General features: G+C 50.3%; 9 protein-coding genes and 3 non-coding genes across 69 annotated transcripts in view; 6 read left to right on the top strand and 6 right to left on the bottom strand.

Moving 5' to 3' along the window:
• LAMTOR4 (late endosomal/lysosomal adaptor, MAPK and MTOR activator 4) overlaps positions 1-2,754 on the bottom strand; it is a 5,332-nt gene extending 2,578 nt beyond the window's left edge. For 2 of the 3 annotated variants that reach the window (XM_016957840.4, XM_016957839.4), the window contains exons 1-2: positions 2,650-2,754; positions 2,046-2,126 (exon numbers count right to left, since the gene is read on the bottom strand). In XM_016957840.4, coding sequence (XP_016813329.1) covers positions 2,046-2,126; positions 2,650-2,652 — 84 coding nt within the window. In that variant the 5' untranslated portion in view covers positions 2,653-2,754. The remainder of the gene's footprint in view (positions 1-2,045; positions 2,127-2,649) is intronic. The other variant, XM_003951083.6, reaches the window with a different exon arrangement.
• A 19,958-nt stretch (positions 2,755-22,712) lies between these two features.
• Positions 22,713-24,285, bottom strand: MBLAC1 (metallo-beta-lactamase domain containing 1). Of its 2 annotated transcripts, none has more exons than XM_519250.7 (2): positions 24,144-24,285; positions 22,713-23,840 (listed from the first exon to the last, which is right to left on the bottom strand). In XM_519250.7, exon 2 carries the CDS (start codon positions 23,810-23,812, stop codon positions 23,012-23,014), a length of 801 nt encoding a protein of 266 aa, XP_519250.1. In that variant the 5' UTR covers positions 23,813-23,840; positions 24,144-24,285; the 3' UTR covers positions 22,713-23,011. The 2 variants fall into 2 exon arrangements, with proteins under 2 accessions (XP_519250.1, XP_009452031.1); XM_009453756.4 differs by having other exon boundaries at positions 24,075-24,166.
• Positions 24,286-25,724: 1,439 nt separating this feature from the next.
• CNPY4 (canopy FGF signaling regulator 4) lies at positions 25,725-31,470 on the bottom strand. 3 transcript variants are annotated; one of them, XM_519249.8, is made up of 6 exons: positions 31,342-31,470; positions 28,837-28,963; positions 28,645-28,741; positions 28,316-28,438; positions 26,593-26,710; positions 25,725-26,499 (listed from the first exon to the last, which is right to left on the bottom strand). In XM_519249.8, exons 1-6 carry the CDS (start codon positions 31,457-31,459, stop codon positions 26,345-26,347), a joined length of 738 nt encoding a protein of 245 aa, XP_519249.5. In that variant the 5' UTR covers positions 31,460-31,470; the 3' UTR covers positions 25,725-26,344. The 3 variants fall into 3 exon arrangements, with proteins under 3 accessions (XP_519249.5, XP_063670950.1, XP_016813324.4); XM_063814880.1 differs by having other exon boundaries at positions 28,837-30,060; positions 30,804-31,342; XM_016957835.4 differs by having other exon boundaries at positions 26,204-26,499; positions 26,593-26,788.
• On the top strand, positions 31,458-43,789 carry TAF6 (TATA-box binding protein associated factor 6). Of its 5 annotated transcripts, none has more exons than XM_054656059.2 (16): positions 31,842-32,324; positions 32,554-32,807; positions 36,476-36,690; positions 36,790-36,876; positions 37,003-37,156; positions 37,367-37,423; positions 37,855-37,974; positions 38,516-38,661; positions 38,770-38,847; positions 38,940-39,041; positions 39,448-39,630; positions 40,494-40,568; positions 40,702-40,827; positions 42,317-42,490; positions 42,734-42,931; positions 43,236-43,789. In XM_054656059.2, the coding sequence occupies exons 2-16, from the start codon at positions 32,729-32,731 to the stop codon at positions 43,611-43,613; spliced, it is 2,172 nt and encodes a 723-aa protein (XP_054512034.1). In that variant the 5' UTR covers positions 31,842-32,324; positions 32,554-32,728; the 3' UTR covers positions 43,614-43,789. The 5 variants fall into 5 exon arrangements, with proteins under 5 accessions (XP_003318659.1, XP_063670902.1, XP_001139475.2 ...); XM_054656060.2 differs by having other exon boundaries at positions 31,845-32,324; positions 36,476-36,660; XM_003318611.3 differs by lacking the exons at positions 31,842-32,324; positions 32,554-32,807 and adding an exon at positions 31,458-31,509.
• AP4M1 (adaptor related protein complex 4 subunit mu 1) lies at positions 43,683-49,242 on the bottom strand. Of its 5 annotated transcripts, none has more exons than XM_063814873.1 (15): positions 49,118-49,242; positions 48,901-49,010; positions 48,108-48,214; positions 47,929-48,025; positions 47,364-47,474; positions 47,191-47,271; positions 46,721-46,783; positions 45,921-45,987; positions 45,763-45,816; positions 45,511-45,617; positions 45,318-45,412; positions 44,856-44,900; positions 44,568-44,618; positions 44,345-44,456; positions 43,683-44,078 (listed from the first exon to the last, which is right to left on the bottom strand). In XM_063814873.1, the coding sequence occupies exons 1-15, from the start codon at positions 49,173-49,175 to the stop codon at positions 43,977-43,979; spliced, it is 1,260 nt and encodes a 419-aa protein (XP_063670943.1). In that variant the 5' UTR covers positions 49,176-49,242; the 3' UTR covers positions 43,683-43,976. The 5 variants fall into 5 exon arrangements, with proteins under 5 accessions (XP_063670943.1, XP_063670944.1, XP_009452027.1 ...); XM_063814874.1 differs by having other exon boundaries at positions 48,922-49,010; XM_009453752.4 differs by having other exon boundaries at positions 43,707-44,201; positions 49,118-49,176.
• Positions 49,243-49,495: 253 nt separating this feature from the next.
• MCM7 (minichromosome maintenance complex component 7) lies at positions 49,496-58,438 on the top strand. 2 transcript variants are annotated; one of them, XM_527834.8, is made up of 15 exons: positions 49,496-49,626; positions 50,784-50,863; positions 51,124-51,288; positions 51,490-51,614; positions 51,690-51,870; positions 52,178-52,315; positions 52,603-52,752; positions 52,945-53,059; positions 53,148-53,279; positions 53,509-53,592; positions 54,726-55,119; positions 55,423-55,506; positions 56,879-57,047; positions 57,817-57,926; positions 58,085-58,438. In XM_527834.8, exons 1-15 carry the CDS (start codon positions 49,596-49,598, stop codon positions 58,284-58,286), a joined length of 2,160 nt encoding a protein of 719 aa, XP_527834.3. In that variant the 5' UTR covers positions 49,496-49,595; the 3' UTR covers positions 58,287-58,438. The 2 variants fall into 2 exon arrangements, with proteins under 2 accessions (XP_527834.3, XP_009452030.1); XM_009453755.4 differs by lacking the exon at positions 49,496-49,626 and adding an exon at positions 50,091-50,664.
• MIR106B (microRNA mir-106b) lies at positions 57,146-57,227 on the top strand. The gene has a single exon (NR_032090.1). It is a non-coding gene; the product is annotated as a microRNA mir-106b (primary transcript).
• On the top strand, positions 57,373-57,452 carry MIR93 (microRNA mir-93). The gene has a single exon (NR_032091.1). It is a non-coding gene; the product is annotated as a microRNA mir-93 (primary transcript).
• Positions 57,577-57,660, top strand: MIR25 (microRNA mir-25). The gene has a single exon (NR_032092.2). It is a non-coding gene; the product is annotated as a microRNA mir-25 (primary transcript).
• Positions 58,439-59,387: 949 nt separating the features above from the next.
• Positions 59,388-62,359, bottom strand: COPS6 (COP9 signalosome subunit 6). The gene is made up of 10 exons (XM_001146264.7): positions 62,228-62,359; positions 61,879-62,004; positions 61,548-61,679; positions 60,808-60,896; positions 60,641-60,703; positions 60,346-60,393; positions 60,143-60,257; positions 59,965-60,057; positions 59,775-59,875; positions 59,388-59,646 (listed from the first exon to the last, which is right to left on the bottom strand). Exons 1-10 carry the CDS (start codon positions 62,301-62,303, stop codon positions 59,506-59,508), a joined length of 984 nt encoding a protein of 327 aa, XP_001146264.1. The 5' UTR covers positions 62,304-62,359; the 3' UTR covers positions 59,388-59,505.
• A 6,182-nt stretch (positions 62,360-68,541) lies between these two features.
• ZNF3 (zinc finger protein 3) lies at positions 68,542-87,327 on the top strand. 31 transcript variants are annotated; one of them, XM_063814796.1, is made up of 6 exons: positions 68,542-68,988; positions 71,619-71,735; positions 73,871-74,001; positions 75,678-75,766; positions 76,046-76,172; positions 79,109-81,341. In XM_063814796.1, the coding sequence occupies exons 3-6, from the start codon at positions 73,947-73,949 to the stop codon at positions 80,176-80,178; spliced, it is 1,341 nt and encodes a 446-aa protein (XP_063670866.1). In that variant the 5' UTR covers positions 68,542-68,988; positions 71,619-71,735; positions 73,871-73,946; the 3' UTR covers positions 80,179-81,341. The 31 variants fall into 31 exon arrangements, with proteins under 31 accessions (XP_063670866.1, XP_063670864.1, XP_063670861.1 ...); XM_063814794.1 differs by having other exon boundaries at positions 68,573-68,988; positions 71,619-71,739; XM_063814791.1 differs by having other exon boundaries at positions 68,574-69,509; positions 76,031-76,172.
• On the bottom strand, positions 86,320-101,626 carry ZSCAN21 (zinc finger and SCAN domain containing 21). Of its 14 annotated transcripts, none has more exons than XM_063813802.1 (6): positions 101,542-101,614; positions 99,744-99,912; positions 93,952-94,446; positions 93,467-93,659; positions 87,377-87,568; positions 86,320-87,273 (listed from the first exon to the last, which is right to left on the bottom strand). In XM_063813802.1, the coding sequence occupies exons 3-6, from the start codon at positions 94,348-94,350 to the stop codon at positions 86,705-86,707; spliced, it is 1,353 nt and encodes a 450-aa protein (XP_063669872.1). In that variant the 5' UTR covers positions 94,351-94,446; positions 99,744-99,912; positions 101,542-101,614; the 3' UTR covers positions 86,320-86,704. The 14 variants fall into 14 exon arrangements, with proteins under 14 accessions (XP_063669872.1, XP_063669873.1, XP_063669874.1 ...); XM_063813803.1 differs by having other exon boundaries at positions 99,744-99,909; positions 101,542-101,611; XM_063813804.1 differs by having other exon boundaries at positions 99,780-99,909; positions 101,542-101,611.
• Positions 101,627-109,595: the final 7,969 nt, after the last annotated feature.

The following is a 109,595-nucleotide window of genomic DNA, read 5'->3' as shown; positions in this document are numbered from 1 at the left end:
GGTCAGGAGATCCAGACCATCCTGGCTAACACGGTGAAACCCCATCTCTACTAAAAATACAAAAAAGTAGCCGGGCATGGTGGCAGGCGCCTGTAGTCCCAGCTACTAGGGAGGCTGAGGCAGGAGAATGGCGTGAACCCGGGAGGCGGAGCTTGCAGTGAGGGGAGACTGCGCCACTGCACTCCAGCCTGGGCGACAGAGTGAGACTCCGTCTCAAAAAAAACAAAAACAAAAAAACAGTCCGGGTGCAGTGGCTCATGCCTGTAATCCCAGCACTTTGGGTGGGAGGCTGAGGCAGGCAAATCATGAGGTCAGGAGTTCGAGACCAGCCCGGCCAACATGGTGAAACCCTCTCTCTACTAAAAATACAAAAATTAGCTGGGCATGGTGGTGCACACCTGTAATCCTAGCTAATCAGGAGGCTGAGGCAGGAAAATCACTTGAACCCGGAAGACGGAGGTTGCAGTGAGCTGAGATCATGCCACTGCACTCCAGCCTGGGCCACAGAGCGAGACTCTGTCTCAAAAAACAAAAACAAAAAAAAACAAAAACAAAACTCTTCTCTCCTTGCTCCTCCTCCTTACCACCACTTGCCCAGTCTCATCTCTTTTTTTTTTTTTTTTTTTTTTTTTTTTGAGACGGAGTCTCACTCTGTCGCCCAGGCTGGAGTACAGTGGTGTGATCTCGGCTAACTGCAACCTCCACCTTCCAGGTTCACGCCATTCTCCTGCCTCAGCTTCCCGAGTAGCTGGGACTACAGGTGCCCACCACCAGGCCTGGCTAATTTTGTTTTTGTATTTTTAGTACAGACGGAGTTTCACCGTGTTGGCCAGGATGGTCTCGATCTCCTGACCTCGTGATCCGCCCGCCTTGGCCTCCCAAAGTGCTAGAATTACAGGCATGAACCACCACGCCCAGCCCAGTCTCATCTCTTAATGACGCCTCCTTCTGCCCATCTTCACATCACTAACAACAAATATTGCTCAACCACCTCACTGGGTCTTGTTTCTGTTTAAAAAAACCTTTCAAACTGTATTACCTTCAAGAATAAGTTCAAGTGTGTTAACCTGGCCTTGAAGATCCTTCACAATTACATCCTCCCTGACCATATCCTCCTCTCTTCCCTCAAACCTTCCCAAATCTTTTCAGCATAAACTTACCATCAGTTCAGATAGGTTAGTGCCACACACCTGCAAATAAGTCCTCCCCCACTGTAAATACTCTCCTTTAAGGTGGGCTGAATTCCTACCTCCCGGAAAGTTAGTTACCTTGTCATAACATGTTGAATTTTTAATATCCTGGATTCCCTCAATAGTCTTTACCACCTGTATTGTTTTCAACCCTTAACCTTACGCTTTGTCTCTACCTAAGTCAAAAACATCTGGAGACTTAACACTATACAGTACTATGGAACAAAATACAAATGCCTCTTTAAGAAATACCAAATAAAGGCCAGACGTGGTGGCTCACGCCTGTAATCTAGAGACCTAACACCATACAGTACTATGGAACAAAATACAAATGCCTTTTTAAGAAATACCAAATAAAGGCCAGGCATGTTGGCTCACGCCTGTAATCCCAGCACTTTGGGAGGCTGAGGCAGGTGGATCACCTGAGGTCAGGAGTTTGAGACCAGCCTGGCTAACATGGTGAAACCCCGTTTCTACTAAAAATACAAAAAATTAGCCGAGCATGGTGGCACGTGCCTATAATCCCAGCTACTCGGGAGGCTGAGGCAGGAGAATCGCTTGAACCCCGGAGGCGGAGGTTGCAGTGAGCCGAGGTCGCACCATTGCACTCCAGCTTGGGCAACAAGAACGAAACTCAGTCTCAAAAACTATAAATAAATAAATCGCAGCCGTTAGGAGACTAAGATTCCACAGACTCATAACTGAAAGTAATTGCAAAAACTGCAAATACTTTTGTACCAACCTAATAGATGCCAGGCAGGAAACCAGATAAAAGCCGAGAAAAGAAGGGCCAATATTAGAAGGGGTTACCGGGCTGTGTGCACTAAGGGACCCCCTCCCTTTCCCAGAACGCACCGCCAGCACTGCACCTTCACTCAGTACCAGGTAGCCGAGCTGGTCTGGGATTCGCTCCAGCCCCTGGGTCAGTGCAGAAGTCTAGTGGGTAAAGATGCAAGTCGTGAGAAGCATGCTAGAGGGATGGACGGCCCGATACCCTTCACCTGCAAACCCAAGTCTCTGGGTTGACGATGGCCCCAGGTTTTCTCATTCCCCAGCCAGGTTCCTTCCCGGCCCCCTCCCCCCTACATGGTCCTCAATACTGATCTTCCCGAGCCTCCATCTGCCCCCACTCTCGCCCCCGGGTTCCCCTGGCCTTCCACATCCCACCTTTGCTACCCCAAGGGGCCTTTGCTGCCCCACTGGCCCCTGCCCCCAGACCCTCTCTTCACCTCCCCTCGTCTCCGCCCGACCTGCAGACTACCCGCAACCCCAGAACACCCTCCCACAGACCCCTCCCCAGCATTCTCGTCGCCATCCCTCCCATCTCCATCCCCTCTTCCTCCCCGAGCGGATAGGAGGTGAGGGTGGAGCGCAGGCCCACGAGGGGGAAACCACACAGACTGGGGAGCAGAGACGCTGAACCCCCGGCGGGTCCTCTCGCGCATGCGTCCTCACTCACCATCGCAGTCTTCGGTGCTGGGGGAGCTCCCTACCAGATAGGTAGCTTCCGGCTTCAGGCCCCGGTCACGTGCTTGCAACCGGTGCGCTCCTCCTTCTGCTTGCGCCACTGGCCTTTAGCCCCGCCTCTAGCATGAGGATTGGACAGTGGCCACGTCGTCAGACCCAACCAGCCAGTGCGAAGCGCTGTTTCCCGGAGGCGCACGTTGATTGGTGATATCCCCTCTTTAACACCCATCTCCCCGCCCCTCAGTGCCTGAGCGAGAGGAAGACGCGGGAGCGTCCGCGGAGGGGAGGATCTGGGAGGGGCAGGAGTAGGCCGGGGTTGACCGTTTGGTCCTGGGCGCACTGTCTGGAGCCAGAGTTCCGCCTGAGCCAGGATGCCCGCTGGTGTGACCCCCCAAATGAATCCCTTCCCAGGTTTAAGACTGGACCCAAAAACTAGAGAATAAAAGGGAATAACCTGCAATGCATGTGAAAAACGATTCAAGGCCGGGCGCCGTGGCTCACGCCTGTAATCTCAGCGCTTTGCGAGGCCGAGGACGGATCATTTCAGGGCAAGAGTTCGAGACGAGCCTGAGCAACATAGCGAGACCCTCCCCAGTCCCCCCGCTCCAACCACCTCTACAAAAAAATAAGAAAATAAGCCGGGCGTGGTGCCTCACGCCAGTAATTCCAGCTACTAGGGAGGCTGATGGAGGAGAATCTCTTGAGCTCAGCAGTTGCAGAGTGCAGTGAGCTATTATGGTGCCACTGCACTCCAGCCTGGGTGCCCTTCCTCTAAAAAAAAAAAGAAAAGGAAAGGAAAAAAAAGGTACTCAAATACTACTTTTTTTTTTTTTTTTTTTGAGTCGGAGTCTCACTTGGTCGCCCAGGTTGCAGTGCAATGGCGCGATCTCTGGCTCAATACAACCTCCGCCTCCCGTGTTCAAGCAATTCTCCTGCCTCAGCCTCGCGAGTAGCTGGGATTACAGGCGCCCGCCACCACGCCCGGCTATTTTGTGTTTTTAGTAGAGATAGGGTTTCACCATATTGGCCAGGCTGGTCTCAAACTCCTGACCTTGTGATCCGCCCGCCTCGGCCTCCCAAAGTGCTGGGATTACAGGCTTGAGCCACCGCGCCCGGCCCTCAAATGCTACTTTTGTGCCTACTCAAGACAGCTCTTTGTTGAAGACAAGAATTTGTTCCCGAAGTGGTTTTTTGTCCTCAGATTCAGTCCGGGACAATGTGGTGGTAAATAGAATCCCCAGCTAGCCAATGCAGCTGCAATACTGAATATTCATTCCCTGCAGGAAAAAATTAGAAACAGTACCTTGGAATGATACACACACACACACACACACACACACACACATACACACACACACATACATATACACACACACATACATATACACATACATACATATATCACACAATATATGTAAACATTAGAAATTTTTGTTTTAAATAATTTCTAAACCTGTTGCCATATTAATGTGGTGGAGGCTGTGTTAGTGAAATAATATGAAGAATGATTCTAGAAGCCTGGGCAACATAGCAAGACCCCATCTCTAAAAATTTAAAAATTAACCAGGCATGATACTGCACATGTAGTCCCAGCTACCCGGGAGGCTGAGGTAGGAGAATCGCTTGAGCCCAGGAGGTTGAGGCTGCAGTGAGCCATGATCATGCTACTGCACTCAAGACTGGGTAAAAGAGCAAGATTGTCTCAAAAGCCAACAAAAAAATCTGAATATAATAACAATTGTTAAAGTCTGGGTGTCTTTTAAGACTTGTTAGAAACAGCAATTTCAAGGCTGGGCGTGGTAGCTCACACCTGTAATCCCAGCACTTTGGGAGACCAAAGCGGGTGGATCACCTGAAGTCAGGAGTTCGAGACCTGCCTGGCCAACATGGTGAAACCTCATCACTACTAAAAATACAAAAAAAAAAAAAAAAAAAAATAGGTGGGTGTGGTGGTGCATGCCTGTAATCCCAGCTACTGGGGAGGCTGAGGCAGGAGAATCCTTGAATCCAGGAGGCGAAGGTTGCAATGAGTTGAGATTGTGCCATTGCACTCCAACCTGGGCAACAAGAATGAAACTCCGTCTCAAAAGAAAAAAAAAAAGATTTTGATGTAATCAATTATGGTGGCAGTATTCTTGATATTTAACCATCTTTGTGTTTCTGGAATAAAATCTGCTGGAACAAATTATACTACCCATTTGTTTTACTGCTTTATTTAGAATTTTTAAAATCTATTATGATAAATGAGATTGGGCTGTAGTTTCTTTTTGGTATATTCTTTATCTGCTTTTGGTAGAAAGAGCAGGTTGCCAGATAAAATGAATCAGAGAGTTTCCTATCTTTTTTATCTATGGTCTGCAAATCAAACTGGTTGGACCAACTCATACTCCTCTAGCAATGTGTCAGAGTTCCCAGTTATCTCCAGCTCCATTAACACATGGTATTGCCACACTTTTTTTTTTTTTTTTTTTTTTGAGACAGTCTTGTTCTGTTGCCCAGGATGGAGTGCAGTGGCGCAATCTCAGCTCACTGCAACCTCCACCTCCTGGTTCCCGGGTTCAAGCAATTCTTCTGCCTCAGCCTCCCGAGTAGCTGGGACTACAGGAGTGCACCACCACACCCAGCTAATTTTTGTATTTTTAGTAGAGATGGGTTTCACCATGTTGGCCAGGATAGTCTTGATCTCTTGACCTCGTGATCTGCCTGCATCAGCCTCCCAAAGTGTTGGGATTACAGGCCTGAGCCACCATGCCCAGCCAGTATTGCCACACTTTTAGGGTAAAGTTTTTGGATATGCGATGGCTTCTCATTGTAGTTTTTATTTGCATTTACCTAAATATTAATAAGGTTGATCACATTTTCAGACAGGTTTGGCTTTTGGGATATCATCTTTTGTGAAGTATCAGTTCAACTTTTTTTTTTTTTGAGACAGAGTCTCGCTATGTTGCCCAGGCTGGAGTGCAATGGTGCGCTCTCGGCTCACTGCAACCTCCGCCTCCTGGATTCAAGCAATTCCCTTGCCTCAGCCTCCCAAGTAGCTGGGACTACAGGGGCACGTTGCCATCCCGGCTTTTTTTTTTTTTGTATTTTTAGTAGAGACGGGGTTTCACCGTGTTGCCCAGGCTGGTCTTGAACTCCTGAGCTCAGAGCAATCCACCTGCCTCGGCCTCCCAAAGTGCTACGATTACAGGCATGAGCCACCGCAACTGGCTTATTTATTTATTTATTTATTTGAGATAGTCTTCCTCTGTTGCCCAGGCTAGAGAGTGGTGGTGCGATCTCGGCCCACTGCAACCTCCACCTCCCAGGTTCAAGCAATCCTCCTGCCTCAGCCTCCCGAGTAGCTGGGATTACAGGCACGCACCACCAGGCACGACTAATTTTTTTGGGTTTTTAGTAGAAAGGGGGTTTCACCATGTTGACCATGTTGGCCAGGCTGGTCTTGAACTCCTGACCTTAAGTGATCTACCCACCTCGGCCTCCCAAAGTGCTGGGATTACAGGGATGAGCCACCATGCCGGCCCAGTTCAACTCTTTTCTCATTTTTCTATTGTGTTTGTCTCTCTCTCTTTTTTTTTTTTTTTTTTTTTTTCCGCCCAGGCTGGCTAGAGTGCAGTGGCGCGATCTCAGCTCACTGCAAACTCCTCCTCCCGGGTTCACATCATTCTCCTGCCTCAGCCTCCCGAGTAGTTGGGACTACAGGCGTCTGCCACCACGCCCAGCTAATTTTTTAGCTCAGGAGTTTGAGACCAGCCTGGCCAACGTGGCCTGTTGTGGGAAGTCAGGGACCCCAAACGGAGGGATCGGCTGTAGCCATGGCAGAAGAACGTGGATTGTGAAGATTTCATGGACATGTATTAGTTCCCCAAATTAATATTTTTATAATTTCTTACGCCTGTCTTTACTGCAATCTCTGAATGTAAATTGTGAAGATTTCATGGACATTTATCACTTCCCCAATCAATACCCTTGTGATTTCCTATGCCTGTCTTTAATCTCTTAATCCCATCATTTTGGTAAGCTGAGGAGGATGTATGTCACCTCAGGACCCTGTGATGATTGTGTTAACACAAATTGTTTGTAGAGGATGTGTGTTTGAACAATATGAAATCTGGGCACCTTGAAAAAAGAACAGGATAACAGCAATGTTCAGGGAACAAGAGAGATAACCTTAAACTCTGACTGCCGGTGAGCTGGGTGGAACAGTGCCATATTTCTCTTCTTTCAAAAGCAAATGGGAGAAATATTGCTGAATTCTTTTTCTCAGCAAGGAGCATCCCTGAGAAAGAGAGTGTGTCCCTGAGGGTAGGCCTCTGAAATGGCTGCTTTGTGGGGCGGCCGTCTTTCATGGTCGAAGCTGTAGGGATGAAATAAGCCCCAGTCTCCCGTAGCACTCCCAGGCTTATTAGGACGAGGAAATTCCCGCCTAATAAATTTTGGTCAGACCGGTTGTCTGCTCAAACCTGTCTCCTGATAAGATGTTATCAATGACAATGCGTGCCCGAAACTTCATTAGCAATTTTAATTTGTCCCGTCCTGTGGTCCTGTGATCTCGCCCTGCCTCCATTTACCTTGTGATATCTTATTACCTTGTGAAGCATGTGATCTCTGTGACCCACACCCTATTCGTACACTCCCTCCCCTTTTGAAAATCACTAATAAAAACTTGCTGGTTTTTATTAGTCATCACGGAACCTGCCGACATGTGATGTCTTCCCTGGACACCCAGCTTTAAAATTTCTCTTTTTTGTACTCTGTCCCTTTATTTCTCAGACCGGCCGACTCTTAGGGAATATAGAAAAGAAGCTATGTGAAATATTGGGGGTGAATTTCACCCGGTATCTGGCTGAATTTGCCCCGATAGCGGCCAAATCCTGTCTCTACTAAAAATTCAAAAATTCGCTGCACATGTTGGCAGGCACCTGTAATCCCAGCTACTCGGGAGGCTGAGGCCTTGAACCTGGGAGACAGAGGTTGCAGTGAGCCAAGATCACACCACTGCACTCCAGCCCGGATGATAGAGCGAGACTCAGTCTCAAAAAAAAAAAAAGGAAAAAATAATAATAAAACCACAGAATGAAGTTAAAGATAACTTTAGGCTGGGCGCAGTGGTTTACACCTGTAATCTCAGCACTTTGGGAGGCCGAGGCAGGCGGATCACGAGGTCAGGTGTTGAAGACCAGCCTGGCCAACACTTTGAAACCCCGTCTCTACTAAAAATATAAAAATTAGCCAGGCGTGGTGGCATGTGCCTGTAATCCCAGCTACTCAGGTGGCTGAGGCAGGAGAATCGCTTGAATCCGGGAGGCGGAGGTTGCAGTGAATGGAGATCACACCACTGCACTCCAGCCTGGACAACAGAATGTGACTCCTTCTCAAAGAATAGACAAATAAATAAATAAAAAGATAACTTTATTGGTGACTAGGGTTGTGTCAAAAGAACTCAAAGGCCAACTTGAAGAGGCTTCCACTGGACAAAAAAAAAAAAAGAATATTTTGAAATCAATCAGGACAATAACTGCAGTGAATTGAAACATAACAAACATGCCTAAATCCACAAACTTATTTTAAAATTTTTGTTTGTTATTGTTTGTTACAGAGATGAGGTCTCACTATGTTGCCCAGGCTGCTCTTGAACTCCTGGTCTCAAGTGATCTGTGCCTCAGCCTTGCACAGTGCTGGAATTTCAGGTGTGAGCTACACTGCCCGGCCACTGAGATCTTAAAATTGGACTTTCATTTCCTTGAACATAGTAAGTGTTACAATCTGTGTCTGATAATTCCAACATCTGGAGTCCTTGTGTGTCTGTGTGTGTCCATGTTTCTGTAGTCTGTTGTTTCTATTGTTCTGGCTGCCCTGCTTTATTACCTGCTTTGTGATATTTGATTGTTTTCTGGACATTTTATTTGAAAAAATACTTTTATGTATACCGTTAAGACCTAAGGCACTATTATCTTACTCTGAACAGTTTCCACTATTAGATATCTAAGGTATTTAACAGTTCAGACACACGGTTTGAAGTTCTGTGGCCACACAGAAAAATTCCTGGGAGTACAGTCTACCCCAACAAACAGAGTAAAATTCTTCAGTTTTCAACCCAGTACAGGGACTGTTACATAGCATCTTCCATTTGGTGAATGTTAAGCTCCAACTCCCATTGTGCTAATGCATGAAAGCCACCAAAAATACATCTCTGCCTTTCAGTGAATGCCCATGGATTAGAGTCTCAACAAACAGCAGAAGATGCTTCTCTAAAGTTTACCTCCCCAGTTGCTGAAGGACTTTCACCCATGTTCACTCTATCTCTCTTGTTTTTTGGACACGGGGTCTCACCTTGTTACCCAGGCTGGAGTGCAGTGTCGCAATCTCAGCTCAATGCAGCCCTGACCTCCCAGGTTCAAGCGATCCTCCTGCCTCAGCCCCCCAAGTAGCTGGGACTACAGGTGCATGCCACCACACCTGGCTGTTTTTTTTTTTTTTAAAGAGATGGGGTCTTACTATTTTGCCCAGGCTGGTGTAAAACTCCTGGGCTCATGTGATCTTCCCACCTTGGCCTACCACCTGCTGGGATTACAGGCATGAGCCACTGTACCCGGCCCACTCTACTCTTGAGAATGGCAAAAGCCAAGCTTTATGTCTCTGCTGTCTTTACTCACAAATATCCCTGGTTTAGAATCAACCCTAAGCCATCTATTTGAGCTCCAGTCCTTTTCCCTGTTCTCTCCTGATAATTCTTCAGTGTCATACAAGGTCTTTGATGCTTTTTAAATATTTCTATTTTATTTTATTTTTTGAGACAGAGTTTCTCTGTGTCACCCAGGCTGGAGTGCAGTGGCACAATCTCGGCTCACTGCAACCTCCACCTCCTGGGTTGAAAGGATTCTCCTACCTCAGCCTCCCAAGTAGCTGAGATTGCAGGTGTGCGCCAGCATGCCTGGTGAATTTTTGTATTTTTAGTACAGATGGGGTTTTGCCATGTTGGCCAGGTTGGTCTCGAACTCCTGACCTCAGGTGATCCACCCACCTTGACCTCCCAAAGTGCTGGGATTACAGGTGTGAGCCACTGTGCCCAGCCATAAATATTTTTATTTTAAATCTTTTTTCAGTTGTCTTTATTGGGGATAGTCAGGCCAAAAGCCACAGTTCATTTGCAGATTGTTCTTTTTTTTCACGCTTAGTAAACAGCATAGACCAACCACACCTTCCTTTATTGGGAAATCTTATCTCATCTTGGCTTTCATAATATCACTTCCTTCAATGCACACGTGAGCAACTTGAAAATGAGGTCCACACGGGATCCATTTTGCTGGTGAGGGTGGTATTAGAGGCACCTGGCCCTCAATAGTGGTGGTAGTTTGCGAGGCTAGACTCCTGGCACAGAAAGGCATGCATCCTTGGTGCAGTGTGAATGACAGCAGGAGTCTCTCCTACCCCAATGAGTAGGGCTGCAGCATTGGGGGTCTGAGCATGATTTTAGGACATAGTTCTTGGAAGATCAGCATTCAAGTTTTCATCTCCATTCTCCTAATACTTATGTGGGCTGCCCAGGATCCTTTTATTAATTCCCTTTATCTGTAATCAGCCAGAATTAGCTTCAGTTTCTTGAGAGGAAAAGCAATGACTAATCAGAGTGTGTGATTGTGCTGCCCCAGTAACTGGCAGCTTCAGTTTCATATGGTGACTGTCATGATTAGAAGTGAGCTATGGGCCGGACACGGTGGCTCACATCTGTAATCTCACCACTTTGGGAAACCAAGGTGGGTGTATCACCTGAGGTCGGGAGTTTGAGACCAGCCTGATCAACATGGAGAAATCCATCTCTACTAAAAATACAAAATTAGCCCGGCATGGTGGCGCATGCCTGTAATCCCGGCTACTCGGGAGGCTGAGGCAGGAAGGAGAATCACTTGAACCCAGGAGGTGGAGGTTGCGGTGAGCCGAGATTGCGCCATCGTATTCCACCCTGGGCAACAAGAGCGAAACTCCCTCTCAAAAACAAACAACCAACAAAAAAAATGAGCCTGTGAGGGCTGGGCGAAGTGGCTTATGCCTATAATCCCAGCACTCTGGGAGGCCAAGGCGGGCCAGATCACCTGAGGTCAGGAGTTTGAGACCAGCCTGGCCAACATAGAGAAACCCCGTCTCTACTAAAAATAATTAAAAAACAAAAAAATTAGCCGCATATGGTGGTGTGTGCCTGTAGCCTCAACTACTTGGGAGGCTGAGGCAGGAGAATCGCTTGAGCTCGGGAGGCAGAGGTTGCAGTGAGCCAAGATCGTGCCACTGCGCTCCACCCTAGGTGACAGAGCAAGACTCCATCTCAAACAAACAAACAAAAAACATGCTGAGGATTGTGGAACCATATATTGCATGGGGATACCCAAATCTGAAGTCAGTAATTGAACTAATCTACAAGTGTGGTTATGGCAAAATCAATAAGAAGTGAATTGCTTTGACAGATAACAGTTGATTGCTTGATCTCTTGGTAAACATGGCATCACCTACATGGAGGATCTGATTCATAAGATCTATACTGTTGGAAAATGCTTCAAAGAAGCAAATAACTTCCCATGCTCCTTTCAATTATCCTCTCCATGAGGTAGAATGAAGAAAAAGACCACCCATTTTGTAGAAGGTGGAGATACTGGCAACAGAGAGGACCAGATCAACAGACTTATTAGATGAACTAAGGTGTCTACCATGATTATTGTTCTAATGTTTTCAGTTAATAAACAGTAACTGTCTCAAATTGAGAAAAAAAAAAAAAAAAGTCCATGCGCGGTGGCTCACACCTGTAATCCCAGCAGTTTGGGAGGCCAAGGCAGGTGAGTCACGAGGTCAGAAGATCGAGACCATCCTGGCTAACATGGTGAAACCCCGTCTCTGCTAAAAATACAAAAAAAAAAAAAAAAATTAGCTGGGCGTAGTGGCGGGTGCCTGTAATCCCAGCTACTCAGGAGGCTGAATCAGGAGGATCGCTTGAACCCAGGAGGTGGAGCTTGCAGTGAGCCAAGATCGCACCACTGCACTCCAGCCTGGGCAACAGAGCGAGACTCCGTCTTAAAAAAAAAAAAAAAAGAAGTGAGAATACACAGGAAAGGTGTGTGACTCAGCCTTTGGGGTTGTGGGAAGAATTCCACAAAAAGGAGATATCTTGGCCAGGCACAGTAGCTCACGCCTGTAATCCCAGCACTTTGGGAGGCCGAGGCAGGTGGATCACCTGAGGTCAGGAGTTCGAGACCAGCCTGGTCAACATGGCGAAACCTCGTCTCTACTAAAAATACAAAAATTAGCTGGGCATGGTGGCACATGCCTGTAATCTCAGCTACTGGGGGGGCTGAGACAGGAGGATTGCTTGAACCTGGGAGGCGGAGGTTGCAGTGAGCCGAGATTGTGCCATTGCACACCAGCCTGGGCAACAGAGCTAGACTCCATCTCAAAAAAAAAAAAAAAAAGGAGATATCTTTTTTGTTGTTGTTGGAGATGGGGTCTCACCCTTTTGCCTAGGCTGAAGTGTAGTGGCTCAATCTCGGCTCACTGCAACCTCCACCTCCTGGGTTCAAGCGATGCTCCAGCCTCAGCCTCCCGAGTAGCTGGGAGTAGGTGCGCACCACCGTACCAGCTAATTTTTGTATTTTTAGTAGATGTGGGGTTTCACCATGTTGACTAGGCTGGTTTTTCAACTCCGGGCCTCAACTGATCTGCCCGCCTCAGCCTCCCAGAGTGCTGGGGATTACAGGCATGAGCCATCGTGCCCCACCCAAAGGGGAGATATCTAAGCTGAGTTCTCAAAGAGGACTTTGTGTCAGCCAGGTACAGAGTGTCAGAAGGGCACTCACGGCTGGGGAACAGAGATGCCCAGGTATAACATAAATCACACAGAAAAATGTTTGAGTTGGGGATGGGATGAGGCAAGAGGTGAGGCAGCAGAATAAAGCAAGAAGGTCCCCAAGGACTTCATACACCGGGCTCAGATTTGTGCATTATAATTTCTAAAAATGGCTTCAGATAAAACTGAACAATTCATTTCTCCCAAAGCGTCTCAGCTGAAGCTCAGGCTTTATTTTGTAAAAAAGGTTTGTACATTTTGGAAGGCTGATTTCCTGGCAGATGGGACTAACGCGCTTCAGGAAGGTGTAGGTTTCTAGACACACGAAGTTACTTCCTGGACTAGCAGCAGGGCTAGAGCCAGTGACTTGCAATATATACCCTAGGGGAAAGCAGGTGCCTATCACCACCTAGATATGGCTTCAGGTGAAGATTTTTGTGTGTGTGTGCATTCAGCTCCCAACCTTGTTTGATCACTCAATGGAACAGGTAGCTGAATGTGACCACAGCTTATGATGGAACCTGCTGACCTGGAAAGAAACCAGCATGCTGAACCACTACCTTATAAACCCTTGAGCACAACCTTCCTCCCTCAGTTTTTGCAACAATGACCCTACTTTACCCTCAGGGACTCTATTATCTCAAGTTTTCTCCAAACAACTCTACTTTCGTCTTTGTACCTTGTATTAATATTTTAGTTAACAGGACTTTTTCTCCAGACAAATTTGTATCTTACCTTACAGGGAAATAAAACATTTTACTTTTGGCACTAGAAAAAAATATGTAAATATATGTGTTTAAAAAAAAAAAAGTGGGCCAGGCGTGGTGGCTCACGCCTGTAATCCCAGCGCTTTGGGAGGCCAAGGCGGGCGGATCACAAGATCAGGAGATCGAGACCATCCTGGCTAACACGGTGAAACCCCGTCCCTACTAAAAAATACAAAAAATTAGCCGGGTGTGGTGGCAGGCGCCTGTAGTCCCAGCTACTCCAGAGGCCAAGGCGAGAATGGCGTGAACCCGGGAGATGGAGCTTGCAATGAGCCGAGATTGTGCCACTGCACTCCAGCCTGGGCGACAGAGTGAGACTCCATTTCAAAAAAAATAATTAAAAAAAAAAAAAAAAGAAAGAACAAATTTTAAAAAGCAAGAAAACATCTTATAACCTTTAGTGTTGGCCTTGCTGCTAGAAAACTTAAGTCTAAACATATTGCTGTGGCCGGGTGCAGTGGCTCACCTGTAATCTCCGCACTTTGGGAGGCCGAGGCAGGCAGATTACCTGAGGGCGGGAGTTCCAGACCAGCCTGACCAATATGGTGAAACCCTATCTCTATTAAAAATAAAAAATTAGCCAGGCGTGGTGGCATGTGCCTGTAGTCCCAGCTATTTGTGAGGCTGAGGCGGTAGAATCACTTGAACCCAGGAGGCGGAGGTTGCAGTGAGCCAAGATTGCGCCACTGCACTCCAGCCTGGGCGACAGAGCGAGACTCCATCTCAAAAAAAATAATTAAAAAAAAAAAAAGAACAAATTTTAAAAAGCAAGAAAACATCTTATAACCTTTAGTGTTGGCCTTGCTGCTAGAAAACTTAAGTCTAAACATATTGCTGTGGCCGGGTGCAGTGGCTCACCTGTAATCTCCGCACTTTGGGAGGCCGAGGCAGGCTGATTACCTGAGGGCGGGAGTTCCAGACCCGCCTGACCAATATGGTGAAACCCTATCTCTACTAAAAATAAAAAAATTAGCCAGGCGTGGTGGCATGCGCCTGTAGTCCCAGCTATTTGTGAGGCTGAGGCAGGAGAATCACTTGAACCCAGGAGGCGGAGGCTGCAGTGAGCCAAGATTGCGCCACTGCACTCCAGCCTGGGCGACAGAGGGAGATTCCGTCCCAGAAAAAAAATAAATAAAATAAAAAACATATTGCTCACATGAAGCAACTTTTTAATTTTTTAATTGTTTATTTTTTTGAGATGGGGTCTTGCTCTGTTGCCTAGGCTGGAGTGCAGTGGTGCAATCATAGCTTACTGCAGCCTCCAACTCCTGGGCTCAAGTGATCCTCCCACTTCAGCCTCCTGAGTAGCTGAGACTACAGGTGTGCGCCCCCATGCCCAGCTAATTTTTGTATTTTTTGTAGTAATAGGGTCTCACTTTGCTGCCAGGCTGGTCTCAAACTCCTGAGCTCAAGCCATAGAGCTCAATATACCATCCATCCCTGCATAATTTCTTTATATACTTAGGTACTGCCTTCAAGTCCAGTTTCTTTCTAGAAAGCAGAGAAACGCAACCCTCTCCCCAGGGCATTGCTTTCTTCTACAGATATCCAGTAGAAAAGGCTTTCTGGGCTGGGCGTGGTGGATCACATCTGTAAATCCCAGACCTTTGGGAGGCCAAGGCGGGCGGATCACTTGAGGTCAGGAGTTTGTGACCAGCCTGGCCAACATGATGAAACCCCATCTCTACCAAAAACACAAAAATTAGCTGGGTGTGGTGGCGTGTGCCTATAATCCCAGCTCTTCAGGAGGCTGAGGCAGGAGAATCGCTTGAACCCGGGCGGCGGAGGTTGCATGGCGCCACTACACTCCAGTCTGGGTGACACAATGAGACTCCGTCTCAAACAAACAAACAAAAATGCTTTCTGGTGGGTGAGTGGGAGGAGGAGGTGATTATTCTTTTCCTGGGGGTCTGGACCATTAAGTTCCACAGTCATTAGGTTCCTCTTGCCGGCAGCCTTATTCCTTCTTTGCGCTTGCATTCCCAGACTCTAAATTTACTCTACTAAGAAGTGTGGTTCTCTCCTTCCTAAGGCAGCTGCCTTTCTCCCCACTGAACTTCCTTCTGGGTGCTTGACCAGCCACATCTTCCACACATTTTCAGATGCTGTACTTTGGCAGTAGGTGAAACATCACCAGGACGCTACCCTGTGAGTTTTTTATGAAAAGAGGACACAAGGCTTTGGGGACTTACAGAGGGAGGGGAGCAAGGGTTGAGGAGTATCCTGCAATGGGGGAAGGGGATTTAAATTTCAGAAAGAAAATGTAGGCAGGGGAAACAGACACATGGACAGACTCAGGTTTAGGGAGCAGTGTATTTCTTCTATTTGTCAAGCAATCAGTATGGATTAAAATCATGATCTGGGGCTGGGCACAGTGGCTCATGCCTGTAATCCCAGCACTTTGGGAGGCCAAGGGGGGCAGATCGCCTGAGGTCATGAGTTCGAGACCAGCCTGGTCAACATGGTGAAACCCCATCTGTATTAACAATACAAAAATTAGCTGGGCGTGGTGGTGGGCACCTGTAATCCCAGCTACTCGGGAGGCTGAGGCAGGAGAATTGCTTAAACCTGGACAACGGAGGTTGCAGTGAGCTGAGATCACGCCACGCCACTGCACTCCCGCCTGGGCAACAGAGCTAGACTCCGTCTAAAAAAAAAAAAAATATATATATATATATATATAATTTATAAAATAAAATTTAAAAAATAAAAAATACAAAGATTAGCCAGGCATGGTGGCATGCACCTGTAGTCCCAGTCTGGAGGCTGAGGCAGGAAAATCGTTTGAGGCAGAGGTTGCAGTGAGCCGAGATGGTGCCACTGCACTCTAGCCTGGGCTACAGAGAGAGACTCTGTCTCAGAAAAAAAAAAAAAGAAGACGACAATGAAAATTCAGATTTAGAAAAAAAGCATTCATGCTGGGCATGGCAGCTCAAGTCTGTAACCCCAGTACCCTGGGAGAGACTCTGTCTCTACAAAAAATCAAAAAATTAGCTGGGCATGGTGGCAAGTGCCTGTGGTCCCAGCTACTTGGGAGTCTGAGGTGGGAGGATCACTTGAGTCTGGGAGGTCGAGGCTGCAGCAAGCTATGATCACCCCCACTGCACCAGCCTGGGTGACAGAGTGAGATCCTGTCTCAAAAAAAAAAAAAAAAAAAAAAAAAAAGGTAAAAGGAAGAAAGAAAAAAAAAAGAAAAGGATCAACTGAGTGGTAGGATGTCTGGAATTTATTTATTTACTTATTTATTTTTTTGAGACAGAGTCTCACTCTGTCGCCCAGGCTGGAATACAGTGGCATGATCTTGGCTCACTGCAAGCTCCGTCTCCTGGGTTCACGCCATTCTCCTGCCTCAGCCTCCCAAGTAGCTGGGACTACAGGCGCCCGCCACCACGCCCGGCTGATTTTTTGTATTTTTAGTAGAGACGGGGTTTCACTGTGTTAGCCAGGATGGTCTCGATCTCCTGACCTCATGATCCGCCCGCCTCAGCCTCCCAAAGTGCTGGGATTACAGGTGTGAGCCACCGTGCCTGGCCGGATGTCTGGAATTTTAAGGGATGATGGTCTGAATTCCTGGGTTTTCCCTTAGCCCCAAAAACTAAATGCTGAGAAGGACAAAAACTCCCAATTAAAGGTGGGGCTGCAGGGAGAGAAATTGGAGAGTAGACAGCAGTTGCTTTTTTTTTCTTTCTTTTTTTTTTTAGACAGAGTCTCATTCTGTTGCCCAGGCTGGAGTGCAGTGGCACAATCTCGGCTCACTGCAACCTCCGCCTCCCGGGTTCCAGCAATTCTCCTGCCTCAGCCTCCCGAGTAGCTGGGACTACAGGCGCACACCACCACGCCCAGCTAATTTTTGTATTTTTAGTAGAGACAGGGTTTCACCATGTTGGCCAGGCTGGTCTCTAGTTGCAGGAAAACAAGCTCAGGGCTCCCACTGATTCTACATGATGATGAGTTGTAGAATTATTTTATTATATATTACAAACACTGCTGAACACAGCTTCTAATTATTTAATCATGCAACTGGAAACTTCAAAAACTGCCATTATTGATATACATCTTCTACATTGATGGTTTCTTACTGATCCTTGGATTAAAAAAATTTTTTTTTTTTGAGACAGAGTCTCGCTCTGTCGCCCAGGCTGGAGTGCACTGGCACAGTCTCAGCTCACTGCAACCTCCACCTCCCGGGTTCACGCCATTCTCCTGTCTCAGCCTCCCGAGTAGCTGGGACTACGGGCACCCGCCACCATGCCCGGCTAATTTTTTGTATTTTTAGTAGAGACAGGGTTTCACCATGTTAGCCAGGATGGTCTCCATCTCCTGACCTCGTGATCCGCCTATCTCGGCCTCCCAAAGGGCTGGGATTACAGGCATGAGCCACCGCGCCTGGCCTGGATTTTAAAAATTTTCTACCTAGGGTCTTGAGCACAGGTCCGATGTCTAATAAACAACTTCAGGCTTCATGGCCGGGCACGGTGGCTCACGCCTGTAATCCCAGCACTTTGGGAGGCCAAGGCGGGTGGATAATTTGAGGTCAGGAGTTCAAGACCAGCCTGGCCAACATGATGAAACCCCATCTTTACTAAAAATACAAAAATTAGGCGGGCATGGTGGCATGTGCCTATAATCCCAGCTACTCAGGAGGCTGAGGCAGGAGAATTGCTTGAACCTGGGAGGTGGAGGCTGCACAGAGCCGAGATTGCACCAAAGCACTCCAGCCTGGGCGACAGAGACTCCGTCTAAAAAAAAAAAAAAAAAAAGTACACCAAACTAATGCTGATCTCATCTGGCAGAGGTCAGTCTGCTCTGCCCTCCGAGAGTGGAATACTGTGCTTAATACAGTTTTGCTGCTTTGCTTTGCTATCTGTTTGTGTCTCGTTCAATTCTTTGTTCGGGACACCAAGAGCCTGGAATTGCACGGCACCATCTGGTAACACTTTCCCAGTTCTCCCTTTGATCTGTGCATTTATGCAGCTTTGCCCTTTGTGATCTGTCTATCTTCTCTGGCATCTCTCCCTCTTTTTAGCCCACTGTGCAAGGAATCCCCAGGACCTCAGAGATCCACTTTCATTAGCTACTCCCTAACTCAGCGCCTCTCTTTCTTCTGTGTATAAACAAGCTCCTTGTTCTACGTCTAGGATGGAGATGGTGGAAGCAGGGTTGCCAACAGAGGAGATAGGAGGGGAAAGGGGGATTTACTCCAGGTTTTGAGGCACAGAGAAGGAAGGGTTTGTCAGGGGTAGGGAGAGCTGGAGACCAGGGAGTTGGAGGCAAGCCTAGACTCCCCTCTGGTGGCAAGGGGAGGGTGTGCAGGTGCACCAGTGAGGATCAGGAGACAGAGATGCGAGTTATTCTCTGTGGGATTTAGCAAAACCCACAGACATACAGTTGTTTTTTGTTTGTTTGTTTTTTGAGATGGAGTCTCCCTCTGTCATCCAGGCTGGAGTTCAGTGGCACAATCGACTCACTGCAATCTCCACTTCCCGTGTTCAAGCGATTCTCCTACCTCAGCCTCCCGAGTAACTGGGATTATAGGTGCGTGCTACCACGCCGAGCTAATTTTTGTATTTTTAGTAGAGATAGGATTTCACCATGCTGGCCAGGCTGGTCTCGGACTCCTGACGTCAAGTGACCCACCCCCCTCAGCCTCCCAAAGTGCTGGGATTACAGGCGTAAACCACCACGCCCAGCCACAAACATATAGTTTTAAACACAAGAAGGGACCTGCAGATGTGTTTGGTGGTGGCTTAGACACTAGGCTTTGGGTCAGAGCCAGTATAAGACCGTATATGCCAGTATAAGTGGAGCACCTGCTGGAGACCTACCAGCAAGAGGAGGATTATGTTTGGTGAACCAAAACCTCCTTCCAGGCTGGGCGCAATGGCTCATGCCTGTAATCCCAGTACTTTGAGAGGCCAAGGCGAGAGAATCACTTGAGCCCAGGCAACACAGTGAGACCCCATCTCTATAAAAAATAAAATAAAAAATTAGCCAGGCATAGTGTTGTGTACCTGTAGTCCCAGCTACTCTAGAGTATGAGGTGGAAGGATTGCTTTAGCCTGGAAGTTCAAGACCAGCCTGGGCAACACGGTGACACCTCATGGCTACATAAAATTTATTTATTTATTTATTTATTTATGAGATGGAATCTTGCAGGTATGAGCCACTGTGCCCGGCCCAAGACTCTGTCTCTAAAAAAAGAAAGGAAGGAAGGAAGAGAGAGAGAGAAGAAAGAAAAAGAAAGAAAGAAAGAAAGGAAAGAAAGAAAAGGAAAAGGAAAGAAAAGGGCCCGGCGCGGTTGCTCAAGCCTGTAATCCCAGCACTTTGGGAGGCGGAGGCGGGCGAATCACGACATCAGGAGATCGAGACCATCGTGGCTAACACGGTGAAACCCCGTCTCTACTAAAAATACAAAAATTAGCCGGGTGTGGTGGCGGGCGCCTGTAGTCCCAGCTACTCGGGATGCTGAGGCAGGAGAATGGCGTGAACCTGGAAGGCAGAGCTTGCAGCGAGTCGAGATCGCGCCACTGCATTCCAGCCTGGGTAACAGAGCGAGACTCCGTCTCAAAAGAAAAAAAGAAAGAAAGAAAGAAGCGGGGAGAGAGAGAGAAAGAAAGAAAGAAAGGAAGGAAGGAAGGAGAGAAAAAGAAGGAAAGAAGGAAAGAAAGAATGAAAGAGAGAAAGAGAGAAAGAAAGAGAGAAACAAAAGAAAAGAAAAGGAAAGGAAAGAAAGAGGCTGCTGCACTCCCGGGAGAGGGACGGCAGTCGAGACGGCTGCTGCTCCGCGGGCCTGCAGAAGGGGGCGCCAAAGATCACGAAAGTTAACAGCTGCCGCTCGGATGCCTGGAGGTAGTGGGGCCGGGGCGAAGTACCCAGGTAGGGGGGCTAAGCTGGAGGCTCCTGCAGCGCCTTCTCTTACCGGATGCCGGTCCCTGGAGGCTCCAAGCAGCTTTTCGTCCGGGAAATTTCCAGTGGCACTCAGTCCTCAACCTGAGAACTTAGCACTAGGAAACTCTGGTCTTTCCAGTCTAATGCGTATGCTCTCTTTGGTTAGAAAAGAAAAACCACGTGTCCCTTTTGCATTGGTCGATTGGAAATCAATCTATTATTCATTGCAGGAGCCGCCTCAGAATGCCATGAAGAGGTAAAGTCCACCTCTGTAGCGAGATTGCCTGGGTTGGAATCTCTGCTCTGCCAGTTACTCTTTGCCAATAACTTTCAGGGTCTTGACCTGTTGCCCATGCTGGAGTGCAGTGATGCAATCATGGCTTCACTGCAGCCTCCAACTCCTGGGCTCAAGTGATCCTTCTGCCTCAGCCTCCCAAGTAGCTGGGGCTGCAGGTGGGCTCCACCAAGCCCAACTAATTTTTTTTTCTTTTTTTAGAGTTGGGGTTTTGCTATGTTGCCCAGGCTGGCCTCAAACTCCTGGGCTCAAGCAATCCTCCCACCTCAGCTTCCCAAAGCTCTGGGATTACAGGTGTGAGCCAACTCACCCAGCCACTAATTACTATTTATGTCATCTCTGTTGACTTAAGGTCAAGTCACTTAACCACTCAGCACTTCAGTATTTTCTTATTTGTGAAAAGGAATAATAGGCCAGGTGTGGCAGCTCAACATCTGTAATCCTAGCACTTTGGGAGGCTGAGGCAGCTGGATCACCTGAGGTCAGGAGTTCAACCAGCCTGGCCAACATGGCAAAACCCCATCTCCGCTTAAAAAAAAAAAATACAAAAAGCCAGGCGCAGTGACTCACGCCTGTAATCCCAGCACTTTGGGAGGCTGAGGTGGGTGGATTGCCTGAGGTCAGGAGTTCGAGACCAGCCTGGCCAACATGGTGAAACCCTGTCTCTACTAAAAATAGAAAATTTAGCTAGATGTGGTGGTGTGCGCCTGTAGTCCCAGCTACTCGGGTGGCTGAGGCACAAGAATCGCTTGAACCCAGGAGGCGGAGGTTGCAGTGAGCTGAGACTGTGCCACTGTATTCCAGCCTGGGCAACAAGAGTGAAACTCCGTCTCAGAAAAAAAAAAATGTAGCTGGGCACGGTGGCAGGAACCTGTAATCCCAGCTACTCAGAAGGCTGAGGCAGAGGAGAAGTGCTTGAACCCAGGAGGCGGAGGTTGCATTGACCGAGATCGAGCCACTGCACTCCTCCAACCTGGGCAACAGAGTGAGACTCTGTGGAAAGAAAGAAAGAGACAGAGAGAGAGAGAGAAAGGAAAGAAAGAAGGAAAAATAATAATAGTACTTAGCTCAGAGCTGCGATGAGGAACAAATAAGTTAATGGATGGGGCTAGGCACGGTGGCTCACGCCTGTAACCCCAGCAGTTTGGGAGGCTGAAGGCTGAAGTGGAAGGATCACTTGAGCCCAGGAGTTCCAGGTCACAGTGAGTTTTGATTGCACCACTACACTCCAGCCTGGGTTACAGAGCAAGACTCAGTCAATAATAATAATAATAATAATAATGTACAGAAAGTGCTTAGAGCAAGTAGAACTGGTCTGCTCTGTGAGCTCTTAGGATCTCACTTCAGGCATCTGTTGCTGTTTCACCCCGCCCTACTCTGTGCCAGAGGTTGTCCAAGGTGCTGGAGGTCCCAAGCATAGGAGAGCCAGGCAGGTGTGGCCCCATCCCATGCCCATGGGAGCAATCCGGCTGCTGAAAGAAAACAGATATTAAATCATCACACTTGGGGAAGGGCACAGTGGCTCATGCCTGTAATCCCAGCAAAAAAAAATGCAGAGGGCCTGGGAAGGTAGGATCTTTTTAGGTCAGGAGTTCAAGACCAGCCTGGGCAACACAGTGAGACCATTTCTGAAAAAAAATGAAAAAAAAATTAGCTGATAGCCAGGCATGGTGGTTCATACCTGTAACTTCAGCACTTTGGGAGGCTGAGATGGGCAGATCACTTGAGGCCAAGAGTTTGAGACCAGCGTGGCCAACATGGTAAGACCCTTTCTCTATAAAAATATAAAAATTAGCTGGACATGGTAGTGTGAGCCTGTAATCCCAGCTGCTGGGAAGGCTGAGGCACAAGAACCAATTGAACCCAGGAGGCAGAGGTTGCAGTGCAGTCTGCAGTACAAGATTGTGCTATTGCATTGCAGCCTGTGGGGACAGAGTAAAACCGTGTTTCAAAAAAAAAAAAATAAGTGGGGCATAGTGGCACTTGCCTGTCATCCCAGCTACTTGGGAGGCTGAGGCAGGTGGATGGCTTAAGCTGGAGCCTGCAGTGAGCTATGACTGCACAACTGCACTCTAGCCTGTGTGACAAAAAAATATGAACAAATACATAAGTCAGGTGACTAAGGGGTCATCTCTATGCCCTGTACCTTCTCTCAGCAACCTCCATCCTATAAGAAAGGGGCAATTGGCCAAAGTATGCCTCTGCTGTAGTTGTAGATTACCATGTTTGCACGATTATCATTGTCAATGCTTCACATTTACACTAGGGCACTATGATTTTCAATGCAGTTTCCATTTTTATTTTGGAGGCCCCTCCCAGGAACCTTCTCCCATTTTACTGAGGCCCAGGGAGAATGCACAGGGAGCTGAGCCCCTCCTTTGATCTTAGTTTGGTGGCAGAGACAGGCAGTGATACTGACGATGTGATGGCAGTGTCAGGTGCACTCTGTCTTCACTGGAAAACTGGCCTCCTGGAAGGGCTGGAAGCTCCCACCCTTGACTGCTCTGACTCTGTCTCCAGCAGCTCTTCGCTGTTAGGGCTTCCCTGACAAGAGTGCAGTCCCTCTCGAGGCTGATTAGTGCAGGGCGGGCTCCTCGTCTCCGACCACCGGCTCCTGCTGGCTGTTCCCTCCACCCTCCGTCTCGGGCTGCGAGGCTTCCCTTAGCACTCGAAACGGGGGCCCGTGACCAGGTACGACCACGTCGGCAACGACCAGGACCCTCTTCCGGCTCCGCTCCTGGGCTGCGGGGTCTTCACTCAGTGCCTGCCACGAATCCTCGTCCCCATCTCGCTCAAACACATCTCCCGCCACCACCACGGTGCCCAGAGCCGTGCCGGCCACCACCACGCTCACGTCGCGCTGGCCCCCGTGGCCCGGCGTGGCCCACACCTCGAGCCCCGGGCCCAGGCGCAGGGGCTGCCCCTCACCCAGCCCGTGGGGCAGGTAGCGGCCTCCGGGAAGGCAGAAGTCGTGCGAGACCAGCAGAGCCGCGCCTGGGAACAGCCCCAAGTTCCCGATGTGATCCGAGTGCCCGTGGGTCCCCACCACTAGCGTCACGTCTCCCGGGGCCACGCCCTGCCCCGCCAGCGCCCCCAGCAGCGCCTCCCGAGCCCAGGGGCCCCCGGTGTCCACCAGGATGGGGCCACGGGCCGCCTCCTCCAGGGCGGCCTCTGCGCCGCCACTCCCGCGCGGGGACTCTCGGTGGCTGGAGGCCGGGCCCCGGGTCTGGGGTAGGACCAGGGTCACGGAGCCGTCGGCGCGCACGGCATCGCCCACCCCCTCTGGCTCCGCGTAGCCCTGCAGCAGAACCATCACGGAGTAGGGGTCGCCGGGCACCAGCAGAGGGGATGCCCCGCACAGCGGCTCGGTCCGCATGAGGCTGCTCCTGGCAGGCAGGGACGGGCTGGGGAGAAAGGAAATGGAGCAGTGGGCGACCGTCCTGTCCCTCCGCGATCCCCCACCCGCGCCCGGCCCCGCCACTGCCCCTAAGCCTCGGTTCTCTGCCACCCGCCTCCCATTAAGTTGGTATCACCCTCAACCCCTGCCCAAAATGGTATCGCCCAGACTCCCTTCACACTTGGGCCCGCCCCTCCCTCGGCGTCCTCGGCCCCCGCCCCATTCCTTTCGCGGTACGTACGTCCTTGCCCGTCACCCTCCAAAGGCTATCCTTTATGTTTCCCTCCATCGAATCCTAGCCGCGCTCTACCTTGGGCCTCTGCTAGGTCTTGCCTCAGTCGAAGAAAGCGCAGAAATCGAAAACGCGGGTGGGAGTTTGTCCTCTGCGGTTCCCGTGTACCCAGATATGGCGGCCGAAGCGGCGCCGCGGAGGTAGCTGTAGTTCCGGCGCCTTCACCGTGTGCGCGAGGAGGCTGCCTGGGCTCCAGCCTCCTGGCGGTTCTCCGCCCCGCAACCCCAGCAACTTCTTTGCACTGCAGAATTTTGAAGCGCCATTAGCTTTGAGGAGGGGTCATGCTCAGTTGCCCAGGCAGGAGTACAGTGGCGCGATCATACCTCACTGCAGCCTCAACCTCCTGGGCTCATGTGATCCTCCCGCCTCAGCCTCCCGAGTATCTGGGACCACAGATGCGCACCACCAAGCCCAGCTAAGGTTTCTATTTTTTCTTTCTCTTTTTTTTTGGAGACACGGTCTAGTTCTGTTGCCAGGACTGGTCTGGAACTCCTGGGCTCCAGCGATCCTCCAGTCTTGGTCTCCTGAAGTGCTAGGATTACAGGTGTGAGCCACCGCGCCTGGTTTTTTTTTCTTTTGAGACAGTCTCGCCCTGTCGCCCAGGCTAGAGTGCAGGGGCACCATCATAGCTCGCCCCAGTCTTGAACCCCTGGTTCTAGCGATCCTCCTGCTTCAGCCTCCTGGAGTGCTGGGAATACAGGCGTGCACGCCCCTCTAAATTTTTTTTGGTTTTTTTTGAGACGGAGTCTTGTTCTGTCGCCCAGGCTAGAGTGCAGTGGCGTGATCTCAGCTCACTGCAACCTCCGCCTCCTGGGTTCAAGCGATTCTCCTGTCTCAGCCTCCCGAGTAACTGGGATTACAGGCGCCCACCACCATACGTGGCTTTTTTTTTTTTTGAGACGGAGTCTCGCTCTGTCACCCAGGCTGGAGTGCAGTGGCACGATCTCGGCTCACTGCCAGCTCCGCCTCCCGGGTTCCCGCCATTCTTCTGCCTCAGCCTCCCGAGTAGCTGGGACTGCAGGCGCCTGCCACCACACCCGGCTAATTTTTTGTATTTTTAGTAGAGACGGGCTTTCACGGTATTAGCCAGGATGGTCTCGATCTCCTAATCTTGTTATCCACCCGCCTTGGCCTCCCAAAGTGCTGGGATTACAGGCGTGAGTCACCGCGCCCAGCCGCCCGGCTAATTTTTGTATTTTTGGTAGAGACGAGGTTTCTCCATGTTGGCCAGGCTGCTCTCGAACTCCTACACTCAGGTGATCCGCCTGCCTCGGCCTCCCAAAGTGCTAGGATTACAGGTGTGAGTCACTGCGCCCAGCCTCCAGGCTGGTCTTGACCTTTTGGACTCAAGTGATCCTCCCATCTCCACCTCTGCAGTAACTGGGACTACAGGCGCTGCACCACCAGCCCTGCAGTCTTCTTTGTGTGTGTGTGTGTGTGTGTGTGTGTGTGTGTGTGTGTGTGTGTAGAATTGGGGTTTCACTATGTTGCTCAGGCTGGAGCTTGAGCTTAACAAGACAGCGGCCATTCTGGGTGCTGCCTCATTGACCAGCTAGCTATGTGTGCCCGGCTGTTGTTTGAAACTTTGGGCCCAGCTAGTTTTTAGAAAAAAAGAAAAAAGTTTAATAGCGATATAGAAAATTGAGCACCTATAAAACTATATGGTGGGCTCTGGGTTACATTGAGCTGAAGTAGACCAAGTATCTATCCCACCTAACTTATCAGCAACTCCAGGCCATGACCCAGTGTCCCATTCTCCTTCACGGTTTGCTGGTGTGTAGCCTCCTGGATACAGGCAATGTATATAGATCACAGAGAATGTCCGTTCTGGCCTCTTCCTTGGAAGGGTCTAAAAACAGACCTTAAGGAGCGAAGTGACTTCCCCAAAGCCCACAGCTCCAGTGCCACTGCTGACTTCTGGGTGGGGGTGGGATCAGTTAAAGAGGAAAGCTTTCAGTACTGTCAGCACATACACCTGCCAATTAAGGGGCTGGATAGAGTTCATCTCTAGGAGCAGGACCTCCACCCCCACCCTCCACCCCAGAAGCCATGTCCTGCTGTTTCACCAGGATCTTGCCTGAGGTTAGATGGGAGAGAACAGCTACAAGCTTGGGTGGAGTCACTCATAAACACACCCTGAAAGCTGTGGAGCAGGGAGAGTGCAGGCTTTAGAGGGCTCTCCATGATCCCTTCCCCTCCTGGGGGCTCAAAGGCAAGGGTCAAAGATCTTCTCGGTCAAGTTTGGGGTGGCTCCCTGTCTTGGTCATCTTGTCTCCCCCTTCCTCTTCCTCCTCCTCCTCCTGCTCTTCCTCCCCTTCTGTTTTCTCTTCCCCATCTGTGATCTCCTTTCCAGTCCAAGTTTCCTGTAGACATGCTAGATCGGATGACAGAAAACAATTTAGATATTAGTCCTGGAGGCAGGGGAGGCTATGGCTTGGCAGGAGAGGAGTTCAACCCTTACGCTTACCAGTTTCAGCAGCTGGGAGCACATGACCTTCACAGAGAAAATTTTGTAGGGGCTGCTCCTGATGGTGGAAGTACCAGTCTCCCACAATGTCTTCAAACTCCTCCAACATGGTCTCACACTGGTCAAGTAGAAGGGCCAGAAGAGTATCTGCTCTGGAGGGATTTGGGATCCCGCCTGTCTTCTCTCCCTGCTCAACCTGACTGATTTTGGAGAGGCAGGTAGCCAGGAAGCTAAGTTTGGCCTACTAGATGTGCAATCCTCATTCATTCAACAAACATTTACCAGCATCTATTCTGCCAAGTAGGTTATTAAACTCTTGAGTTTCAGCTCCTTGCCTGTAAAATATGTATGGTAATTGCACCTACCACATCAGGCTGTTAAGGGTAAAATGAGGCTACAGATGCAAAGTATCTGGTCCAGAGTCTGGGACACAGTAGGTGCTCAATAAGTGATGGTGGATATCATTAGCAACCATTGTTACTTTTTTTTTTTTTTTGAGATGGAGTCTCGCTCTGTCACCCAGGCTGGACTGCAGTGGTGGGATCTCAGCTCACTGCAACCTCCGCCTCCCGGGTTCAAGCGATTCTCCTGCCTCAGCTTCCTGAGTAGCTGGGACTACAGATGCATGCCACCACACCACCACGCCCGGCTAATTCTTGTATTTTTAGTAGAGACAGGGTTTCACTATGATGGCCCGGCTGGTCTTGAACCCCTGATGTCGTGATCCGCCTGTCTCGCCCTCCCAAAGTGCTGGGATTACATATGTGAGCCATCGCACCTGGCCCATTATTACTTTTTAAAAATTTTCCTTAAGGCAGGGCCCAATGGCTCATGCCTGTAATCCCAGCACTTTGGGAGGCCAAGGCGGGTGGATCACCTGAGGTCAGGAGTTCGACCAGCCTGGCCAACATGATGAAACCCCGTCTCTACTAAAATTACAAAAAATTAGCCGGGCGTGGTGGCAGGGGCCTGTAATCCCAGCTACTCGGGAGGCTGAAGCAGGAGAATGGCTTGAACCCGGGAGGCGGAGGTCGCGGTGAGCCGAGATGGTGCCAGTGCACTCCAGCCTGGGCAATAAGAGTGAAACTCCGTCTTGAAAAAAAAAAATTCTTTAAAATTATTATTATTTGTAGAGAAGGGTCTCTTATGTTGCACAAGCTGGTCTCTAACTCTGGTCTCAAACAGTCCTTCTCCCTCAGACTCACTAAGTGCTAGCATTACAGTTGTGAGCCACTCCACCCGGCTCATTATGATTTTTTTTTGTTTGTTTTTGTTTTTGTTTTTTTTTGAGATGGAGTCTTGCTCTGTCGCCCTGGCTGGAGTGCAATGGTGCGATCTCGGCTCATGGCAACCTCCACCTCCTGGGTTCAAGCAATTCTCTTGCCTCAGCCTCCCAAGTAGCTGGGATCACAGGCGTGCACCACCACGCCCAGCTAACTTTTGTGTTTTTATTAAAGACGGGGTTTTGCCTTGTTGGCCAGGCTGGTCTCGGACTTATGACCTCAGGTGATCCACCTGCCTCAGCCTCCCAAATTGCTGGGATTACAGGTGTGAGCCACCGCACCCCACCGCTCCTGGACCCACTTTAATCAATGGCACAGTCCTCACTCTGCCCCCTTCCCCATGCTTAGGGGTAGACATCCCCTACAGTCAAACCCTAGAACCTAGCTCCCCTCTCAGGTTCCCTTCTCACCTCCCTGGATGGTGCAGTGTCTTATCCTACCTGCTTCTTGAGGTATGTGACCTCCACGCTGGGCTCATCCCAAAGCTCCAGAGGGATCCCCAGATCCACCTTCACCCCCTTCTGCACTAGGCCTTTCAGTGTTGCCATGGTCTGACTCTGACCCTGAGAGATTAAGAATTTGGCATCAGCCCAGCTCACCACCCCACCCCTCCCTTCCCCTTTCTGCCATTTCAGTTTTGTCAACTACTGGAGATTCAAGGGTGAGTTCCATGATGGTGAGATGATGGGCAGGTAACCTCTGGAGGGCCTCAGGGGATACAGATCTTTGTATCTGAGAAGTGGGGTCCTGCCCTGGGGAAGGGTCTGACCTTGGCATATCTCAGTGAGCCCTTGCGCTCAGCGTGAACACTATAGTCCAGGATCCGCTCACATAAATTCTCTAAGGCCTCTTCCAGCCTTGTCTCTCTGTGGAAAGAGAGGAAACAAAGATTCCCTGGATGCTGTAGGAACTCCCAGGGCTCCGTTGGGGGTTGGAAAGGGGAGGAGCACGAAGGACTCACGAAACGCTGTAAGGCACGTGTCTCTTCCTCTTGCCTGTGTCCAGCACCTGCCCCAGCTCCAGCACCTCTCGAGATCGACCGGTGCGACTCAGCTCCGCCTGTAGCTCTGTGCTCAGCAGCTTACACACTGGTGGGGTGGAGAAACGTCCGGGGGGAGGTAAAAGACAAACACACCAGCCATTCATTTTGCAGATGACCTGAGGCAGCAGAGCATACAAGTGCAGACTATGGAGCCAGACTGGCTGGGTTGGAATCCTGGCTCAGCCATTTAGCAGCTGTGTGGCAATCTTCCTGCTTGCTGTGCCTCGGTTTCTTCATCTTTTTTTTTTTTTTTCAGACGGACTCTCGCTCTGTCGCCCAGGCTGTAGTGCAGTGGCGCGATCTCGGCTCACTGCCAGCTCCGCCTCCTGGGTTCACGCCATTCTCTTGCCTCAGTCTCCCGAGTAGCTGGGACTACAGGCACCCACCACCACGCCCGGCTAATTTTTTGTATTTTTAGTAGAGACAGGGTTTCACCGTGTTAGCCAGGATGGTCTCGATCAGCTGACCTTGTGATCCGCCCGCCTTGGCCTCCCAAAGTACTGGGATTACAGGCGTGAGCCACCACGCCCGGCCGGTTTCTTCATCTTTAAAATGGGATAATAGGCCAGGAGTGGTGGCTCACACCTGTAATCCCAGCACTTTGGGAGGCTGAGGCGGGCAGATCACTTGAGGGGTTCAAGACCAGCCTGGCCAACATGGTGAAACCCCATCTCTACTAAAAATACAAAAACTAGCCAGGTGTGGTGGTGCGCACCTGTAATAGCTACTCGGGAAGCTGAGGCAGGAGAATCACTCGAACCCAGGAGGTGGAGGTTGCAGTGAGCTGAGATCCCACCACTGCACCCCAGCCCAGGCAACAGAGGGAGACTCCATCTCAAAAAAAGTAAAATACATTAAAAATAAATAGGCCAGCACAGTGACTCATGCCTGTAATCCCAACACTTTGGGAGGCTGAGGTGGGTGGATCACGAGGTCAAGAGATTGAGACCATCCTGGCCAACATAGTGAAACCTTGTCTCTACTAAAAATAAAAAAATTAGCTGGGCATGGTGGCGGGCGCCTGTAATCCCAGCTACTTGGGAGGCTGAGGCAGGAGAATCGCTTGAACCCGGGAGGCGGAGGTTGCAGTGAGCTGAGATTGCACCACTGCACTCCAGCCTGGGCAACAGCATGAGACGCTGTCTGAAAAGAAGAAGAAGAAGAAGAAAAAAAAAAAAAAATATATATATATATATAATTAATACAATTGGATAATAATAGTATGTCCCTCATAGGAGTGTGATGAAGATTAAATAAATCAACATATATAAAGGCTGGCACATAGTGAGCACTGTATAAGTATTCACTGTTATCCTGCAGTTATTTATTGAGCTCCTTCTGTATGCATACTAACAATATAGACAGCAATAAGACCTATTATCTCTATCTACAGGTCTCTGTCAGTGTAGTTGGGACAGATAAACCAAGGATGACAAGCTCTGGTGAAGCTGGGCCTGAACTCATGGGCTCAAGTGATCCTCCCACCTTGGCCTTCCAAAGTGCTGGGATTACAGATGTGAGCCACTGTGCCCAGGCCCGTTGGCTGTATTCTGATAGAAGGCCTGCAGAGGTGTTAAAGCAAGGACTGATACAATTAGGTGATTAAGTCTGTTTAAAAAGATTGACAGGTCAGGGGAGAAGAGCGGCACACAGAGGTGAAAGGAGACAGAGATGAGGACCAAGTCATGAGACTGTCATGACTGCCTTTCATGATACTGGAATACAGTTGAGGGGGTGAAGCGAAGAGAAAAGGAATCCAGGGAAGAAACGTAAAGTCAGGAGGGCAGCAAACTAGGGCATCAGGGCCAGCCCCCTTTCTCAACTGGGCCCCACGCTAGTGCAGCTATGGAAGGCGCTGCTTGCTGAAAAATCCATATAGTACGCACCGTCTGCAAAGTCTCACCGGATGGGGACACTCTCCTAGTTGTGTGGCTTCCTTTTGTTTATGAGCTTCAAAGGCTGAATTACTCACCCTCAAACACCCTCAGCGGGGTGTGGGGCCTGTAATTTGGGAGCGTCTATGCTAGGGTAGGGCAGCGGATGTCCACAAGGCCTGAGCCTCACACCCGGCTCCTGCAGCCTCTGCAGATTAAGGTCTGGTGACATGAGGTAAACACTCACTGAAGATGCTCTAAAAGTTGGCAGTCCCGGGCCGATGGTCCCTGAACTACAATTCCCACAATCCATTGGCGGGCGGGGGGTTCCAAGCCAGCCAAAAAAATGCAGGCTCTCTCTGGATGCAGCTTTGAGGTGGCACTACACGTTCGCTTCCTTGACCCCATCCAAATTCAGCCAAGCTCCACCAGAACCTCCCTCAAGCCTTCAAGGAGGTCGGGTGACCCACCCAATACAGGCTAGGATGTCCGGCCTAGAAGAAGGAGGTGTGGCCGGGCGATGCCTATAGGGGCTACCCCCTTCAAATACCTTCGCATTTGCTGGGCAAGCGTTCTGTGTCATCGTCCTCCTCCTTCAGCATCCCAGCCCAAGCCTCGTGCACGGCCAAAAAAAGGAAAAGCAATATTCCCAACCGCACAGGTCCCATGACAAAGCGCCGTCTACAAACAATCACCGCTTGCCTTCAACTTCGGGAAGGTAGTGTGGGTCCTTTAAATTCCCAGGCGGCTAGCGGCAACCTTAAATCCAGCCGAGGAAGGTCGGCGCATGCGCAGGATCAGCCCAACAAGGGTGGGGCCTCGTTGCTCCGGGTTTCCCTGCCTCCGTTTTGTGGCGCCTCTTGAAGGTCCTGGCAGCCGGGTAGTGAAGGAATAAATTGCAGTAATTACACCAAGAGGGAGTGCTCCTTATATATAGATGTAGAAACAAACTTTTAAAATGTAATTTCATTCTGCGAGCCTAGAGGACTTATTCTGGTACGGGGAAGGGGCAGTGACTTGCTCTTAGGCTCTGCCAGGACCTGCTCCCACGAGGGGGCGGGGCCAAGATGGCGCCGAGCGCCGGGTGAGCAGCGTCTCGGCTGCGGCAAGAGTTTTCCTGCTCCCCGCGCTCGGCTGGCGGGGGCGGGTCTGAGTGGTACCCCGGAGGAGACCCTTTGAAGGTCCCTTGTGGGGACTGGAAAGAGGACGGTTGGTTGTGTGTCTGTGCTCGTGGGGACCCCGTGTGTGTGCCTGCTTTGGAGAGATGTTGCAGGAGATGGGGAGGGCTCTCTGAACCTCCTTTCGCGCTGCCCGAGGATCTTCGACCTGCTTCTCTGCTGGGATCTTGCTCAAGTTAACCCTTCCCTGGGACGCCTTCCTGCCGCCTCCACTGATCTGAGGAGATCCTGTGACTGTAGCGTGTTTTATGAGCCTTTACTGGCAGAGGGTACTGCCGGGTATTGAAGGATTCGTAGGAGTTCGCCAGGGAAGTGGGACACGACCGCCTCTTGTAAACCCGGCGCCAGGCACAGAGTATGTCTCGAATAGTTGTGTTCCCTATAGATAAGACTTATAAAAGTCGGGGAGGAGATCAGGGGTGGTTTGAAAAGAACCAATTTGTATTTCGGCCTCCCTCTTCCCATCCTTCCAGCACGGCCCCACCTTACCTGTACTACTCCTAAGCAGTATTGATGTTAATCTTCCTAATGTCCAACTGCAAGTGTGCCACTTTAATTTTTTTTTTGTTTTTTTTTTGAGACAGGGTTTCCGTCTGTTACCCAGGCTGTTGTGCAGTGGCACCATCTTGGCTCACTGCAGCCTCTAACTCCTCAGTTCAAGCGATCCTCCCGCCTCAGCCTCCTAAGTAGCTGGGATGACAGGTTCACACCACCACGTCCGTCTAATTTTTTAATTTTTGCAGAAATGGGGGTTTCACTATGTTAACCAGGCTGTCTCAAACTCCTGGCCTCAAACAATCCCCCCACCTCTGCCTTCCAAAGTGCTGGGATTACTGGGGTGAGTTACCTCTCTTGGCTCCAATTTGCTTTTTTTTTTTTTTTTTTTTGAGATGGAGTCTCTCTCTATCGCCCAGGCTGGAGTGCAGCGGCACGATCTCGGTTCACTGCAACCTCCGCTTCCTGGTTCAAGCGGTTCTCCCACCTCAGCCTCCCAAGTAGCTGGGACCACAGGCGCCCGCCACCATGTCTGGTTAATTTTTGTGTTTTTACAAAAAGACAGGGTTTCGCCATGTTGGCCAGGGTGGTCTCGAACTCCTAACCTCAGGTGATCTTCCCGCCTTGGCCTCCCAAATTACAGGCGTGAGCCACTGCACCTGGCTCCACTTTGCTTTTTTTGTTTTTTTTTTTTTTGAGACAGAGTCTGGCTCCGTTGCCCAGGCTGGAGTGCAGTGGTGCGATCTCGGCTCACTGCAAGCTCCGCCTCCCGGGCTCACGCCATTCTCCTGCCTCAGCAGCCTCCCGAGTAGCAGGGACTATAGGTGCCTGCCACCATGCCTGGCTAATTTTTTCTATTTTTTAGTAGAGACGAGGTTTCACCGTGTTAGCCAGGATGGTCTCAATCTCCTGACCTCGTGATCCGCCCGCCTCGGCCTCCCAAAGTGCTGGGATTACAGGCGTGAGCCACCACGGCCGGCCCAGTTTGCTTTTAACTACAGTGTAGGCTCAAAGCTTGGGCCTATGACCTATTAATAATAGTGATACCAAGTATTTACTGAGCACCAATATCTCTAAGCCTTACAACTAATTCATTTACTTCACAAATATTTATGATGTCCCAGGCTGGGCTCCTGGAATACATCAGTGAACATAATAAAGAGCTCTGTCGGCCGGGCACAGTGGCTCACGCCTGTAATCCCAGCACTTTGGGAGGCCAAGGTGGGTGGAACACCTGAGGTTGGGAGTTCAAGACCAGCCTGAGCAACATGGTGAAACCCCATCTCTACTAAAAATACAAAAATTAGCCAGGTGTGGTGGCGCATGCCTGTAATCCCAGCTACTCAGGAGGCTGAGACAGGAGAATTGCTTGAATCTGGGAGGTGGAGGTTGCAGTGAGCCAAGATCGCGCCATTGCTCTCCAGCCTGGACAACAAGAGTGAAACTCTAGCTCAAAAAAAAAAAAAAAAAAAAAAGAGCCCTGTCTACATGGTGGACGGAGACGGGGTCTCACTCTGTTGCCAGGCTGGAGTGCAGTGGCACAACCTCTACTCACTGCAATGGGGAGAAGGCAATTTTGAAGGGCTTTGTAGGACATTATAAGGATTTTGTCTGTTTTGTTGTTGTTGTTGTTGTTTTTGAGAAGAAGTCTTGCTTTGTTGCCCAGGCTGGAGTGCAATGACACAGATCTTTGCTCACTGCAACCTCCGCCTCCCGGGTTCGAGTGATTCTTCTGCCTCAGCCTCCCGAGTAGCTGTGATTACAGGTGCCCGCCACCACGCCCATCTAATTTTTTTATTTTTAGTAGAGATAGGGTTTCACCATGTTGGCCAGGCTGGTCTTGAACTCCTGACCTCAAGTGATCCGCCCACCTTGGTCTCCCAAAGTGCTAGGATTACAGGCGTGAGCCACTGTGCCTGGCCTGAGACGGGGTTTTGCTATGTTGCCCAGGGTGGTCAGGAATTCCTAAGCCCAAGCAGTCTTCCCACCTCACCCTCCCAAAGTGCACAGATTACAGGCATGAGCTGAGCCACTGCACCTGCCCATTATAAGGATTTCAGGTTTTACTTTATGGCAAGTGGAGAGCCATTATGAGGGTTTGAGCAAAGAAATGACAATCTGCTTTACAGTTTGACAGAAGCATTTTGGCTGCAACGTTAGGAATAGATGTAGAGAAAGGCAAGGGTAGACTCCGGTTGACATTGTTAGGAGGTTTTTGGAGTTACCCAGTGGATAGATGATGGTGACCTGGGCCAAGCAGTGGGAGCAGAGGAGTCAGGTTGGACTACCTGGTGGATTGATTGATTTTTGAGACAGAGTCTCGCTCTGTCGCCAGGCTGGAGTCCAGTGGCACGATCTTGGCTCACTGCAACCTCCGCTTCCCAGGTTCAAGTGATTCTCTTGCCTCAGCCTCCCGAGTAGCTGGGACTACAGGCGCGTGCCACCACGCCAAGCTGGTTTTTGTATTTTTAGTAGAGATGGGATTTCACCATGTTGGCCAGGATGGTCTCCATCTCTTGACCTGGTGATCCGTCCGCCTCGGCCTCCCAAAGTGCTGGGATTACAGGTGTGAGCCAACGCGCCCGACCGGATTTATTTTTTTACCTTTTTTTTTTTTTTTTTTTGAGACGGAGTCCATCTGTCACCGAGGCTGGAGTGCAATGGCGCAATCTCAACTCACTGCAACCTCTACCGCCGAGGCTCAAGTGATTCTCCTGCCTCAGCCTCCCAAGTAGCTGGGATTACAGGCACGCGCCGCCATGCCCAGCTAATTTTTGTATTTTTAGTAGAGAAAGGGTTTTACCATGTTGCTCAGGCTGGTCTCGAACTCCTGACCTCAAGTGATCCACCCACCTTGGCCTCCCAAATTGCTGGAATTACAGACGTGAGCCACCGCACCTGGCCTACCTGGTGGATTTGATGTGAAGGCTCAGATAAAGAACAAGTGTCTGGATGGATGGCATTGCTATGAAGATAAGGAAAGCTGAGCCTGGGCCAGACACTTCGGCTCACGCCTTTAATTCCAACACTTTGAGAGGCCAACGCTGGAGGATTGCTTGAGCCCAAAACTTCAAAGTGGTGGGATTGAAGCCCTGAGGTGTAACAGAAAAAGATAGAAATCTGGGCTGGGCCTGGTGGCTCAGGCCTGTAATTCCAACACTTTGGGAGGCCGAAGCAGGAGGACTGCGTGAGCCCAGCAGTTCAAGACCAGCCTGGACAACATAGACTCTGTCTCTGCCCCTGCCCCTGCAAAAAATTGGCTGTGCGTAGTGGTACACACCTATAGTCCCAGCTACTTGGGAGGCTGAGGTGTGAGGATTGCTTGAGCCTGGGAGCTCCTGGGCTCTATCAGTTTTCCCACCTCTGCCTCCTGAGTAGCTAGAACAACAGCCATGAGCCTGCATACCCAGCTAATTTTTGTATTTTTTGTACAGATGGGGTCTCACTGTGTTGTCCATGCTGGTCGTGAACTGCTGGGCTCAAGCGATCCTCCTACCTTGGGCTCCCAAAGTGTTGGAATTACAGGCATGAGCCACTAGGCCCAGTCCAGATTTTTTTTTTTTTTTTCCTGAGACGGAGTCACCCTGGCTGGAGTGCAGTGGCGTGATCTCGGCTCACTGCAACCTCTGCCCTCTGGGTTCAAGTGATTCTCCTGCCTTAGCCTCCCTAGTAGCTGGGATTACAGGTGTGCACTACCACGCCCTGCTAATTTTTGTATTTTTAGTAGAGATGGGGTTTCTCCATGTTGGCCAGGCTGGTCTCGAATTCCTGACCTCAAGTGATCCGCCCGCCTCGTCCTCCCAAAGTGCTGGTGGGATTACAGGCGTGAGCCACTGAACCTGGCCCCAGCCCAGATTTGTATCTTTCTCTGTTACACCTCAGGGCTGACTCACGTGGGGATGGACATAAGACACTCCGAGTTCCTCCCCTGTCTCCACTGTCCTCCCTTTGTTGGCCCTCTCCCGGTGTCTCACGTTTCTTTTTCTTCTGCCTGCCCCGTTCCTCTGCCAGGGTCTCCGTCTCTCCACCGGGGGCTTCATCCTTCCAGGGAGGAGAAGAGGGACTCCAGAATGGCTGAGGAGAAGAAGCTGAAGCTTAGCAACACTGTGCTGCCCTCGGAGTCCATGAAGGTGGTGGCTGAATCCATGGGCATCGCCCAGATTCAGGAGGAGACCTGCCAGCTGCTAACGGATGAGGTCAGCTACCGCATCAAAGAGATCGCACAGGTGACCCGGCCCTTCTGTCCAGCTCTACGTTGGGTCCACGTCACCCAGGGCCCCGTCCTTAGGATTTTGGGCTGATGTCTGTTCTGTCACCGACCCCAGGATGCCTTGAAGTTCATGCACATGGGGAAGCGGCAGAAGCTCACCACCAGTGACATTGACTACGCCTTGAAGCTAAAGAACGTCGAGGTGATTTGGGGAGACAGGCAGGGGGCGGGTGATGGGGACAGGGCAATGGGGATGGGGTGAGACGCCATCCTTCAGCCAGGTCTCCTCCGGCTCCCTTCTTACCCATGCCCCTCTCTCCTGCCACAGCCGCTCTATGGCTTCCACGCCCAGGAGTTCATTCCTTTCCGCTTCGCCTCTGGTGGGGGCCGGGAGCTTTACTTCTACGAGGAGAAGGAGGTTGATCTGAGCGACATCATCAATACCCCTCTGCCCCGGGTGCCCCTGGACGTCTGCCTCAAAGGTTGGGGGAGGGGAGAGCAGGGTGGCAGGGAGGAGGGAAAGGAGGACAGATGTGTGTGGGTGTGAGGAGCCGCACAATAGAAGAAAAGCTCAGTGTGAGATCCCTGGTGAGTTGCAAGGGGAGCAGGAGTGGAAACACGCTTCCATAGCATGGGGCAACTCCCCAGTGTCCATGCGTGGCAATTCACCTTGACACCTGCCTTCCTTGCAGCTCATTGGCTGAGCATCGAGGGCTGCCAGCCAGCTATCCCCGAGAACCCGCCCCCAGGTAACCTCCATGCCCCACCCTCTGGGTCTCTGGGTCCCTTTCCCCTTCCTTCCACCTTTTTTTTTGAGACGGAGTCTCACTCTGTTGCCTGTGCTGGAGTGCAGGAGTGCTGGAGTGCAGTGGCGCAATCTTGGCTCACTGCAAACCTGTGCCTCCTGGGTTCATGCGATTCTTGTGTCTCAGCCTCCTGAGTAGCTGGGACTACAGGCACACACCACCACGCCCGGCTAATTTTTTGTAATTTTAGTAGACACGAGGTTTCACCATGTTGGCCAGGCTGGTCTCGAACTTCTGACCTGAGGTGATCCACCCGCCTTGGCCTCCCAAAGTGCTGGGATTACAGGCATGAGCCACCGCGTCCGGCCTCCTCCCACCTTTTACTTTTCCTACTACTCTCATCACCCCTCCTGCTGTGCCTGCTTTCCCACCAGCTCCCAAAGAGCAACAGAAGGCCGAAGCCACAGAACCCCTGAAGTCAGCCAAGCCAGGCCAGGAGGAAGACGGACCCCTGAAGGGCAAAGGTCAAGGGGCCACCACAGCCGACGGCAAAGGTCAGTCCTCCTAGGCCAGGCCTCTCTGGACTCTTGCCCAAAGCCACATGGCCGTTTGTTTTGTTTCCTTTTTTTTTGTTTTTGAGACAGAGTCTCACTCTGTCACCCAGGCTGGAGTGTAGTGGTACGATCTCAGCTCACTGCAACCTCCACCTCCAGGGTTCAAGCGACTCTCCTGCCTCAGCCTCCTGAGTAGCTGGGCTTACAGGTGCCCACCACCACGCCCGGCTAATTTTTGTAATTTTTTTTAGTAGAGACAGGGTTTTGCTATGTTGGCCAGGCTGGTCTCAAACTCAGCCTCATGTGATCCGCCCGCCTTGGCCTCCCAAAGTGCTGGGATTACAGGTGTGAGCCACCATGCCAGGCCTCCATGTGGCCATTGGTGAAGTGGCTGAGGTCAGGGCCAGAGCCCCAGAAAGGATGGGGAAGCCTAAGAAGCCAGGTCTCCTGGGTCTCAGGGGAAGTGGAGGGTTAAGGTTCTTCTGTTACTGAGGTTTCTTCTGGAGCTTTCTTTGTCAGACCCACCTTTCCAATCACACAGGGAAAGAGAAGAAGGCGCCGCCCTTGCTGGAGGGGGCCCCCTTGCGACTGAAGCCCCGGAGCATCCACGAGTTGTCTGTGGAGCAGCAGCTCTACTACAAGGAGATCACCGAGGCCTGCGTGGGCTCCTGTGAGGCCAAGAGGGCGGTGAGGGCCCCACCAGCTTGCCCTGGCCCTGAGACTCCTCCTCCTGGGGGCCCTATGAATTGCTCCCCACATCCCACCCCCACCTGACTGGCTTCCCTCCTCCCACAGGAAGCCCTGCAAAGCATTGCCACGGACCCCGGGCTGTATCAGATGCTGCCACGGTTCAGTACCTTTATCTCGGAGGGGGTGAGAGCATGAGGTTCCACAGTGCAGGGACGGCAGTGGAAGCTCCTGTGAGGGTCTCCCTGCCCCATGCCCAGCACTCCTCCCTCCCACAGGTCCGTGTGAACGTGGTTCAGAACAACCTGGCCCTACTCATCTACTTGATGCGTATGGTGAAAGCGCTGATGGACAACCCCACGCTCTATCTAGAAAAATACGTGAGTGATCCTGCCCATCCTCCCTTCCGGGGACTAGGGACCCTGCTGCCACAAACAGGAAGTCAGTGGTCAGCAGTGGCTCACACCTGAAATCCCAGCAACTTTGGGAGGCCGAAGTGGGAGGATTGCTTGAGCTCAGGAGTTTGAGGACAGCCTGAGGACAGTAGTGAGACTGTTATCTCTACAAAAAAAATTAACCAAAACAAAATTAGCCAGGCATGGTGGTGCACACCTGTGGCCCCAGCTACCTGGGAGGCTGAGATGGGAGAATTGCTTGAGCCCGGGAGATTGATGCTGCAGTTAGCCATGATTGTGTCCCTGCACACCAGCCTGGGTGACAGAGCAAGACTTTATCTCAAGCAAACAAACAAAACCAGAATCAGCTGTCCCGCCCTTTCTCCCTTAGGTCCATGAGCTGATTCCGGCTGTGATGACCTGCATCGTGAGCAGACAGTTGTGCCTGCGACCAGATGTGGACAATCACTGGGCACTCCGAGACTTTGCTGCCCGCCTGGTGGCCCAGATCTGCAAGCATTTTAGCACAACCACTAACAACATCCAGTCCCGGATCACCAAGACCTTCACCAAGGTGAGCCAGGAAAACTTGAGCGTCATTTGCTTCATCACTGGCCACCTCTGGTTGGGGGAAGTGACACTGGAAACAAGGGGGCAGAGGGAAGAGGGATTGGAACTTGTGGGGGTCTAAGGGTCTTGAGGCTTGTCTGTAATACCTTTTTTTTTTTTTTTTGAGATGGAGTCTCGCTCTTGCCCAGGCTGGAGTGCAGTGGTGCGATCTCTGCTGACCGCACCCTCTGCCTCCTGGGTTCAAGCGATTCTTCTGCCTCAGACTCTTGAGTACTTGGGATTACAGGCACCTGCCACCACAACTGGCTAATTTTTTTTGTTTGTTTTTTTGAGATGGAGTTTCGCTCTTCTTATCCAGGCTGGAGTGCAATGGTGCGATCTTGGCTTACCACAACCTCCGCCTCCTGGGTTCCAATGATTCTCCTGCCTCAGCCTCCCGAGTAGCTGGGATTACAGGCATGTGCCGCCACACCCAGCTAATTTTGTGTTTTTAGTAGAGACGGGGTTTCTCCATGTTGGTCAGGCTGCTCTAGAACTCCCGACCTCAGGTGATCTGCCTGCCTTGGCCTCCCAAAGTGCTGGGATTACAGGTGTGAGCCACTGCACCTGGCCACAACTGGCTAATTTTTGTATTTTTAGTAGAGACAGAGTTTCACCATGTTGACTAGGGTGGTCTGGAACTCCTGACCTCAGGTGATCTGCCTGCCTCGGCCTCCCAAAGTGCTGGGATTACAGGTGCGAGCCACCACGTCTGGCCTCATTGTAATGTCTTAATGATTTACAAGGAAAGTGTCTATGAAAGACTTAGGTCCCTATCAATCATCCTTTCAGACCCCTTCATCTTAGTTTATTTCCTTCCCCTTACAGAGCTGGGTGGACGAGAAGACGCCCTGGACGACTCGTTATGGCTCCATCGCAGGCTTGGCTGAGCTGGGACACGATGTTAGGCCTCTGGGAGGAAGAAATGGGGGAGGGGACACAGTCATGAGGTTATAGAGGGCACTGTACCCCCATCTGGGAGACCCTGGTGACCCTCCACCCTCCGGCTTTTGCTTGTCCCTTTCCCTTCCAACAGGTTATCAAGACTCTGATTCTGCCCCGGCTGCAGCAGGAAGGGGAGCGGATCCGCAGTGTGCTGGACGGCCCTGTGCTGAGCAACATTGACCGGATTGGAGCAGACCATGTGCAGAGCCTCCTGCTGGTGACCGAAGCCCCTGTCCCCACACCTGCCCACTGAGACACAGGCGGTGTTTAGCAAGCATATGGCATATTTTATTCACTTACTCCCATCTTTGCCTCATGTTTTCAGAGGACATTGCAGAGTCTGATACTATTTTACAGATGGAAAGACTGAGATTAGACTGAGTAAGAAATAAGGGGGCTGGGCATGATGGCTTCTGCCTGTAATCCCAGCACTCTGGGAGCCTAGGAGTATGAGGCCAGCCTGGACAACGTAGCAAGATCCCACCTGCAAAAAAAACCAAAAAGCCGGGAGTGGTGACGTGTCTGTGGTCCCAGCTACTAGGGAGGCCGAGGTGGGAGGATTGCTTGAACCCAGGAGTTCAAGGCTACAGTGAGCTATGATCGTGCCACTGCACTCCAGCCTGGGTTACAGAGGGAGACCACTGCCCCCCAAAAAAGAAGGGCTTAACACGCTCAGCCTGTGGCATTTGGACCATCCTTCCCCAATGCTCCTGTTACTCTGTGGTCTTCTCTGTACAAGGCAAATGCGCTCTTGATTAACCATCCTGCCACAGTATTTAGCAAGTTCATTCACACGTTAGTGCCCATGTTTTCTTTTTCTTTTTCTTTTTTTGAGATGGAGTCTCACTCTGTAACCCAGGCTGGAGTGCAGTGGTGCGATCTCAGGCTCACTGCAACCTCTGCCTCTCAGGTTCAAGCAATTCTCATGCCTCAGCCTCCCAAGTAGCTGGGACCACAGGCACACGCCACCATGCCTGGCTAATTTTTTGTATTTTTAGTAGAGATGGGGTTTCACCATATTGGCCAGGCTGATCTTGAGCTCCTGACCTCAGGTGATCTGCCAGCCTCAGCCTCCCAAAGTGCTGGGATTACAGGCGTGAACCACCACACCCAGCCATTCTTTTTTTTTTTTTTTTTTCTGAGACAGTCTCACTCTGTCACCCAAGCTGGAGTGCACTGATGCAACCTCTGCTCACTGCAGCCTCCACCACCTGGGTTCAAGCATTCTAGTACCTCAACCTCCCCAGTAGCTGGGACTACAGGTGCGTGCCACCATGCCTGGCTAGTTTTTGTATTTTTAGTGGAGATGAGGTTTCTCCATTTTGGCCAGGCTCTTGACCTCAAGTGATCCGCCCACCTCAGCCTCCCAAGTGCTGGGATACAGGCCTAAGATGCTGCACCTGGCCCCGTGCCCATCTTTTCTTATGAGAAAGCCCACAGTGTTCTGTACACACACTAATAGTTCAGCATAATTTGGCCTCCAACAGGGGCACTGAGATGATAAGGAATGTCCTTTTTTACCCATCCCCAAGGTTCTTCTCAAGAGTGTCACCAGCCCTCCCTCTACCTGGCTTTTTTCCCCAGCCCTCCCTCTACCTGGCTTTTTTCCCCAGCCCTCCCTCTACCTGGCTTTTTTCACCAGCCCTCCCTCTACCTGGTTTTTTTCACCAGCCCTCCCTCTACCTGGCTTTTTTTCTGTTCTGCAGAAACACTGTGCTCCTGTTCTGGCAAAGCTGCGCCCACCGCCTGACAATCAGGACGCCTATCGGGCAGAATTCGGGTCCCTTGGGCCCCTCCTCTGCTCCCAGGTGGTCAAGGCTCGGGCCCAGGCTGCTCTGCAGGCTCAGCAGGTCAACAGGACCACTCTGACCATCACGCAGGTCCGTGGCCGGGTGGGGAGGAGGAATAGGAGGAAGCAGAGGAGAACCCCTGTGTGGGACAGGCACTCGCGCACAGCCACATGTGCCCTCAGTCAGCAGTCTCAGGGCAACTAGGCCCTGAGTGAGGATGCCCCAGCCCCAGTGAGAGCCACTGAGGAAGAGCGAGGGGAGCCCAGGCCTCTCCCTTCAGACTCCTCTTCTTAATAGATGCTGCCACTTCCCCCTTTCCTCTTCTCCCCGCAGCCCCGGCCCACGCTGACCCTCTCCCAGGCCCCACAGCCTGGCCCTCGCACCCCTGGCTTGCTGAAGGTTCCTGGCTCCATCGCACTTCCTGTCCAGACACTGGTGTCTGCACGAGCGGCTGCCCCACCACAGCCTTCCCCTCCTCCAACCAAGTTTATTGTAATGTCATCGTCCTCCAGCGCCCCATCCACCCAGCAGGTATGCAGAGCTGTGTGGGACAGGGAGCATCTGGAGGGCCTGGGTTACCTCAGAGCACCCTGGGGAGGCCCAGGAGTAGAGCACAGTCCCCTCTGGGCCCCAAGTCAAGAGCTGGAAGAGGCGCCCACCACGGTCCTGCAGGGCTGTAGCTGCCCTGCATGAACAAGGTCTCCAGCCACAGCTGTCTACAGGGTGAACTACAGGAACAACTTGTTCAGGCAGGGAGCGAGTGAAGCGTCCTCGCCAGGCCTCTGGGGGGCAGGGAGGGCACAGGGCAAGCGGCCTGCCTTTCCTTTCTATCCAGGTCCTGTCCCTCAGCACCTCCGCCCCTGGCTCAGGTTCCACCACCACTTCGCCCGTCACCACCACCGTCCCCAGCGTGCAGCCCATCGTCAAGCTGGTCTCCACCGCCACCACCGCACCCCCCAGCACTGCTCCCTCTGGTCCTGGGAGTGTCCAGAAGTACATCGTGGTCTCACTTCCCCCAACAGGGGAGGGCAAAGGAGGCCCCACCTCCCATCCTTCTCCAGTTCCTCCCCCGGCATCGTCCCCGTCCCCACTCAGCGGCAGTGCCCTTTGTGGGGGGAAGCAGGAAGCTGGGGACAGTCCCCCTCCAGCTCCAGGGACTCCAAAAGCCAATGGCTCCCAGTCCAACTCCGGCTCCCCTCAGCCTGCTCCGTGATGCTCCACCTGCCAGCCCCCGGATTCCCACACATGCAGACATGTACACACGTGCACGTACACACATGCATGCACGCTAAGCGGAAGGAAGTTGTAGATTGCTTCCTTCATGTCACTTTCTTTTTAGATATTGTACAGCCAGTTTCTCAGAATAAAAGTTTGGTTTGTAAGTTCTGATCCACTGCAGTCCTTCCTGCATCAGATACCACGGAAAGGCTGGGCCCATTGCCCCCTCCTGGTCTTGGGACTGAGGACTCTTCCTGCCCAGATTCAGAGTCCGAAGGCCAGGAGGCTGGAAAAGAAACGACTATCCTCCCGTGGGACAAACTGCCGCCTTGGCCGCCATGTCCTCATTTGGGGAGCCTCAGATCCGAATGACATAGGCATCGCTGTGGCTTAGGTGTCGCACCCACTTGTGGGGGTTGGCATTGCCGCATGGCCTGAAGGCCAGCCTGAGGAATCGGACCTGGAGGCCAGAGCACGTGTGCCGGGGAAGCTCGAAGGAGAGACTGGCAGGGCCCAGCCCCAGAGGAGAGGCCGAGGTGGAGAGCCCATGGCTGGGAGGTCCTGGGGGCCCTGGGACGTCCATCTGTGAGGGGCAGAGGCAGGGAGAGGAAGGAGGGCAAGAAGCTGACCACGCTGGGGGAACCAGGCAGCAGCTGCTTCGGGAGGGTGGGGTGGGGGCTGCAAGTGAAGGTGGGAGGAGAAGGGCTGGGGGTCCACAGCGAATACCTGGAAAAGGCCTGAGAGTTGAGAGCCTCCTTGCACCCGAGGCAGGTCCCAGCGAAGGGCTCCCTCTGCCAGCTCAGCCTTCTGCTCTGGGCTGCTCAGCTCCTGAGACAGGCTGGAGTTTGGAAAGGGAAGGTGCTGGGCTTGGCACCTTCTTGAGGCAGACCCGTCATGCTGAGCTCACTCTCTCCCCAGGAATCTCCCCGTGGTGGGTGCACACACTCACCTGACCACCCCTCGAGGCAGGGGGAGGTGCAGCCTGACATTGAGGGCTTGGCTACAGAGGAGACGGGAACAAAGTCAGCCCCAGGAAGGCACAGTCCCTTGTCCTGTTCCTCTTCAATATCACAACAGGATTTCAGCACAGGTGCCCCCCACCTTCCCAAATTCTACAGCCTCTACCTTAACTGGCTTCTGAGGCTGGCAGCTGCATCTGAAGGGAGAAGCAGCAGGTGCCCTGGCCCTGTCTTCCGTCCCACAGAGCTGAACTCAGCCAGGCCGGCCTCACTCTTACCTCTTTGAGGGCAGGTCACATCGCAACTTTAGATAAACCTGGAGCCTGGATGAGAGGGTAAAACACCACGACTCAGGCCATCTTCTACTGGCATCTCACCATTCCCCACCAGGGACCTCCACGTGGGGCTGTGTGGGTGTGGGCTGTACTCCCAAGAGGGAAAAGGGCTGAAGCCCAGCCCAACTCCGTTAGCCAAAGCTTTTTCCTTTTTTTTTTTCAGAGAGATGGGGTCTCACTATGTTGCCCAGGCTGGTCTGGAACTCCTGGGCTCAAGTGATCCTCCCGCCTCAGCCTCCCAAAGTGCTAGGATTACAGGTGTGAGCCACCGGCCCCAACCCAAGCCCTTTTCCAATTTGCACTCCATCACCACTACCACCACCCCCACTCCGCAGTGAGTCTTGGGAACATACAGGTCTTGGCTTGGCTTCCAAGGTAGTTCTAGAACCCAGGAAATTGTCTCACCGGCCTGAGCCTCGGTCCCACTGCACAGAGGGGAAGAGCCGGAAGGGGAGCGGTGAGGGGAGGTCATCGGAGAGTTGGTACCGCATCACAGTCAGCTGAGAGACCAGAGAGCAACAAGGTTAGTTTGGTCTCACGACCCCACTGCCCCCTTCCCCATGGTGGACGGAATTTATGAGGCCACCCCAACCCTGACCTCGCCCTGAGGTGGTTGCAAGCGGAGGATTCGATGAGACTCAAATTCGTCCAGATTCACAGAGCTGTGAAACGAGACTTCATCGACCCGGATTCCTGGCCCATAACCTGGAAAGAGAGAGAGAGAGAGAGACTTCTCTCCTGACTCATGTTTTGGGAGAGGAGCAAGGAGAGGGGAGGCTCTGTCTGACTTCTCTCCATGAACTCTGGCAATGACCTACTCCAAGGGGAGAAAGACCCACTTTCTCCTCACCTCTCAGCTCTGACTTCCCCACACAAAACTCTTCCGTCAAGCCAATGCGCATCTCTGTCGGAGGAGAGACCATCAGGAGAGCTCAGCAATGCCATGGTTTAAGACACCAAGGAACCCGCCCTAACCCCAACCCTTGGTCCTGCCTGCAGATGCCTCACCAGAGCCGCTAGGAAGGAAGCTCTTGAGCCGAATCTCTCCCTGCACATCCACCTTCAGCAGGGATCCCTGAGAGGCAGGGGGGTCAAGGTTAGAGTCTTTTTTTCTTTCTTTTTTTGAGACGGTCTCGCTCTGTCGCCCAGGCTGGCAGTGGCGTGATCTCGGCTCACTGCAACCTCCACCTCCCAGGTTCAAGACATTCTCCTGCCTCAGCCTCACAAGTAGCTAGGATTACAGATGCCTGCCACCATAAGTAGCTAATTTTTGTATTTTTAGTAGAGACGGAGTTTCACTGTGTTGGCCAGGCTGGTCTCAAACTCCTGACCTTAAGTGATCCACCCACCTCGGCCTCTCAAAGTGCTGGGATTACAGGCATGAGCCACTGTGCCCAGCCTTTTTTACTTATTTTTTTTAAGAGACAGGGTCTTGCTCTGTCATCTTATTTTTTTTAAGAGACAGGGCTAGCGTGCAGTGACTCGATCTTGGCTTACTGCAGCCTTAACCTCCTGGGCTCAAGTGATCCTCCTGGCTCAGCCTCCCAAGTAGCTGGGACAGCAGGTGTACACTACCATGTCTGGGTAATTTGTTTATTTGTATTTTTTGTAGAGACGGGGTCTGGCTATGTTGCCCAGGCTGGTTTCAAACTCCTGGCCCCAAGTAATTCTCCCACCTCGGCCTCCCAAAGCACTGGGATTACAAGCATGAGCCACTGTGCCCGGCCGTTGCTGGGAGTCTTAGCCACCCCACCATGTTTCCCAAGTCCCATCTGTCCTCAGCTCCAGGTTTGGGAGCTCAAACTTACATTAGATGCTATCAGTACAGACAATCTCTCGACCACATCCAAAAAAACTTCATTCTTTTGGCTCTGAGAAAGAGAGAGAATTTGGGTGGTTGGAAGCAGAATAGCCTATGTTCTGAAATGGACAGACAGGGAGAAAGGACAGGACAGTCAAAGCTACAGCTCTAGGGTGAGGACATGGGTGATGGAAGGGATCATCTCCCACCTCCACCCACATCTGGGGGAGGTGGGAGATGTGCCAAAATCTTTTTCTTTTTCTTTTTTTTTTTTTTTTTTTTGCATTTTTAGTAGAGACAGGTTTTCACCATGTTGGCCAGGCTGCTCTGAAACTCCTGGCATCAGGTGATCTGCCCACCTCGGCCTCCCAAAGTGCTGGGACTACAGGCGTGAGCCGCTGTGCCCGACCTAAAATCTTGGACTCCCGGATCCCAGAGCAAAACCAGAGCGTCTGACCCCATGGATCTTTCCCTCACCTGGTCAGAGCGACTGGACAGGACGGGGCGGCTGGCTGCACTGCTGGGGGCCACTTTGCTCTGTTGTGTCTCAGCCCCAAACTGTAAAGCATCCAAAGCAATCAATCATCAGGTCTGACAACCCCAGCCAACCCCTCTTCTCTTTCCTCACCCTCCTCTTTCCCTCTACTGACCAAGCCAACGCTGCTGAGGTCAAAGAGGCTGAAGGGCTTGCTGACCACAGCTTCCGTCTGGATGAAATTCCTCAGCATCTCCGTGGATGTGGTCTGTACATAGCCATAGTCCTAGTGGTAAAGGAAGGACAGTCTGAGTGATCAGTGGAGGGAAGGGGTAAAGAGGGGGAGTGGGGCCAGGCATGGTGACTCACTCCTGTACTCTCAGCGCTTTGGAAAGCCGAGACGTAGGAGAATGGCTTGAGGCCATGAGTTCAAGACCAGCCTGGGCAACACAGCGAGACTCTAGTCTCTACAAAAAATAAACAATTAGCTAGGCACAGGGGAGGCTGGGGCAGGAGGACGGCTTGAGCCCAGGAGTTCCAGGCTGCAGTGAGCTATAACTGCACCACTGCAGTCCAGCCTGGGCAACAGAGCAAGACCCTGTCTCTAAAAGCAAAAAAAAAAAAAAAAAAAAAAAAAAAGGTAGACTTGGCCTCCTAACCACGGCATCCCACAGTAGAAGAGCAGATGTATCTTCAGGGGAATTGGGTGGGGGCCACAGAAGGGGATTGTTGATTCTCACCAGCACTTCATCCAGGAGTTCGTATACCAGAGCCACATTGCGGGAGATGGTCCCCTCGCCCAGGGAGCCACAGTAATCGCCCAGAAGGGTGGCCAACCTGAGGAAACACTTGGAGCGTGTATTTTCTCCTCCTCTCAGACCCCTCCTAGCTACCAGGTGCCCAGCCCAACCCTCCTCACCTGGAGAGCAGTTCTAGGAGGCTGAATGGAGAAACGTTTTCTGAAGTTGTGACCACCAAATAGAGGCCGCTGTGTCTGATGTGAATGAAATGACGGCCATGGTGATGCTGAGACACAGGCAGGTAGAAGAGAGGCGTTAAAAAAAGGGAGGTGGAGTGATCAGAACCCAGGAGACCTGAGCTCGGATCCCGATGCCTCTTACTAGTCACAACAGCAGTGCCTTTAGGAGATACATGACATATGCCTGGGCCCAGCTTCCCAATGTGGAAAGGGGGTTAATTACAGTAACTACCCCGAGTTGCTGAGGATGGAGTCACGCAGGGAGCTGGGCCTGGTGTGTTGCTGGCGCCCGATTGACTCTTTTTTTTTTTTTCCCCACCCCCACCTACCCCGAGAGGGAGTCTCGCTCTGTCTCCCAGGCTGGAGTGCGGTGTCCGGATCTCGGCTCACTGCAACCTCCGCCTCTTGGATTCAAGCGATTCTCATGCCTCAGCTTCCCGAGTAGATGGGATTACAGGCGCCCGCCACCACGCCCAGCTATGTTTTTTTTTTTTTTGTATTTTTAGTAGAGGCGGAGTTTCACCATGTTGGCCAGGCTGATTTCGAACTCCTGACCTCAGGTGATCCGCCCGCCTCGGTCTCCCAAAGTGCTGGGATTACAGGCGTGAGCCACCGCGCCGGGCCTCACGTTAGCTTTATTTGGAGGAATGGACCCCCCAAGTGGAATCTACCAATGAACCAGTCCTGGGAGGGAGCTGGCGCCCACCCGGCCCGACGGGGCCCCGCTCCTCACCCGCCTCCCGCCACTGGTTACCATGACAACCGGGGACTCGTCTCCTGGCAGTCCCGTCAGCTTCCGGTAGAAGAGCTCGGCCACATCCCGGCCGCCACTGTCCCCGCGGACTGGCGGGTGGAAGGACTCAGTGAAGGATCCTGCGACACAGGCTGGCCCTGGGCGCCCCTCCCGCCCGGCCCCTCCGCCCCTTCCCAGCCCCAAGGGTCTAGGATACAGTCTTTGTAGATGAGCGGGTCCCCCTTGGAGGACAGAATGAAGAATTGGGAAATCATGGCCGTTCTGGAGAGCAGACAAGAAGACGGCGAAAGTCGGGCCTGCCCCGCCCTGCGGCCCCGGAACAAAAGAACGCGTGTGCGCTGGCCCTTTAAGAGCGATTCTCCTCCGCCCGCGCCAGCTCGGACCGCGGGAAACCCGGCGCCTGCACTACCCCGCCCGGAGATTCCCTTCCGACGCCCGCACCGCCTCCCCGTCACTCATTCCAGGCCCGCACGGTGATTGGCTTGCGGCTAGCGGGAGGTGAAGAGGGCTTCCTGGTCCGATTGGCCCGCACGCAGTGGCGCCGGTCACGTGGGGGGCGACGTTTCGCGCCAATTTCGGTTGGCCGGCCACAGTCCACCGCGCGGAGGTTCTCAGCTTCCCCAGGAGCAAGACCTCTGAGCCCGCCAAGCGCTGCCGCACGGCCCTCGGCAGCGATGGCACTGAAGGACTACGCGCTAGAGAAGGGTACGGGTCTACGAGCCTGGGAGGGCGTCCTGCGCGGGGAGCCTCCCGGGGAACACCTGTTGGTGTGAGCTGGGGTCTTGGGGGACCGGGGTCGGCGGGTTCTGGGGTGCGCGAGGCCAGAGGCAGGGTCGAGCTGTGGCCTTGCTAAGGCCCACGGGGCCTGGGAAGCGTGCGGGGGGCCATCGATGTTGAAGAAAAGCTAGTAATCCCACCTGGTAAAGGTGTTAGGGTCGTGGGGTTGGGAGCTTGGGGGGGCGCTAACCCGGCTGGGGGCTGCACAGGGAAAAGTCGCGCCCAGGACCTCAGGAGAGTCTTAAGGGCTCTGGGCTCCCGTGCCCGCTTTCCTTCGCGCTTTTGTGCATTCCCGGGTTCCCGCGCCCTCCCGAGGCGCGCGTAGGCCCCGGGGGCGGGCAGGCCGGGGCCGCTGCGCGCCGGGATTGGCCATTTGAGGCCGCCCTCCGAGCGGAAGTGGAGCCGGGCGGAAGTGGCGCGAGGAGGCTGGAGGGAGTGTCGTGTAAACAGTGTCCTTCCGCGCGGCGGCCGCGGAGAGAGCTGCGGCCCGGGGGGGCGTGCCTGGGATCCGGAGCTTCGCTCGGGCCCGGGAAAGGCGGCAGTGGGCTGGGATCGCGGTGTCTCTGGGTGTGATGGCCAATGGCTGGACTGGCTCCCGCCCTGGGCGGAGGAATCCCGAGCTGTGAAGCGGCTGGAATCCGGGCCCATGTGCTTCTTTGTTTACTAAGAGCGGAAGCGATGGCGGGAGCGGGGGTGGGGTGCGGTGGCGGAGGTCCCGGTGAAATCAGGGGCTAAGGGGACCCAAAGAAGGCGGGGGATCATAGGGGTGGAAAGAAAGCTGAGAACCTTGAGACCGGAGTGTGAGGGGCCAATGGGGAAGGGCGCTGGAATTTTAAACTAAAGTAGGGACCGGAATTCCCCCGGGGAGATGTTGGATGGCCCTGTGCCCTGCCACGGGCTCTTTATTCTTCGCTGGTTAGAAACAGACTTGTGAAAAAGAGTTATGCCCACTTTGGGGAGAATTCGGTAGGTTTATTTAAATGCTCATATTATTAATTAGTTCATAGGTCGTGTTTTAAGCGAAAATGGGTATCTAAGATTTGTCTTAAAGTTTGTGTCTTACGGTTTTACATTTCATGTTACAGAAAAGGTTAAGAAGTTCTTACAAGAGTTCTACCAGGATGATGAACTTGGGAAGAAGCAGTTCAAGTATGGGAACCAGTTGGTAAGTCTAAGATTGGGTAAAGGGAATGGGGAGCGGGGTGCTTAAGGAGCCATAAGCAGCAGCTTGGCTTGTTTTATTAAAGACATAACAATTAGAGGATTTGAGGGCTGAAAAGCGAGTATCGCTCTGTGTGGCGCTGTGTTCTCCCCTGTGGATGCCCAGAGCCTGTGCTGAGTTCTCAGTGATGCATTTTCACATATGAACACTGGTGAGCAAGGTGAATGTGGCTCTGAGGTGTTTCTGTCTCTTCCCCACTTGAGGTTCGGCTGGCCCATCGGGAACAGGTGGCTCTGTATGTGGACCTGGACGACGTAGCCGAGGATGACCCCGAGTTGGTGGACTCAATTTGTGAGAATGCCAGGCGCTACGCGAAGCTCTTTGCTGATGCCGTACAAGAGCTGCTGCCTCAGTACAAGGAGAGGGAAGTGAGTGGTTAGAGAACAATGGCAAACAAAGGGCGAGGCGTTTAAGCTTCTGTAGAGAGGCTGCTCAGATACTGATGTTTTCTGAGCAGGCAGAAAGGAGGGGCACTTCTGCCTGGTGTTCTCTGTGCTCTCCTTTCCCCATCCTGTTGCTCATTTTTTTTTTTTTTTTTTTTTTTTTTTTTTTTTGTTCTTCTCCTTTAGGTGGTAAATAAAGATGTCCTGGACGTTTACATTGAGCATCGGCTAATGATGGAGCAGCGGAGTCGGGACCCTGGGATGGTCCGAAGCCCCCAGAACCAGTACCCTGCTGAACTCATGCGCAGATTGTGAGTGGTCTCTGTCGGGAAAGATGTAGGGATTGGTTCTCCAGGATCTTGTTTGTGACTGTTTTCTCCCCTTAGTGAGCTGTATTTTCAAGGCCCTAGCAGCAACAAGCCTCGTGTGATCCGGGAAGTGCGGGCTGACTCTGTGGGGAAGTTGGTAACTGTGCGTGGAATCGTCACTCGTGTCTCTGAAGTCAAACCCAAGATGGTGGTGGCCACTTACACTTGTGACCAGTGTGGGGCAGAGACCTACCAGCCGGTACGTGTGGAGCAAGGAGCAGGAAAGCACTTACCCATTAGTTGTTTTGTAGAGATTAATTTGATCCTGTGATGCCTATTGTTTTATTTGGTTGTAAAAGTTGCCTGTGTGTTCGCCTTTCATTCTTGGGTATGTAGTGGTCTTTCTACCTATTTTCTGGGTGTTTGTTGTTGACCCAGAGTAAGTTCAGAGGGTTCTTGACACTTACAAGATGTCTGCCATGAAGAGAAAATGTGATTCAAAGGACCGACCCAATGGGGCTCTTTTCCTTCTGACTTCCTTTGGTGTTTCTGTTCTCACGTCCTAGATCCAGTCTCCCACTTTCATGCCTCTGATCATGTGCCCAAGCCAGGAGTGCCAAACCAACCGCTCAGGAGGGCGGCTGTATCTGCAGACACGGGGCTCCAGATTCATCAAATTCCAGGAGATGAAGATTCAAGAACATGTGAGTTTGGGGTACATGGCCCTGGGCAGGTGGATCGGGAGTCCACTTGAATCCTGTAGTCACTTGTGGAATGGCAGGAAGAAAGAAGAACAAAACAGGGAAGTGCAGGAGGGAGGTGGAACTAGAATTTCCTGAGAGCCTTGGGAAGGGGAAAGGAGGTCTCAGCACCCCTGCTGTGGGCTTGTCTGTGGCTGGGTAGCCTGGGAGCCTTTGAGTGGGATGCCTAGGGAGGGAAGGTTGGGTCCTTGTCCATTTCTCCTAGTCTTATGTGCCCTTCCCTCCCCTAGAGTGATCAGGTGCCTGTGGGAAATATCCCTCGTAGTATCACAGTGCTGGTAGAAGGAGAGAACACAAGGATTGCCCAGCCTGGAGACCACGTCAGCGTCACTGGTATCTTCTTGCCAATCCTGCGCACTGGGTTCCGACAGGTGGTACAGGTAAGGAAGAGTTTGACATGAGGAATGGATCATCCCCTTTTCCCTCACCTACTCATTCTACCCACACAGAGAAAAGAGCAGCAAAACCCCAAACAAAACAGAACGCAGGGATTTGTCAAGAAATTGTTAGGGAATCCAGTGATGGGCAAGTTGAAGGGATTACATCTGTATCCTGGTATTTTCCTGCCCAAGGGTTTACTCTCAGAAACCTACCTGGAAGCCCATCGGATTGTGAAGATGAACAAGAGTGAGGATGATGAGTCTGGGGCTGGAGAGCTCACCAGGGAGGAGCTGAGGCAAATTGCAGGTGAGGGGCAGGGGAGAGAGAGGAAATTCCATTTACATCCTAGTTCCCTTTTCCCCCAGAAAATAAAACAACCTTAACTTCTCTACAGAGGAGGATTTCTACGAAAAGCTGGCAGCTTCAATCGCCCCAGAAATATACGGGCACGAAGATGTGAAGAAGGCACTGCTGCTCCTGCTAGTGGGGGGTGTGGACCAGTCTCCTCGAGGCATGAAAATCCGGGGTAAGAAGAAACAAGGGAGAGGCTCAGGGTGGATGAAGTCATTTAGGAGGAAAAAAGGATGACAAGTGTCCCTGTAGGTCACAGTATGAGTGGACATCTTGCCTTCGTGGACACAGGGAGGGCTTAGAAATAGTGCTGGGTGTTAGGGGGAGGCAGAACTCAAAATTGCTCTGTTGTTGGCAAAGCACTGGGAGAAGAGTCGTTCCAGGGCTGCCTTCCCTTCCTCCAGGCAACATCAACATCTGTCTGATGGGGGATCCTGGTGTGGCCAAGTCTCAGCTCCTGTCATACATCGATCGGCTGGCGCCCCGCAGTAAGTAGTTGGGCTTTGCAGGAGGTGAATATAGTGACAGACAGGACCACAGTGTTTATTCAAAAAGTAGGGGTGCATGTTTGCTCACGCCTGTAATCCCAGTGCTCTGAGAGGCTGAGGCAGGAGAATCATTTGAGGCCAGGATTTTGAGATTGCTTCCATGTCTACTATTTTTTTTTTTTTTTTTTTTTTTTTTGAGAGAGAGGCTCGCTCTTTCGCCCAGGCCAGAGTGCAGTGGCGCTATCTCGGTTCACTGCAAGCTCCGCCTCCTGGGGTCACGCCATTCTTCTGCCTCAGCCTCCCGAGTAGCTGGGACTACAGGCGCCCGCCACCACGCCCAGCTAATTCTTTGTATTTTTAATAGAGACGGGGTTTCACTGTGTTAGCCAGGATGGTCTCGATATCCTGACCTCGTGATCCGCCCGCCTCGGCCTCCCAAAGTGCTGGGATTACAGGCATGAGCCACCGCACCCGGCCTAAAAAGTTTTTTTTGTTTGTTTGGGTATTGTTTTGTGTTTTGTTTTTTTTTTGAGACGGAGTCTCAGTCACCCAGACTGGAGTGCAATGGCATGGTCTTGGCTCACTGCAACCTCTGCCTCCCAGGTTCAAGCAATTCTCCTGCTTCGGCCTCCCGAGTAGCTGGGACTACAGGCGCGTGCCACCACACTTGGCCACTTTTTGTATTTTTAGTAGAGACAGGGTTTACTGTGTTGGGCAGGCTGGTCTCGAACTCCTGACCTCGTGATCTGCCCGCCTTGTTATCGGCCTCCGAAAGTGCTGGGATTAGAGGAGTGAGCCACTGCGCCCGGCCTCTACTAAAAAGTTTTAAAAATTGGTTGGGTGTGGTAGTGAGTGCCTATAGTCTCAGTTACTTGGGAGGCTGAGGCCGGAGGATGGCTTGAGCCCAGGAGCCAAGGTTTCAGTGAGCCACAGTTGTGTTCTGAAGAGAACCAGTGGGAGGGGAAGGGGGACATTGCCAGTGCCCCACAGATCCTCGGGCATCTCAAGAAGGCCTGGTGGACGGAGTGGAATGATCCCAGCGCAGGCCTCGCCTCCCTGGCCCGTTTGTTGTCTTTTGCTTGTTCTCTTTCTTGTTCTTTCTCTCTCATGGTTCCTTATTTCTTCTCTTCCAGGCCAGTACACAACAGGCCGGGGCTCCTCAGGAGTGGGGCTTACGGCAGCTGTGCTGAGAGACTCCGTGAGCGGAGAACTGACCTTAGAGGGTGGGGCCCTGGTGCTGGCTGACCAGGGTGTGTGCTGCATTGATGAGTTCGACAAGATGGCTGAGGCCGACCGCACAGCCATCCACGAGGTCATGGAGCAGCAGACCATCTCCATTGCCAAGGCCGGCATTCTCACCACACTCAATGCCCGCTGCTCCATCCTGGCTGCCGCCAACCCTGCCTACGGGCGCTACAACCCTCGCCGCAGCCTGGAGCAGAACATACAGCTACCTGCTGCACTGCTCTCCCGGTTTGACCTCCTCTGGCTGATTCAGGACCGGCCCGACCGAGACAATGACCTACGGTGAATGAAGCTCAACACCCAAAGAGAGGTCCCCTGTAATGATCTGTGTAGGGAGGAGGGGAGGTGAATCAGAAAACAAATTCCACGCTCCTGGAAACCCCAGAGCCTCCCCTTTGCAGCAGGGGCTGGTCCATGGTTCTCAGGGAAATGGTGGGTTGGGGCTGAAATGCTGATGAGGATTTCCCGGGAAAGCTTGTCCCTCCTACACTGTGAGGAAGTGGCAGAGCCAAAGGAGGGACACCTAAGAGGACATGGGTGTGTAGCCCTAAAAAGTGTGTTCCTTCTAACCTTCCCTCTGTCCAGGTTGGCCCAGCACATCACCTATGTGCACCAGCACAGCCGGCAGCCCCCCTCCCAGTTTGAACCTCTGGACATGAAGCTCATGAGGTAGGAGAGCTGGGTGCAGGTGGGCAAACGTTGGCGTGGGCCGTGTGAGCCTCCTGAAAAAGTGCTTATTAGTCTTAGGGTGTGTGTTTTTCACACCACCACTTACCGCTACAGACATGTCCAGAGCCTCAGATCAGCTTTTAAGTGGAAAATTCCACACTTCATGTCATAGGGACACAGGAAATTTTGTTTCCTACACTATTTATTTATTTATTTATTTTGAGACGAAGTCTTGCTCTGTCACCCAGGCTGGAGTGTAGTGGCGTGATCTCAGCTCTCTGCAACCTCTGCCTCCCAGATTCAAGCGATTCTCCTGCCTCAGCCTCCTGAGTAGCTGGGATTACAGGCGCACGCCACCACGCCCGGTTAATTTTTTGTATTTTAGTAGAGAGCAGTTTCACCATGTTCGCCAGGATGCCCACCTCTGCCTCCCAAAGTGCTGGGAACAGGCATGAACCACTGCACCTGGCCCACAAAAATATTTTTAATAAAATTACCTTCAGGTTATGTGTATCAGTTGTATATGAAATACAGGTGAATTTCATGTTTAGACTGGAGTCCCATCCCCAAGCTATCTCATGCATATGCAAATACTCCAAAATTTAAAGTTTTTTTTTTTTTTTTTTTTTTTTGAGACAGAGTCTCGCTCTGTCGCCCAGGCTGGAGTGCAGTGGCGCGATCTCGGCTCACTGCAAGCTCCGCCTCCCGGGTTCACGCCATTCTCCTGCCTCAGCCTCCCGAGTAGCTGGGACTACAGGCGCCCACTACCACGCCCGGCTAATTTTTTGTATTTTTAGTAGAGACGGGGTTTCACCGTGTTAGCCAGGATGGTCTCGATCTCCTGACCTCGTGATCCGCCCGCCTCGGCCTCCCAAAGTGCTGGGATTACAGGCGTGAGCCACCGCGCCCGGCCAAATTTAAAGTTTAAAACACCTGCTCCCAGGCATTCTGGATGATAATCTCTATCGCTATTTTCCCATGAGCCTCCAGTGTTCCTTCAGGTTTTTACTCCCTTTTAAATATTCTGTAAATAGTTCTCTTTAAATAAAATATATGTTTTGCCATGTCATGCGCTCAGAGGAGGGGTCTGGATCCTCTCTTAATGACAGATGGATTTGTCTCACAAAGGCCATTTTCCCGAAAAAAAATAGGAAATAACTTGGAGGATACTGGGGGGGGCTATACGTTTGGTGAAATCCATCAGTGATATTCAAGCCAAGCAAATAATCACCCACTAATTTGTTTTTTCCACTTAAAATTCTTGGAGGGGACCATGTTAAATGGGGAGCCCTGGTACAGAAAACAACATGGGCTTATATTCACTCCCTTCCCCATCTCCCTCTTCTGCTTCCCTATGAACCTTCCCCCACAGGCGTTACATAGCCATGTGCCGCGAGAAGCAGCCCATGGTGCCAGAGTCTCTGGCTGACTACATCACAGCAGCATACGTGGAGATGAGGCGAGAGGCTTGGGCTAGTAAGGATGCCACCTATACTTCTGCCCGGACCCTGCTGGCTATCCTGCGCCTTTCCACTGCTCTGGTAAGTGCCCAAATTGCTGGAGGGCCATCTGTTTTGACCCTTAAAGGGGTAGCTCCTTACCGTGCTCTCATTGCCGCCTCCCCACCTCCCGCTCCAGCCCTGCCGGGGCTAAAGTGCTGACAGTGCAGATAGTGGTCCTCTCCGTGCTACCGCACTGTGGGTACTTGCTGCTCCAGCAGGGCACGCACAGCGTCCGTGGAGGGAAAGGCCTTTTCCCCACTTCTTAACCTTCACTGAGAGGGTGGTTGGGGTCTGTTTCACTCCATGTGTCCTAGATCCTGTGCTACAGACCTTCCTTTCTGTCCTCCCGTCTTGGACCTCAGTCCTGGGGGCTCCAAAGTGCTGTTCGTGCAGGTAGTGTGATTACCCGACCTACTGCTGAGCTAGCACTTCCCGAGCCCCCGGGACACATTCTCTCTGCCAATTGTCTTCTTGGCTGAGCTCCCCAAGCTCCATCTGTCATGCTGGGGAGCCCAGTGGCGTTCAAAAGGGTCTGGTCTCCCTCACAGGACAGCTGAACTCCGGGACTGGCCAGTGTTGAGAGGCGGAGACTTGGGCAATTGCTGGACGCTGCCCTGGGCATTGCACTTGTCTCGGTCTGACAGTGCCGGCCCAACACTGCGGATGCTGGGGGGAGGGGGGATTCCACTCCTGTTTTGTGAGTAGGCGACCCATGGGCTGCCCAGCCTTAAAGCCAGAACAAGGGTGTCCCCTGACCTCGTTCCACTGCCCTCCTCCCGTTCCCATCTCTCCCCTACCTTCCCCTTAGGCACGTCTGAGAATGGTGGATGTGGTGGAGAAAGAAGATGTGAATGAAGCCATCAGGCTAATGGAGATGTCAAAGGACTCTCTTCTAGGAGACAAGGGGCAGACAGCTAGGTGAGTGGTTTAGTGAAGGACAAAGCTGTGTCACTTCGGCTTCTGTGGCCATGTGTCTGAGGTTGGCCTCAATTCTAACACTGGCCACCATTTTTCTCTGTTGATGTCGAGCATTCCTGTTTGTATCCTGACCTTACACACCCACTCATTTCCTTCAGGACTCAGAGGCCAGCAGATGTGATATTTGCCACCGTTCGTGAACTGGTCTCAGGGGGCCGAAGTGTCCGGTTCTCTGAGGCAGAGCAGCGCTGTGTATCTCGTGGCTTCACACCCGCCCAGTTCCAGGCGGCTCTGGATGAATATGAGGAGCTCAATGTCTGGCAGGTCAATGCTTCCCGGACACGGATCACTTTTGTCTGATTCCAGCCTGCTTGCAACCCTGGGGTCCTCTTGTTCCCTGCTGGCCTGCCCCTTGGGAAGGGGCAGTGATGCCTTTGAGGGGAAGGAGGAGCCCCTCTTTCTCCCATGCTGCACTTACTCCTTTTGCTAATAAAAGTGTTTGTAGATTGTCATCTTCTAGCCTGGGCCTGACTTCCATTAAAACAGAGTATTGTGCGTTTTTTAGATTCCTGTTCGTTTTTATGCTATTTCATCCACTCAGTAAATTACCTGACTAAAGTGCATCTCCCTGCCAGGCCCCCAGTATAGACACTGGGGATGCGGCAAGGACTAAGCGGTCCCTGCTGTTTGGAGATACTTAAGATGGGGCTCCACTTTTTGAGCCCCCCGACTCCCTTATTTGGTCTTATACTGCCTGTGTGTTTGGAGATACTTAAGATGGGGCTCCACTTTTTGAGCCCCCCGACTCCCTTATTTGGTCTTATACTGCCTGTGTGCAAGTCAGGCTCTGGGGATATGGCGCCAGTATGAAATGCAGGGTCTCTTGGTTTTTCCCCTTTTCTAGCAGACAGGTCATTACTTAGTTCCCAATTCCCACTCTAAAGCTCTGGTTAGCGGGTGATGAAAATCAGCACAAGTGATCACATACAGCAATCCCAACCTTTAGACCACTTCCTAGCTGCCTCTCCAAAATATGTAGTAAACGGTCATTGAGAAACTCTCCCTCCTGGTAATTCACAGTGCCCACAGGATCAAGGCTTGGACTTGTTTCTAATAAAAATCTGCTTACTATCCCTTCTTTTTTGTGTATGTGAAAAACAAGTTAATTTAGCTCAGGAAAGTAGTCAATTATCATGTTTATAAGGTTGGGTGGGCTATGTAAGATGATGTAGAGGGTGACATTAAAGTGTAGAACAGAGACCACTTAGGTGGAAGCAGGCAGCCTTGGACTTTGCTAAAGACCAGTCCATGTGACTGACACGGGGTCACTTCAAATGGTAGTGCCTCCCTCACTGAAGAGCATCAGAAGGGCTTGTGAGCAAGGCCAGAATGAGCCTCGATGAACATCGAAGTTGACCAACCAGTGTGGTGCCTAACAGAGAGGACAGAGCCACCAGCAGGGGTGCTCAGGGGCTGCTCCCCTTTTATTAATGACAGCAGTTTCTCTCAAGGAAGTGTAGCGCCCTCCCCTTTGGGATAGTTGCCTGACCCCTGTCCATCAGCCCTTCAAGTACCCTCATCAGAAGAAGAGCCCGCGCATTCGCCTGCCGATGCCTTGTCGGTCGTAGAGGACATTGAACTTGTTCACAAACTGGTTCATGGTGTTGCACGTTTTGGTGATGGTGCCGAGGTAGGCCATGAGCCCCACGTCGTTGCATTGCTGGGAGGGAACAGAAAGGACCAGTTCCTCGGGATCCCTCGTGGCATGCCCGGGGAACAACAGTCCCCGGTCCTGCACGTGAAAGTGACAGCATAAGCCCCGCCTCCCCATCCGGGTTTTACACTCACATCATAAAAATCTGTCTTGAACTTGTCTGTGCTGAGCACCGGGAGACAGTGACACAGAGCATAGGCCTCCCGCAAGATCTCATGATTAAAGGGGACCTCTCCTAAAGGCACAAAAAGAGACTGCATTAGTTTGGATGCTGTCACTTCCCCAGGAGGGAGAGGAAGAATGCCAGGGAAGCCCCTGTCCTACCCGCTTCAGAGGCCTTGACGTACTCCAAGATGAGCTTGACGCGGCTGTGCAGCATCTTGATGGCACTGTGCTGTGCTATCAGGTGTTCAGCCACTGCAAGGGGATGAGGACAGGAGGAGGTTGAGATGGGATGTGGCCACACCTTCCAACCCCACTTCCAAGGAATCCCCTCCATTACCAGTGGAGTTCTCTCCACTGCCTGTTGCTGTCATTCGGGCTACGTGGTCTACACCAATGCGTTCCGCTTCCTCTGTGGCCAGAGTGTAGGTCAGCTCAGCAAACAGCATTGTGGCCTACAGGGCAAGGTAACCCACAAAGGGAGAATCAAAAGCAGGAAAGAGGCCAAGAGCAGGATCTGAGGGTTGAAGGGTAGGGTATTACCTCTCCATTGATTATATCAATGACAGACTCAAAAACGCTGACAGGAAGCTGTGAAGGAGATGGAGAAACCTGAACACTATATGCCAACATTTGGGCTAGCTGCTTTTACACATTTCCTCTCATCTTCCCAAGAAACCAATGAAGTAGGGATTACCTCCTTTCACAGTTTGGAGATTAAATGACTAAGCCAGAGTCACAGCTGGTAAGTGGCATCTGGCATTCCCCAATAGAGGAGTGTCACACAGTAAAAGGTACAGTGACAATCATGACAGAGTAGGCATGGAGTATTACTCACATCTGTGTGCTTGGTCATAGGGTTCAACTTCAGAAACAGGGGGCTCTCGATGATCTCACACACCTGGAAGAGAGGGACAATGCACAGGAAGTCAGTGCCCCCTACCTTTCTCCTTCCCCTCATTCTCCATTCTCTGCCCCAGCATGCACAGGTGTGAGCATGCATACCTGCTTATGGACGTGGATGTCCGAGGGGTCAGGTGGCCCCCCTGTGGTATACCAACCCAGAAACTCCAGCTCCTTGAACACCTGTTTAACTAGAGGGGAAGGGGCCAGAACATATAGTAATTCTTTTTTTTTTTTTTTCTGAGACGGAATCTCGCTCTGTTGCCCAGGCTGGAGTGCAGTGGCATGATCTCAGCTCACCACAACCTCCGCCTCCCAGGTTCAAGCAATTCTCCTGCCTCAGCATCCCGCGTAGCTGGGACTACAGGCACGCACCACCATGCCAGACTAATTTTTGTATTTTTAGTAGAGATGGGGTTTCACTATGTTTGCCAGGCTGGTCTTGAACTCCTGACCTCATGATCCACCCACCTCGGCCTCTCAAAGTGCTGGGATTAGAGGCGTGAGTCACTGCGCCCGGCCTGACATAGTAATTCTTTAAACCATCCTTCCTCAATGTGAAGCTCCTGGTGTATTTTCACCAGCTTCTCTCCTCCCTCCTCAAATCCCGGCTCAGTTTAGAATAACTACTCCCTTCTATCCTGTCTTCTCTCATCCTTTACTTTCTTTTGAGAAAGAACTGTGAACGTGTTCTTTTTCTGAGATCTCTCCAGCTACTCTTCACTTTTTCTCCCCTGTTCTTGGTCTCCTCTCCTGTTTCTTTCCAACCCTCTCCATCTTCCCCACCCTGTACATTTTTTTTTAACTCCCACTCCTCTTCCCCACATCTATTCCACTCTCACACTGCTCCTCCTTGGTGTAATAATATTCCTTGTCAATGATAATCTTCTCTTCCACGGTGTGGGACAGCAGCTCAAAGGAGTTCATCACCTCGATATTTCGGCCCTCCTGCTTGCCAATCAGAGCCCCAATCACTGGGAAAGAGAATGACATGGAAAAGGTGAGGGTAAAGAAACTTCTATGACCTGAGGGTCTCAGATCAGTGGGAACCATGTATTGGGGAAACGATGATTTGGGGGAGGGGGAATTGGCTCCAGTAGAGGAAGGGGAAAAGATCACTGCCTGGGGGAGGTGAGCAAGGAGAAGAGACTGGAGTCTAAGCCCAACACTCACCCTGCACAGGCCGCCCCTCCTGGGAGCGCATGCGGATCCAGTGGTCTGAGATGTTGAGAATGACAAGGGGATGGAGAGCGACGGAAACACTCCCAGTCACTCCACAGGCCATCACGCTGGGGACTACTAAGGGTGGAGGGAAAGGAGAGAGGGTGAGAGTCCGGGCCCCACGTTCTTCCCTGGAGATGGCAGTGGGGGCCGGCGGAGCCCGGGCCACACTTTCCTCCCGTAACTTATCCCAGGGAAAGATGTTGCTGCTCCGCCCTCCTCCCTTCTCCCGGGAGCACAGGGAGGCCTCAACGCACCCCTGAAGGAGGTCTCCGGAAGCCGCCCCCGCACGGCCCGTTACCTGCTGCATCCACCTCCATCCCGCTGCTTCCTCCGGTCCCGTTCGTAGCTGCAGCAGCCGCCGCCGCCGCCGCCATTTTCCCCGCGCCCGCCAGCCTCGGCCCCGCCCCCTTCCTTCCCGGCTTCCGTAAGGCGAGCGGCGCATGTTCGGTGTCCCCGCGGCGTGCGGCGGGCCTGGCGTCCGGGGAGCAGGCAGTTCCCGGGTCGCGGCGGGCGGCACTCGGTGCGGGGACGCCCGACGCCCTCTGGGCCTCGGTGCCTAGCGGGTTTTCCCAGACCCTGTCCCCGCCTGTCGCCTGCGGGTGACCTTTGACAAATTAACGACTTGATCGTCCTCGTCTGTGAAATTGGGATAAGAACGCCTAGTTCTTAAGGCTGTTGCAGAAGGAATGACATGTCGTGTTATTTCCCTCACAATAAAATCCAAACAACTAACCACAACCTGCAAGGCCCTGCCTGATCTGGCCCTGGCCTGGCCTCTTCTAGCCCTTGATCTTCAGGCTTCAGCTGCACTAGCCCTCATGTCTGGTGGTGGTGGTGGTGGTTTGTTTTGTTATGTTTGAGACAGGGTCTCGCTCTGTCGCCCAGGCTGGAGTGCAGTGGCCTGATATCAGCTCACTGCACCCTCAAACTCCCGGGCTCAAGTGATCCTCCCAGTTCAGCCTCCCGAGTAGCTGGGACTACAGGCGCACCCCACCGCACCCAGCTAATTTTATTATTTGTTTTTATTTTGATAGAGACGGGGGTCTCACTAGGTTGTCCAGGCTGGTCTCCAACTCCCGGGCAGAAGAGATCCTCCATCCTCAGCCTCCCAAAGCACTGGGATTACAGGCATGAGCCACCGCACCCAGCTCTCCGTGTGTTTTTCACATGCTTTAGTCTCCCATTCAAAAGCCTGTGGTTCCTTCTCTTGTTCATCATGGTATCCCCTGTGACCAACACGGTGCCTGACACATTGGAGCCTAGATACTTTTTGAGTGAATGAAGGAATAATTAGGGGTGGAATCTGGTGTTGAGTTGCTCCATCTTGTGAAAGTTGCAGATACCAGGACAAAATAACATTGTCAGGTCCAAACAAATTGGAGCCATGAGAACACCAAGGAGAAGGTCTCATGCTTGCATGTCTGAGATAGGAATTATCTCAAGGACTTTCGAAAATAATCCCACAAGGCCAGGCATGGTGGCTCACACCTGTAATACCAGCATTTTGGGAGACCGAGGCCAGACAATCACTTGAGGTCAGCAGTTTGAGACGAGCCTAGCCAACATGGTGAAACCCCATCTCTACTAAAAATACAAAAATTAGCCAGGCGTGGTGGCAGGCGCCTGTAATCCCAGCTACTCAGGAGCCTGAGGCAGGAGAATTGCTTGAACCCGGGAGGCGGAAGCTGCAGTAAGCTGAGATTGCGCCACTGCACTCCAGCCCGGGCAAGACAAAGTGAGACTCCATCTCAAAAAAAAAAAAAGAAAGAAAGAAAGAAAGAAAGAAAATAACTCCACAAGGCCAGGCATGGTGACTCACGCCTGTAATCCCAGCACTTTGGGAGGCCAAGGTTGGAGGATCACTTGAACCCAGGAGTTTGAGACCAGCCTTGGCAACATGGTGACACCTTGTTTCAACAAAACATGGAAACAAAATTCGCTGGGTATGGTAGAGGCATGCCGAGGAAATTTATGCTTGGGAAGTGAGTCAAAACTCCCTTCCTTTTTGTTCCCAGATAGCTGTAATTCCACAACCCTGTGTCATAGCCTCATACATAAGCCAGGTTCCTACAATGGCAAAAGGCATATACCTCCCCAGATGGTCTTCCTCACAAATTGCTTGCCAGGAAATTCCTCATTAGCCTCTAAATCTTTCAGCATAAACATTCCCCCTATAAACCAGCCCTAATCCGAGTTCTGTGAAATCTCATACTGACAATGTTGATTACAAGCTTATCTTCCCAATTATAGAACAAGGAAGAGACCAGGAATCATCCCTCCACCTATCCTGAGACAGATGCATAACTGACTTTTTCCTCCACTCCCTCTTTTCAAATGTTTATTGTATCTTACATAAAATGTAGATTTACCGAACACTAATGAGAAACTCACAAAAAAGTAACAATTTGCAGCAGGGTGTGCAGTGGCTCATGCCTGTAATCGCAGCACTTTGGGAAGCGAGTGGATCACTTGAGGCCAGGAGTTCAAGACCAGCCTGGCCAACATGGCAAAACCCCATCTTTACTAAAAATACAAAAATTAGCCGGGTGTGGTGGTGCCCACCTGTAATCTCAGCTACTTGGGAGGCTGAGGCAGGAGAATCACTTGAGCCTAGGAGGTGGAGATTGCAGTGAGCCGAGATGGACCCACTGGACTCCAGCCTGGGCAACAGATTGAGACTCTATTTCAAAAAATAAAATAAAATAACCATTTGCTGGACTGGGTGCAGTGGCTCACGCCTGTAATCCCAGCACTTTGGGAGGCCGAGGCAGGCAGATCACGAGGTCAGGAGATTGAGACTATCCTGGCTAACACTGTGAAACCCCGTCTCTACTAAAAATACAAAATATTAGCTGGGCATGGTGGCACGCACCTGTAGTACCAGGTACTTGGGAGGCTGAGGCACAAGAATCGCTTGAACCTGGGAGGCAGAGGTTGCAGTGAGCCGAGATTGCGCCACTGCACTCCAGCCTGCTGACAGAGCGAGACACTGTCTCAAGAAAAACAAAACAAAACAAAACAAAAAACATTTGCCTCACTGCCCCTCCTTCTTCCTTATTTTCCTCTTGCATGCTTTCTTCCCTTAAATACTGAGTTCCTGGCCAGGCACAGTGGCTTATGCTTGTAATCTCAGCACTTTGGGAGGCCGAGGTGGGTGAATCACCTGAAGTCAGGAGGTCAAGACCAGCCTGGTCTCGACCAGTAGAGATGGTGAAACCCCATCTCTATTAAAAATACAAAAATTAGCCAGGCGTGGTGGTGCATGCCTGTAATCCCAGCTACTCGAGAGGCTGAGGGAGGAGAATCACTTGAACCCGGGAGGCGGAGGTTGCAGCGAGCCGAGATCACACCACCACACTCCAGCCTGGGTGACAGAGCAAGACTCTGTCTCATAAAAAAACCCAAAATTCACATCTGGCAAGCCTAGGCTGCTCCACCCCCTCCTTACCCCTAAACCTAAGCAAGTTGCACACACTGCTCCTCCTGCCACCCCTACAAAGAGGGGTACAGACACCTAGAAAGAGCCAGACAGACTCTGGCTCTAGGTGTCTGTATCCCCACCCAAAGTGTAAGCTCCTAGAAAGCAGGTGAAGAACTGTGTTATGACCCTGAACAGCCCCATATGGTGATAGTTGTAATTTACAGGGGAATTATGCAATCTCTCCATTTAGGAGCCTGGATGAAGGAAACTTGAAGGGGCCAGCAACCCTCAATGGAACGGACTTGAGAAATCCTGCAGGAAGAGGGGTCTTCTCGCCAAAGGGATGTTAAAAAGGAATTTATTTTATTCTAGTCCCCAGTGATAAACCAACCAGGTCTGGACAAACTGAGAGGGTTGTCAAAGAAAAGTACCTAATGCCTTGTTTCTATTTGGAAAAACCAGGTCAGAAAAATGTATCTCTTTGGTGAGATGTTGGCTCACTGCAACCTCCACCTCCTGAGTTCAAGTGATTCTTGTGCCTCAGCCTCCCAAGTAGCTGAGATATCAGGCTTGCGCCACCACACCTGGCTAATTTTTGTATTTTTAGTAGAGATGGTTTTCAGCATGTTGGCTAGTCAGTTCTCAGACTCCTGGCCTCAACCGATCCACCTGCTTCGGCCTCCTAAAGTGCTAGGATTACAGGTGTGAGCCACCGTGCCTGGCCAGAAAAATGTCTCTCTTTAAAGAATGCTAGGCAGCTTCCAAGGAGCATAGTGCTTCTCAGCTAGATAGAAGGCTAAAATAAAAACAAGAAGAGAATTATTCTAGGGTTAGTAAAGTTGATCGTTTGCACTGCTCTCTCACACATTAAAGAACTCCTTTGCCTTGTTGTTTCAGGTGCTTTTGAAACATTGTTCAGATAATTATACAGCTCATAAAACAAGAGATTATTGTGGAATTTAAGGATGACTTTGACATTGAATCAGTTGATTGTGCGCATTTTAGAACTAAGTTTGCTAAACGTTTCTTTTTTGTTTGTTTTGTTTTGTTTTGTGTTTGTTATTGTTGTTTTTGAGACAGAGTCTTGCTCTGTCACCCAGGCTGGAGTGCAGTGTTACAATCACAATTCAGTGCAGCCTCAACCTCCTGAACTCAAGTGACTGTCCCATCTCAGCCTCCCAAGTAGCTGGGACTGCAAATGCGTGCCACCACGCCAGGCTAAATTTTGTATTTTTTGTAGAGATAGAGTTTCGCCATATTTGTTTGTCTCAAAACAAACAAGCAAACCAAAAAAATCTCCCCACCCCAAAAACAAAAACGAACAAAAAGCAAGTGCTCCTTTTTGGTATGGGTCAGTGGTTATCTATTCACTTATCAGTCATTAATTTAACAAATATTTGGGAGTGCCTACCAGGCAGCAGGTACATCACTAAACAAAACGAAGTCCTGACCTCATGGAGCTTATACCCTAGTTGTAGGAAACAGACCATAAACATACTTCAGGATACGTATCTATAGAGAGAGATGGAGTATCTCTCTGTCGCTCCCAGGCTGGAGTGCAGTGGTGCGATCTCGGCTCACTGCAACCTCCACCTCCCAGGTTCAAGCCATTCTGCCACCTCAGTCTCCCAAGTAGCTGGGATTACAGGTGCCTGCCACCACTCCCGGCTAATTTTTGTTTTTGTATTTTTAGTAGAGGCGGGGTTTCACCATGTTGGCCAGGCTGGTCTCAAACTCCTGACCTCAGGTGATCTATCTGCCTCGGCCTCCTAAAGTGCTGGGATTACAGGCGTGAAGCACTGCACCCGGCCAACAAATTGAATTTTAAAGATTGAGTTGGCTTTATTAGGGATTCATGAACTGGCAGCACCCAGTCTACAAAACAGAAAGGAAGCCAGGTGTGATGGTGCGTGCCTGTGGTCCCAGCTACTCTGGAAGCTGAGGAGGGAGGATCGCCTGAGTCCAGGAGGTTGAGGCTGTAGTGAGGTAGGATCGCGCCACTGCACTCCAGCCTGGGTGACAGAGTGAGACCCTGTCTCTAAAAAAAAAAAAAAGACTTCATATGTTGAAGAAGGCAGAGGAAAGCATGAACATGATGAGGTGCTTTCCTTCTATTGATGGCTATTGTGATACCTCATTTCTTATCTTCTTAGTTTAAAAGAATTTAAGGCTGGGTGCAGTGGCTCACACCTGTAATCCCAACACTTTGGGAGGCTGAGGTGGGCGGATCCCTTGAGCTCAGGAGTTTGAGACCAGTCTGGGCAACATGGTGAAAACCCTCCGTCTCTACAAAAAAGTAGCCGGGCGTGGTGGCATGCATCTGGGGTTCCAGCTACTTGGGAGGCTGAGGTGGGAGGATCACTTGACCTTGTGAGGTGGAGGTTGCAGTGAGCCGAAATCACAACACTGCACTCCAGCCTGGGTGACAGAGTAAGACCCCCGTCTCAAAAGAAAAAAAAAATTTAAACAAGAAACACACAGGAGGCCGGGCGCGGTGGCCCACACCTGTAACCCCAGCACTTTGGGAGATTGAGGCGGCAGATCATTTGAGGTAAGGAGTTCGAGACAAGCCTGACCAACATGGTGAAACCTTGTCTCTACTAAAAATACACACAAATTAGCCGGGTATGGTATCACACGCCTGTAGTCCCAGCTACTTGGGAGGCTGAGGCACGAGAATCAGCCTGGGTGACAAGAGTGAGACTTCCTCTCAACAACAACAACAACAACAACAAAAAAAAAAAAAAAAAAAAGGAAAAAGAATAAAAGAAACACATGTCAAAGGAAATCCAGCATAGAGTAATTTATTGCAAAAGGAAAATAGTATTTTGAAAGTTAAGTGCAGAGTAGACAGTACACCCTGGGAGAGAGAGAGAGATAGAGAGAGTTAGTTCAGGGAGGGCTGCTCCTAAGGATGAAACAGCAAAGGCTGGCTCTAGAGAGAGCCCCTTTGTAGGGGGTCTTACACGATTATTCATAAGGGGGTGGGAGAAGTGTTACTAGTAAGTATGTTCTGGGTGGTCCTCTAGGTGCACATGCGCAGTGGGTGTACAGGCTTGTTCATACATTGCATGTTTCATTAGCATCTTAAATTTCCACCCAGGGGCGTGTTTTTTACCAAGATAATGAGCAAAGGGTCAGTTTGAGGACAGGTGAAATCAAAATGCGCATGCTCCCTACAGGGGAAAGTCCCTACTGGAGAGCGCTCAGCTTGAATGAGCTCAATTACAATGCGAATGCTGGGGCTTACTGTGTTGACTGCGATCACCACGGTTGCCGCGTCTCCAGGACACGGTCACTTCCTTGACTATCCCCGCCTCGCTTCCACCTGTAGCTTCCTTTTTTTTTTTTTTTTTGATACAGTCTCACTCTGTGGCCAGCCTGGAGTACAGTGGTGCGATGTCGGCTCACTGCAACCTCCGCCTCCTGGGTTCAAGCGATTCTCCTGTCTCAGCCTCCAGAGTAGCTGGGATTACAGGCGTCTGCCACCACGCCCGGGTAATTTTTTTGTATTTTTAGTCGAGACGGGGTTTCGCCATGTTGGCCAGGCTGGTCTCGAACTCCTGACCTCAGGTGATCCGCCCGCCTCGGCCTCCTAAAGTGCTGGGATTACAGGCGTGAGCCTCCGCGCCCGGCCGGTAAGCTTCCTCTTCTCTGCTCTCATCACCTGTACACGGGTTTTTTCCTCACGTCAACTCTGTGATGGACTGGAATGTTTTCTTCAGATGTGGGTAATTTAAAGGGGGCATTTTTACAAGAAACAAAAAAAACTCGGTTTGTTCGGAGGCAAGTTTTAAATCAGGGTTCATTTTTTAATATTGATGAATCCTTCAATAATTGTATGTTTACTGCTGCCCTTCGCGAGCAAGCCTGAGAAGCGCGGGCTCGACATCCCCGCGCGCCCCCGCCGCCCGCCCCCAAGGCCGGCGACGCTGGAGCGCATGTCCTGAGGCCCAGGACCGTGGTCGGCCGCTTTCGCACCTTCGTGGCCAGCAGAGGGCGCAGCCGGCCAGCCCCCGCAGCGAAAGATCCCCGAGTGCCGCGTCAGCGATCGCGCTCCTTGCCCTCGCCGCCTGCCAGCCGCCCTGAGTCAGCAAACCACAGAGAGGCGAGGACCTCCCATTTTCCTAGACAGAACAAGTGGGCGTTGGGGGTACGGGTGAGTGGCAAGAACAACCGACCCGGAAGCGAAACGAGGGGGAACTTCCGTTCTTTGTTCTGTCCCCGGTGTGTGGGTCTGTGACAGGGTCCAACAGGGCCTGGTCCGTGTCTGGTCCCCCAAATCTGTCGTCCCTGCCCCCAGGGTGAGTCCACGCGTCCCCGGGTCTCGCGGTGAGACGGAGGCTGTGGTCGCCGGGGAAGGGGGTGGTGTCTGTGCCACTGCGGCCCGCAGGGTCCCCCGGCCGGCCCGGAGCAGGGTTCGGGGAGGCGCCCCTCCGTCCCCTGCAGCCCGTCCTCTACTCCGCTTCCCCAGGGATCCCCCTAGCCTAGCGGGATCCTGCGTAGGGGTTAGTAATGGGGCTCCGGTTCTGGTTTTGTGACTTTAACGGCGACCCAGCTGGAGCGTTTAAAAGTTTCAGCAGAGCGGTAGGGGCGCCTCTCTCTTGAAAGCAGCTAATGACAGCGACCCTAACTTGGTATTTCTCCCAGACGTTTTTATTTGATGTTAACACAGTTATTCGCGCCCGTGGCAGGAGAGGAAGTTTATTTTTACGCAGCTGGGTCCAAGGATCAGAGAAATTCTGCTAAGCGTACACAGTTAGCACGAGGGCTGGGAGTGGGTGCAGACGCCGATTCCAGGGGTAATCCTGCTGGAGCCCAGTGCATCGAGTGATACACCTGGCTCAGGCTCCGTTTTCAGTTGTATTAGATTCCTGGTTTGATCCTCTCTCCGGAAGTGGGATTGAATCCACATCGGTGTTTACACTCTGAAGGGCTTGTGTAAACTCCAGGAGAAGATAGCAGAGTGATGAACCTGAAACCGATGGGCTAATTAGAGGAACTGAGCGTATTATTTTCTCCAGAAAAGACATCTGTGGAGAGTGGGCATCATTTGATTATACGTGTTTGATGGACAGTCGGGTGGAAGGAGAAGATTCTGTTATTGAAGCTCTTTTTTTTAAAAAAATTAATTTTTATTTATTTTTGAGACTGTCTCTGGAGTGCAGTGGCGCGATCTCCGCCTCCCGGTTCAAGCGCTTCTCCTGCTTCAGCCTCCCGAGTGGTTGGGACTACAGGCGCCCGCCACCACATCCGGCGAATTTTTTTGTATTTTTAGTAGAGACGGGGTTCCGCCCTTTTGGCCAGGCTGGTCTGCAACTCCTGGCCTCAAGTGATCCACCTGCCTTGGCCTCCCAAAGTGTTGGGATTACAGGCGTTAGCCACTGCGCCCGGCCTTTTTTTTTTTTCCCTTTTAAAATGTTTGTGTGTGTATTAAGGTCTTGCTCTGTTGCCCCCGGCTGGAGTGCCGTGGTGCCATCATGGCTCACCATAGCCTGGAACTCCTGGGCTCAAGTAATCCTCCCACCTCAGCCTCCTAAAGTGCTGGGGTTACAGGCGTGAGCCACTGCACGTCGCCAGTCATTGAATTTCTGTGATGCACTAGGTCTCTGTGCGGTGAAGGTCCAAGGAGATAGATTTTCAGCGAATCACCTGAAGACTTCTAATGGCTCAGCTGTGCAATGTGGATCCCCTGCTGAAGTAGTTCGGAGCACAGTGTCTAGCAAGTTAGCTGACAGAACGTTAGAACTTTCTTACCCTGGGTGGAGGTGGACCTGAGAACCTACCATTCCCTTTCATCTCTCCACGGGTGCAACGCAAATACTAGTTGTGGTGGTGGTCTTAATTGGTATTTATTAGCATATAATAAGTATTCTCTTTTTTTTCCTTTTCTCTAAATGTCTTGATTAGAAATGAAGTTTAGGCTGGACTCGGTGGCTCATGCCTGTAATCCCAGCACTTTGGGAGGCTGAGGTGGGAGAATCACTTGAGGCCAGGAGATTGAGACCAGCCTGAGCAACATAGTGAGGCTGCATTTCTACAAAAAGAACTTAAAAAAACTCAGCCAGATGTGGCAGTGCACACCTTTAGTCCCAGCTCCTTGGGAGGCTGAGCTGGGAGGATCACTTGAACTCAGGAGTTTGAGGCTGGAGTGAGCTCAAACTCACTGCACTCCAGCCTGAGCAGCAGAGTCAGACCCTGTCTCATGGAAAAAAAAAGACGTTTGCATGAATATTTTAAATTCCTTTTTTTCCCCTTAATCACACAGCATTGGCATCAACAAAAGTCAGAATTCCCGGGAACTTGAACAGAGGCTGCTAAATTCCCAGTAATTGCTCCTTTGGCCTTCTAGGGACTGACTTCAAAGAAGGAAGGAAAGAATCAGGCAGGTAAAGCTTTCCGTGTCTTGTTCTTACTGCCAGGCCATCTATCTCGGTCCCCACGGGCAGCACCAGGGAGTGAGGCTGGCAACAGAGCAGGGGAAGGGCCCTGTCTGGACCTGAAGCCATGGGGGCACAATGGAGAGTTTTCTTTCTGTGAGAAACGCTGTTTACTGATCTGGACACTGGGTGTTTGTTCTCAACAATATGCCTTTGAGTTCCAGCTTCACTTAACCCAGCTGTGAGAGGGAGCGTTGCCTTTTTCTCTGGAGTCAGACCTTTGACCTGCCTTTCTAGGAGTTTGTACTGAAAGCTGACTTGTTGAGGGCATCAGCTCATAAATAGCTCCGGAGATTGTAAAGGTGGTTGATAAGAGGATATGATGGTTGGCTCTGAGACACCATTGAAGGGACCCTGCTGGGAGGGCGATGGTGGCAAGAAGGTGTGTCACCTTGATTGCCAGTGGCCTGGCTTGTGCCTGAGTCAGTGCTTTCCACTGTGTAAGGGCTCTGGTATTGGACATTCTATATCCCCTGCTACCCGAAGACCAGAGTTGTCCAAACTTGCAACTGACTTTCAAACAGGACCCCTCTTCCTTTGTTCTTTTTTTTTCTTTTATTCTCTCAAACATTCTCTTATCCATTCCTCTTCCTTTGATGCCTTATGTGAGTGTAACAGTCTGTAATTATGAAGCACATACTTTTTGCATTCCTGATTTTTTTACTCCTTGCAGTTGTGAGTGGCAATAGAGTTAGCACTCAGCAAACATTTGTTGCAATAGAGTTAGCACTCAGCAAACATTTGCTATGTGAGCAAATGAGTAAAGAGATAATGAGAGGTAGATCAAATCCAGGGTTTGTTTGTTTGTTGTGTTTTGTTTTGTTTTGTTTGAGACGGAGTCTCACTGTTGCCCAGGCTGGAGTACAATGGTGCGATCTCGGGTCATTGCCACCTCTGCCTCCCGGGTTCAGGCGATTCTCCTGCCTCAGCCTCCCAAGTAGCTGGGATTACAGGCGCATGTAACACCATGCCCAGCTAATTTTTGTATTTTTTCTTTTCTTTTTCTTTTTTTTTTTTTGAGGCAGAGTCTCTGTCTATTGCCCAGACTGGAGTGCAGTGGCGTGATCTCGGCTCACTGCAACCTCCACCTCCTGGGATCAAGTGATTCTCCTGCCTCAGCTTCCTGAGTAGCTGGGATTACAGGCACACACCACCATGCCCAGCTAATTTTTTGTATTTTTAGTAGAGATGGGGTTTCATCATCCTGGCCAGGCTGGTCTCGAACTCCTGACCTCGTGATTTGCCTGCCTCAGCCTCCCAAAGTGCTGGGATTACAAGCATGAGCCACCGTGCCCAGCCTGGGAGTAGTCTTTTTATGCCAGTGAATGTATATACCCGCTCCTGCATTTTGTTATAAATATTACTCAAAGTGATGGGGGCAGCCAAAGGCGGGATATTGTTGAGGAACTTGGGCCCTTTTTGTGGTCCTTGCGATAGTCTCATTTCAGGGAGTATATTTACCAGGATCTAAAAGACTAGTCTGAGGCTGGGCATGGTGGCTCACACCTGTAATCCTAGCACTTGGGGAGGCTGGGGTGGGCGGATCACCTGAGATCAGGAGTTTGAGACCAGCCTGGCCGACATGGTGAAATCCCATCTCTACTAAAAATACAAAAATTAGCCAGGCATGGTGGTGCATGCCTGTAATCCCAGCTACTTGGGAGGCTAAGGCAGGAGAATCGCTTGAACCCGGGAGGCAGAGGTGGCAGTGAGATGAGATTGCGCCATTGCACTCCAGCCTGGGTGACGAGAGTGAAATTCTGTCTTAAAAAAAATAAAGAAAATTTAAAAATACCGGGCGCAGTGGCTCACGCCTGTAATCCCAGCTCTCAGGGAGGCAACAGGTGGGAGGATAGCTTGAGCCCAGGAGTTTCAGACCTGCCTGGGCAATATAGCGAGACCCTGTTCTCCACAAAAAGGAAAAAAAAAATTAAAAAATAAAAGAAAATAAAAGACTAGTCCCAGTTGCCACATTTCTTCTCACTGTTCCTGGGTACTCACTGAAATACTAGCTCCCATATTTCTATATTCAGGAGGTTTTTTTGAATTATCTTTGAACCTTGAACTTTTGCTTCTGCAGTGCTTCCTCATTCTCTTTTAAAACCCGCTTCCCGCTGAGTCTGCACCCAGGAGACCAGAGAGCACCTTGCCCTTCCATGGAAACTCAGGCCGATCTCGTATCTCAGGAACCTCAGGCCCTGCTTGACAGTGGTGAGGAATAAGGACTCATTCATTCTTTTACTCAGTCATTCTGCAATCATCCATTGAAATCGCTCATTTACCAGGTACTAGGCTAACTACTAGAATCCAGATGTGAATAAGACACACTCTTCGCCATTCAGTAACTCACAGCCTAGTGGGGAAGCTGACCGAACAGTAATCAATGACAGCTTGATAGGTTTGATAATTGAGGCAGATTGTTTTGTTTTGTTTTGTTTTTTTTGAGATGGAGTCTTGCTCTGTTGCTCAGGCTAGAGTGCAGTGGCACAATCTCGGCTCACTGCAACCTCCGCCTCCTGGGTTCAAGTGATTCTCCTGCCTCAGCCTCCCATGTAGCTGGGACTGCAGGCGCCCGTCACCATGCCCGGCTAATTTTTGTAGAGACGGGGTTTTGCCATGTTGGTCAGGCTGGTCTTAAACTCCTGACCTCAGTGCCCACCTTGGCCTCCCAAAGTGTTGAAATTACAGGTGTGACCCACTGCGCCTGGCCACTGAGGCAGTTTTGAGGGGTTGTGAGTACCTCACGCGAGATTAATGAAACCGTGTCAATCATTCCATTTCTTGGGCATTCTATGCAGCCGACTTCATAGGCATAGTTTGTGCTTTTTAGGAGCATGCTTTTAGAGGAAGCGCTTCGGAATCATTTTATGGGTCATAGACAAAAAGATAGAGTGAATAGGAAGCCACTAAAGTATACTTTGCGGCCGAGCGCGGTGGCTCACTTCTGTAATCCCAGCACTTAGGGAGGCTGAGGCGGGCAGATCACAAGGTCAGGAAATTGAGACCATCTTGGCCAACACAGTGAACCCGCATCTCTACTAAAAATACAGAAAATTAGCCGGGCATGGTGGCACGCACCTGTAGTCCCAGCTACTCCAGAGGCTGAGGCAGGAGAATTGCTTGAACCCAGGAGGTGGAGGTTGCAGTGAGCCGAGATCACGCCACTGCACTCCAGCCTGGGTGACAGAGTGAGACGCCATCTGAGGAAAAAAAAAAAAAAAAAAAAAGAATTGCAGAAAAAGGTAAGAGATTCAACACAGAAACAGGGAACATTTTTAGTGTACAGATTTGATCTGGGGTGGAGAGAAAGGAGCTGTGGCCATTGTGTTTCCAGTCAGGGCTGGGGTGAAGCTGCTGGTTTTTCTCTGGTGTAAGAACTTCATGCTGGGTGCAGTGGCACACGCCTGTAATCCCAGCTATTTGGGAGGCTGAGGCAGGAGGATCACTTGAGCCCAGGAGTTTGAGACCAGCCTGGGCAACACAGCAAAACCCACCTCAAAAAAAAAAAATAGAACTTCATGCAAGAGCGGGATCATATGTTTCTGGCCAAGCTTGGGTGAATGGACAAGAATGCAGTAATCACTAAGATAGGACTGGGCGGTTTCAATGAGAGAAGAGTGACTGGAGAGAAGAGGGGACCTGGGACAGACTGGAGACTAAGAATGACCAGGCCTGTGGCCATCTGCTCAGGCAGGATGGACTCGCTCTGAGTTTGCCTTTGTTGGACACACTGTAGCTAGCTGCAGAGGAAGCAAACTTAGAAATGTGAGAGAGAGGGTCCTGTGTTGTCCCAGGACCCTGGGAGCTTTCTGTGGGTTGGGAAGTCAGCAGGTTGGGAGGTCACAGAGCAGATGGACTCATTCCTGGGCCCTTTTATTGCCCTTCAGCTCTTCCTTCAAAAGTTCCTGCCTTTTCCGACAAGGACAGCCTGGGGGATGAGATGTTGGCAGCTGCGCTCCTAAAGGCCAAGTCCCAGGTGAGCTGTGGTTCCGTTTATCCTTTTCCTTTCCATTTTCTGTGCAATGACATCCCATTCAGAGCTTTAAACCCTGATCTCCTCCATCAGGCCCATGGTTCTGTCCTGCTGAATCATGGACCCTCACCTTCTATCTTGGACTCCTGTCTCTCTTCCTCCACCCTGTCCTCCCTTCCTCCCTTCCCAAATGTGCATTTTTCACCCCATCCTCAGTGATTTTTTGGTGCCGCCATTCACATTCCTCACCCTGAAATTGCATGCCAGCACGTGTTGTTTCAGGAGCTGGTAACCTTTGAGGATGTAGCTGTGTACTTCATCCGGAAGGAGTGGAAGCGTTTGGAACCTGCTCAGAGGGACCTCTATAGAGATGTGATGCTGGAGAATTACGGGAATGTGTTCTCACTGGGTAAGGAGTTATGCCTTGTCAACAAAACTCGCTGGTGTTTCTTTGCTTCTTTGTTTGCTAGTAACAATCTAGTCACTGAAAAGAGCTGTTTCAGCAGATTTTTTTTTTTTGAGGTGCAATGGCACAATCTTTGCTCAGTGCAACATCCATCTCCCAGATTCAAGTGTTCCCAGGTTCTCACCTCTGCCTCCCAAGTAGCTGGGACTACAGGCACGCACCACCACACTGGGCTAATTTTTGTATTTGTTTTGTTTTTTTTTTTGTTTTAGTAGAGACGGGGTTTCACCATGTTGGCCAGGCTGGTCTCAAACTCCTGACCTCAAGTGATCCACCCGTCTTGGCCTCCCAAAGTGCTGGGATTATAGGCATGAGCCACTGCACCTGGCCTAGGTAAGGATTGACTTAGTCTTAGGAAACTGTAAGAACAATAATCTTAACTCATTTATACAGCAGTCTGCAACTTATAAAGAGTTCTCATATATATTCTTTCATTTAATCTTCACAGTAACACATTAATTGAGGCAGCTAGTAGTAGTCCTCATTTTACAGGTAAGGAAAGTGAAAGTAGTCCAGGCGAGGTGGCTCACACCTGTAATCCCAACACTCTGAGAAGCCGAGGCAGGAGGATCACTTGAGGTCAAGATTGACGTTCAAGACCGGCTTGGGCAACATGGCGAGACCCTGTCTCTACCAAATATCCAAAAAATTAGCCAGGCATGGTGGCACATGCCTGTAGTCCCAGCTACTTGGGAGGCTGAGGTTGGAGGATCACTTGAGCCTGGGAAGCCGAGGTTGCAGTGAGCCGAGATGGCACTACTGCAGTCCAGCCTGGGTGACACAGACCCTGTCTCAAAAAATAAATAAGTAAATAAAGTGGAGGTGAGAGTAGCGGTCTCAATGTCTTGTGCATGCATGGTCATCAGTTGGGCTGATGAGTGGCAAAACTTGGGGCCCAGTCTTTAACTCCAAATCTGGTACTTTTTTTTTTTTTTTTGAGATGGAGTTTCACTCTTGTTACCAGGCTGGAGTGCAATAGCGTGGTCTCGGCTCACCGCAACCTCTGCGTCCTGCGTTCAAGCAATTCTCCTGCCACAGCCTCCTGAGTAGCTGTGATGATAGGCATGCGTCACCACGTCCAGCTAATTTTGTATTTTTAGTAGAGATGGAGTTTTTCCATGTTGGTCAGGCTGGTCTCGAACTCCTGACCTCAGGTGATCCACCTGCCTCGGCCTCCCAAAGTGCTGAGATTACAGGCATGAGCCACCGCGCCTGGCCAAATCTGGTACTTTTTCCGTGTTATTCTCAGGACTTAATATATAATCCAGAGACTTTTCCGAAGGATTATCCCTGAACACATGAGGTGCTGCTCTTTGCCCACGTCTCTGTCCTCTCCTTCTCTGCTTCTCTGCTCCCCTTCTCTAACCTCTAGGGACCTGTTGCTTTGTTCAGGACCTAGTGCCCCTGCTGCTCTGTAGAAACTTAGAAAGGTTAAGAAATTAGGCCAGGCGTGGTGGCTCATGCCTGTAATCCCAGCACTTTGGGAGACTGAGGCGGGCAGACACTGAGGTCAGGAGTTTGAGACCAGCCTGGCCAACATGTTGAAACACCATCTCTACTAAAAATACAAAAAAAATCAGCTGGGGGTGGTGGCATGTGCCTGTAATCCCAGCTACTTGGGAGGCTGAGGCAGGAGAATTGCTTGAACCTGGGAGGTGGAGGTTTCAGTTAGCCAAGAACATGCCACTGCACTCCATCCTGGGCGATAGAGTGAGACCTTGTCTCAAAAACAAAAACAAAAAAAGAAAGATTAATACATTAGTTTCTCAACTTTTAGGATGTAGAATTCCTTGTCTCTCACCCCACTCTTAGTGGGCATTTTCCTGAGCAGAGCCAGGAGGTCTTCCTAACTCTCATTTGAGACCTTCCTGTACATTTCCCTTCTGTCCTCGGCAGATCTGGGGTCTGGAATTGAGCTCTGGGACTCTCAGGGTGAGCAGATAAACCTCCTTGTCCCATGTCTCTCCCCATGAGCAGAATTCTCATTTCTGAATCCTGCCACCATCTCTCTGCTAGAATGAGAGGAAGAGCCAAGGGGCCTGGGTTTCAAAGGAACTGAGAGCAGAGAGGTCCTAAGAGGTATCTCTTCAGGTGAAGGAGAAACAGCCGTTCCCGTCCCTAACACACATTACCCTGTCTTTACTTTTTAAAATATCAATTAAGCTAAAAATGCAAACTCTCTGGACCCTTTACATTTATCCTCTGTGCCCAGAGTTGCCTTTAGAAACTCAAAAGGAGTGAAAACAGAGACGTCAGACACTGAGATTCTTTGCATAGCCTTACGTGCGAGCATAGCCTTTTATGCATAGGGCCCAGAGGTGGACTCAGTTGTCTTGCCGTTTCCATGGGCTTGGCATTTGTGGCATGACGACAGCCATGATTGCTCTTCTTATGGGGCCATGGCAGCCACTAGCATCCTCCCCCTTGCTTGTTCCCGCACTGCTGCTGTCTCTCCTCACCCTTCCCCCCTTTTCTCACCAACAGTCCTGTACTTGCTCTCCCTTCTTGCAGTCATTGTGTCCCCAGTTATATCCACTGCCCTGACCTCTCTAAAGGCTTTGTCACTTCATTAAGCAATATGACCTTCCTCTTCTAAAGTTGGTTCCCTGCCTCTCTGCCTGATCCGTCCTCCCCTCCACACACACTCAGCTTTCTTTCCACTTCCAGCTCTGTTCTCCTTGGTTTTGCTCTGCCCTGCCCCTTCCCTGTCTCCTTAGCCCGGCTGTCTCATTTTGCCTTAGCCGCACACATGTGGGGCAGGCCTCTTTGTAGGCATGTGCTTTTGGCACTGTAAGTATTCGTTACAATGATCCTGTCCTGTGATTTTCACTCTTTCTTCCCCAAGGAACAAGTGACATTTGCATTTTTTATTGTGTCAGATCGTGAGACCAGGACTGAAAATGATCAAGAAATTTCTGAAGACACAAGATCACATGGGGTCCTACTGGGAAGATTTCAAAAGGATATTTCTCAGGGTCTCAAGTTTAAAGAAGCCTATGAACGAGAAGTCAGTCTGAAAAGGCCGCTGGGGAACTCCCCTGGAGAAAGACTGAACAGGAAAATGCCAGATTTTGGTCAAGTGACAGTTGAGGAGAAGCTAACCCCCAGGGGAGAGAGAAGCGAGAAATATAATGATTTTGGGAACAGCTTCACTGTGAATTCCAACCTTATCTCACATCAGAGACTCCCCGTGGGAGACAGACCCCATAAGTGTGATGAATGTAGCAAGAGCTTTAATCGAACTTCAGACCTTATTCAACATCAGAGAATCCACACTGGGGAAAAGCCCTATGAATGTAATGAGTGTGGGAAGGCCTTCAGCCAGAGCTCACACCTTATTCAGCATCAGAGAATCCACACTGGGGAAAAACCTTATGAATGTAGTGATTGTGGGAAAACCTTCAGCTGTAGCTCTGCCCTCATTCTGCATCGGAGGATCCACACGGGGGAAAAACCCTATGAATGTAATGAGTGTGGGAAGACCTTCAGCTGGAGCTCCACCCTCACCCACCATCAGAGAATCCACACTGGTGAGAAACCCTACGCCTGCAATGAATGTGGGAAGGCCTTCAGCAGGAGCTCAACCCTTATTCACCATCAGAGAATCCACACTGGAGAAAAACCCTATGAATGTAATGAATGTGGGAAAGCCTTCAGCCAGAGCTCACACCTCTATCAGCACCAGAGAATCCACACTGGAGAGAAGCCCTACGAATGTATGGAATGCGGAGGAAAGTTTACCTACAGTTCAGGCCTTATTCAGCATCAAAGAATCCACACCGGGGAGAACCCCTATGAATGTAGTGAGTGTGGGAAAGCCTTCAGGTACAGCTCGGCTCTTGTTCGCCATCAGAGAATTCACACTGGAGAGAAGCCTTTGAATGGGATCGGCATGAGTAAAAGCTCCCTCAGAGTTACGACCGAGTTAAATATCAGAGATTCTACGTGAAAGAGCCACACACCCATTTTCCTCACTTCCCCTGAGTCTCAAGAGCTCTTGCCTTACCCTATAAATCTCAACAGCTTAGGATGTGTCCCTTTCAACTCAGACCTTTCATTTTAGAGAATGGGGCAGATGGGGCAAATCGTTGAATTTTCCCAGAAATCACACCAGCCTTAGAAAGCGACAAGGCAAGTGGATGGCGTGCTGGGAATAGAAAGCAGCTTTGGGACCAGTTACCCCATTTAGGAAAGGAGTTTGCACTAAACTGTTTTTCTCACAGCAGAGGAACCTTTCCAAGGTGGGGATGGAAGCACAGTCGGGACAGAATTCGATGGATTCCTTTAGTTGGGAGTCCGCGTAGTCAGCACAGACGGCAGTGGAAAGGACGCTCTGGGTCCTGTTATTTGCTAGGGAGGGTAAAGGGAGACTATTTCAAAGCTACTCTTCCTAGTCCAGCTTTAAGTTTCGGTAAGAAACATGCTGTTTTGTTTCATGATTTCGTTAATTATGGAAATTTGGCATTGAGGGATTATTTTATTGAGGGTAGAAGAGATTTCAGAATCATCACCTGTGATGATGGTGTCCTTTAGGGCTCTTGGAGCAGCCAGACCATGTTTCCAAGAGAAACCTGGTGATACTGCCAGCAGACCCCCTGCCCTCCTCCCCAGTTGTCCTGGGGCTGAATGGGCAAATCTATCCAAACAGCTAGTAACCGGCTGTGAGGGAGAGGGTCAGAAGCACTTAGCGTTGGCCTCTGATTGCTGTCCTCTCTTGTCCTCTTCCCACTCCAATGAGGAAAATGATTTTCTCTAAATGCCTGGGTAAGGATGCTTTCAAGGAGCTCACTCGGCCTGCTTGCCCTGCCCTCTCACCTCTGACACCCAGCCCCAGGAGCCAGACCACTCCTGCCTCCACCTCTGACTCTTCAGCAGCTGAAGATTAATGCAGATAAAGAGCAAAGCCAAAAAGGGAGAAAAAAAAACCAAAAAAACGAAGCCCAGAGAAGGCAGGCTGTGCCTGAGCCTGGTGGCAGAGCTCGTTGCTGGGTGAGGATGGCGCTCCCCGAGTTTTCCCAACCGACGGGATGACCTTCCATTGTGTTTTCCCAACCCTGCTCATCCTGTAGCATAAATGAAGTGCACTATTAAACAGAATAGTTTTTCAGAAGAGATTGAGTGTGGTTTTGTGCAATGTTTGGACCATATATTTCAGTTAAAACAAGACATGTTGGCTGGGTGCAGTGGCTCATGCCTGTAATCCCAGCACTCTGGGAGGCCAAGGCAGGCAGATCACCTGAGGTCTGGAGTTCTAGACCAGCCTGACCAACATGGAGAAACCCCATCTCTACTAAAAACACAAAATTAGCCGGGCATGGTGGCACATGCCTATAATCCTAGCTACTCAGGAGGCTGAGCCAGGAGAACTACTTGAACCCGGGAGGTGCAGGTTGTGGTGAGCTGAGATCGCGCCATTGAACTCCAGCCTGGGCAAGAAAAGCGAAACTCCATCTCAAAAAAAAAAAAAAAAAAAAGAAAAGGGTAACTATAAATGGAATCTGAAAGTTGACTTAATTTTTTTTTTTTTTTGAGACAGAGTCTAGCACTGTTGCTCAGGCTGGAATGCAGTGGCACCATCTTGGCTCACTGCTGCCTCTGCCTCCCAGGTTGAAGCACTTCTCGTGCCTCAGTCTCTAGAGTAGCTGGGACTACAGGTGTGCACCACCACGCCCCAGCTAATTTTTGTATTTTTAGTAGAGACGGGGTTTCACCATGTTGCCCAGGCTGATCTTAAACTGAGCTCTAGCAATCTGCCGGCCTCGGCCTCCCAAAGTGCTGGGATTATAGGCGTGAGGCACCATGCCTGGCCCTAAAATTTCTTTATAGGCTAGGTACAGTGGCTCATGCTTATAATCCCAACACTTAGGGAGGCCAAGGCAGTAGAATCTCTTCAGACCAGCCTAGGCAACGTGGCAAGACCCTATCTCTACAACAAAATTAAAAAAAAAAATTAGGGCTGAGCGCAGTGGCTCACAGTTGTAATCCTAGCACTTTGGGAGGCCGAGGTGGGCGGATCACAAGGTCAGGAGTTCGAGACCAGCCTGACCAACATGGTGAAATGCTGTCTCTCCTAAAAAAAAAAAAAAAATATATATATATATATATATATATATATATATATATATATATATATATATCAGCCAGGTGTGGTGGCGTGTGCCTGTAATCCCAGCTACTCAGGAGACTGAGGGAGGAGAATCACTTAAATGCGGGTGGCAGTGGTTGTGGTGAACCAAGATTGCTCCATTGTACTCCAGCCTAGGCAACAGAGTGAGACTCCATCTCAAAAAAAAAATTAGCTGGGTGTGGTGGTGCACACTTGTGGTCCCAGCTACTCGGGAGGCTGAGGTGAGAGGACTGCTTGAGCCTAGGAAGTTGAGCCTGCAGTGAGCCCCTGTGATTGCACCACCACACGATAACAGAGCAAGACAGTCTCAAAAATGAAATGAAATTACTTTATAGATTGCCATTTTTTTTTTTTGAGATGGAGTCTTGCTCTTGCCCAGGCTGGAGTGCAGTGGACCAATCTCGGCTCACTGCAACCTCAGCCTCACTAGTATCTGAGATTACAGGCGCCCACCACCACGCCCAGCTAATTTTTGTATTTTTAATAGATAACGGGATTTCACCATGTTGGCCAGGCTGGTCTTGAACTCCTGACCTCATGATCTGCCTGCCTCGGCCTCCGAAAGTGCTGGGATTATAGGCGTGTGCCACTACGCCCAGCCTATGCAAATAAATTTTAAATCTGTGTTCTCATGGCTGTAATCCCAGCACTTTGGGAGGCCAAGGTGGGCGGATCACGAGGTCAGAGTTTGAGACCAGCCTGGCCAACACGGTAAAACTCTGTCTCTACTAAAAATAGAAAAATTAGGCTTGGTGGCACATGCCTGTAATCCCAGCTACTCGGGAGGCTGAGGCAGGAGAATCACTTGAACCCAGGAGGCAGAGGTTGCAGTGAGCTGAGATAATGCTGCTGCACTCCAGCCTGGGTGACAGAGCGAGACTGTCTCGAAGAAGAAGAAAAAAATCTGCCCATGTCCTGATGGCTCTCCCAAGCCTCAGTCGTGGGTCTCCAGTGGACTGCAGAGCAGTTACACCTGGACTTTCTACAGTTTCATAGTATGTTTCAAACCAGATCCCACTTTCCCATTTATTGCCCCCTCTTAAAATTTCTGTAAACCTGTCAGGATCAAAATTTTGTAAGTTTTCTTTGATTATACTCCTCATCCTCCTCCATCTAACCAGCATCAAGCCTGGGCAGGTTCAGTAAAGATGGAGTGGAATGATACTGTTTTCAGAGAAGTTTTCAGAGTTGAGATTGTAGAGGAGATGGGATTTGCAAGTGATGGTAGCAGTAGCTGATACATGGCATATACTCTATGTCAGCGTTGCCTGGCTCTTTTCCAAGTGGTTTTCATGTATTAATCAGCTGGGTGCAGTGGCTCACGCCTGTAATCTCAGCACTCTGGGAGGGTGAGGCAGGAGAATCGCTTGAACTCAGTTCAAGCCCAGCCTGGGCAACATAGTGAGACCCAGTCTCTACAAAAAATAAAAATTAGCTGGGCGTGGTGGCACACATCTGTAGTCCCAGCTACTCAGGAAGCTGAGATGGGAGGACTGCTTGAGCCCAGGAGGTGGAAACTAGCCTAGGCAATATAATGAGACCCCTGTCTCTATGAAAAGAAAAAAATCCAATACTTGGTGAGGAATGATGGCCTACAGTAAATGAGGTAGAGCTGCTGAAATGATGAGCAGAGAATGATGAGCAGACTCAGCGTGTGTTAAAATGAATTTCTTACACGAGATCTGAGAACCAAACACCTATGTTATCTCGGAAGGCCCAAATAGCTTCCCGTTCACTCAGACAATAAAGGATGAACTGAGGGGAGCACCGGGATTGTTCAGTGACAGCTGCCTCAGCAGGGTTAATAGTAGGAGATTCTGCCACAGAACAGAGTTCCCTGTTATTAATGGGATGACTGGTCAGCAGAGGCCAGGCGGCAGCACTGAGCTATCACAGGCAAAGTGGCCACAATTACCATGATGGGCAACCAGGCCAGAGTGGCAACTAGGGTGATTTTTTTTTGAGATGGAATCTCGACACTCTGTCACCCAGGCTAGAGTGCAATGGCATAATCTTGGCTCACTGCAACCTCTGCCTCCCAGGTTCAAGCAATTCTCCTGCCTTAGCCTCCTGAGTAGCTGGGACTACAGGCGCACGCCACCACACCTGGCTAATTTTTGCATTTTTAGTAGAGACAGGGTCTCACCATGTTGGCCAGGCTGGTCTCAAACTCCTGATTTCAGGTGATCCACCTGCCTCAGCCTCCCAAAGTGTTGGGATTACAGGCGTGAGCCACCACACCTGGTCTATTTATTTATTGTTTGAGATGGAGTCTCACTGTGTTGCCCAGGCTGGAGTGCAGTGGCGTGATCTCGGCTCACTGCAACCTCCACCTCCCAGGTTCATGCCATTCTCCTGCCTCAGCCTCCGGAGTAGCTGGGACTACAGGTGCCCGCCACCACGCCCAGCTAATTTTTTTTTTTTTTAAATATTTTTAGTAAAGATGGGGTTTCACCTTGTTAGCCAGGATGGTCTCGATCTCCTGACCTCGTGATTCGCCCACCTCGGCCTCCCAAGTGCTGGGATTAGAGGCGTGAGCCACCACGCTCGGCCTTATTTTTGTTTAAATTAAATATGAATTTAAAAAACAAGAGAGATGGGATCTCACTATGTTGCCCAGGCTGGTCTCGAACTCCTGGGCTCAAACGATCCTTCTGCATCAGCCTCCCAAAGTGCTGGGATTATAGGCATGAGCCACTGTGCACAGCCCACTAGGGTGTCTTGACCCACAGAGAACTGTGGCATTGACTAATAACCCTTGGTGTTCTTAGCAAAAACTCTCAGCCAACAGGATAAGGCTTTGATTTGTATAAACAAAAATTCTCAAGAGTTGATGAGAAGGCTGATACCGGCTGTTACAATGGGAAATTGCAATCCTTCCGCTGCTTTCCAGATCTGAGCCAGTTCTGAGATCCGGAATCCATCAAGTTAAGGGGAGTTTGGGTTTCTTTGAAGACCTTCCAACTGTACCACGAGTATTATGCAATAAATATTTCCCCAAAGGACCTGTGGCTGTTCACTAGAGTAACGTACTAAGAAAACAGAATGCCCAGGCCTTTTGAGGCTTTTTGATACAGGATCTAGTATGACACGGATCTAAAACTTACCATTGCCCTCCAGACACAGGTCAGCTGATAAATGGAGTCCTGGCCCAAATCCATCTCAGTGGGCCCAGTGGGAACAGACTCACCCTATGGCCATGTCCCTGAGAAGATAATTGGGATATGTTTAGCAGGGGGACAGATGCCCAGCACATTGTTTACTTAACCTGTAGCATAGGTCATAGGAAGAAGGGTCAAGTGGAAACTCCTGCACACCCTGCCCTTCCCCAGCCAATCAAAGTGGCAAGAAACAATACCACACCCTGAATGGAACTGAAGTGATTATTGCTGCCCTCAAAGATGCAAAAGACACTCTTTCTGTATGGCTTCTGTAAAAAACCGACGAGTTGTGGCTGATAATGGTTGTTTGCCACAAACTCATCCACAACAGCTGTGCCGGCACAGTTCAACATGGCCCCTGGCTCTTGGTATGCAGTTATTATCTAGTGAAAGCATTCGCTTTATTTTTTTTTTTTTTTGAGACAGAGTCTCGTTCTGTCACCCAGGCTGGAGTGCAGTGGCGCAATGTTGGCTCACTGCAACCTCTACCTCCCGGGTTCAAGCGATTCTCCTACCTCAGCCTCCCGCGTGGCTTGGACTACAGGCACCCGCCACCATGCTCAGCTAATTGTATCTTTAGTAGAGACAGCGTTTCGCCATTTTGGCCAGACTGGTCTCGAACTCCTGACCTGAGGTGATCGACCGCCTCAGCCTTCCAAGGTGCTGGGATTACAGGCATAAGCCACTGTGCCTGACCCCCAAATCCAAATTTTCTAAAAGCTAAACCAGTAGGAATAGTTTTCTCCATCTGTAAGTATTCAATAACCAACACATCATTTGTTATAATAATAGTCCTGAGGCATTACAAGATGTTATAAGTTTATTCTGAATCTCATTCAATTGTGTTCAATGTGGCTCAATTCTTTACAAATTAAAATTCTTGAATATATGTTAAAAATTAAACAGTCTTAATGTTTCTTCCTTAACTAGACTGGATACACGTCAGTTTAACTACGCAAAAGGTAATGCTGGCATGGCTTACTGGGACCCTAAGTGTGGCGAAGGGACTCTGCTCCAGTGAACTGGCGAGTGTGGAACCTCCTGACACCTTCTGAGGACCTCCTGCCTGCCATGTTGCTGTGGAGCTCGCACTCCTCAGGCATCCCCTGATGTTGAGTGATACAAACTCTATCACCGGAATCGATGCTGCTGCAATGACAAGACTTCTGGTTTTCAGATTCTAAAGTTTAAAACAACGACAACAACAGGAGCGCTTGAAAGTTACGGTGCTTCTCCCTCTCCAGTGTGGACTCGCTGATGTTTGGAAAGATTGGACTTGCTACAGAAGGTCTTTCCACAGTGATGACACCAGTAGGGCTTTTCCCCGGTGTGGATTCTGTGGTGTTTATTGAAGTTGGAGCTGTGGTTGAAGGCTTTCCCACACTCCTTACACTTATATGGCTTCTCTCCGGTGTGGAGTCTCTGGTGGGAGCTGAGGCCCGCATGCTGACTGAAGCTCTTCCCACATTCGTTACACTGATAAGGCTTCTCCCCAGTGTGGATCCGATAGTGACGAATGAGGCTGCCTTTCCCGCTGAAAGCCTTGCCACAGTCTTTGCACTGATATGGCGCCTCTTCTGTGTGCATTCTCTGATGTTTAAGAAGGTCTGAGCTCTGCCCAAAAGCTTTTCCACACTTACAGTCATAGGGCCGGTCCACCAAGTGTGTTCTGTAGTGGAGGGTGAGGTTTGAGCTGTGGCTGAAAGCTTTCCCACACTTGGTGCACACGTAAGGTTTCTCCCCAGTGTGTGTTCTCCTGTGTTTGGTGAGATTTGAGCTATTACTAAAGGCTTTGCCACATTCAGCACATATATAACGTCTCTCTCCTGGGGTAGGTTTAGTAGGAACTGATTCTCTACCTTTCTTGGAGCCTGCCTCTTGAAGAGGGGGTTTTGTTCCTTTTTCATTTTCAAGGTTTACGCACTGCCTCTCTAAGCTGGCCTCAGGTTTATTGGCGATAATCACAGAAATTATATCCCCTTTGAGCCCCTCTGCTTCAGAACCTTTCTGCTCATCTGCTGATTCCTCGTGCTGGGTACTCAATCTGCAATCTGAAACAATAAGCAGATTAAGGATACTTCAGTTGTTTCTTGTTCTGAGGAAGAAACTGTTACCAGAGAGATAGAACCATCAGGTGAGACTGATGGTTTCTGAAGGGTGACTAAACAGAGCTCATGATAGCGCATAGATACAAGTAAATCAGCATCCAATCTAGTTTACAATACTGCACTTCTTTTTTTTTTTTTTTTTGAGACGGAGTCTCGCTGTCAGCAGGCTGGAATGCAGGTGACCTCAGCTCACTGCAACCTCCAACTCCCTGATTCAAGCGATTCTCCTGCCTCAGCCTCCAGAGTAGCTGGACTTACAGGTACGTGCCACCACACCCAGCTATTTTTTGTATTTTTTTTTAGTAGACATGGGGTTTCAACATGCTGGCCAGGATGGTCTTGATCTCCTGACCTCAGGTGATCCGCCTGCCTCAGCCTCCCAGAGTGATAGGATTATAGGCATGAGCCACCAGGCCTGGCCTCCATACCACACTTTCACACAATTCCCCACCCGAAGCTATTAAGATGTGAAGAGAACGTGGCTTTTTCTGCCAGAAAAACAGCTTCACATACAGAAGGCAAAATGCAGCATATGAGAGTGGTAGCCCGGCACAGCGGCTCACGCCTGTAATCCCAGCACTTTGGGAGCTGAGGCGGGAGGATGGCTTGAGTCTGGGAGTTTAAGACCAGCTTGGGCAACATAGGGAGACCCCATATCTACAAAAAGTTAAAATAAAAAAATTAGGCGGGCATGGTGTGCCCCTGTGGTCCCAGCTACTTGGGAGACTGAGTAAGAGGATCACTTAAGCCTGGAAGGTCAAGGCTGCAATGGGTCAAGACTGCAGTGAGCCATGATTGTGCTGGCCTGGGCAACAGAGTGAGACCCTATCTTTAAAAAAAATATTTATTTTATTTATTTATTTTGAGACGGAGTCTCATTCTGTTGCCCAGGCTGGAGTGCAGTGGTATTATCTTGGCTCACCGCAGTCTCCGCTCCTGGGTTCAAGTGATTCTCCTGACTCAGCCTCCCGAAGAGCTGGGACTAGAAGCACCTGGCACCACGCCCAGCTAATTTTTGTATTTTTAATAGAGATGGGGTTTCACCATGTTGGCTAGGCTGGTCTCAAACTCCTGACATCAGGTGATCCACATGCTGGGATTACAGGCGTGAGCCACCGTGCCCAGATGTGTTTTTTTTTTGAGATGGAGTTTTGCTCCTGTTGTCCAGGCTGGAGTGCAATGGTTCAATCTCAGCTCACCGCAACCTCTGCCTCCCAGGTTCAAGCGATTCTCCTGCCTCAGCCTCCCGAGTAGCTGGGATTACAGGCATGTGCCACCATGCTTGGCTTATTTTGTATTTTTAGTAGAGACAGGGTTTCTCCATGTTCTAGACCATAGGCTGGTCTAGAACTCCTGACCTCAGGTGATCTGCCCGCCTCAGCCTCCCAAAGTGCTGGGATTACAGGCATGAACCACCACACCCGGCCCTTTAAAAAAAAAAAAAAAAAAAAACAGTTGAGCCTCACGCAGATTAAAAACAAGGGAGAATGATTGCTGCAGGGCCAGGGTTAAGGAAAATGACAAGGACAATTAAGGATGAGGCTGAGTGGCAAACTCACAAAAACCCATGTTCCCACAGCAGTTGAACATAAAAGCAATCAGAGGGCATTCTGACCATTTACAATCATTCCCGCCCCAGATCCGTATCAATCAGAATGAAAGCACGTGATCTCCAAGAGGGCTTCACGCTCATCATTTACTTACACTGGCTACATCTTGTAATTTAGTTATAAAGTGACGCTCACTATTGAAATCAGATGGAACCAGTTTATCTTTTTAGACCGCCTCACCAGGCAGTCACACCTCTTCAAAGTCCACCTGGCCATCCACATCAGGGAAAAGGGGAGTAAGAGAAATTCGCTCTGAAAAATGGGACCCCTTGGAGAACTGTTAGTCCTCTGAGGGTACGGAAGCCTGTCAGCAAGCTACCTTCTTCACCCCTTTCCCCTTCCCTAGGAACCGCCCTGACAGCTTCTCTCTCTCTGCCCAGCTGTCTATCTCCTTCCTTTGCTGACAGTGACTATCAGCTGCTTCCAGGCTCACCCTCTCCTCACCATCTGCTGGGGGTCAGAGCTTCAGCAGCTGAAGTCCTTTACACTCTCCATAATTAGCAATCGCTTGCCTACACACAGACTTCTCTTCGAGTCACTGGACAGCCATGGACTACATGTGTGGGACAGAAGTAACCTCATAAACTTTATTTTCGTTTTGTTTTGAGATAGGGTCTGGCTCTGTTGCCCAGGTGGGAGTACAGTGGCATAATCTTAGCTCACTGCAACCTCCACCTCCCAGGCTCAAATGATCCTCCTGCCTCAGCCTCCCGAGTAGCTGGGACCCCAGGCACTAGCCACCACACCTGGCTAATTTTCATATTTTTTGTACAAATGGGGTTTTACCATGTTGCTCAGGCTAGCCTCAAACTCCTGGCCTCAAATGATCCACCTGCCTTGGCCTCCCAAAGTGCTGGGATTACAGGTGTGAGCCACCATGCCCAGCCAAAAGTTAACATTTTAAAAAACAGCTGAATGAGGCAAAAATTGAAAAAGAATTTACCAGGACTATTTATTTCATTGTCTTCCAGGCTGCACTGTTACTGTTGGGTAGTTTGTCATCAGTCTAATCAGCATTCCTTTGAGGGGGGTAATCCGTCTTTTATGTCTTGGTTACTTTTGAGACCCGGTCTCACTCTGTCGCCCAGGCTGGAGTGCAGTGGTGCAATCTCGGGTCACTGCTGCACCACAACCTCCACCTCCTGGGTTCAGGTGATTCTCCTGCCTCAGCCTCCCAAGTAGCTGGGAGTTGGGACTACAGGCGTGTACCAATACGCTCGACTAATTTTTTTATTTTTAGTAGAAATGTTTTTTTTTTTTTTTTTGATGGAGTCCTACTCTGTTGCGCCAGGCTGGAGTGCAGTGGCGCGATCTTGACTTACTGCAACCTCTGCCTCCCAAGTTCAAGCGATTCCCCTGCCTCAGCCTCCCGAGTAGCTGGGACTACAGGTCCCAGGGACAACACGTGCCACCATGCCCGGTTGAGATGGAGTTTCACTATGTTGGCCAGGCTGGTCTCGAACTCCTGACCTCAGGTGATCCGCCTGCCTCAGCCTCCCGAAGTGTTGGGATTACAGGCGTGAGCCACCATGCCCAGACAGTCTGTTTTTTTTTTTTATTTTTTGAGATGGAATCTCACTCTGTCGCCAGGCTGGAGTGCAATGGCGCAATCTCGGCTCACTGCAATCTCCGCCTCCTGGCTTCAAGCGATTCTCCTGCCTCAGCCTCCCGAGTAGCTGGGACTACAGGTGCATGCCACCACGCCCAACTAATTTTTGTATTTTTAGTAGAGATGGGGTTTCACCATGTTGACCAGGATGGTCTCCATCTCCTGACCTCATGATCCGCCCTCCTCGGCCTCCCAAAGTGCTGGGATGACCAGTGTGAGCCATCATGTCTGCCCTCTCCAACTCTTTCCGCCTCCTCTGGAACAGCTATTAAACATACACTGGACCTTCTCATCTGATCCCACACTGATGTCCAATGCCTGCCACCTTGATCTTTCTAAGTAGCATTTCAGATGACTTCCTTCCATCTACCTCTGTTTGCTAATCATGTCCTTGATTATTTAAAACAGCCATTGCATTCTTCATTTCAATGACTACAGTTTTCACTTTTAGAAATTCTATTTTGTTTCTGTCAAAGGTGCCTGTTTGTGTTTTTATTAACAGTTTCTTGGCTGGGCACAGTGGCTCACGCCTGTAATCCCAGCACTTTGGGAGGCCAAGGAGGGCGGATCATGAGGTCAGGAGTTCGAGACCAGTCTGGCCAACATGGTGAAACCCTGTCTCTACCAAAAATACAAAAATTAGCCGAGCATGGTAGCAGAAGCCTATAATCCCAGCTACTCGGGAGGCTGAGGCAGGAGAATCACTTGAAACTGGAATGCGGAGGTTGCAGTGAGCCGATATAGCGCCACTGCACTCCAGCCTGGGCAACAAGACCGAAACTCTGTTTTTTTAAAAAGAGCTGGGCGTGGTGGTGTGCACCTGTAGTTCCAGCTACTCGGGAGGCTGAGGCAGGAGAATCTCTTGAACCTGGGAGGCAGAGGTTGCACTGAGCCGAGATTGCATAAATGCACTCCAGCCTAGCAACAGAGGGAGACTCCGTCTCAAAAAAAAAAAAAAAGACTTTATGCAAAGCTTTCACAGCCAACTTCCCTTTCCTTAGGAGGGCCCAGCAGCTTTGTCTTCTGTCCCATCTGGGTACTAAAACCCAAGCCTGTTCCTGGCTCTGATAATCCTTCCACTCCACCCTCTTCTTTGTGTAATACTGCCAAGGGGCTACACCAAGAGATATGGAAAATAAAACTGACCAGATAGGTCTCTGGCTATTTTTATCTCTAATTACTGTGGCAACTCTGGGGAAACCCCAATTGCCTGGAGAGGTCTACTGTGTTCACCATAAACCATGAAGAATTTAGCTAACAGTTTAATTTTTTACTTTTCCTAGAAAATGTGATTTTTAACCGGCTCGAAACTCTGTTTCCATGATGGAGTTTCACGTTTCAGACACAGCAAGCATGGAGGGAGATTTCTGAGGGCCATGGACTCTTGTCATGAAATCACAGCACACACATAAATAGTGGTCTACACCACCAACACGTAAGCAAAGTCCTGGTTTGAAACTATTAGGATTTGGAATAATATGCCATATTTTTGCAAACATATAATTAAACATTAACTCTGTTTCAAAGATTTAGTTCTAATCCTTCTGGTAAATGAAGGTACTTAAGAGTAGAACCCATAAAATAACAAAATAACATAGGGCCAGCTTGGGCAACATAGTGAGACCCTGTCTGTACAAAAAAATAAAAAGTTAGCCAGACATGGTGGTCCCAGCTACTTGGGAGGCTGAGGTGGGAGGATCATTTGAGCCCCAGAGATTGAGGCTGCAGTGAGCTATGATCACGCCACTGCCCTCCAGCCTGGATGACGGATGGAATCCCTGTCTCAGAAAAACACACAAAAACACCCCCACAGGGGATGACCATTTATGGCCTGAGATTATTCTATAAACCATAATATATGGAGATTTGAGCTCAGGAGTAGTCACCTAATACAGCTTTGACTTGTGAAAAATGCCCCACCTCTTTCCATAGCTTCAGAAAGGAGGTTGCCAATTATTTTCCATTTGCCCTTCTCAGATCCATTCTCTGACCCGCCCTGTGCCCCAGGAAGCTGACCCTAAGGACTGCACTGTCTTGTCTTTCCTGCCCTCTGGCTGCCAACTGAATTTGTCATTGGGGAACAAAAGCAGGAGATTTAAGGGCAGGAGGAGGGTGCAGCTGGGGTATTTATTCCGTTTTCTCCTCATCCCACGGCAGGGCCTACAGCCACAACTTCTATCAAGTGACCCCCTCCTCCATGACTATAGCTCTTACCTGGTTCTGGTAAGAGGGTCCCCCTCTGTCCCTTTAGGCTCACAGGGAGTAACAGCTTTTCACTGTTGTCTGGTGCAACACTATTCCTTATTGGTTCATTTGAAGTCTCTACACCTCTGTTAACAGTTTCTTTTTTAAACTCATTTCAATTGACCCTTTAAAAAAAATTATTTGTAATACTCAGACTTCAAAGAGAAACTGATCCTTTAAGAGTGATCCATTCCCATGCTAGGGCCCAGGTTAAGACAGCCTTACTTGGGGGAGGAAAGGGGACTATTTCCACCCAGTCAGCCCAACTAATCAAGTCAATCTATGAAATCACCTCACAACCAAGAATTACTAATTATTCTGCTTCTCCAACCACAGGGGCCTGGGGCACTGAATAGGAGTCTAATGGGTGGTCCTCACCTCGGACCTTTCTTGGATCTTGAGCGAACTCCTGCTCCTCACCAGACTCTTGGATGTACAGGGGCCCCCAAGACTCGTATTTGTGACAGGTCTCCAAGGGCTGTGGCTGCATGCTGCTCGGGGATTCCTTTGCAGTTCCTGAGGAGGATATCTTCTCCCACACCGGTTTCTGTTCGTTTGGAGGAGTTGAGACCTAGAGACAATCAGGAATGGCTAGGTTTGTGCATGGCTCACTTTAAGACCAAGAATGAAAATCCCAGGAGAGTTACATAGAACCTCTAGGAAAGAGAAAAGGAAAACACCCATCCCATTCCATTCCCAAGGCTAAAAGTTAGTTTAGGATGATAGGGAAAAATAGGAGGAAACAAGGTCTAATTCAGCAGAAATTTCCATTCAGCAAATCTTAATGTATGGACAAACCCTTGTTCCTGCCTAGAATGTTACGCTCCCAATCTCCTAGAATAACAAAGGTCTCTCCTGCCTACCTGGTGTCCTGGCTCATCCAGTTCCCGCTCCAGATCTTCGAGGAGAGTGACAGCCTCTTCAGCGCTCTCCGGGCAATGCTCCTGCACCCAGGCCTGGAGCTCCTGGGGCAGGATGGTCAGGAACTGCTCCAGCACCAGTAGCTCCAGGATCTGCTCCTTGGTGTGGATCTCGGGCCTCAGCCACTCACAGCAGAGCACCCGGAGTTGGCTCAGGGCCTCTCGGGGTCCAGGGGTATCATGGTACCCAAACTGCCTGAAGCGCTGGCGGAACATCTCCAGGCTAGGAAGGTACTTGCCTTTCTCTTCTTTCTCCTCGACTTTTACCATCAGAGGCCCCACCTGCTCCTGTGGAGGCCTAGGGCCCAGAACTGGGGCCATGCCTAGTACCTTGGTCATCATGTAAACTCCAGAAACAGCCTCACCAAAGATGGGACTCTGTGGGGCAGGAATATTCGTTCCTCTGGGTTTCCAGTTCTTTAGGGCCACAAGTTAAACCTAAGAAAATATAGTTACCAAAAAATAATCAAACTGAAAAGTGTTTTTGGGTCTTTACAACCATACCTTTAACACAAGAAACTGTGGAAATTATGTCCACCATAAAACTACCATACAAAAACAACTACTCAAAATCTTTCTGGAATGAGCTGGGTACAGTGGCTCATGCCTATAATTCCAGCACTTTGGGAGGCTGAGACGGGTGGATCACATGAGGTCAGGAGTTTGAGACCAGCCTGGCCAACATGGTGAAACCCTGTCTCTACTAAAAATACAAAATTAGCCAGGCGTGGTGATGGACGCCTGTAATCCCAGCTACCTGGGAGGCTGAGGCAGGAGAATTGCTTGAACCCAGGAGGCAGAGGATACAATGAGCCAAGCCTGCGCCACTGCATTCCAGCCTGCGCAACAGAGCGAGATTCCATCTCTAAAAAAAAAAAAAATCTTTCTGCAATCAGCTCAGGATATCCTACTTTGATTTCAGTGGTCTCCACTTTCCTAAAAAGTGCAATGTGGCATAATTTTAAAGTTAACTTTGCTCCAAAACTAGTTCAGAATCTCACCACTATAGATATTATAGTTTCTGAGATTTTATCAAGCTATCTACTGGCTAGATGCCATCTGTTTAAACCTAAGACATTTAGCTTGAGCAATGAAAATTCACTAGTCAAGGCCAGGCATGGTGGCTCACGCCTGTAATCCCAGCACTTTGGGAGGTGCTGAGGCAGGCGGATCACGAGGTCAGGAGATCGAGACCATCCTGGCTAACACGGTGAAACCTCATCTCTACTAAAAATACAAAAAATTAGCCAGGCGTGGTGGCGGGTGCCTGTAGTCCCAGCTACTCGGGAGGCTGAGCAGGAGAATGGCGTGAACCCGGGAGACGGAGCTTGCAGTGAGCTGAGATTGTGCCACTGCACTCCAGCCTGGGCGACAGAGCGAGACTCCGTCTAAAAAAAAAAAAGAGGAGGGCCGGGCGCAGTGGCTCACGCCTGTAATCCCAGCACTTTGGGAGGCCAAGGCGGGCGGATCATGAGGTCAGGAGATGGAGACCATCCTGGCTAACATGGTGAAACCCTGTCTCTACTAAAAATACAAAAAAAAGTTAGCCGGGCGTGGTTGCAGGCGCCTGTAATCCAGCTATTCGGGAGGCTGAGGCAGGAGAATGGCCTGAACCAGGGAGGTGGAGCTTGCAGTGAACAGAGATCGCGCCACTGCACTCCAGCCTGGGTGACAGAGCGAGACTCTGTCTCAAAAAAAAAAAAAAAAAGGAAAATTCACTAGTCAAATGACTGGGCCTGTCAGTATGACCTGAGTCATGCCCGAAGGGTGTAATTAACTAGTACATTAAAAATAACTGAGGTCGGGCGCAGTGGCTCATGCCTGTAATCCCAGCACTCTGAGAGTCCGAGGCAGGCCTGGACTTGAGACCAGCCTGGCCAACATGGTGAAATCCTGTCTCTACTAAAAATACAAAAATTATCCGGGCATGGTGGCATGCACCTGTAATCTCAGCTATTTGGGAGGCTGAGGCACACAAGAATCCCCTGAACATGGGAGGCAGAGGTTGCAATGAGCTGAGATCGCGCCACTGCACTCCAGCCTGGGTGACAGAGCAAAACTCTGTCTCAAAAAATAAAAACAAAACAAATTGAAGTGCCAGGTGCAGTGGCTCACATCTGTAATCCCAGCACTTTGAGAGGCCAAGGCGGGCGGATCACTTGAGGTCAGGAGTTCGAGACCAGCCTGGCCAACATGGTGAAACCCTGTCTCTACTAAAAATACAAAAATTAGGCAGGTGTGGTGTTGCACACCTGTAATCCCAGCTACTCAGGAGGCTGAGGCAGGAGAATCGCTTTAACCTGGGAGGGGAAGGGTGCAGTGAGCCAAGATTGCACCACTGCACTCCAGCCTGGGTGACAGATCAAGACTCAGTCTCAAAAAAAAAAAAAAAAAGAGAGATCATAAGTAGTTTTCTGACAAACAAAATGGACTTTAGTGCTAACATTCTGTAAACACGGTTCATAGTTATGAAATTAAGGCTTTGATTAGTCTTTTTTTTTTTTTTTTTTTGAGACAGCGTCTCACTCTGCTGCCCCGGCTAGAGTACAGTGGCGTGATCTCGGCTCACTGCAACCTCCGCCTCCCAGGTTCAAGCGATTCTCCTGCCTCAGCCTCCTGAGTAGCTGGGACTACAGGCACGCACCACCACGCTCCACCAAAAGAAATGTTGGTGGAGTGTTTAGCAGTGGAATTAAGACATCAGGAAGCAAACCAAAGCATGAAAAGGGAAACTGTAAGGCACGGAAAAAAATGCATACAGAATTATTTCCCAAAATTTGTTCAAAAGCACTATAACTAAGGCGGGGTGCGGTGACTCACGCCTGTAATCCCAGCACTTTGGGAGACTGAGGCAGGTGGATCACCTGAGGTCAGGAGTTCGAGACCAACCTGACCACCATGGCAAAACCCCGTCTCTACTAAAAATACAAAAATTAGCCGGGCGTGGTGACAGGCACCTGTGATCCCAACTACATGGGAGGCTGAGACATGAGAATAGCTTGAACGTGGGAGGCAGAGGTTGCAGTGAGCCGAGATTGTGCCACTGCACTCCAGCCTGGGCAACAGAGTGAGACTCCGTTGCCAAAAAAACAACAACAACAACAACAAAACACACTATAACCAATAATTTGAATAAAGGATTCTTTGGCCAAATAAGTCTGTATGTACCCAGTACATACCACAGGAGTGCCCAAGTTGAGGACTACTTAAAAATTGAGTCAGGGGAGATGCAACGTCATCTCACCTACTAAAACAAAGGCCTGAGCACCAAAGACTAAAATAAACAAGAAATAATCAGGTAGCTGTGCTGGAGAGCATTCTTTAGAATATTTAAAACGACTGGCCGGGCGTGGTGGCTAACGGCCGTAATCCCAGCACTTCTGGAGGCCAAGGCAGGCGGATCACTTGAGGCCAGGAGTTGAGACCAGCCTGGCCAACATGGTGAACTGGGGCCATACCTAGTATCTTGGTCATCATATAAACTCCAGAAATAGCCTCACTAAAGATGGGACTCTGTGGGGCAGGAATACCGGTTCCTTTCGGTTTCTGGTTCTTTAGGGCCACATGTTAAACCTAAAAAAATATAGTTGCCATAAAATTACAAGTTACAGTCTCCACTAAAAATACAAAAATTAGCTGGGAGTGGTGGCAGGCACCTGTAATCCCAGCTACTTGGGAGGCTGAGGCAGGGAATCACTTGAACCTGGGAGGTGGAGGTTGTAGTGAGCCAAGATCCTGTCACTATACTCCAGCCTGGGTAACAGAGTAAGACTCTGTTGCAAAAAAAAAAAAAAAAAAAAAAAAAAATTATGTATGTATGTATGTATGTTATGTATGTATGTATGTAAGTAAGAGCCCTCCTCAGTGGTAGATTAACTTTACGTAACTGTTACAAAATTTCATACTCTATCCAGAGGAGGGCACCCTAAGACCAGGAAAGAAACCAGTGTTTGGGCTGCTCAGCTTCTGTGATCTGGCCTGGGAAACAAGGCAATTCACCAGGGAGTCATGCAGCGCCTGCTGGCATCACACAGGGAGCGTCATGTAGTAACATAACATTCATGTGCGATACACTCTGAGAATTTGGTGAATCCAAATTCACAGATGCCACTGGATCACATGATTGCCTCTGCAAATTACAGAAAAAAAAGTTTCCTTGGATGCTGCTGCTGGGCAGTTGGCTGGGTAAGCTCATTAGCTAAGTGATTTATTCTACGCACATCAGTTTTTTTTTTTTTTTTTTTGAGATGGAGTCTCACTCCGTCGCCCAGGCTGGAGTGCAGTGCCATGATCTTGGCTCACTGCAACCTTCTCCTCCCGAGTTCAAGTTATTCTCATGCCTCAGCCTCCTGAGTAGGTGGGATTACAGGTGCGTGCCATGCCTGGCTAATTTTTATATTTTTAATAGAGATGGGGTTTCACCATGTTGGCCAGGCTGGTCTTGAACTCCTGACCTCAAGTGATCTGCCCACCTCGGCCTCGCAAAGTGCTGGGATTACAGGCGTGAGCCACCACGCCCGGTGGTACATCAGTTTTGCGGTACATCAGTTTTGCGGTGCACACAACTCAAATGTACAATGCATAAAGACTACAAACGAGTAGAGGGCCGGGTGCCCTTCCTCCTTCCTGCACTCACTCTCCTTGGTGATTTCACAAGTTGCATGGTTTTAATTACCATCTATATACTCACAACTGCCCAAACTGTATCTCCAACTTAGACCTCCCTGCTGACCTCCAGACTCATACGACCAACTACCCACTTGCTATTACCACCTGGATGTCCAGTAAGACATCTCAACCTTAACATGTCCAAAATGGAATTCCCATCTCTCCCTCAAAAGCTGCTCATCTCAGCTAATGGCAACTCTCACTGTTCTTTTTACTTGGACCGAAAAACCTGGGGTCATCCCGACTCCTCTTTCACTTTTTTTTTTAAATTTAAATTTTTTATTTTTTAGAGACAGTGTCTTAGTCTGTTGCCTAGACTGGAGTGCAGTGGCACAATCACAGCTCACGGAAGTCTTGAACTCCTGGTCTCAAGCCATCTTCTTGCCTTGGTCTCTCAAAGTTCTGGGGTTACAGGCGTGAACCACTTCACTGGGTCTTTATTTTATTGTTTTTCAATTACAGAGGCAGGGTCTCGCTTTGTTGCCCAGGCTGGCGTGTAGTGGTGCCATGACAGCTCACTGCAGTGTTGAACTCCTGGCCTCAAGCGATCCTCTCACCTCAGCCTCCAAAGTAGCCAGGACTACAGGTGTGCATCACCACATCTTGCTAATTAAAAAAAAATTATTTATTTATTTACTTATTTTTGTAGAAACGAAGTCTTGCTTTGTTGCCCAGGCTGAGGCATAACTTGAGCTCAGGAGTTCCGGGCTGCAGAGTTGTGGCTGTATCACTGTGCTCCAGCCTGGGTGACAAAGGAAAACCCTGTCTCTTAAAAAAATAAAGCATGGGCTAGAAATCAGATGCTTCATTACTAACTCACATTGTCTACAATCACAGTGACTTTTTAAAAGCTATCTAGACTGTTTATTTCAAGAAGTCCATCAAGCAAAAGTTCATGGTCTATCATAAACAGAAGGCCCTTGTTCTGTGTCCATTTTCCCTCCTCCTTTATGCCAATCTCCCAAAGCTTATATGCCCTTATGAAAGCGCCCCAAGTCCATTCTGTAACAAGATGAGGCATAAAAAAATCAAATTACCATAGATTCTAAAAGTAGAACAGCACTTACCCACTTGTGCTAAAATGCTTCACACTCAGTCCGTACCTGAAAATCCCTAGGGGGCCCGGCGCCGTGGCTCACGCCTGTAATTCCAGCACTTTGGGAGGCCCGAGGCGGGCAGATCACGAGGTCAGGAGATCGAGACCATTCTGGCTAACACGGTGAAACCCCGTCTCTACTAAAAAATACAAAAAATTAGCCAGGCGTTGTGGCGAGCGCCTGTAGTCCCAGCTACTTGGGAGGCTGAGGCAGGAGAATGGCTAGAACCCGGTAGGCGGAGCTTGCAGTGAGCCGAGATCGCGCCACTGCATTCCAACCTGGGCGACAGAGCGAGACTCCATCTCAAAAAAAAAAAAAAAAAAGAAAATCCCTAGATCCCTAGGCAGCCAAGTTAGATAATTCTTGAGCCACAGAATTCCACTAATTGTTACAAGTTCTTCCTTTTTTTTTTTTTTTGAGACGTAGTTTCACTCTTGTTTCCCAGGCTGGAGTGCAATGGCGCGATCTCGGCTCACCGCAACCTCTGCCTCCCAGGTTCAAGCGATTCTCCTGCCTCAGCCTCCCTAGTAGCTGGGATTACAGGCATGTGCCACCACGCCCGCCTAATTTTGTATTTGTAGTAGAGACGGGGTTTCTCCATGTTGGTCAGGCTGGTCTCGAACTCCCGACCTCAGGTGATGCACTCGCCTCAGCCTCCCAAAGTGCTGGATTACAGGCATGAGCCACCGCGCCCGGCCACACAAATTCTTTAACCTGAATCAAATTCCGCATTATTTCAAAAATCCTAGGTTAGTCCAAGACCAATACGCGCTTTCTCCATAGCAGCCTTCCAACACTTGAAAACAATTGTCTTGCCTCTTAACTCTTTTCCTCTCCACAGCTCAATTGTTCCTTAGATTTCGTGGGTTTCCAAGTATCTCACCCATCAAATCAACGTTCTCTTTTTTTTTTTGTGAGACCAAGTGTCGCTCTGTCGCCCAGGCTGGAGTGCAGTGGCGTGATCTCGGCTCACTGCAACCTCCGCCTGGTGGGTTCAAGCGATTCTCCTGCCTCAGCCTCCTGAGTAGCTGGAATTACAGGCGCGCTCCACCACACCCAGCTAATTTTTGTATTTTTCGTGGGGACAGGGTTTGGCCAGGCTGGTCTCGAACTCCTGACCTCAAGTGATCCGCCGGCCTCGGCCTCCCGAACTGCTGGGATTACAGGCGTGAGCCACCGCGCCTGGCCCAAATCAACTTTGTCCTGACACTCTTATTTATACCTGGTTCTTTAAGACTGTTTTTCTAAACCTGAGCAGATCCCTATTCTGTGTGTGTGTTCTAGCCCGAACAAAGCCCGAGGGGACTATTTCTTCCCTTGGATTTGATTCTACCCAACACTTCTAATGAGGTTCGGCTTCCCACAGGTTTCCAACACCTTGGGCGTATTGCCATCAATGAGCCTTGCGTTCGGACCTCCAGTTCAGAGAAAGGGAAAAAAGGCGGCCACGGTCAGACGCATAGACGGCTTGGCTTGGGGAACGCACAAAAAAAACTATTCTGGAACGCGAAAGAACTTCCAAAACATCTGTTCTTCCAGCTTTCATTTGTTAAAGCCCCAAGTGGAAGAAAAGGCTTTCCAGGCAGCCAGCGCCCCCACCAGCTGGTCCCGGGCGGGGACGAGGAGCTCCTCCCCACAGCCCTGCTAGGACCGGTCTAGGTGGGGTCCTCGGAAGCCACAGCTGCTAAACCCACTCCTCCCTCCCCAAACCATTCAGCCACGGCACCCTTTCCTGTCCGCCTCGCTAACCCGCGACCAGCAGGCTCACCGTGAATCAGAGCCGCTCCGGTTACCGGGAGACCGCACCGCGTACCTCGGGACCGCGCACCCGGAAGTGCGTCATAGCCCCGCCCCCGCGGAAAAGTCGTGCGGGGCCGTAGCGGCCCCTCTAGAAATTCGGGAGGTCCTCTCTGTGTCTCTGGCCCTTGGGACATCAGGGAGGAGTTGAGTCCACCCCGAAAATGAAAAGCCAGGGACTCTTTCTGTTTTTACCGAAGACGGTCAGACCAGATGAAGGCTGCGGCGGTTCTCTCACCCAACCCCGACGCCCTGGGGCAGGGAGGGCATGGGCTGAGGCAGCCACCTCGGTCACCCTCGTGGACTTCAGAGCCCAAGGTCCCTGAGTACCCTTGGGATAAGCACAGGGTTCCTTGTCCATAAACCTGGATCGAGGTCACTGGATACCCTTGGGCCCAGCTCCTCGGTCCAGGTTTATGGACATGGAACGCCGTGCTTGGCCCGTGAAGCCAGAGATTGAGTTAATACTTCGTTGATGAAAACAATCAAACTGTAAAATATTTGAAGACATTTATTTTGAGACAAATATGAGTGACCAATGGCCCAAGGTACAGTCTCAAGAGGTCCTAAGAACATGTACCTATGATGGTCGGGCTACAGCTTGGGTTTATACAATTTAGGGAGACATAAGACACCAATCAATACATGTAAGATGAATATTGGTTCTGTGGGAAAGGCAGGACAATTCCAAGCGGGGATGTTCCAAGTCATAGGTGAACTCAAGGGTCTTCTAATGGGCAACTGGCTGAAAGTTATTGTCTAAAGACCTATAATCAATAGAAAGGAATGTCTGGGTTGACTAAGGCAGGGGTCCCCAACCCTTGGGGCACAGACAGATACCAGTCCATGGCCTGTTAGGAACTGGGCCGTTACTGCAGGAGGTGAGCTGCAGGAGCAAAGCTTCACCTGTATCTACAGCCACTTCCCATTGCTCTAATTACTGCCTGAGCTCCGCCTCCTGTCAGATCAGCCATAGCATTAGATTCTTACAGGAGCACAAACCCTATTGTGGACAGTGCATGCGAGGGATCTAGGTTGTGCACTCTTTATGAGAATCTAATACCTGATGATCTGTCGCTATCTCCCATAATTCCCCAATGGAACCCTCTAATTACAGGAAAACAAACTCAGGGCTCCCACTAATTCTATGTTATGATGAGTTGTACAATTATTTCATGATATATTACAATGTAATAATAATAGAAATAAAGTACACAATAAATGTAATGTGCTTGAATCATCCTGAAACCACGAAACCATCCATCCCCCTCCTGCCATCCATGGAAAAAATTGTCTTCCACAAAACTGGTTCCTGGTGCCAAAAAAGGTTGGGGACCGCTGAACTATTTATTTTGAGACAAATATGAGTGACCAATGGCCCAAGGTACAGTCTCAAGAGGTCCTTGTGGACCAGGGTTCCCATTATGCAGATGGAGCCTCCAGGCAGCCGGCTTCAGAAAGAACAGACTGCAAATATTTCTTATCAGACTTTAAAAAGTGCCAGACGCCCAGTTGATTCTCTCCTGGATCAGGAAAAAGGCCTGGAAAGGGAAGGGGATTCTCTACCAAGTGTAGATTTTCCCCACGAGAAGACAGCTTGGTAGGATTATTAAAAGATATGGCAAAAAAACATATTTGGGGTGGAAATATTTTCGTTTCCTTCTTTATCTGCCATGTGATGTTATGCCAGAGCCTGGTTGAAAAGTCAGCCAGGTTATATAAAGTTAAATAAAACCTGTCTGATGAGGCTTTTTGGTTTGAAGGGGGTGACTCTCCAGGCCCCTTAGATAGTAATTTGGGCAAAAGAAGAAAACAGTCAGAGTTTAGTCCTCAACTTTGCAGACCAGGGTCATGGTGACATCAATCCGAAGTAGCCTTGTCCTTCTGTGGGTCCTAAACTTCCTGAGCAGAAGACCTAGGGGCTGAACTCCTTCCAATGCTGCAGGACTCGATGAAGCTGTCTTTGCCTGCCTTTTCCTCCTGCTGCTCTGGCTCAGCTGCAGGTTTCCAGACTGAAGAGTCTGTATTTTCCACCTCAGCACTACTCCATTGGGCCCCCTGTGAGTTTGCTTTTGTCTGGTCCTGCAAAACTCACATGTGTTGAGGAACACCAATATGGCTGCCTGCACGTGGAATTCCCTGTCCATACGCGTCATGAATTCATAGATACTCAATATCATTTTTCCCTGACGTTTTCCAGGATAATTTAAAAATTTTTTATGTTTAAAGACATGCAAAATTAGAGAAAATGAGCCTCCATGTGCATTCTTTTGTTTCTTTTTTTTTTTTTTTTGAGATGGAGTCTTACTCTGTCGCCAGGCTGGAGTGCAGTGGTGCAATCTCGGCTCACTGCAACCTCCGCCTCCTAGGTTCAAGCGATTCCTCTGCCTCAGCCTCCCGAGTAGCTGGGACTGCAGGCGCGCACCACCATGCTCGGGTAATTTTTTATTTTTTTTGTATTTTAGTAGAGACGGGGTTTCACCATGTTGGCCAGGATGGTCTTGATCTCCTGACCTCATGATCTGCCCGCCTAGGCCTCCCAAAGTGCTGGGATTACAGGTGTGAGCCACCGTGCCCGGCTGTTTCTTTACTTCTCTAATAAACTTGCTTTCTCTTAAAAAAAAAAAAAATGAGCCTTGGCAGGGCACGGTGGCTCACACCTGTAATCCCAGCACTTTAAGAGGCTGAGGCAGGCGGATCACAAGGTCAAGGGATTGAGACCATCCTGGCCAACATGGTGAAACTCTGTCTCTATTAAAAATACAAAAATTAGCTGGGTGTGGTGGCACATGCCTGTAATCCCAGCTACTCGGATGGCTGAGGAAGGACAATTGCTTGAACCCGGGAGGCAGACATTGCAGTGAGCTGAGATTGCACCCCTGCACTACAGCCTGGTGACAGAGTGAGACTCTGTCTCACAAAAAAAAAAAAAAAAAAAAAAAAAAAAAAAAGCCTCCATATACATTGGCCAGCTTTAACAATTGTTACATGGTTAGTCCTTTTAATTCATTCCCCCATGGTCTTGAACTCGTGACCTCAAGTGATCCACCTGCCTCAGCCTCCCAAAGTGCTGGGAGCCACTGTGAGCCACTGTGCCTGGCCCCAAAATCTCCATTTTATAGACCAGGAAACAGGCTCCAAAAAGTCACTTTTCCAATATCACACAACTGATACGTGGGAGCATCAGGAGTGAAACTTGGCCCCCTTTCTCCAAAGCCTGTGCTCTACTGCCTGTCAGTTAGACGGGGAAGAAAGAGATGGGAAATGGAAACAGGATCACCAGGACAGAGGGAAGAACCGGGAAACCTACACACATTTCAAGAGCCACACCTGTGTCGATGCTTTGGCGGGGCTCCATTCAGCCTCTTGGTCAACGGGTCTTTGTCTAGTTATGAAATCATTAAGTGGTTATGCTGGGGCTTGAAGAAAATCCATCTATTTCCAAACCCATTGTCCTTTCCGGGGCTGAGATGCTCCTCAAGCAAAGGGGCTTAGAGCTGCTGTAAAATATTAATGTCAAAAGAGACCTTAAGGACAATCTGGTTAAACTCTTGTTTCTTGTTTTCAGTTGAAGAAACCAGTGCCTGAAGAAGTCGGATCCAAGGTACACTAGTTAGCTAATTAGTATCAAAGCTGAGAGCACAAGCCAGATTCTCCAATCCTGTGTGCTTGCTGTGTCTCAAGAGATTTTTTATTTTTATTTATTTATTTGCGGTAGGGCCTCACTCTGTTGTCCAGGCTGGAGTGCAGTGGTGTGATCATAGCTCACTGCAGCCTCCAACTCCTGGACTCAAGTGATCCTCCCACCTCAGCCTCCCGAGTAGGCACATGCTACCATGCCTGGCTATTTTTCTAAAAAATTATTTCTTTTTTTTTTTTTTTTTGAGACGGAGTCTCGCTCTGTCGCCCAGGCTGGAGTGCAGTGGCGCGATCTCGGCTCACTGCAAGCTCCGCCTCCCAGGTTCACACCATTCTCCTGCCTCAGCCTCCCGGGTAGCTGGGACTACAGGCACCCGCCACCATGCCCGGCTAATTTTTTGTATTTTTAGTAGAGACGGGGTTTCACCGTGTTAGCCAGGATGATCTCGATCTCCTGACCTTGTGATCCACCCGCCTCGGCCTCCCAAAGTGCTGGGATTACAGGTGTGAGCCACTGCGCCCAGCCCCTAAAAAATTATTTCTAGGGGTTTTACCATGTTGCCCAGGCTGGTAGAGAACTCCTGGGCTCAAGCAATCTTGCTGCCTCAGCCTCCCGAGTAGCTGGGACCACAAAAGAAAAATAATTCCCATGCACGCCACCATGCTGGACAATTTTTTTTTTTTTTTTTTTTTTTTTTTTGTGAGACTGAGTCTTGCTCTGTCGCCAGGCTGGAGTGCAGTGGCGCCATCTCGGCTCACTGCAACCTCCAACTCCCTGGTTGAAGCAATTCTCCTGCCTCAGCCTCCCAAGTTGCTGGGATTGCAGGCATGCGCAATCACACCTAGCTTTTTGTATTTTTAGTAGAGATGGGGTTTCACCATGTTGGGCAGGATGGTCTGGATCTCCTGACCTCAGGATCTGCCCACCTCGGCCTCCTAAAGTGCTGGGATTACAGGCGTGAGCCACCGCACCCGCACCGCACCTATTTTTTGAAAAAATGTTTCGTAGGGGTTTCGCCATGTTGCTCAGGCTGGTCGAGAATTCCTGTGCTCAAGCAATCCTCCTGCCTCAGCCTCCCAAGTAGCGGGATCAGATGCACACCACCATGCCTGGGAGATTATTGGCTTGACAAAAGAAAAATAATTCCAGTGCCCTTTGCAGCGGAAACCCAGGAGAGGAAAAGATTCCAGCATTTAGTGTTGTCTCTGGCACCTTCCTTCCATTTCCAGTAAGGTGTTCATGGTTCTCTCTAAAAAGGTGCATTTCTGGATCTTCCTCGCTCGTTCTCATCATCACCTATTTTTGCTGCCATCAGCTGGCCAGCAGAGGGTAACCAAACCTTGACTTCCCTTAGAGCAGGCTGGGCAAGCCTCTGGCGCATGACAACTCTGAACATGTCCTTTTTCTTCCAGGAAGCAGAAGACATGTGCAGCATGTTGGAAAGCTGCAAAGACATTTGCTAAAGAAATTGAAAGGAAAAGAGAATGAAAGTGGAATGGTGGAGTTAAACTTCATGAAAAAAATTATTCAGTGCTACTTTTTTTTTTTTTTTTTGAGATAGAGTCTCACGCCATCACCCAGGCTGGAGTGCAGTGGCACGATCTCAGCTCACTGCAAGCTCCACCTCCCGGGTTCACGCCATTCTCCTGCCTCAGCCTCCCGAGCAGCTGGGACTACAGGCACCCGCCACTACGCCTGGCTAATTTTTTTTTTTTTTTGTATTTTTTTTAGTAGAGACGGAGTTTCACCGTGTTAGCCAGGATGGTCTCGATCTCCTGACCTCGTGATCCGCCTGCCTCAGCCTCCCAAAGTGCTGGGATTACAGGCGTGAGCCACCACGCCCGGCTCAGTGCTACTTGTTAAAGCATGGTAAGGAAGACTTTATTCAGGACCATCCTAATAAATACAGGAACCACTGCAGTGGGGTCTTGCAGTGAGGGGAGAGAGATTGGGTTCAGCTCTGAACACAGCATGGGCAAGTGGCAATTTATAGCCAAGGAGCAGGATGGGGGTCAGTGGATGGAAAATGACCAAGAGGAAACATCAGAGGGAAGGGGTATTCTTGCTGAACACAGGCCAGGCTGATCAGACATCGCCTGGGGCATGGTGGAGGACAAGGAACCTGACCAGATAAATATCAAGAGTAATTAGATATGGGCTGGGAGCGGTGGCTCATGCCTGTCATCCCAGCACCCTGGGAGGCTGAGGCAGGTGGATCACTTGAAGTCAGGAGTTCGAGACCAGCCTGGCCAACATGGCGAAACCCCGTCTCTAAAAAAAATACAAAAATTAGCTGGGTGTAGTGGTGTGCACCTGTAGTCCCAGCTACTCGGGAGGCTGAGTCAGGAGAATCACTTGAACCCAGGAGGTGGAGGTTGCAGTGAGCTGAGATCATGCCCTCCAGCTTGGGCAACAGAGAGAGATTCTGTCTCCAAAAAAAAAAAAAAAAAAAAAAAAAAAAAAAAAAAAAAAAAAAAAAAAATCAAGAAAGAAAAGAAAAAGAAAAAAGCCTAAGTAGATATGGAGGGTGGGAGGTTTTTGCTAAACTTAGCAGGGTTCTTGCTAAAACTGGATTTTAGGCCCTTGCATGGTGGCTCATGAATATAATCCCAGCACTTCGGGAAGCTGAGGTGGGAGGATTGCTTGAGGCCCAGGAATTTGAGACCAGCCTGGGCAACATAGCAAGACCCTGTCTCTGCAAAAAATTAAAAAAAAATCTAGGCATAGTGATGCATGCCTGTAGTCCCAGCTGAGGCTGAAATAGGAGGATTGCTTGAGTCCAGGAGGTTGAGGCTGCAGTGAGCCACAATCGTGCCACTGCACTCCAGCCTGAGCAACAGAACGAGACTTGTCTTACAAAAATAAAGAAAAATAAAATCCAGTTCTGGGTCGGGCACAGTGGCTCACGCCTGTAATCCCAGCACTTTGGGAGGCCAAGGTGGGAGGATTGCTTGAGGACAGGAGTTCGAGACCAGCCTGGGCAACATAGGGGGACCCCCCCCCATCTCTATAAAAGAAAAAATAATTATTAAGAAAAAATAGGGCTGGGTGTGGTGGCTCACACCTGTGAGGCCAAGGCAGGCAGATCACTTGAGCCCAAGAGTTCAAGACCAGCTTGGGAAATAGCCAGACTGTCTCTACAAAAAATACCCAAAAAAGGCCAGGTGCGGTGGCTCACGCCTGTAATCCCAGCACTTTGGGAGGCCTAGGCAGGCAGATCATGAGGTCAGGAGATCGAGACCATCCTGGCTAACACTATGAAACCCCGTCTCTACTAAAACATACAAAAAAAGTTAGCCGGGCACAGTGGCGGGCGCCTGTAGTCCCAGCTACTCGGGAGGCTGAGGCAAGAGAATGGCGGGAACCTGGGAGGCGGAGCTTGCAGTGAGCCGAGATGGCGCCACTGCACGCCAGCCTGGGAGACAGAGCGAGACTCCGTCTAAAAAAAAAAAAAAAAAAACAAACCCCAAAAATTACCTGGGTGTGGTGGTGTATTCGTATATATATATATATATATATATACACACACACACACACACGTGTATCTATACACATATACACATACACATGTGTATATATAATAAAAATATATATGAGACCTATGAGCCATCCCAGCAAATTATCAAACCTGAGACTGAGGAGAAGATTGTGGAAGCCCTTGATTTATAGCCGGTCCAAAGCACAGGTGAAAACCCGGAATGTAAGACTGGCGTCTGAAATGGGGGCAGTTTTGAGGGACTGAGCCCACAACCTGTGGAGTCTGCATCAGTTACAGGTAGTGTCAGAATTGAATTGAATCATATGGCACCCAGTTGGTGTCCAGAGAATTGGTTGGTGTATGAAAAAAAATCCCACATTGTGTCAGAAGTATGAGTAAAAACAGTCAGAGATGTGTTTGGATGCCTCCTGGACACAACCTCACATCCTCCCAGTTCACCCTTTTTTTTTTTTTTTTTTTTTTTTTGAGACAAAGTCTCACTCTGTTGCCCAAGCTGGAGTGCAGTGGTGCGATCTCGGCTCACTGCAACCTCCCCCTCCTGGGTTCAAGTGATTCTCCTGGCTCAGCCTCCCGAGTAGCTGGGACTACAGGCGCCCGCCACCACGCCTGGTTAATTTTTGTATTTTTAGTAGAGAGGGGGTTTCACCATGTTGGCCAGGCTGGTCTCGAACTCCTGGCCTCAGGTGATCTGCCTGCCTCGGCCTCCCAAACTGCAGGGATTACAGGCGTAAGCCACCATGGCTGGCCATGTCTATCAGTCTTAAAGAGTCTGTTGTTATCAGTAATTCCATATGGGGAGAGGGTATAATGAGGCATGTTTGGCTCCCCCTTCCCATCATGGCCTGAACTAGTTTTTCAGGTTAACTTTGGAATGCCCTTGGCTGAG

This window comes from Pan troglodytes, chromosome 6, assembly GCF_028858775.2.
Source record: "Pan troglodytes isolate AG18354 chromosome 6, NHGRI_mPanTro3-v2.0_pri, whole genome shotgun sequence".
NCBI classification, from domain to species: Eukaryota; Metazoa; Chordata; class Mammalia; order Primates; family Hominidae; genus Pan; species Pan troglodytes.
This window is presented reverse-complemented; position numbering and strand designations above follow the sequence as displayed.

What these genes read in the sequence shown, in the direction of transcription:
- MBLAC1 (XM_519250.7), bottom strand. Translation starts at nt 23,812, where the DNA reads ATGCGGACCGAGCCGCTGTGCGGGGCATCCCCTCTGCTGGTGCCCGGC.
- AP4M1 (XM_009453752.4), bottom strand. Translation starts at nt 49,175, where the DNA reads ATGATTTCCCAATTCTTCATTCTGTCCTCCAAGGGGGACCCGCTCATC. An exon ending in CCCGCTCATCTACAAAGACT is followed by an intron (nt 49,011 to 49,117) that starts GTATCCTAGACC and finishes TCCACCCGCCAG; the next exon opens with TCCGCGGGGACAGTGGCGGC. An exon ending in CTGTACTGATAGCATCTAAT is followed by an intron (nt 45,988 to 46,720) that starts GTAAGTTTGAGC and finishes CCTGCCTCTCAG; the next exon opens with GGATCCCTGCTGAAGGTGGA.
- COPS6 (XM_001146264.7), bottom strand. Translation starts at nt 62,303, where the DNA reads ATGGCGGCGGCGGCGGCGGCTGCTGCAGCTACGAACGGGACCGGAGGA. An exon ending in TTACACCAAGGAGGAGCAGT is followed by an intron (nt 60,897 to 61,547) that starts GTGAGAGTGGAA and finishes CTTCCCCTCTAG; the next exon opens with TTAAACAGGTGTTCAAGGAG. An exon ending in TCAAGACAGATTTTTATGAT is followed by an intron (nt 59,647 to 59,774) that starts GTGAGTGTAAAA and finishes GTTCCCTCCCAG; the next exon opens with CAATGCAACGACGTGGGGCT.
- CNPY4 (XM_016957835.4), bottom strand. Translation starts at nt 31,459, where the DNA reads ATGGGACCTGTGCGGTTGGGAATATTGCTTTTCCTTTTTTTGGCCGTG. An exon ending in CTTGCCCAGCAAATGCGAAG is followed by an intron (nt 28,964 to 31,341) that starts GTATTTGAAGGG and finishes CCACCCCACCAG; the next exon opens with TGTGTAAGCTGCTGAGCACA. An exon ending in GCTCACTGAGATATGCCAAG is followed by an intron (nt 28,439 to 28,644) that starts GTCAGACCCTTC and finishes TTAATCTCTCAG; the next exon opens with GGTCAGAGTCAGACCATGGC.
- ZNF3 (XM_063814791.1), top strand. Translation starts at nt 73,947, where the DNA reads ATGGAAACTCAGGCCGATCTCGTATCTCAGGAACCTCAGGCCCTGCTT. An exon ending in TCAGGCCCTGCTTGACAGTG is followed by an intron (nt 74,002 to 75,677) that starts GTGAGGAATAAG and finishes ATTGCCCTTCAG; the next exon opens with CTCTTCCTTCAAAAGTTCCT. An exon ending in CGGGAATGTGTTCTCACTGG is followed by an intron (nt 76,173 to 79,108) that starts GTAAGGAGTTAT and finishes TTATTGTGTCAG; the next exon opens with ATCGTGAGACCAGGACTGAA.
- MCM7 (XM_527834.8), top strand. Translation starts at nt 49,596, where the DNA reads ATGGCACTGAAGGACTACGCGCTAGAGAAGG. An exon ending in AGATGAAGATTCAAGAACAT is followed by an intron (nt 52,316 to 52,602) that starts GTGAGTTTGGGG and finishes TCCCTCCCCTAG; the next exon opens with AGTGATCAGGTGCCTGTGGG. An exon ending in GGAGCTGAGGCAAATTGCAG is followed by an intron (nt 53,060 to 53,147) that starts GTGAGGGGCAGG and finishes ACTTCTCTACAG; the next exon opens with AGGAGGATTTCTACGAAAAG.
- TAF6 (XM_054656059.2), top strand. Translation starts at nt 32,729, where the DNA reads ATGTTAACCAGGCTGTCTCAAACTCCTGGCCTCAAACAATCCCCCCAC. An exon ending in AAAGTGCTGGGATTACTGGG is followed by an intron (nt 32,808 to 36,475) that starts GTGAGTTACCTC and finishes TTCCTCTGCCAG; the next exon opens with GGTCTCCGTCTCTCCACCGG. An exon ending in GCATCAAAGAGATCGCACAG is followed by an intron (nt 36,691 to 36,789) that starts GTGACCCGGCCC and finishes CACCGACCCCAG; the next exon opens with GATGCCTTGAAGTTCATGCA.
- ZSCAN21 (XM_009453240.3), bottom strand. Translation starts at nt 94,350, where the DNA reads ATGATGACCAAGGTACTAGGCATGGCCCCAGTTCTGGGCCCTAGGCCT. An exon ending in TGGATGAGCCAGGACACCAG is followed by an intron (nt 93,660 to 93,951) that starts GTAGGCAGGAGA and finishes GATTGTCTCTAG; the next exon opens with GTCTCAACTCCTCCAAACGA. An exon ending in AGATCCAAGAAAGGTCCGAG is followed by an intron (nt 87,569 to 93,466) that starts GTGAGGACCACC and finishes TTATTGTTTCAG; the next exon opens with ATTGCAGATTGAGTACCCAG.